Genomic DNA, 135,278 nt, shown 5'->3' on the forward strand with positions numbered 1-135,278 from the left:
TTTAACACAATAGCGTCATGGTTTCTTCGCGAGATTTATTTTATTATACTTTTATGGGGTTACTTTTATTTCAATAAGTAGACCAATCCGGTAGGAATGTCGTGTGGTATGAAAATGAACCTTGAGCACTTTTTTAGATAGCTTTGTTTTTTGACCAATCTTGAGAATTCAAGCTGCTCACAATGAAGTGAGATAAAATGAATATAGCATCTCCACGGTTTCACATTCATCAGTATGGAAGACACACATTTGAACAGACGCTATATCAGCTTGGGACTTCATGCTCAGCTGACCTTCTCCAGATCCTATCCACATGGAAGATAACAGGAGACATTCCTTCAACTAGAGACATCACACAATAATACCAAATATTTACAATCCAGAAGAGAAGATATGTTATGATACACTCTCAGAAGAAAGGTATAAGCTGTCACTAGGATTGAGCCCTGTAAAAGGGTACCAAATTGGTACTATCAATATGCCAATATGTAGCATTTAGGTCCTAAATGTACCTGTTAGTGGTAAATAAGGTACAAATGTGTACCTTTTGAAAAGGTATTTTATGGTTCCAGAATGATTGGCTCCAAATATTGTCCAGACGCACATGAGCAAAAATGCTGAATGCGAGTTGCATTTTTACATGGATGGGAACAATCCAAGTGTTACAGACCTCCTCGTTTGTTCCATACAAATATATCCATATGATTCACCATGCATTCTATTCACATGACTCATCATCCTTTCTTTCTTTAATCTCATTTTTCAGCTGCATCACCTTGGTACAGACTGAAAAAATCACCAATTTCTGAAGGCAGCACAAAAGATTCAGCATTTATCTCGGTCTCAGATAAGAATCCTTTGCTCTTATCAACACTGCCACATACATTTTCATTTGACTAGGCACCGCGTCTGAGACAGGCCACACGTGTCTGCGTACTGCTAGTGTGAGATATTAATCCCCGCCCAAACCCTGTATTTTCCTCCTCTATTAATAACACGGGTTTCATTCTACAATTAATCCAATTAACGACACTTTAGATAAAAAGTGAATATGAAATCAGGTGGTTGTGAAGCAGCAGGGAGCAGATACGGGAGGGAGATGGGACTTCAGAGAGGGCATCAGTCATGATCCCGTGGTCAGTGCCAGCAGCTGATTAGAAAAGCAGTAGGTGGCATAACTGTGTCTGGAATATAACGTGAGCTCCTTCAAAGCACAGACACTTCTGAGTTATTTTGTCTGAAGAAAGCTTGAAGGCTTAGAGTATGAAAATAATACAAAAGCATAAAACAAAAGCGATTATGTGTGGGTGCAGGAACACCAGAGAGTGAAATCTGGGTCAATTGTGAGATAAAGAGAGAGAGAGAGAGAAATCGTACATTGTTAAGGTGAGGCGAAGAGTGGGACATTCTTAGTGTGTGTGCATGAGTGTCATTGAGTATTTATGGGAGTGAGAGTAAAAGCATGTATAAACCTAACACATGCTGATGACTGTTAAATACACAAATTACTGTATATGTGCCGGTCACATGTTGGGTGTTGTTTGTTGGACTGGGGCACTGACTGCACTGATGGATCCTGTTCTCTCCACCCAGTCCAGCGCAGTGCAGTATAATCTCACCGTGGACCACCGCGTCATTCATGGCTCCCCAGGGGTCTGCAGCAAAGATTACAGCAAACACACAGCCCTTCATCACTCACTCTGGGTTCAAGGCCTTTATGCCACGTGCCGACACACAGTTTCTCCAAGACATACTTGAGTCAATGACACATAACACAAAAAGACAATAAAGACATAAAGACAAAAAAAATTTCAGACACCTTCAACATTTCTCACATCACAGTTTATTTGCTATAGTTTAGAAAATGGTAATAAAATATGACAAGAACTCAAGAGTTAAACTGCGACAGAACAAATTGATTTAGATAATGTCAGATGACTTTGACAGAAAGGTATGTAATGAATTAGGCTGAATAGCTGTTACATTTAAGTACACAATTAGATAATACCAGTTTAGGTCAACCAATTGCCAAGCAATGCTTAATTTTGTGAAGTCTGTGGTGTAAAAAGGTTGCATTAGCAATTAAAGAAAAAAACACTTAAGCAAAACATGGTCAGATCAAAGTGTCTGAATAATTCTTGGTCCCAAATTTTTTACCAAATTTACTGGTAGTCAACTTTATGAAGAATTTTTGGGTATAATATGTCACAGTTTACTTTCCTGCACCCACCGGTAAAAAAAATATATCAAAAATTATATCTGGTATCTGAATAATTTTTGGTTTGACTGTACATTTCCTATTTATGTTTGTTGCATTTAATTTTGAAAAACGTTTCAGTTTAATGGCTCTTGAAGCATTTTTTAACAAAAGGTTTAAAATATATTTTCAAGGTAAATTGTTTAGTTTTTTACGCTTCACCACGTTTTAAAGTTAATTTGGTGTAATCTTGACCATTTAATATATTATTAATTCATACATAATATTTAAAGTTTTTTTTTTTTTGAATATTCAAGACTGAGGGGAATTCAGCTATTTTACATTTTGGCAAATTGGTTATGAATTTGCAAGAATTTGTCAAATTTTATTAATACATGCTTATGCTCCACTGAGGGCTAGGTTTAGGGGTGGACATTCATGCTTGCTTTTTTAAAAAAAAATCTTTAAACTTTAATTTTATCATTATATTGTTTAAATTATTCAAATTTATTACATTAAATAATATTTTATCCTTTTTAGTGCTGTCAAACGATTAATCGCAATTAATCACATCCAAAATAAAAGTTTTTGTTTACACAATATATGTATGTGTATTGTGTATATTTATTATGATATATAAATACACACACATAACATATTTTTCTTAAATATATACATGCATTTGTATTTATATATACATTATAAATATACACATGTAAACAAAAACTTATTTTGGATACGATTAATCGTTTGACAGCATTAATCAGAGGATTTTTTTAAAGATTTGATCAGTATAGCACTTATTTACACAAAATATAATTAAGTAAAAGCACTAGAAAATGATACGTCAACATTTTGATGCAGAATTGATATTTGTAATTAATCAAAGTAATTAAAATGAAATGCAATTCAAAGGACTGCACAGAACTGCTGTACATGCAGGTTTTAAAAATACATTTTAAATTTTCAGGTGAATGTGTGTGTTTATATGTGTGTGATTGGTTCTCATTGTGGTCCAAAGGATAAGGACGGTGCTTGTTTGTGTGTGTGCAGAGCAGCGGCAGATGTGTTTGCGTCTGATAAGAGAGTCTGGCTGAGGTAGAGGAGGAGCGAGGATCAGACAGCAGAACCCCGTCGATCCGGAGCTGGTGAGAGAGGAAGATCTCTCCAGTCTCCTGCCGAAAAACCATCGGCCTCCTGTGAGCCTTCTTCAAAACGCGCCATGCGCTCACACACTACACACCAGCACCACTTTAAAGAAACTCACTTTTCAAACAGTCCGAAATGAGAAAAGATTGCTCAACGAAACAGCTCAATTCTGCTGCTTGGAGAAAGACAAAATGTTACAGAAGTTCAGAATTGCAAAACTGCACTGATGCCAAGTTGAAAAAGCATTCACAACCCATTTTATTGCAACAGTCTGATGTATTTATTAGAGAATTTGGATTTTGGAAATTGGGACTTGATTTGGATGGTGAAAAGTGGCAGGGGTGGAGCAACTTGTTACATTTTGTAACGTTTCTGTTTTCTTCACCACATCTCTGAGGCCTATAGGAGTCCGAATCAATGACGTTTTTGAGTCAAATTTGGGAAAATAAACATCAGAGCTCCAGTCCATTCTGTGGAGTGGTGGTCTGGGGTTGAGAGGTGCGGGGGACACCTGAAGCATGAAGTTACTCCAAAATAAATCTCCATCGAGCTCAGGGCTTTGCACATGTTCACTGGCAGGCGTTGGGTTTCGTGCGGCCCCTGGCAGATGCGCCGAACAAGAAGAATAGATCCCAGAGGGCTATTTATTCCTGCTGCTCCCTTCAATTTCCCTCCCTCCCTCCCCTCTGCACTGTTGCTCCTAACAATCTGGCATTCTTACACTCTAATGTTTTTCCTTCCCTGTGCTCTCGCATCAACGTCTCCATCCCTGTTTTATACCGATTTCATTCATCGATTCACCTGAGAGGCAATTAGATCCGAGCCAAATCAGGCAAATGAGGAACAGTTGATCCCAAAAAATGTCCCTCATGCTGTTCCAAACCTTTCTTCTTTAAAACAAATATGTCTCCGTGTATTCTGTCCGTTCAAGGAAAGTTGTTTTGAACCTTGTTGACTTTCATTGTGTGGGACAAAAAGTACTAAAAATATCTTCTTTTATGCTCTGCAGAAGGGTTTGAAAGAATAAGAGTGAGTAAATGATGACCGAAACTATTTCGGCTTCTAGGACTCGAGCTGGGACTCCAGGTCTCTTTATTGACCCCGATTGTTGCAGTAAAACTGATTTGAGGGTAAATCCCACCTCAATTCCCCCTTGTGTCTGTTCAGAGCTGTTATTTACAGGCGTATGATCAAATCCAGATTGAACTGAGTTCAAATGTTTCAGAAATCTCAGCTCGCTGTAAACATCAGTTCATGGGACTCACTTTTAAAAACACACCAACACAGGCCCCCCCCCCAGCAGCTGCTAAAGGAAATACTTTGGCAAAACACTACACATCCTTCATGTTACGGTATGTTCTTATGACGGCATGATCCACTAGTGTCAGAAGGTAATATATATGGGGTGATTATGGGGGCCTGGTGTCTAAAGTACAGCTCAGAGCCCTTCTAATAATCCCAGATAGAAGGAGATCTACAGATGGCTGCTTAATCTGATTGTAAAAGCATTAAGTGAAAAGACTCAGAGGACATTATATGCTATAAAATCACTATTCGGTGAAATAAATAAACCAACACACACTCGAGGTGTCTGCTTTCACAGGTAGGAAAAGATAGAGGCTGTTAAGCATGAGGTAAGCCCCCGACTGAGTGTGTGCGTGTGTATGCGCTCTGATAAATGAGCGTTTCATTCAGACATTGTGTTCTGGCACACAGCCTGCAGCTCATACAGGTTCATGGCTTTCAAAAGCACATAATGTTGCTATCTAAATACTTGCTATCTGTCATGTGTTATTTTGTGCACTCTCTATATATCCCTTTAGGTCCCTTCCAGTGTGCTTCCTGTCTGAGTGTAGATATGTGTGTAAGTGTGTTTCCTTAGGAATCATCACCTTTAGAGCTAAGACCAGAGACTTTTAGTTCATCTGTGTTAGCTTTTGGTAGGTTTGTTTCACCTCTGCCGAAAAAAAAGACTTAAACATTTAAATATAAAATAGAAATATCCAACAAAGAGCTGACCTGAATAGACAGAGATAAAGAAAGCGAGAGGCAGGGGTGTTGAAATCATCTGAAAAGTGGGGAGGTATATTAAAAATCTCAAAGCCAATAAAATGCCTAGTTGCCACGGATACACTCATATGAGATATTTTGAAAGCATAATAACTAAACTTCCTACTAATGTCAGTCACTAGTGCTTGCCAAAAAGGTTAATTAATTATACAGAAAGTATTGTTGGCTATGAATATAAAACTGCATATTTTGGCAAACATGACTTTTCTTGTCTTCTGTAGTTCTCATATAAATTGGTTTACTTTTTGTCAGAGGCTCAGCACACAAACCATAGCTTATGAATATTAATTAAGTGATGATCACTCTGATTTGCTGAAAGATGAACGTTGGTAGGTGAACTCCAGCCAAAGAGGAAATATGCATTATTTTTATTATGGAAGTAAATTTATTCTCAGTTACAATAGGTGCTACACCCCCGGTAGAAGAGATAAAAGGAACAAGTAAAAAGAAGAGACATTTCAGGTGGTGGATGCTGAAAGGTGAGTGAACAGCCAGAGGGGAGTCTCAATATTTCTTTCCTTTTTTTCCAGAAACCACTGAGAAAATTGGAAGAGAAAAAGCAAGAAAATGTTCATTACATCAGGAAAGAGAGCTACATTAGATCAGTGACCTTCTGAAAATTAGCTGTGTGATTGGAAGAGATTTTGTGGCAAGATGAAGCTTTTGGACACTGCTTTTGGTTTTATATGTGGTTGAAATTATGGGACGAGATATACAGTATATATATAATATTCAAAATATAGATATTGTGACGAGTCGGCTGCCTCCCCCCTGTCCATCATCATCGCCGCCCTTCACCAGGCTCCCGACGGGAGTGGGTGTGTGAGAGAGGAGGGGCGCTGAACACGCAGGGCTGGCGGCGTGTGATGAGGCGCACCTGACGTGAATAGAGCCTCATCACCGCCGCCGTTTAAACGCCGAGCGCGCCTCTCCTCGGGAGACCGGTCTCTTCCCCGTGCATGCACGCTGGTGTCCTCGTGGGTCCAGGAAGGGTGCGTCGAGCAGGACTGCCGCACCCGTTAGGCGGCTGACGGGCCAGGATGCCGGGCCGCCGAATCCCCCAGAAGCGCCGGGAATCCAGGAGATGGAAGGAGCCGCGCAAGAGACGCCGCCGCCACTCGCTCCCGGCCCCGAGAGGGGAGCGCGTGCGGCCACCGGTCCCTGTTTATTTTGGACACTTTTCCCCCTTTGGACACTTTATTTTAAATATTTTGTTTAATAAAAACCTCTCCGAGGCTTGACGCCACGCCCACTGTGTCTGTCGTGGGCTCCTCCCGCCACAATGTATTCTCACTGATATTAATCCTTCAAAATCTAGATCATCATGATATAAAAATAACCATTCAATTTTGTTACATTCAGAACATTGTTTCCTGCACCTGTGTGGCCAGCTTGGATTGGATGTGTGTGCATTTTCTGCCTTTCTCTTTAGACAATTCCTTACAGAATGAAAATGAAATGCAGGTTAGTTGGAACCGAGAGATTTATTGACCCCTGAGCTACCTGTGTCTGTTTATCTTGTGTGTGTGTGTGTGTGTGTGTCTTCTCTGATACAGAAAGTTGTTGTGCACAGACTCATAACATCTGCATTATGACTTTAATAAAGTCCAAAATCAGGTTTGTAACATAAGGTGGGTGTGTTTATATGTTTGTATAAGACTGTGTTTGTGTGTTTGTGAGCGAGTTATCCATTCCATTTAGTTGAGAAGGCAGGACTCGTAGGTGGGCACCATGTATTTGATGTTGATGAAGGCGTCCTCGCCCCCGTAACGTTCAAACACCTCCAGCGTCTCCTGAATCAGGTCTCCAATGTTCTCCCTCTTCTGCTGGCTATAGTCAATACCATCACCTGAGTTTTCTGCACACAACACAAACACATTGCATCACATTAGCATACTTTGTGCGTACTCGTGCACTAATTTGCCCTGTTTAGTAAATCTGGCCCCAAGAATAAAGATAACGATAAAGATATTGTTCTAAAAGTCGTTCTCAATATTAAAGAATAGCAGAGTCCACACCACAGATACAATGATAAAGGCACAGAGAAACAATATCAATGGGATCACTTTCAGAGCGATTTTCTTCCAGCTGATGAATGATGACAAATGTAAATGATGACAGAAATTTCATTTTTGGGTGAACTATCCCTTTAAGGCTTCATGTGGCCCACCTGTTGACTAAACAAGTCGTATATAGTCAATCTGGATCTGAAAATAGATGCTACAGACCACCTTATGCTGTCTGGACCCTCATTTCCAAGGTGTGACCAACTCTCTTCTGTGGATCTGTATTGTTGAGTCCCATACACCGCACATATTCTGTACTAACATGCTCAAGTGGCTTGGCTCATGGGCCACACCAGAGAAAGCTGCCAATCACACTGCAGGCACTGCTTCATATACATATCAGTACGACCCTCAAACACAGGAAAATAAAATCAACTCAGTCCGTTAATCCTGCCTTCAAGCATCCTTCGCTTTCTCTCCCTCTCACTCAGCATCTTTGTCAATCTATTTTCACCAGAGGAGGAGAAAGTAGGGGGTTAGAATGAGAGTCTGAGCAGAAAAAAAATCCTCACCAGAGGCTTTTAAAGAAAAGAGGTATATGGAGAATGCTTTGAAGAGGTAGGATAGCTTCATTTGCCATCTGTGCATGAACTGCAAAGATATGCTTCTGTTTGGAATCATGTGGAGTCCAGGCTTCGATTCTACAGAGTTCAGGGGTAGCGAGAAGTTCAACCAGGAAGGAGAAACCAAAATCATACCCATAAACCCCCGGATACAGATTGCCTTGAAAAACCTGAGGAAAACAAACAACAACCCAGGCTGCAACAAAGAGCATTTCTGAGCAATAATTAATGGCTGGATTTGCCAAAGTTTACAAGGTTAATGGCATCCAATCTTTGAATAAGTTTTGCTGGACACTCCTCCAGACTTGTGCATTTTGTTCTCAGAGTTATATCACATTTCATTGGGACCAGTTTCCTAAAGGTAAAAAATATATACTGTATAATGACAAATATATATTTTTTTTTATTTATCTAATTTTTTCATTTCAAATTTGCACATATCAGACCTGTACACACATAATTGTCTATATTATATATTGTGTTTTTGCTGTTTTGTACATTGCTTATTTGGATATCTGTATTATTCTTTATCTGTGTCCTGTCCTGTTGCACTGAGGAGCTTCTGTCACTATAACAAACTCCTCGTATGTGTAAACATACTTGGTCAATAAAGCTCATTCTGATTCTGATATCATTCAAAAGTCTGGGGTGAGGAAGATTTTATGTTTTGAGAGATATTATTTGTTTTTATGTTGACCAGAGCTATATTTAATTTATCAAAACACAGTAAAAACTGTAATATTGTGAAATATTAATACAATTTAAAATAAATTATGTCTTCAGGGTCACAGAAATCAGAAATTATTCTGAATATGCTGATTTATTGCTCAAGAAACATTTCATATTATTATTAATGTTGAATTAAATCAACATTTTTATTTGAAAAAAAAAATTGTAACATTATTAATGTCCTTGTTGAAAAAAAGGTTTACTGATACCAAACTTTTGAATGGTAATGTATTGAAAAAGGTAATTGAGAAATAAATTAACATAATAACTGAAGTCACATTGTGAGATAGGCCTATAAAATTGCAGATATGAGATTTAAATACAAAGATGTGATGAATAAAGTCGGAATTGTAAGGAAAAAAGTCACATTGTGGGATATGACTTTTTCATATAATCCGTAATTATCTTTCAAGCTTCTATACATTTCAGATTTACTTACCCAAAAACACAGGGGGAAAAAATCTTGGCTTAGTCACATGAAATGGTCAGACAGTCACTTCCTGTGGAAAGTGGGTGGTTCTTGGCCAGATAAAGTTGCAATATGGACCAGACATTAGTCACAATCTGGCAACGCAAGTACATTCAAATTTGAATCTGTTTGTGAACTAGGAAAATGTTATTTTGTCTTGAACAAATATTTCTCTTAAAATTTCTCAGTAAAATGCTAATCATGAGGAAATCCACTTCCATCTGTGAGACTGTCTGTACTCTCCCCCTCTCTCTTTCTCTCATCTGTTCATTGTGAGTGTGAGATGAGTTTCAACAGCTGTCTTTTCCGTCCCCCCTCTTCAACTCCTTTTCCACACCTCTATTCTCACCCCTTACGCCATTCTTTCTTTCTTACTCTTTCCTCTTCACATCTAGGCAGACAGGTTGGCGTCAAGAGGGTTGTCACGCCACGGCACAGTCTATACAACTAATCCTTCTCTCTTTCTCAGTCTCTCTCTGGACGTGTTCAGGGCTGGACGTCTGCACTGGGGCAGCAGCTGCAGAACTGATGGTTCTTGTGTTTGAGTTTAAACTGGACTGAAGTTGATATTGGATTTCACTCCTGCTAACGGCCAACGGGGTGTAAAAAGAGTACAAACAGCACAACAATGTGAGGCAAGACATTTGCCACAGGACCAAGAGAACTCCTGTTCTTGTAAATCTGTCAAAATTAACACACAATTCAGATGACTGCTAATCACAAAAACCTAATAGAAAAAAACCTGCTTTAATTTAAAAATGTCAGTAAAATGTGTGTGTGACAGATGATGAGAATGTGTGTGTCATACACACATCATCAGCACTGCATCATCTGTCTCTGTCATTAGCACCTTATTAACAGATTATGTAGCTCACACGTACTGTACATAATACGCACCTGTTGTTCTTTACATACACTTAAACACACTACATATGCTTAAACATACACTAGCTAGATCTCACATACACATCACAAGCCGCTCCACCCTCCTGTGCTCATACACACACAAAGCAAGAAACAAAGATGTCAAACTTGGTCACCCTAAATAATACATAAAAATGTTCTTATTTTTTTCTTTAAACGTTCGCAGCATTTCCTCTCACAGGTCCTGACCTTGTGTGAGCTCTGCTAATGGTGCTAGCATTAATATTCATGTCCAACAGCTTGATGAAATGTACCTTTGCACCGTGAACAGGTGTGCATATGTGCATAGCTCATTTACAACTCATAATGGCTGTATGGGCAATTGTTCATGCAATGACAGTACTTTAATTTGTTTGAATTATTTGTTCCTCAATGCAGAAAAAGAGAACAGTTGGGCCCTGGAAGAAAAAAAAAAAGACAGTTCCTATTTTTATTTTTTCTGCATTATACATTGATTTTGCAAAACACTTTATTTTATTGTTGATTATAATGTAATATAATGATTGAATCATTCACTGTGCTTCATGGGATGAGTACTTCAATAATTCAATATTTTGAAAAATCAATTAAAATAAAAAATTAAAGCACATCGTCTTCTACGTTTTATTTGATTTTCTTTTGCTTCAAAACAAAAGTTGTGATTCATCTCAGAACTCATGGATTTGGTTCATGGCTTAGAAAAGCCCAATAAAGAAAAAGCAAAGAAAAGAAAAAAGGAGAAACCATAAAATATTATGTTGAGGTCCTGAAAGAAGAGGGCGTATCAATACATGTGAGTTTTGCTAAAACCAAGGAATGTTAAATGTACAGATGGGATGTACCTTTAAACCTATTCTTTGAATATAGGGCTACAAATAAGCAAACATGAGGGCAAAAGTGGGAATGAACCAATAACCTGATAGCAAAAAAAAAAAAAAAGGCATTGTGTAAAGATACACAACGGAAACAAAAACACTAATAGAAAACGGGAAACAAAACGGAGGGTACACACAGAGGTAACTGTTTTAGGTCGGTCCTTCTGTCACACTTACTCAGGGAACACGGAGCAAGGAATTTAGCAAATCTAGAGTCTTTAATAGTACAACAGGAAACCATAGAGCACAGGCAAGGAAGACATTCAAGGACCGACAAACACTAACTGAATGGAAAAGACCTAAATACACAGGACAATCAGGTAGGAACGAGACACACCTGGAGTCAAATTAACACAATCAACATGAGGGAAAAAACTGGGTCACAGGGAACACACGGGAAGCAAACACACAAAACAGTCCACAACCCTGACAGAATGACTGACAAATATGCGTCACATTAAGTGTATTAAGTGCAGGTGTCATTCAAATTGATAGAAATTTTATAAGCAATTAAAATACTTGTATATTAAATGTAGGCCTAAATATTTTTCAGTGTATTTGGTTAGAGAAAAAAAATCAATATCAAAAATGTTAAAAAGCCCTAATAATCAGGTCCAGGAGCCAAATTTTTCCTTTTAAAATAATTTATTTGTTGCCCACATTTACAGTATACTGTATATCAGCCTCTGTTTAATATTTAGCAACTGGGACTGTCCTAATAATGTCCTAAGCATGCAACATTCAGAGTCGTTAGCCAATCACAAAAGAAGGAAGTCACATATACATGTTTTAAATCTACAGCAGCAAAACCAGCTGAGAAAAGATCAGAGAGAGAGAGAGATAAAAGGTCATGTAAAACTAGATTACAACAATAAGACTACCATTATAAGTGGAGTTCTGATAAAAATAAATTGAAAGTGTAGAAAATGGGCACTTTAAGCACTTTCCAATTAAATTGTATCTTTTTGCTGAGATGTAATACATCTTTTACTGTCCCTTTGTTTGCTGCGATTTGTATTTCCTAACAGTGATCAGTTAGCTGCATGTCACGGTAATGAATTAATGGTCTGGAGCACTTCTGAACCTCTCCTCGTGTGTCCACGAGTTAAACTGCTCTCTGCTCCCTCCATTAGTAGGATGAAGAGCCTTTAGACGGAGTATCTGATCCGTCTCTCCACTCCTCTACCTCCCTCATGGGGCCTATTAACATTCCAATCCATTCCACTCCAGGGGTTTTCATTGGTGGAGGTTATTCATTTCTTTAATATGATTGGCTGTGGGGGAAAAGGGAGGGCAGGAAAGGAAACCATGGCCTGTCAGAGTGATTAAATGCATAGCCCAACCATGACACCAGCGCTCTGATAAGCTCTCACTTTCTCTGTCTTTCTTTCACTCCCTCTTACTAAAATCCAAAGCTATGTGACACAAAATGTTTGGTGGGTTTGTGTTCTCTCTCTCACTGTTACAAGAAGAGGTGCAGCTCTCCAGTAAATGAGTGTTTTATGGGTCTTCAGGCAGGAGCTCAGTGTGTTTATGGACAACAGACCTCCTTAACCAGCAGAATTTAAAAGCGCTATTTACATAAAGCCCAATGTGTGTGTATGTGTGTGGGGTTCATGTATAAATGATAATTAGTGTTCTGTAAAAAGAGCAGCTTTCCAGGACCACATAGGGAATCATGTGAAATAAGGTAGCTTCTGAGAGCAAAACAAACTACTGTATGAATCCAAGTCAAATCAAACCTGTCACACTGACAGCTGCCAAATCCCTTGATAGATTAGAGATAAGATGTTTTCGCTCCCATTCAGGTGGAGTAGATTCCAGATTCCCAAAGCAAGAAAAATGCTAAAACATTCCATCTTTCATTCTGTGTGAGCATGTTTGAGAGTTAGTGAACCATGTCGGAGTCTTAAGCGCACATGTTGGTTTATTGCTAGCAGATTCCCTTTATTTAAAAGGAAACTGAAGTTACACTGAGGTTTTCTGTAAGTTAGAATAGTACTAAGTCTGTCATCCATTTAGTACCAAGAAAGTTCATGTCATGTTCCAAATCAGACTCAAGTTTCTTTAAAACTTAAATTCTGGTTTTTAGTTCCTATTTGACAATGTGACAGAAAATCACCATTCTCTTGAGCCCAGCAAAAACATTGTGCTGAACCAATACTGTTCACTTTTCAACTCTAAACATCATTATACAGGCAACGTTAAATAAGTTCACTTACTAAAATATTGCAAAATAAGTGTTAAAAACAAATACAGTGAGGGAGAGAGACCACTAGAAGGAAGCAAACAGCATTACAGTAAGACAAAGAGAGCTAGAAAGACAAGAAGAGAGAGAGAAAAAGACCTGCGCCGGGATGTGTTTTTTCACTCCGTCCCACATGACTACCCTCCTCATCAGTGGTGCAGTGGTAAAGGAATAGCCTCTCGCGGCTCACCTCATTACCGTCTGTACACATGACACAGACTCACTTCTCCCTCTCTCTCCTCCCTCAGGGTGGATGCTTAAATGACAGCTATTAGCCAAACACAGGGCTATTTGTTTTCATATTTCCTGGCCCCGTGCTATCTGACATGATTCTATTTGTGCCTGCAGTGTAACACTGCGTGTGTGATGACTGATGGGGCGTCAGGCAGAGCTGGTTTTGCTTGGCTGCTAAACTGGGGCATTCGTGGAGGTGTAGGGGCACAGGACACTGATATAACTCATTCCTCATATGGAGAGATGGCAAGAAAGACAATTTATACGTTCCATTTTTTTGGAAATATTGTAATTTGTACAGGCAAACTAATAAAAGTCTGATTTGATTTGGACTCTAGTGAGAGAGAGAAAGGGATGCATCCTGGGACCAAAAAGATACTCATAAGCACGGTAGACCCTAACATCCTCCCGAACATCAAATAAGTGATCTAACAAAATGAAACTGTATTTTCATTAAAATATCATTAAATATGTATATACCACCATTCAAAAATTTGGGGTCAGCAAGATTTATTTATTTTTTAAAGAAATTAATACTTTTAGTCAGTTGTAAGTGTCTTATAAGTAAAGACATAAAAGTAAAAAGTAATGTAATTATATTACAATATGATATGATAATTACAGATGTATACATTGTATTAAATATTACTTTATTTTTATTATCGTTGGCTTAATAATAAGGGTTTAAGACAATGAATATAAATTTATATAATTATGGAGATTAAAAAAAAAACATTAAAGTTACGACCAACCATTTTGGGCCCTGCTAAGAGATCTGTAGACTAGGTTCCCACTTTCCACACATCATTTATACATGAAAGCCAGTGTTTATGAACACGTTGAGTAAAATGATTCAGTATACAATAAACAGCAGAGCTTCCCTGAGTAACGTCTGACCTCTGTAACTCTCTCAGGGGTCACATGACTAAAGTAGCTGTCATTTCATGCTTTCTAAAAAGCTTTCTTTTTTTTTTTTTTTTCAGTAGGTGTGCCTTATGAGTGTAATCAGAGCTGCAACATTAAACAGAAGCCTGAATAAGGAGCAGTCAAGTTTATTACATCAGTCAGAATGAGAGCAAGAGAGACAGATGGGCCACCAGAGGCTATCACACACTTCCTCACTCTATCTCTCTCTCTCTCTTCAATTACCCACCTCTATCTTTCATTCTGTTTATATTTTTTTCTTACATCACACTCCGCCCGTGTCATGTAAGTGTGTGAGAGCAAGTAGGTGCAGGTTAATGTGTGGGGCACTTGTGAAAGTCACATTAAAACAGTGTACAATGCTATAGTTTATACCATCTATCAAATTACAACTGTCCCACAATTGTGGCATCATCTACACCATGACCATTAAAGTTTAAACAATGTGTTAAATATGATGTGCAAAGAAAGTGAAGAGATATTGCAGCAAATTTGACCTGTCAAGCTGAATTATGTCATATTACAGAAAAGTCTTTGTTTAAATGTGTATTTAAGGTATAATAAAATGAGCCGTAGCAAGTAAAAGGAATCTGAAATTTTTATTATGATAATGTTAAAAATGTCATCATTGTTAGTGAATAAAATATTGAATAGAAGCACCAATGTCTTTGGAAACAGAAATGAAAAAAGTAAACAAAGGTAATAAAAAGACGAAACCTCACCGCTGTTCATAAAATGATCCTCTCCATCAACGCCACCAGACAAAAGCAGTGGAGAAGAGACAGAATGAGAAACTGCATTGATGGAGATGAGAGGAAGAGAAGGAGGACTGAAAAGAGCAGACAACATTCTTACGATAGAGTAAACTACACACAACATGCTCTACAAAACAAAAAGGTGAGGTAATTAATTAAGGAACAGTTTAAGGAACAGCACACAGAAAATATCTCTTCCACATGACAGATATCCAACCCAGCCTCACTGCAAAATTGCTAAATTTATGTTGCTCTTTGCATGTTTTGCAACATTTAAATGAAAGTGACGTGACATACGGCCAAGTATGGTGACCCATACTCGGAATTCGTGCTCTGCATTTACCCATCCAAAGTGCACACACACACAGCAGTGAACACACACACACACCGTGAACACACACCCGGAGCAGTGGGCAGCCATTTATGCTGCGGCGCCCAGGAGCTGGGGAGTTGGGTTCGATGCCTTGCTCAAGGGCACGTCAGTCGTGGTATTGAGGGTGGAGAGAGCGCTGGACATTCACTCCCCCCACCTACAATCCCTGCCGGCCCGAGACTCGAACCCGCAACCTTTGGATTACGAGTCTGACTCTCTAACCATTAGGCCACGACTTCCCATATTTTAAAGTGTGTTTAGCTTAATCTGAAACAGATGAATATGAAACTGGCAACATTTTATTACTTTAGTTCTACATATCGTGACAGTTTAGAAATGCAATGTCTGGAGAGTGCCGCTAAAAGATTAGTGCTCTAATTGCATTTGAAAATAACTTACTATGTACAATAAAAGCAAACTGATAGTGTTAACAAATGCTAACATGATATAAAAACACATTTGCTGAAGCAACAATGCCATTCTATGAGCTGTTTTATCAGGTAAGCTGAAAAGCCTGAAAAGCCATACATATGGAGCTAGTTATGAGACACAAACGTCAAAATGTATTAGATTGCAAATCATGCAGCATGGCAAAAGTGTTTTGATGATACCACACGAAAATAAATCTTTATTAATCATTCATTTGTAATGATAGTTGTGGGAAAAAGAATAAAACCTGGCATTTTACTGCCACTAGTGTACATGTATAGGTAAGTTTTTAGAGATTTTTCTTTTAAAAAAAAATGTAGAGAGGGGCACATTATGCTGCAATGTCATTGAAATTGTGAGATATTAAATTTGTTTTTGTGACCACAGGATGCGCTTTCTATAGGTCAGAAATGTTGTGTTTGATTTTGAGAAAGTTTGTGAAATGGCTAAATGATCACTAAAAGCGCATTTAAAGGGATAGTCCACTCAAAAATGAATATTCTGTCATAACTTACTCATTCATGCAGGTTTGGAACAAACTGAGGGTGAGCAAATGATAACAGAATTTTCATTTTTGGGTGGAACATGCCTTTAAGCAAGACGACAACAGATTAAAACAGCAGTATACACAAATGCAAAACACATAACAACATGCCTCAGTTGTGTTTCTGCATGTAAGTGTACGACTACATTAACCAGTCATGTCCAAACTGACATAAACGTGTGTAAACCATAAACCAAGACTATTTATTTATTTATTGTGTATGTGTGTGCTCAGAGCATTAGTTACACAATAAAATGTCTCAGTGTTGTGAAACAGCATTTGACTCACATGAATGATCAAATACAACTAAAATTCTGTTTCATCACCCATAAAACCTGTTTGAGAGGCTCAGGAAATCTGTGCCAGTCTACACGTTCACACACGCACACAATTGATTGGGAATGTTGATTAAAGAGCAAAGATAAATACACACTTGCTACTCACGCTTCAGTGTCATTAGTATTCAGGTCTAACCACCTACTCCCCAGTGGATGTCTCAGCAATGGCTGCAGGTAACAGTTTTATGAAAGCGAAGGAAGAGAGAGGTAGAGAAGGAGGGAGGGAGAGAGCGAAACGCTTGCCTCTTTTTCTCCAAGAGAGAGAGAACAGATTAATCCTGTGATTTCAGCTGCCTGTATCTGCTCAATAGGGGAAATTACGGCTGGCACAAGGCTCCATTTTCATTAGAGTCCAGACTACATATATATTCAGGCTCTAATTGAGGCCAGGGCCCTCCTGCTCTGTAATCGGGCCCTCTATAACGGTCTGTTTAGTGCTTTCTGCTTCTTTCCCTGCGTTTTAATGATTTCTGTGTGTAGCGGCCCATGGCTGTTTAACGGATCACTTCCTGCTCGGCTTTTCTGTTCGTTCTAAACAAAGTTCGGTGGAATGGAGACGATTCATCACTTTTGGATTCGCCTTTGAGAGATTGAAAAAAAGAAAAGAGAAGGAAAGTGAACGCGGATAGCTTGCACATCTTCCATATGCCAGATTTAATGAGTAATGTTTAGCGGAATGGGAGAGATGCATGCTGGGAGACTTTTCAAAAGCCTGTTTTTGTGCTTTCAAGACCATGTGTGGATGTCAAAATGATTAGTTCTAGTTAAGCTAAAGACTCAACATACACAAAAAGCACGTCACATGTACAAACTGTACAGAAATAACAAGGAAGAGCTAAAAACCGACCAAAGCTGTAAACAGACGTCACAGGAACTCATGAAGCGAGTCTCCCAGACTCCCCAGTGCATTTCACTACAGCTTCAGTGTGTGTGTGTGTGTGTGTCTTTGTAAAATGTGCATGTGTGTTTAGGTCTAAATGCAGTTGTCATGGTTTAGGCTGCTGCTAAACTTGGAACTTGTGTGTGGAGCTTGAGGGTTTAGGGGGTATAGGAGGGCGTACCACCAAAACCTCTTTGATTTTATATCACATTACTGAATACACACTACTGTTCAAAACTGTTTTTGAAAAAAATATTTTGTTAAATATTATTACAACATCAAACAACTGTTTTCTATTTAAAATGCAATTTATTCCTGTGATGGCAAAGCTGATTCAGCAGTCATTATCTAGTCATCGGTGTCACATGATCCTTCAGAAATCATAAATGCTGATTTGGTGATCAAGAAACATTTGTTCTTATGATCAATGTTAAAAAAACGTAATAAATTTGCTTTGCATTATATTATGTTAAAAACAATATTCAAAATGTAGTATATTAGTTTTGAATCTAAATTCTAACTGAATGACTCACATTCAAAAACACATTCAAAATGCCATTACTCTTACATAACTGAATTGGAGAAAGTTTTATAATATCTTTCATTCAGATTAAATCAGTTTCATTGAGCCAAGATAATTTAGTTGGATTAAGTTAAATTAATGTACTAGGAGTAGTTTTAACTCCACATCATTAGGTCCATTTTAAATCTTATTTATTTATTTTATGCCCTTCCCACTTAATTTAATAAGCATTAGTATTAAAATATACTAGCAACAGCAGACAACAACATGCTACATTTATTACATATATGATAAAGCAAGAAGAAACTGGTCAGACATTGTCTAACATTTACTCTCCCAAAACATGCTGGTAACAAGAAACACACTGCGGCATTTTAGTTGTCAAGAGATTCATGTAGTGGCAACACAAAATGATTACGTAACTGTGGATTGAATATGATGAAATTAAGTTGTGAAATTAAGATGGAGCTTTAGTTCATTTTAATGAAGTCAACTGAACAAACAGCAGGCTAAAAATCTTTTTTAGGTGCATTATAAAATCACAGAGAACCCACAGGAGGGTTATGGGAGATGTAGTTTTTAGGCTCAAGTGAAGCGAGAGCTGAAACAGGAGGGAAGAGATAAGAACAGCAACGTCTGAAGAGGAAAAAAGATGAGGAGAAATGTGTCATAAATTGTCTGTGGCCATAACAGATGTAATCTGGCCAAAGATGCAAACCATACACCAGCCTGGACACAGTAGGATGCAGCTTCACACGTGTGTGTGTGTGTGCAGACGCGAGGCTGAGGGATTGGTTGCCATGGAGATTCTGACACATTGGACCCCACTCCCTGCTGCCCTCAGTTTAGTCTTGACAAGGCAGAGAAAATGCTTGGAGGCGGGCAGGCTAATTTACCAACCCTCTCTCCCTTTTTTCTCCGTCTCTCTTTTTTTTTTACCTTCTCCTTTCTCGTTTCTTTCTCTCTTTCTCTCGCTCTCGCTGTGAGGTCTCGTTACAGAGTTGGAGGGTACTTGAGTAATTAATGTGGAATTTAAATGAGCTTATCAGGTCAAAAGCAGCTTTGCTCCTTTAGGATACTCTCCACTCATGAAAAACAGCTCTGACAAGCTTACAGTACAATACCACATTGTGAATACTGATGACAGCCCCAGATTCATTACAAAACAAAACTTACATACATTCTTTCTTCTTCTCAGGGAAAAGGGGATTAGTCAGCTTAACTTTATAGTGTAACAAAAATACATTATTAACTGACATGGGCAGAACAACAGCTGAAAATAACACTCACACAAGCCTCTGGGACAACTTCAGGTTCACCATATTATCTGGTTTGTTCCTTTGAAAGATTTATGGTATGACAGCGGAGATGAGCAAAATTAGCTTTCAATTCATGAGCTGGAATTTGAATTGGCTACACTACACAGGATACTGAAATGGAATGAATAGGAGAATTTACTCAATTGCCACTTACACATATTCAACACAGTAACAAATCAGAGGAATTTTTATAAGTTCAACACAAGCTGCAACAAACCACTAATAAATGCATATTTTGACTGATTAGGCTATTCATTCCCTGAACATTTCTTTTTCTGTTGTAGCGGATATTTATACTATCGTTCAAGGTTTGTGACCAGTAAGAATTTTTAAATATTTTTTAAATGTTCTCTTATGCTCACAAAGGCAAAATTCAGTAACAATGTTTTTTTTTTTTAATAAAGTAATATTAATATAAAATGCCATTACTGTGCCATTCAGAAATCTAATATGCTGATTTGGTGCTCATGAACATTTCATGTTGAAAACGTTGTGCTATCTTATATGTTTGTGGAAACCATAATACATTTGTTTCAAAATTATTTCAAGTTTATTTGAAATAAAAAAACCTTTGCAACATTGCAAATGTCTTTACTGTGACTTTTGATCAATTTGTTTCATTGCTGTTATTAATTAAAAAAATTAATTTAAAAAAATCTTACTGGGCCCAAACTTTTGTAATGGTAGTGTATATATGAAGTATATTTATATATATTTTAGATTTTTTTTAAATGATACAAAAACATGTCAATAATATCACAAATAACAAATATTTTTCCATACAGCACCACAAAATATACACATTATTTTCACATAACTTTATATTTAAAATATATAATATACTTTCACCACAGACAATAAAATTCTGTTAATTAATTTATATATTTGTGTATAGATTACAAATTTGCCATATAATCTAATGCTTCTGGGATGCTTTGGAAACAACGATTTATATATGAAAACATTTATGGGCAATTCATATTGGAAAATTATCATTACAAATTACACAACCTACATTCTATTTGTTACCTCAATTGAAAATTGAATCTAAATTTCTCAGAATTGGTCAGACTTTATTTTAAGGTCCAATTCTCACCATTAACTACGACTTTTGCCTCAAACTCCTAATTTGTTTCCTTTTAATAGTAAGTAAGTTTAGGTATTGGGAAGGATTAGAGATGCACTGTAGAATATGGTCATGCAGAATATGTGCTTTATAAGTACTAAAAAACAGCCAATATGTTAATTATAGGCATGCTAGTCAGCAACTAGGTGATAAAGAAAATTGGTCCCTATAGTAAAGTGTTAGCTCAGAATTTGTCTAATCGATTCTGAATGGTACACATCCGTGTTGAGATGCACACATATAGTCAGTGAAGGAGATAGTAGAGGAGATGGTACACACAAGGTCTCTATAACTGTTTATCTCACTCATGACAAAAGTGTTGGTTCGTCCATTCTGGGGAAGCTGTCCAGAAAATGCAACAGCTGCAGAAATAGGATATTTCATTACAGCATGAGAATGTGTGTAGTAGCGGAAACTGGCGATGGGATGAGAGAGGAAGATGAGAGAAGTGAGAAGGCAGAAAATGAGAGAATGATGGAGGGGGTTGGAGATAGACCCCCAATACCCCCCCCCCAAAAAACCCTCTGCTGCATTTCATGTTTCATTGAGGCTTACCATCTGTTTCACTGCTTCATTTGAAAAGCCGTCATACAATTTGATTTAAAACCAATTGGTTAGAGTGGCATCGGTGTGTGTATGTTGTGCTTTCCCAGGAAAACAAAATGCATTTCAGACACAACAGTCATCCAATTCTTATAGTCACACACACACTTTTACTTACTTCATCTAAAAAAGGACAAAATATTTCTATTATTTTAATATGAAGTTAATTGTAATCACAATAAACCCTAAAATCTAGATAAAAATCCTAAAATAAAATGTTTAATTTTTTAGATTAATTAAATACATGATTTAAAAAAAAATTAAATAAGGACATTCCTGGATGTCCCTAAAGGAATGCCAGATTCAGTTCATTTCTGAGCACAAATTTGTCCTCGAAGAATAAGTAAACGCACACACACACAAAGATAGAGAGAGAGCAACATTCCTCAAAGCAGACTCACACACACAGAGCACATTTCACACAAAAAACACACAATTTACAAGCCAGGAAGTTGGGAAATGTCCATCTTGGCATGGAATTGTGGGACTTTGATACTTTCTCTTACTGACTGTATTGTGTTTTCTCATTTCAGCTCTCATTAACTGCTGATGTCGTATCAGATGAGATCTGTTTACTCTAATCAGAGCTGAGGTTCAGCCCTATTACTCACCAAAATCAAATCAGCCTGTAAACACAGCAGTACAGTACCTCATAAAAGGCAGTGTGTTTAATTATGTTACTTTGTTTGTGAACGTACAGATGCTGTCTCAACTTTCATGCAGCCACATATGGCGTTGATTAATTAATCTCTCCCTCTCCCGTTCTCTGTAATTTCCACATTCTTCCTGTGCTTAACACCTGTCAAGAGAATTTGAACCCTCATCTGACAACCTCAATACAAGATGGCACATGGACACGGATGGCACCCTTGCCGAGCGCGGGTAAAGTTGGGCAAGTGCGCAAACAAACATACTGTTCGCGTTTCCTGCCAGAAACAGATTTTCTGGAGTATCCTTTCAAAGTCTAAGCGCAGAAATGCAGAATAAACAAAACTACAACAGATGTCCAGCGCAAGGAAAGATGGCCAGAACGGACCGTCTCTCTAATTGATCCATTTATCATGAAAATGATCAGTTCAGTGAAAAACTCAGACGGAAGCACACATAGCCTGGGGGGGGGGTGGTTTGGTTGCGGCTGTTTGGCTGGTTATTGAGAGTCATTAGAGTGTCTGAAACAGCAGGAGTTCCCACCGCTCCCTACGAGAGTTTCCGGTCATACTGAGACTGTGAGCCAGGAGAGTTTAATCAAATCTCTGATCAGGTCCACATCTGGAATCAGAAGTAGTTCTGCATTTCATTTTCTCAAACTCATCTCCAAATAAGTCTAACCTTGTTCTCGCTCTTCATTCTTCTTATACACCACACACAAATCTCTCTAATTCCTCCATTTTTAGTAACATTCATTAGATATATGAGTTTCATTTGGCAATAAAGATCCTACAGACTTGAAAGCAACCACCTAGTAACCTCATACCAAATTCATCACGCCAAAAACCTTAGCATAGAAACGCTCTGGCAACCAGCCATGAAAGCACTTGCACAAGCCAGAAACAAATCTTACTTCACCTTCAGGGTTCAACAGTAAGGATTTGTGGTCAGGTCAGTAGTTTAGATTTTTCATTTTCCCTGCAAATTTTTTCAATGCCCCTACGATTTTTTCTTTTTTTTAATAAATGTTACATTTTTTATGATTTTTTAAATTTCATATTTAGAATTTTAAACTGATAATTTTAAATAATTTTGCAATTTAATTTATATTACCATTTAAAACGTTTTAATGTTTATGAAAGAAGTCTTATGCTTGCATTTATTTGATCAAAAATACCAGTAATATTGTAAAATATTATTACAATAAAAAAATCTATTTTCATATATTTAAAAATGTAATTTATTCCTGTGATGGCAAAGCTGAATGTCCAGCAGCCATTACTTCAGTGTCACATGATCCGTCATATGATAATACGTTGATTTTGTTCTATTGAATATATTGGTATTTTAAAAATGAATTTACAATCTTTATTTCTATACACGTTTTTCACACATATTAAAGTATTTTTTCAACAAATGTGACCCTGGATCACAAAACCAGTCTTAAGAATTGCGGGTATATTTGTAGCAATAGCCAAAAATACATGGTAAGGGTCAAAATGATTGATTTTTCTTTAATGCCAAAAATCATTAGGATATTAATAAAAATCATGTTCCATGAAGATATTTTGTACATTTCCTACCGTAAATATATCAAAGCGTAATTGTTGATTAGTAATATGCATAGCTAAGAACTTAATTTGGACAATTTTAAAAGTGATTTTCTCAGTATTTAGATTTTTATTTTTTTTGCATCCTCAGATCCTAGATTTTGAAATAGTTGTATCTCGGCCAAATATTGTCCAATCCTAACAAAACATACATAGATAGAAAGCTTATTTATTCAGCTGCTTTCAGGTGATCCATAAATCTCAATTTTAAAAAAATGACCCTTAAGACTGGTTTTGTGGTCCAGGGTCACAAATTTGCTGAAATGTATGGAGCTGTTATCATTAAACAGGAAACCCCAAGACAGCATTCATTAAAACTTATAATATAATTTCATAATATTTAATCCATTCCTAAGCTATGTCATCCTATGACAAGTCCTTCTTGCTACTTGAAAAAAAAAAATCTATGTTAGCCAGTTAGATTGTTTTAGCTGACAAGTTTAAAAGCTTAACAAGCAGAATTGACAATAACAGCATTTGATCAGTAGAAAAAAACTTAGGTTAGGTTACATTAGCATTATGTATGCGATAATAGTCAACCTCTATACTGTAAACAGAGTTTGATCAATACAGAGCCTGTCCATTCCAAATAAATGCTTTCCCTCTCTATTTCATAGTTTGCTATACTCCAGGTACGTTTAATGAGCTCACAGTAGTCTCTGATTACAAACGTCTCCTGCATGTTCAAACCTCAGCCATGCACTGTAGAGAAAGTGTGTGTGTGTGTGTGTGTGTGTGTGATAACTTAATTTTTAATGGAATCATGATTGAAGAAATATCAAGTGGAAAAAAAATCAATGACGATATTCTCTGAAAGATGTGAGGCGGAGTGGGAAAATGTCACAGGCGACGGCTAATGAAGGGAAATAAGTTAGATAAATTATTTAAAGTTTGTTATTAAAAAATGTCCAGAAAGAACAGAGGGTTGATACTAGAAAGGTCAGAGCGATGAAGGAGAGATTCATTAACCTCAGTCCACCTCAACCATGCAATTATCACTGCCACTGATCTCTCTCTCTTCCTCTCTCTCACTCTATAAGGTGTTACAGCAGAAAAAAACACAGCTCAGATTGCTTCTCAAAGAGAAACCTTAACTACTGGGTTCTCTTCTCTTCTTCATCAAACCAGAAACAAAGCAGCCTTGACCATTCCACATTGGTCTAAGCTGGTCCCTTCAGCAGGGAGGCCCTCCATCTTGAGGTTCTCCATCAACGCTGGTTGGTTTAGAAAGAAGAAAGGGAAAGAGAGTGTATTTTATTTGCCCTTCAACCTGCTCCCTCTTTCTTTCTTAACTCTCAGGGGTTAGTCTTGCATGCATGTGTGAGTGTTTTATGTCTGGATCAAATTGGAGAGGTTTGGGGAGGTGTTCCCAGCACAGGAATGTTCTCTGGCATTCCTGCTCAGCCCAAAGATTTGGGCTCTAATTGCCAGACCGTTCTGCTAATTCTTCATTTGTGGGTCAAGGGCCAGCTGCAGACCTCTGGGCATTGAGCTCCAGTCAGCCCTCACCAAGCCAGACGCACATTCGGAGGAAATTCTTGTTTTTATTATATTCTTTCTTTTTTTTCCCAGTCTTTTTTACTCTCTCTCTCTCTCTCTCTCTCTCTCTCTCTCACACACACACACACACACACACACACACACACACACACACAGAGGAAACAGGAAATGAAAGTGAAACACAGGATGGGTGGGCCATTCTACACATTTGAGTCATGTTTCCACAGTTTTTGTTAAAAAAAGGGTCCTATCTTAACAAACAGAACATTATCAAAAACAGTTTTTCCTGCATTTTTTACCCTGGGAATCATTCTTTCTCTATTGTAGTGTGCTTTGTTGATCTAACAACATATTTTCCTTTCTATTTTTATTTCTATGCCAAAGCACAAACAAAAGCACAAAAGTACAAAAAAAAATACTGAAGACTAAAAAAAGTGTAATTTGTAAGCCTATATGAAAGGGACGATTAATATTCAACCGCAGGCCTAATTCGTCTAATTTCTCTGCTTTTATGCCATGTCAGAATGCTTGAATCAAACCACACTGCTGTGTGACAGATGAAGGATCCATGCTGATCTCAAATGAGATCTTTCACAGCTCCACCAGAGGTCTGGTCATCAAAGCACCCTCTGAGACTCATGCACCAGCTTTCTGAAGACTGTCCTTATCATACACACTCAGATTAAAAACTCATCTTGATGTATTTAGGTCAGATTCCTGTGGGAGTGGCACAAAGGTGAGAGATTAATTGGTTGTAATCTGTGTGACTGAGGATACAAGATGAGAACAAGAACATTGGAATGAAGCAGCTTAAGAACATTAAACTTCTCTAGTACAATCTGCTCCGAACCCTAATGTCCTGCATACGGAGGCAGTATTTTAAGGCATTCCTGACAAAGAGGCTGTTCCGAAACATAGACAGCTTATTTTGCTGTATCTTTAGATACCTTGTTTTGTCCAAATTTTATGGCAGCACTACAGGTATCCCTCAGGGGGGAAGCAATTCCGAAAAGAAAGTAAATAAATAAATCCAAGAAGCTAGACACAGTGGGCCTCATTTACAAAACGAAAGTACGACCGAAAATTGGGCGTACGGTCGTTTCTATGCAAAAGTTGGAATTTATCAATATGGGCGTGACCGGTGGCTACGATCAAATCTCACGTCAGGTCTGAGCTCGTGTACGCAAGTTTTTGAGTTAGCCTGAACTTGCGTGCAGCATAGAGAATTTTGGAGAATTGTATAATGAGTACCAAGCTGAAAAACTTATGTATAAGCCTCTAATGCAATAAGAATAAGCCTCTAATGCAAATACTTCTTTGAAGCAATACAAGGTGTAAACAGTGATCTGTTTCGGCTGTCCATTTGCCATGGGATTTTAATAGCAGGTGTGAACAGGGCCTATCTTACTCCAGTCACTATTAGAGAGTCAAGCTCAGCTCTCAGCAAGGGTCATGCTTTCAGCAGGTCTGGCAAGGGATCGGCAGTCTATTAAACCAAACTCTGCTCGACTCAGAAACAGAATCCACGGCGTAAAGAAGTCAATCCACCCGATTAACGGAGTCCCTGCTGCAGAGTACAGCTAGACGGAAAACTCACAAATCTAATCTAGAGACCTCAACCCTGTGGATGAGATGCTATTTGCATTGAAATAGAACCATCTTCAGGCTACCTGGTGTCAGGAGTGTGTGTGTACGTGTGTGTCTGGGTCTCAGGTGGTAGTGAATGAGGAAGCATTGGACTGGAGGGCTAACACTGAATTAAGGATACACACAGGTTCTGTAGAGTGGAAATGGAGTCTGGATAGTAGCCACACAGATTTAAAAGCTTTGTCACACAAGGCACAGTCTGTGTGTGTGTGTGTGTGTGTGCATGTTTATGTGGTTTATGAAGGCACAAATTTGTATAATGACATGGGTATGACAGCGGTATTACAATATGAAGGTGGTTTATGAGGACACTGCCTATGTCCCCGTAGTTCAAAAGGCTTAAAAAACATACTAAAAAGTTTCCTGTGAGGGCTAAGTTTAGGTGCAGGGTTGGTGTAGGCCAGGGCAATAGCACACACAGTTTGTTCAGTATAAAAACCATTACGCCTATGGAGAGTCCCCATAAACCACAAAAACCAACATGTGTGTGTGTGTGTGTGTGTGGTTTGTGCGATTGTGTAAGTCTGATAGTACAGGCACAGATGGCGTTGTCAGTGGTGACCGATGAGTTTACTAGCTTACCACAGGAACAGCAGTCATCTATCATGAAGTATATGTGTTTCTGTCTGGTTGTGTGTATTACTGTGTGTGTGTGTGTGTGTGTGTGTGAGATTCTCTAGTGTGCTCATGAATATGCTGCATCATGAGACTCAACATTTTTAGTAAAGACACTATGGGGATATGCCATAAACCCTTGCTTGTCAAGTATAGTTAAACTAATCAAATTGAGTTTTGTTTGTTTGATACCTTTGACACACTAAAATAAAATCTAATTACACTACTGTTCAAATGTTGGGGGTCAGTATGTTTTTTGTGAAAAAAATTAATATATAAGACATATATAATATATAAGACATTTATATACAAAGATTTCTATTTCAAATAAATGTTGTTCTTTTGAACGTTATATTCATAAAATTCTGGAAAATCCTGGAAAAATGCATTACAGTTTCCACAAAAAAATATTAAGCAGCACAACTGTTTTCAACACTTACAATAATAAGAAATGTTGCTTGAGCACCAAATCAGCATATTAGAATGATTTCTGAAGGATCATGTGACACTGGAGACTGGAAATGGCTGCTGAAAATTCAACTTTGCCTTTAGGAATGAATCTCATTTAAACTTATATTAAAATAGACAGTTATTTTAATTTGTAATACTATTTCATGCTATTACTGTTTTTACTGTATTTTGAGCAAAAAATGTAGCCATGGTGAGCAGAAAATACTTCTTTCAAAATTTTAAACACGCAGACACGGATATAACTCAAACACAGTCTTTACTGGACATCAGGACAAGACAAGGCAGGGCAGACACTGACAGGAACACCGGGGAGTAACGAGTAGACCAGACGAAATGGCACTACACAGACAGGACTATAAATACAAATAAATAAACGGACACGGCTAGACACAAATAAACTAATGATTACATCAGACAAGGACAGGAAATAAACCAAATATGGGCATAGAAACACAGGGCACACGTGGAAACACAAGACACACTCAACAGAGAACTGACACTTACATCCCCCAACTTTTGAAGAGTAGTGTAAATTCATTAAATGCACACACACATATTGAGTTGGTTCAGGTGTGAAACATTTGCCCTCTAGAACAGATGGTTTTGCTTCTCACCGCATATGGAGGCAGGTCTGGTCAGGTGTCAGTGCTCTCTCTCTTTCTCAGTAAGAGTGTGATGGTGTGATTAGCTGCTCTTGGGTCACAGGAGATTGTTTACTGTGTCTGCATCAGCATGGCGTAAACTGCTGCCATCCCATCACTCCCTCACTCATGGATTGTTTTTTCACACAAGTACACATGGTTGTATTTGTAATATTGAGGAAATCATTGCCTGCGTCCCAATGTGCGCACTATCCATCCTAAATTCTATGTGATATTAGTAATTTTAAATACTATTTAGGGCAGATAGGGTGTATAGTATGCACATTGGGCTGCAGGGATTGTGTGATTATAAGGTGCCGGGCTCGACAAAAGTGAAGCGAATGCAGAGAGATAGAGCGAGTATCCGAGAGAGAGAGAGAGAGAGAGAGAGAGAGAGAGAGCGACATTGCGCGAGAGATATATATACTCATGTGTGATATAAGGGTACAGCGAACCAGTGTTGCCAGGGTCGCGGTTTTCCCGCACAATTGGGCTACTTTGAAAATACAGTCGTGGGAAAAATGATAGAGCCGTGGGTTGCGTTTTTTTTGGGGCTACTTTTATAATGTACCGCGGCCGCCCAAAGTATACACATGTGATCGCAAAAGGAAGTTATTACAAACACTCAATGGTGGTTTAAAGTGAGTTCTGAGTAAAAGTGTACTATTAATCTCATAAATTGTCTTATGCAGCATGATGCTAATGTTAGCTCTAATGCACCTGCGGAACAGGTCCAATTCTTCTTCATAATGCATTTTGTCATAATACATCATGTAAGGTCGCAAGAAAATGTTTTATTGTATTTATTTAGAAATACTTTTGATAATAGTTGGGTAAATGTGTACTGGGATTGAAGCGATGTGGCTTGGTAAACGTTTTATTGTCAGTATAAAGGCTGATAATGGCTGAATTAAAACAAAAGAAATAATAAGGACAATGTCTCATACCTGGCGGAGATGTGAAAGGTTATGTTTCCTTAAACTAGTTTGTCATGCATTTCTTTATTTCAACACATTTACAGGTAAATCCTAATATTTTAAATTTGCGATTAATCGTGAGTCCAGGACTGTGATTAACGCAATTAAATGTTTTAATCGATTGACAGCACTAATAAAAACCATTACGCCTATGGAATGTCCCCATTTAGATAGCTAAGTAAACATGAGTGTGTGTGTGTGTGTGTGTGTGTGTGTGAGAATTAGAATACATTTTAGTCTAAATTGTAACAATTGTTAAAAAAACATATCAATAAATAAATAAATATGCATTACGAGATGTATAAAAGCTATCAAATTAAATATATTTAAATATACATATAACATAAATATAAATAATAAATGCAATAAAATAATAAATGATTACACATTTTTAAAATACGCATGATTAAATTACATTATAATAAAACACATTTATTAATAAATAATATTACCAGAGGCCATGTTTTCTCTCTCTCTCTCTCTCTCTCTCTCACTCAAAAAAAAGAAGAAGAATGTAAAGATTTATATAACAGACTTTATATTATAGTAGTGCACACACACACACACACACACACACACATACATACATATATATATACATTACAGCCAGAGGGAATCGAGGCATCGTCAGGACAGCATTCTTGTATTGCACGGAGAATTTAATTAATAGTAATTAAATTACACAACATTTTAATTTTAATTTTCAACTGCAATAACAAATATTCTCACTAACAAAATCAAAGTTTTTTTTTTCTGGGTACTCAAAGCGCTTGACTGCTAGACACAAAAGACATTGACTGCTGCTTTTTATATAACATATTTCCCATTATGAATTATGATACCGCTTGGTTCGTTGGGTCGGATTGCTTTCTCACCACAAACGAACCGTTCCAAGGTTCGTTTGAAAGCGTGCCGAGACCACCTCTTCAAGGAGGTCTCGGTACGCTTGTTTGGTCCACTTTTGGTGCGCACCCGAGTGAGATTGCTGCTTTCTCACCTGCCCAAACAAACCGCACCAAGAGGGAAAACGAACTGTAGTGCGATTCAACCGAACTTAATATCCAATTTCAGTCAATATATTTCCAATATGATACAATACATTTAAAAAATTCTAATATGGTACTGATATATTGTATATCCCTTTTTAAAACATATATTTACCAGAGCTCAATGCCAAAAACACACACTGAAGGTTACCACGACCTCTAGTTTAACCTCCAGTGAACCTTTGCCTTCCTATAAAATACTCTCTGTGAAGGCTTCCAAAGGAGTCTTCCAAAAGAAAGATAAATAATAAAAGGAAACATAATTAAATTCAGAGAGGCCAGAGACAAAAAAAAAAATAGAGTAAGAGAAATAAAGGTAGAAACACAAGTGCATGAGGTCATGTGTGTGTGTGTATGTGAGCAATAGACAGATGTATGCAGCGACAAACAGGTGGGAGGATGTTTTAGGGTATTCATGAGTCTGGGCCATTATCAGTTGACCTTTAAATTGGAGCCGCTGCTCAGCAGGAAACCCCGAGGGGCCCGTCTCAGATTTGACTGGCTCGGAGCCCCCAGCCTGCTGATGATAAAAACTGCAGCAGCCGGCGGGCAAATCTACACCGTATGCTTCTATGCATATATATATATATAAATAAAATTTATATATACACAGTAGAATATATAAATTGACTGGCTGTGTTAAAGCAGCATCATTAAGGGCTATGAAGCATGCTGAGACGGGTCAGGGAGAGCCGTAAGCATGAGGGTGGGCTTGACAGAGCTGTTCTCTTCTCTCTGGGGGCAGCAGTGGCTGAGATGATGAATTCATCACTGCTGTAAGAGTCCGGCAGGAGGCCAGATTGGCTCAAATCCCCCATGAGAGGAGGACACGTGATAGGAAAATGACGAGCCCATAGGGAGCGGGGTATGAAACTTATATTGTATTGCTTTGAGTTTGTGTGAGCAGGTTCTTATGAATATACTTTTTACAGGAGAAGAGGGTCTTGTATCAGCGGTGATAAACTAAAATTTATTAAGAAGTCTCTCAAAAACATGGACTAGCACTAGATACGGTAGCAATATGAGCAGATGGTCTCGAGTGAACAAGTATAGGCACACACACACACAATCAAGTAGTACACACACACACACACACACACACTACAGTCTAGCTCAGGGGTTTGCAAACTGGGGTATGGAGATCTCCAGGGGGTCACAAATAGGGTCCACAGTAATGTAATGTAATGCAATGTAATATATAATTATATTATATAACAATAATAATGATATAGGCCTAATATAAACACACACACACACATATATATATATATATACATACAAATATATACAATTCTAATTATTTTTATTTCATAAAATGTGTTTTCCCAGTATATCAGAATGCACATTTTCACTCTGATTTTTAAAGACTAGAAACTGAGAATAATCGAATATTTAATTTTTTTCATTCACATAGATTTATAAATGTTTTAATTGTCATAGATTTGTTTTCAAATGAATAGAAGGTAAATATTTTCCAGAGAACACAACAAATATTTATAATATTTAAATTTTTCACAGTACAAATGGCTCTTGATACAAGAAAATATATTTCATTTATAATTTAGGAAAGCGGTCCCTCGCAAAAGGACCTTGAAGGACTGAAAAATTGAAGGACAATAAAGAGTTGGACTTGTAACCCGAAGGTCGTGGGTTCGAGTCTCAGGTCCGGCAGGGATTGTAGGTGTGGGGAGTGAATAACCAGCACTCTCTCTCCACCTTCAATACCACAACTGAGGTGACGCAAGTCACTAAACCCCCAACTGCTCCCTCGGCGCCACAGCATTGGCAGCCCACTGCTCCAGGTGTATGTTCAGTATGTTCACTACTGTGTGTGAGTACACTTGGATGGGTTAAATGCAGAGCACAAATTCCGAGTATGTGTCACCATACTTGGCCACACACCACTTCCCTTTCCCCTTTAAAAAACCCTGGTCTAGCTATATAAATTTTCTGGTCCTGGTCCTGTCTATTACCGATAATTCCCCTGTGACTTCTGTGTTTGTTTATTAAATATTTTGGCTAATTTAAATACACTATTAGCTTCCAATATAAGTATTACACTCTCTGTTCCATTTAACATATTCACCACGCTTAAATCCTGTTTTAAATCCCCCAAAAGTCCACAGATTCTGTCTAGGCCTGCTAATCACTCAAAAACATGTGAATCTGCATTGCCTTGAGTGACTGTTGCCCTCCAGAGCCAGTCTCACAATGGGAGGAGGTTGCTAAGTGGAGGTACAAACTACTACTGGCAACGTGTGATAAGACACACCTGAGGCTAACAGCACCTACATGCACATACAAGGAACAACATAACCAGACCACCACCAAGATATCACCAGCCCCCACACCTCTGAAACTACCACCTCACGAACACAAATAGTATTTTTAGTTCTAACAAAAGCCTCCCAGAGTTGCATCATTGCCACCACACTATTTATGTTTCTGTGCGTGTTTGTGCTTATCAGACTCGTCGGCATTCCCAGCAGGAGGATTCATAGGAACAAAAAGAGTGTATCACAGCAGGTCTGGTGCAGATTAATGTGGAAAGCAGACTAACAGCTCTAAGATAATGCAGGCCAATAAAAAAGACACACACACGCACACAGGGAACAGGAGTGAAGCAGAGGCTAACGGCAGAACAGCTCGGGGTCGTTAAGCATCATTAGCAGGACATTTGTTCACACACATTTGTCAGGAAGCATCCTGCTAAGCAGGGAGTGTGTTCTCCTCAAGGAGTGTGTACTGGACAGAGGCAAGCAGGCAGGAAATGAATACTGCCGTGTGTGTGTGTGTGTGTGTGTAATCTACTGCATGATGGAGCAGATCTGTCCCTCGTAAGAGACGTCACCGTGTTTGATTAACAACAGGAATCATCCCAGCCGGAAAACAACAGAAGCGTGTAAACTGCATCTGTGATTCGCATGCATTTACAGTTCCCGCATATTCAGTAGTTTCAAGTACAGCAGCACACAAACATACACTCACACAAGTGAAAATGCTGCAGGCTTATCAGGAGGTAAATCAAGTTTACCTGAAGCTCAAGTGACCACAAACATGTTAGAAACCCATAGAAAGTGAAATAAGACAGCAAGATGTCAGTGCTACATATTGATTGAAGGGGTTAAACTTCCACACTCTTAATGATTTAAACAGCGTGGAATAACATTGGGAAAACGCACACAGAAATAGTTAATTTACGACTACTCCAGGGTCAAGGAGTTCTGCCAAGACCAAATTTACCACAAATTTTATTTTTAAAGGAGCAGTCTACCCAAAAATTGCAAGGTTTATGTAGCTCTGAATGCCAAGATCAGGGGTTTGATTCCTAGGGAACATAAGCTGACAAAATGTATAATTTACTGTAAGACGCTTTGAACAAAAGCATCTAAACTTTCCATAAAAATCATACTGGATAATTATTTATTATAAAGCTTAAAAAAGAAAGAATTGAGAAACATTTACATTACATACATTTATATAATATAATGTAATAATATCGTATAATATAAATGCAATACCGTTCAAAAGTTAGATTTTTATATTTTTTTACAAAACTTTTGTTTGAAAAATGAAAGAAGTCTCTTATGCTCACCAGGGTTGTATTTATTTGTTTAAAAATACAGTAATATGGGTAATATCATTCCAATTTACTTTTAATATCTTAACAAATTAAAATCTTGTGATGGCAACGCCAATGCTAATTTTTCAGCAGCCATTACTCCAGTGTCACATCATCCTTCAGAAATCATTCTAATATGCGGATTTGGGGTTCAAGAATTATTTCTTATTATTATTTTAAAGTTCAAAAGAACAGCATTTATTATAGAACTTAAGTCATTATTGTCACTTTGATCAAGTTAACGCATCCCTGCTGTATACAGATATTAATGTTAACAAATATTAAAGAAAAAAAGAGACCTTACTGCAGTATATAAAATATAAAAATAGTATGTAAAAATATTAAATAGCACTGGAATTACTTTACTTGTTGGCATTGAAAAGAAAATATACACACAAACTGGCCAAATTACACACAACTGTCATATGGCTTAATTCATGCAAAAATGCTGGACTAATGTGACCTTCAAAATTCAAGATCTGAAAACCACAGAAAGGAGGACAACACATATACATAGACACATAACACCACAGTACAAACAGCTGCATCCTGGGGAACAAAAGACCACTATGTAGACACAATTTCCCTCTGGCCACATTGCCACAAGGCATGAAAACACACATACACAAAGAGGCCTGTGACTTACTCTGAGAGTGATCCAGTTCAGCACGTCCAGAATATACGTAACCACCATCTCCCCCCAGAGGAATCCATTGGAGAAAAGCAGATTATTTTTAGCCCAACTTCAATTAACCGCAAGTCTCCAAACATCTCTCTATCTCATACAATCAGACTACTTAACTACGCCACAGAACTAAAAGGTTTGTTTTTAAAACTGCAGATGAAAATAGCAACTACTCATTTCCAAATTCACAAGATGCACAGTGTCTGGTAGTGCCTTACAGCCAAAGAAAACCAATCTAACCAGTCCTGATCTTGACTTGTAAACCAGGCATTAAACACGTAAGAGACTTCACCTACCGCTAATTCACAGAGGAGATTAGCATGGAGCCTGAAGCTAATGAGAGAAGCTTTCTCTGCTCCTCCAGTGCTCCTTCTTTTGCTCAAACAAAACATTAGCAGATAATTTAACGGAATTAAGAAGACAAAAGATTCAAATTGGATATCGATCAGAGGAGTGAGTTGGCAGCATTTCGGCTGGTTAAGCCTGTGATGAGGTGATTGATCCACAATGCTTGTCCTCATGTCTGAAGATGTCTGGCAGGCCTATAGTCTGCCTGACAAAGGCGGTGAATGGAAGTGTGAACCGGTCCGACACCAGGACACAATGAATACAGAACGCTCACATCAGTCCTCAGGACCGTGTTTAAAAGGATGAAAGACATCAGATGACAAAGAGACACAAATATAACTACACAATCAATGGAAATGCAGGCACCAGATGATGTAGATTCTTGTATTGGCATGTAGAAAGTCAGCATAAATGTTCAGTAATGATGTAGAATGTTCAATAAGAGTGACTCCGAGCAGTGCCAATGCCTGCTGATCTGAGACCAGCTTTAAAGATCACAGCTGAAGGCTTGGATCCTGAAAGACAAGCACTGATCTCCAGCAAGACAGTGGCCGCAGGGATCAATGCAAAATCAATGTTAATTGTCAGTGTTTTTCTATGTGGCCAGATCAGAGATACAAAAAAAAGTAAAACGTAAAACCATGCAGCAGAAAAAGCAATGAATATAGTCTTAGAAAACATACTATAGAAGTAATAATTGCTGTTTTATAAAAAACAATAAGACACTTTTCCAAGGCACTCCTCTGTGTTTTAAGCATAAAACCATCCCTTGGAGAACAGCATTTGTGTGTTTTTACACAGTCTTGAGAGATTTGCTAATTAAAAATACTTCTGTCAGGACCACTGTCATCAAAGATGATTGACAATTAGCATACAGTTTGTTTTGGCGGTATGGTTCTGTTCTGTGCAAGAACTCCCTGTGCATCCATGTAGCCTAGCATAGATGAGAGCAGAGAGAGCAGCAATAACCCCCTTAGGGTAAACAGAACAGAAACAACATGAATGTACTGCAGGTATCATTAATGTATAATAATTGAATGTAATAATTTTAGAAATTAGTCTGATTTAAAGTGTAATCAGAAGGCTGAATTCTGACTATATGTGAGGAGGAGCTGGGGATGGAGGAGGGTAATTAGCTACTGAGCAACACGAAAGCTGCTGATAATACTGAAGGACCTTATATAATATGGGTGTTATTATATTATATGGGTGTTGTGACAAGTGTAGCATCCCTATAGGTAGATGTGGATCAGCTGAGAGTCAGCTGACGCAAGCTTGACTAAAGTGACCTGCCAGAACTAACGCTATGCTTGATATATACAGTATATATTTCACAAAAGTGATCTCAAAAGCTAAAAAACCTTTTATAAAAACCAAAAGCAGTTACAGATACATATGAGTTGCTTACTGTTCATGTTCTTGAAGATGTTTAGGATGGGGAGGATCTGTCTGTAGTACGGGACCAGTGCCTCACCCACCATATCTGCTGATACAACCAGGTGCTGCAGAACCTTCAGCGTGGTGCAGATGACCTGCCTGCTCCTTGTGTTGAGAGCATCTGTAGACAAACACAGAGAGAGATGAAGAAAACAAAAAGAAGGTCCAAAAACATTTTGAAATCAGGAATATTTTGGCATTGTGTGGGAATTTTTTTTTATTTATTTTTTTGCCATTTTACAACACTGATTGGAGTGTTATATTTGCACTTTTTCTGCATCCAAAGTTGAAAAACACCTCCTTCAAGGCTCTGTATGTAGGGAAGAAAGCATCAGTTCAATACTACAAAAAGTCTTCATCTGCAGCCTGCATGATATCCCATAATACTGTGGTTCAGTGGTTAGTGGAAAAAATGACAGACCAGTTGAAAGAAGCAATTTAATCCATAAATATCAATTTTTCCCATATGATTTGATTTCTACTGAGAAATAAGCTTTCGGTTGTCATTAAATATATATTTGGTTACCTCTTGATGCATTTAAAGCCTGCCTGAACAAGGCATTTAGGAGGTACCTTCATATAAAAAACAAAGGGATAGCTCATCTAAAAATGTTTTGAGTGGCAGATGTGTGCTGTACTTTACTAATTTCCTCCATTTACTTCCTGCTCTCCTATATCTGTATAGCACACTATGAAATTCTAATTACCAAACAAACACGGCAAACTGTTTTCCAGCAGTGTGACATTTGCACCAAAGGAGTGTTCAATAATTCATGGTGTGTGACGCGTCTGGAGGAGTGAAGATCTGTTTCTAAATCTCTCTAAATAAAGGAACCATTAATTCCTCCCTCATATTAGGTTCTAAAAATGAACGACCTCACATACCTTTCCTTCTCTAAATACCACAGGAGCACGACATTTAGACACTTCAGTAATTGCGTTAGTTTAACTCCTGATACAAACATATCTGCAGACATTCCTGTGTGAGAGGGAAGAAAAAGTGTTCTCATCTCTCTACAGTATCTATCTATCTATCTATCTATCTATCTATCTATCTATCTATCTATCTATCTATCTATCTATCTATCTATCTATCTATCTATCTATCTATCTATCTATCTATCTATCTATCTATGTTGCAATCAAGAAGGATTTTTTTATTTAATCATCCCACAGGAGCTCATTTATTCTTGATCCTGGGCTTTGATTTGACCAGTGCAAAACATCGACCTTCTTGTTTTCACTCTCTTCAGTGTGACCTTTGCTGTATGTGTAAGGTCAGTATTTGTTGTGTTTTTTTGTTAGTTTTCTTCTCCAATTACCTTATTCTATAATGTATCCTAAGTTTTCTAAAGTCTGCATGACAGAAGCTTATTTTATCAGTAAGATGTTCCTTGCATTTATAATACTATTTTTCGAACAGGAACACAAGCGAAAATTAACCAAAAATAAAAAATAAAAAAAGCATACAGAAACATAAAAGGTGTCTTTTTGCTTTGCTGGAAAAACTGTGTTTTTTAAGCACACAAAAATTATTTAAAGGGGACCTATTATGCAAAAATCACTTTTATAAGGTGTATTAACATAGTTCTGTGGCTGCAGTGTGTGAAAACAACCAGCCTATAATGTTAAAAATCCACACACTCATTTTTTAATAAAACCAATAAATCATGAACAGTCTCTCCAAACGAGCTGTTTCAGATTCTCCCTCTGTGCACGTCACTGAGGGGAAAAAGTCCTGCCCATTTGTGACGCTCTCTGGCTTATTAGCATAAACACAGCCCTGAGTGAGAAGATGCGGTCCGCCATTACTGGAGATATATACACTGTCAGCGCCAAAGAGGCTTTACAAGTGTTGTGTTTTGGCATGCATTAATAAACACAGGAGTCGCCATAATCTCCCCTCATCTGAGCCGAGGACACTGTGGTTAAATTTAATTTTCGAAGGAAATATCCCAGAAAAAAACGGTAAAGTCCCCTAAATGTCTATGAATCAATACCAACGCTTCGTGCACGAACGTCAGCTCCAGACAAAGTAAGTATCGCGCGTTTGTTTTCCAAATTGCCTTTCTGAAAGAGCTTCTTGGCACTCTGTAAGGCTTATTGCTAAAGCTATCATTGTCTCTGTGTGTTTGCACTGATGCTGCCTTCAAATGGTAACTTCAATAGGAATGTGGTAGTTAAAAGTTGCATATGAGAGCAATGTGAGTCGATCGCTTGAAGTTATCGAGCTCATAATCAGAAGTGGGACTTATAAAGTTTGTGATAGCATGAGACCAGCTATGTTGTTATTTTTATCCCGCCGTGCTCCCCGTCTGTGTAATTCATAAACGCAGATTTATTATGCACAGTATAATCAGATGACAGAGTAGTTTTCTTTCAAGATAACAGGTTCGTATTAATAGTGATTTGGCTACCACTGCTAATGCGGAGCTCAAGCTCTTGAAGCTTCGCCCTCTTCTCCGGGAGCAACAGATCACTCGCATTTAAAGAAACACACTCAAAACAGCACGTTTTGGCTCATACCTTAAAAGTGGTATTTTTAACAAGCTGTAAAAAATTATCTGTGGGGTATATTGAGCTAAAACTTCACATATACGCTCTGGGGACATCAGAGACTTATTTTACATCTTGTAAAAAGGGGCATAATAGGTCCCCTTTAAACAGAATCGTAAGAAACTTTGGCACAAAATAAAGCACCAATGCCCAATATTTCTCTCATCACATTGGATTCTCCTTCAAATTGTTGAGCTCCTCACATGCCTTTGGCCAAACTCCACCTGTGATATGCATTTTCAGCATTTCAAGGTTTGCTTCTTACCACCTTCCATAAGCACTAGGGAGCAGGTCTCATCGTAATGACACTCACTCTTGATGGGTATGATGAGCTGTGGAATAACAGGCAGGATCTTACTGCCACCGTGCTCCAACATGTCATGGATGCCCTGTCGAGCGAAGAACTCATAGGGGTGAACTGTCTCGCACAGTCCGTCAAAGAACAGGGGGAGGTAGTGATGGTAGTCCAGTTTTTCAATCTCCACCTGTTTAAAACACACATGCATACAGGGTCAGTGTTATTTTAAGTGTGTCTGTTCACTATAAAATCTAGGAGCTGCTTCAAATGAGTGGAAGGCCAAAGGGTTTGTGTGTTTTTAAATAACCCCTCTTTGCGTCTGTGCTTATATTAGCCTCAACAAATACTCATAAGCTCCAAGCCGCATAAAGAGCAGCCCCTGTTTTAGTGCCCCTTAGCATTCCAGCACATATTCTGGAGGGGAGACTGGGGGGGGACAGCTGTTCAGGGGCTTTAGAACACTCAAACATGTGACTTCCTGTTGGATCACACGTTCACACCTGTTTTGCTTGGGTTATGAGCATGGAAACAGACGAGAATAGACAAGGCCTGTTTCCTGTCCTTGAGTCTTTGACATACAGTCACACACACTACTGCCTGTTTCTTTCTTTTCTTCTTTCTGTCACAAGTCTGTCAGCAGGTTTCATGATGTTGTGTTCAACATAATGAATTTTGAAATTAGTAATTTGTCATTTTATCCAGTAAAAGTATCTTAAAGTTCCTAATAACTAAATGTATCTGTATGTATATATTAAATGTATATCTATTATCAATGTATATATTAAAGATGTATATCTATTATATTCATAGGAAAATATATTAATACTTGTTTTCAGTGAGTATATCCTAAATTAATAACTCTATATTATTATGTTTAAGATAAACTGTACTAAATGTGTTATATTTTTTATAAACTAACAAACAACAGCAACAAATCAATTTGGATAAAAGGGTAAAATAATAATAATAATAATAATAATAATCACAATAATATATTAATAATTTAAGATATATTCTCTAAACTATTTTGTCATGTGCTTTTCAAGTAAATAAAATATTAAAATATGTATTATTAATAAATAAATACTTATTAATACTAAATATTTTTAAAATGTTTAAATATATATAAAAAGAAAATTGGCAATGCATTGTGTAGCTGTTTATTATGTTGTTCTGCTATTGGTTGATTTTTATAGTTTGTGTGTGTGTGTTTTTGTGACAAATGAGTATAATGACACAGGTATGACATAGGTATTACAAGGTGAAGGTGACTTATGAGGACATTGCCCCATCTCCCCACTTTTCAAAACACTTATAAATCATCCAGAGTCAGTTTTTTGGGGGGGAAACAATTATTAAAAATATTACATGATGTTTATCTGAAAGTGTAACAATGCAAACAGGTTTTCTATAAGGGGTAGGCTTAGGGTTAGGGGATAGAAAATATTGTTTGGTCAGTATAAAACAATAGGAGTCTATGGAAAGTCCCTACAATTCACAGAAACACACAAGCACGCACACAAATGTGTGTGTGTGTGTGTGTGCGCGTGTGTCTGTCACATGACCCCTCTACAACTGTTCTTTGTAGTCGTAGTGTCACTGATACCAGGAGCTGTGAGCTTGAAAGTTATCAGAACCTCATCAAACCCGTCCTCGGAGATAAAAGCGTACACACACACACACACACAAAACACACACATGCACACACTCACAAACACGGCATCATAAGCTTACCAAAGGGGCTGATTGCTTAGAGCCAATTTACTGGCTGACCTTGACCTTTTCTGACTTGGTCAAGATCATCTTGGTGAGTCATAAAGCAAAACTCGAGTACAAAAGCAAATATGTGCAGTGTGCTGGTATATAGATGATACAAACACACACACACACACACACACACAGAGGGATTCGGAACATGAAAAGCACATGCAGGACACACATGCAGCTAACCACAGAGAGATGTCTCACATCACTGGGGTGATGTCTGTGGGACACAATCTCTGCCTGTAGCATTATTCACTGAAACACCGTGAGTGTATGTGTGGGCGGGTCATGTTTTGCCTATATTGTGAGGACTAAATTTTCCAATGTGGATATTAAAACACCAACATTATGGGAACTGGGCAACAAAAATGGATTTATTAAATAATTTATTAATGACAAGCTAAACATCCAAAAAGTTTTCTGAGGGAAATAGGGTTAAGATTATATGTAACGCAGAAGACAATAGAAGTAAAAAAGGCTCTGCCATGATAGAAAAACAAACATGTATGTGTGAGCAGGTCTCCAAGGAAATTTATATGGCTGTGTTGAACACAAATGCACATATACCTGATGTGAGTTCTGAAGGGATATTTTTATTTTTAAGTTAATGTGAATTTAGTGCTAACACGTACACTCATTATAGCCAAGTGTGCTGAGCCACCTTTACAAAACTCACACCCCTGCAGAGAAAGAGTCCAGTGTCACTTAATAATTTTTTTTCATACAGACTGCAGAATAAGTATAGATTATTAAGCCACAAATGCAAAGTTGTACCTTAATCATTATTAAACGTTTTGTAAAAAATATTTAATTAAACATTTATATACACTATTCATGTATGTCCAAGCTCCGCTTTAAGGATGTCATCAAGTGGGACATGAATGTCTTTAACATCAACCCTGACCGATGGCATCACCTTGCGGAAGACCAGGCAGCTTGGCGGTCTGCGCTGACAGAGGGCACGACCGCTTGTCCTTTAAAAGGATTTTGATAGCTCTCACGTCTATTTGTGTAACATATTGATTTAGAGCAGCCGGAGATGTTAAAGGAAAGACAAATGAATTGTCACCAGTGCAAAAACAAAGAAATATGAGAGGCGTCACATGCTGCGAATGTGACATACATAAACCACAGAATAAGACTGAACGGCTCAAAAGAGACACCACTGGTAAGGTATTTGAAGTAAATAAAACAAAGATTGTTTTACAATGAAACAGAGATTTATGTCTGACTCCTACAAAAATCGAAGCCCATTCTTTACTACTTACACATGATTTAATTTGCAGTCTATTCAAAAGACAAGGGTGAAATGTCAAGTGGGATTTGAAGAGAGCGAATCTGATCATAAGTGGTCAGTGAGACAGAGACCAGGGTCGTCCCATATCGGTTGCTATGAGGAGAGCAAAGATTTCAGTGGCAAATAACTGAGCACTGAAATTACAGGTGCAGGGAAAAAGGCAAATATGGGAGTCAGTGAAACATGAAAAGTGCTGGTCTCGCTGAAAGAGTTTCTGTTGAATGGATGCAATTATGATCCTTTTGGAAGCCATTAAAACTGTAACTGCCCATGAGCAGAGCTGTTGAAAGCTCTTAATGCCTGACAGATTGGGCAGAAAGACAGGCAGGTGCGGTTTGAGCTTGTATGGCTGCAGTAGAACGGATGAGGCAGAGCCGAAACTAACTGCCGGCACTCCAGACATGCTCTGGCATTGAGGTGAGAAATAAGGCTTGATGTGAACGGCAGCAGCACATTTCTCCCAGCGTACCGAGCACAAAGACACCTGTAGGGGGAAATGGTCAACCCGTGGTGTCTTTCATGAAGATGAATGACCAAACCGGCCACTTGATTTTATACCATCACTAGAAGAGGAAGAGGCACTCACTGTAGACAGGAGGAACTCAAGGACACTCAAAGGACTTTGTGAATTCCCCGTGCCATGGGGGACAAGTGAGATGGTACTAAACGCAATGCAGGCATGCTCTCAACAAATACTACACAAATTTCAAGTTGGACAGTCAGCCTGACACACATTATGACAGTTTGAAATGTGCCCTCCATGTGCAAGAGGAGGTAAATGTTCAAAGCAATGTCCTGGCTATGAGAGTGTGACCTGTGCAAGTGAAAAATGTCATTGCATTTCAGGGAACTAAAGAGGGAGGAAAATAACTTGACATCCTCTCTTTGCAAGACTGCTGCTGTAAGGTAGAGGAGCAGTTTTTCTGACATGGGGGGGGGGGGGGTGTCATTTCAGGCTCATTCTACAAGGAAATCATTCTGTTTTCTGGAGAAGGCTACGATGAAATCACCAGCTGACATGCAGGGGCATATGTAACACAGGCAGGGCTTCTTCACACCACATTGAAGTGCTGTTCACATATGCTATATATGTCACAGGAAAGACAAAAGTCCTACTGGAACTTGATGGGCCTCATTCATGAAACTTGAGCAGAACAATAATAATAATTATAATAATAATTTATACATTTTTGGATTTTACAACAATTTGTCAAGTAAAGAAATCTTATAATAATAATAATAGCTGCTATTAATTATTAAAAATAACAGTTGTTGAGTTATTTAATTATTATATAATTAACAATGTACATGTATAATATTTAATACAAGGGTTTTTGCAGGTTTTATGAATGCATTCAAGACTTTTTAAGACAACGTAAAGAAAATTTAAGCAATATGCGTCTCCAAATGTCTCCATTATTTTTTTAATTAACTTTACAAAAAAAAACTATTGTGCCAAACTACTCCCAATTACTAAAATATGGAAACTTTTACTGTAACTTTTAAAAGCATCACAAAAAAAATGATGCTCTTCATCAGTATTCTTGTGTTGTTATATGTGCAAATGTCTAAAATTTGTAAAACAAAATACATTTACTTGAGAAGTGAAATAAGCAGTTTTGTTTTATGAAAACAAGAACAAATATCCACCAATGTCAACTTAATTCAACTTAAACCGACCTAATTCAAAGCGAAAACAAGTTCACTGATAATGTTTGTTCTTGTTTTAAGCATAAACTCACATGATTTTGTTCAGTTTCTCATAAAACAAGACGTCATAATGTATTTGGATTTAAGGACGGTTAGATATTTATACTGGTATATTTATACAAAAATAATAAGGAAGATATAATAGTTTTTGCAGTTTGCAACATTTAATTCCATGACTATATGAATGTAAGACTTTCTACTTTTTAAGGCCTTAATCTGTGGAAGGGTGAATTAAGATTTTTTTTAAGACCTTTGTAAGACCCACAGAAAACCTGTATAAAATAATAATATAATATAACATAACATAACATAATATAATATAAAATAATAAAACATCATATAAAGCACATGCCACACGACACAAACAAGAAAAATGTATAACATAGGAGAGGCAAATTTTTCTGCTCCTCCAGTCACCTAAGATAAAGGAATCCAAAGCCTGTGTGTGTATATCATATATTTGGCCTGGATAACAGTAATGCTGTGTGACTCACCCCCAGGTTTCCATCACCAAACAAACACACATTTTCCTGTACTTAAGCTAATGTCAGGAGAAACCACTGGCACACATCTAATGCCGGTGGTGCTGAAGAGCTCCAGGACGGTGACGGGCTGTAACAGCAGAGCTCCAGAGCAGACAGGCTGGAGTAGAAGCCGCGGGGCTGTGAGAGGCGGGAGAGAGTTGACAGGTATTGTCAGGAAACTCAGTGAGCGGCCAGCAGACGGAGAGGAGCTTGTCTCTGACGGGTTTATTGAAAAAGCTGCGGGCACAAACAGCTTGAGCCAACATGGCTCTACAACACACACACACACACACACTCACAATGCGTAGACATAGATGGTCTTATTTCTCATTCTGCTTCTAAGAGTCTCTTTTACCTCTCTTTTCTTCAGGCACTAAATAAATTCAGCAGGATGAAAAGCAGAGACAGACAGAGAAATAACTATAAAAAAAAAACATGTAAATATTGACAGAAGAACCATGGTCTAATACATATACCCCAACATATTGAACTGATCTGTAAAGGCCCAGACTCACCAGTCGCAGAAAACGATTATTCTGTACTGTATACCTATGTTTACAGAACAAAACAAAACAAAACAAAGAAATCAACAGAAAATAGAAACATATAAAAATGTCATAAACAAAACTTTAACTAAAATCCTTAATTAAACACAATAATACAATTATAAAAAAAATATTAAATAAATGATAAAAATTTAAAAACAAAATGTCAACTAAAATTAATAATTAAACAGTAATACAATAAAATAATACAATTATATTTAATTATAAAATTTATAAACTGTCAGTAATAAAAGTCTCAGTTCAAATCTCAGAGAAATATACTTTTTTTAAAATAAAGCAAGTAAAATTTCAACTTTCAATGAGAGGGCCAAACAGAATGGGGAGCAGACGTGAAACTGCTGTGGATGAGTGATAGAGAAGTGAAGGGTGCATTTGAGAGCTGTATGCGAAACACTGCTGCCCCAGGCAACTTCCTATATTACCTATGCCAGGATCCAGCACTTGAGCTAGTACTCATATGGGCAATGTGAGTTTGAATATAGCTTAACATATTTCTCAGCCTTCTCTCTCTCCATCATTTTCTGTCATCTTTCTGAGTCTATCTTTGTAAGTGGAGCTTCTCTAGCTAAATTGCTCACTGCACGAGTTTGAAACACGGTTAGCAATGGCTGGTAAAAGCAAACTTTTTCTCTTCTAGTAACTAGTGCCAATCCTGTCTATAGTCAGGAGGAAGATGAAGAGAACAGGGTGTGGAGAGAGGTGGAAGTGGAATTCACTTTTGGGCTTTGCTAATCACTTTTGGGCTTAGGGAAAGATTGGCAGAAATGGAAAAGGTGTGAGTTAATGAGAAAATATGAGGATTCTTGTGAGGCCTTTGAATGAAATATGGCTGATATTCTCTGTGTGCGGTGGAGACAGGGCTGTCTGTCATTAGCACGCTGAGGGCAGAGAATCTAGGCTAAGTGTTCAGGCCATTTCTGTTGCCTTTCCAACCGACTGCGTAGATATGAGGATTTCACAGCCTATTACACATGATAATTGGAGAACATATTGAATTGGAGGCAATTTTCTCTTCTTCTTTGTATGCATAAATGTTTACAGTATTCACAGTAAAGGCTTGTCTGGAAGCACGTGACAGAGCATGCTAGATCCAGTCACGTATCCAATATTTGTTTCTATAAATGTGCTTGGCACTCTGCAAATAATAAATAATAAAAAAAACGGCATAATAGAGAAGGCTATTTAAATGATGAATGTTTTGTTTACACAGTTTATTAGCAATTCCCAGCACGCAGTGATATTCAATAACAGCACTTTACTAAAAGTGCACCTTTATCTCATTTCATTGTTGCCACTTCTCCAAATCAATCAACAAAGTGAAAAAGAATGAGCGAAAGAGATAAAAGATATGTGGACAAAAATTTGAGAATAGTTAAACATTTGTATTAGCTGCAAAACTTCTGGGCAGAAAAAAAATCTGTCAATAATATATATGAAGCACAGCTCACCCAGAAGTCACTTTCAAACCAAGCAGCTTACTGTTGGTCAAAGCAAAGAATTAACTGAAATCTTTCTTCCTCACACAAAATTACAAATCGCAAGGATTCCTACTGAAATGATTGGATTTCGTCTGTGAAAATTCCCCAAACAACAGTAAATGTGAGCGCACTTTAAGATAAGAAACTAGACTTTCTGAACAGCTAGCTTTGAGTTTAACGGCTCTAAATCATTGTCCAGTGCAGATGGGGGACGCTGATCCCCGGCTGAGGTGGAACAGTCATAAAACAGAAGAAATGAAAAGAAAGATGGGAAGACATGAAAGAGAGAATAAAATATTAAGTGCTGACTAAATGTCATCATCACGTCCATCTGTCATTATAATCAGACGTAATCATGGCTGTCGGTCTGCTGACACATACATCCGTACAACTGACAGTGCTCTGATCGCTTCTGAGGTGTCTTGATATGAGAGAGAGACAGGGAGACCAAAGACACATAAACCTGGTTATCGAAAGATTTAACGCACAGAGATTTCACCAACACAGAAGATATATCTCCTTTTAACGTTACTTGTATCGTGAGCAAACTGCTAATGTAACTACAAACACAATGACCACTTTAAAACCTAGTGAGCTGCCTTGCTGCCTACATAGGGCATCATAACCAGAGCCGTTGAGAAACAGAGTTGCAACATTTCCAAAAGCTTCCATAGAAACTGAGGAATGTGGAAGTAAAGCATGTCATGGAGCAGCCAATAGCTCCAGCATTAAACCCCTTTGTTTCAGTGTTTCCCAAGGACACTCGTTGGTAAATGAAAGAAATTACTGCATTTTTTGACACTTCAATGCATTAGTTGACCTCTTGGAAATCTGGCCAGTAGTGGTATTTTATGAAGCGCATTAAAGTTAATGTTTATCATTAGATAATAGACAGTTATTATAACTGCAGTTAGATAACATGAGAAACACCTTTATAGCGACCACAACCAGATGCTAGTTTTTAGTCTTTCTGCAATCTTTCTCTTACTGTAGGAGGTTCAACTAAATGCAATTGGTTGCCTTGTGTTTTTAAACATTATTTGAAACTTTTTGCATTGGGTTAAATTCTGTATTTGCATGCTTTTTTTAATATTCAATTTTGTTGTATGCTTATGTGAATATCATAAAATAACACTGCGATGGCAGAAATTAACCTTTTCAAATTTAAGATAAAAAAAACGTATAAAAATTAAGTGTTTGATAATGTCTAAATGTGCATTCAAATGCAAAACCTAAAACAAAAGTAAGCAATTATGACCGTGTCACGGTACACATACGAGGAGGATACAGGAACACGCAGATGAGGAGTAAACTCACACTAACAGCTTTAATCAAATCCAAACAAGGCAGGGCAAGACAAGGCAAGGCTGACACAGACAGGAACACAGGGGAGTAACGAGTAGACCAGACGACATGAAACTGAACAGACAGGAACTTAAAAACACAGATTAATTACACAAACACAGCTGAACAAGAATTAACTAATAATCACACTAAACAAGGACAGGAAACGAACCAAATATGGACACAAGAGGCAGGAACACGACAGAGGACTGACATAACTCCCCCCTCCTGGCAGTGATGTGGACTGGATCCATGGGACCGAGTCAGCGGCGGGCCGGCGGGCTTGCCACATGCGCTCCAGGCGAGCTAGGGTGACACGAATGTAGGATACGAGGAGGATACAGGAACATGCAGACGGAATAAACAAACTATTAGTCTTTAATCAAATCCAAGCTCGTTATCACTTCCCAGAATAAAATGCCGATTAAACCCATTCAACAGCTGTTTGGAACTATTGAGAACTCCATGAACCACTTCACCACGTGATGGTGAGATCAAAGCATGTCGCAACTCTGTTTCTCTATGGCTCTGATCATAACCAACTGTGATGTGATTGATTTAGAATGTTTTACATAGTTACATACTGTATTACTCGTAAAGGCGGCCTTTATTTGAACAAAAATACACATTTGTATACAAATACAAAACTAATTCGAATAGAGTTTGATGTTAGCATGTTGTTGACCTAACAGTGAGTAATAGTAAATTACCATTAATCAACATTTTTTGACGCTTTACAGTATTGAATAAAATCTTAATATTAATCTTTTTCTCAACATTTTTCTCTCCTCATCTGCTATCGAGGATTTAGAGTAAATATATGCTCTTTTAGTTGCCATGGTTGCTATGGAAAGAAACCAATTGCCCCAAGTATAAATTTAAATGCAATCATCACTTCATTCCCGATTAGGTCTGAGTTCATTAGCAACACTCTCTTTAGCCAAAAAAAAATATATAGCCTTTGCTTGGGCATTAGCAATGAGGACGTTCAGAGGTTTAGACTTGATTCCCTCATCAGCTGGTTTAGCCCTTAGAGGCACATAGGTATACTGCGTTATCAGTTCTGTTCTGTCCCTGTGAGGATGTTCTTAATAAGTCCCGGACCAGAAGCGCCTGGAGACTCTAGCCAAACCCATTACAAATGCTGATCTGATTGCCTTCATTCATTGTTAAATCAAAATGCTGTGTGGCCTTCATGTTGGCCACTTTATGAGACTTTAAAATTTAAACACTTGAAAACTGAATGGTAATTTTGACTAAACCATCCAGTAAAAGGAGCAGTAAGTACTACGCCCATTCCACTCCCAGATGCTATTGATGATGTTAACGCTTCAAACACAACCTGCTCCTGTCAATGATAGCTCGGAGACTAATTAAACTAAGCATGATGCTGACCAATTATACACAAAACAAGCTCGTTAGAGCACGCTTGTTTTATTAATAGCCCCATTTATTATCATAATCAGCTGACTGTATCTGTAAACATGAAAGAGATACAACTGTGACATCTCTAATATAATATAATTGTATATATTTATTTTCTACACACACACACACACAAAATACTTATACAATCTCTTTCATATATATTTACAGTAGTATGCTACATGACAGTCTTCACTACAATGCTGTAAATGTTTACAAAATACTATACAATTAAAACTTAAAATGAAATATACACTACCATTCAAAAATTAGTAAGTCAATAAGTTTTCAAGAAATTACTGTAACACTTTTATTCAGCAAAGACACGTTAATTGATAAATGTGACAGTAAAAACATGTATGTTAAAAAACATTTGATATCAAATAAATGCTGTACTTTTAAATCTTCTATTGATCAAAGGTTTATGGCAAAAGAAAACACCACAGTCCTTGTCTCAATTTTCTCTAGTCATGAAGCACCAGTTTATTTTATTATTATTTTTTACAGAATAGATGGCAATGTTTTATTAAAAACTCATTTTGGCAATCTCTTGGCAATCTGGTCAAATAATGAGTTAACAATAATAACAACAAAGCTGATATTATTTCCAGCTCATTCATCACATGTTGTAGGTCATCTGGAATTATTAAATGTACACAGAAAATGCCATTTGGGACAAGACATATCTCACAGAAGACAGATCAAATGTGCTTCACACATTTCAATTTTTTAAAACCTTGTTGACGCTGCCACATTGCATCTGCAACACTCACTGTAAATGAATGAATTCAGATTGCTTCACTGCTGCAAATGGCTATTTGTGTGACCGCCCCTTTAGTCTGACCACTTTAAATAGGCCTCAATTATGTGTAGCAGTTTTAATGAGCAGATGAATGAGAGTACAGCTGCAGGCAGAGCCTCAGAGAGACCTGCTCTCCACCACTCCAGATTGGCCAGACGGTGGCTGGCAACAGCCGGGTGACCACTGCTGTGCCCAGGGCTCAATCTGCACACTCAGCTGCTCTTAATGCCCCTTTATTAGACTCTCCCTTTCTTTCTGTCCATCTCTACCCCTCCTCCTAATCTCTCTAGGCTCTTTTGCAAGGATTTAATTAAATCAAAATCAGAGGAGAAGTTTTCTGACAGATGTTTGTTTGTGCTAATGTGTAAGAAGAGCTCTCTGACATACCGCACTGAGGTCACACCTCAGCTGCTAGCAGATCTAACGCTGACAAAATGTCTAATATCCTATAATAAACATCCTACAAGCACAATGGTTTCTCAACAAGACTAATCCAGAGAATGTCTGATTCTGCAGAAAATAATGGCTCACAAAATCATTTTGGTATTACGAGAGTTATAATTTTTTTTTATACTATATAAAAACCAAAATGACAGCACAGAGAGCCACATTGTGCCTTATTTCCAACAGATCTGTGCTCTCTTCTTCCACGCCACATAAAGCCCTCAATGTTCCTATAGGCACAAGCTCATTTCCCCTCTCTCTATCTTTGCCTCAGTTATTTATTGCATTTTATGCCACAAAGTAAAGAGAGTTAAGGAGAAAGAAGCTAGATGAAGCAGATGCATATGCTATACTGTCATATATCAGATGTGCAGTTTTACATTTACCTTCATAACATAGGCTACACCTACAAAGAGAACACATGTCAGACATAACACATACGCATACTTTTATTACCTCTGGTTAATTGTCTATTCATTTTCTGACAGGGGGACAGGGGACATTGAACACACAGAAACAAGCTGTGATGGATCCGGTAGCTCAAAAGCACAAGACGTGAAGATCATTCCTTCACTCTCTTCCACTCACAAGGTGTGTCTATGTGTGTGTATGCTGCAGTGATCCACAGATGGCTGTGATTGTAAAAGACTACCATTCCGCACACTGCCAGTTTATTAATGGCTGCCACAACCTTGATTCATTATTATCAAAGATCTGTTTCCAGAGTGCTGGCAGGGGAAAAATTATCACTTAAAAGTGCAAACAAATGCAAACACAGAGAGAACATCAGAGACATCTGGGAGACAACGGCTTCAACACGAATAAAACAACAGCCATGGATGTGTGAAATTATTAGTAACTTTATGCTAATCAGGAGAATGTGAAGGATAAATGCACAGTTTGAGATGCCACATGTGGTACTGCCAAGAAAGAGCAATAACTAAGCAACATTGCCTACATCACACAAGCACTAAAATGAGAAAACACCCAACAGGGAACAATTCCTGCGTCTTCAACCATAAAATGGTGGTTTTGATAAGCTGCATGGTCAGGCAAGCTTTGATGATTTGGTCATTTGGATATGATTAGTCCACTATCAGCAATAAACAAGCTAAAACCATACAGCTGACGGCAGCAGAGTAGTAAAAACAACTTGACGGGAAGACTTTACGATCTAAATGCTTTTGTACCCTTGTAAATCTGAGCCTGTTCAATACAGAGCATAGGACGTGCATAAAAACACGCACCTGCACACGTACAACTACAGCCATCTACAACTACTACAGTAACCTAGGGAAACACAGAAATTCTGTCATCATTTACTAACCCTTACATCATACCAAACGTGTGAATATTTTGACATTAGACAAAAAACACTGAGACATTTTTCAAAATATCTGCTTTTGTGTTATACAGAAGGAACCAAGGGTGAACAGGTTTGGAACAATGGTACTTACATGAAGGTGAGCAAACACTGTGGAAAAAAAACAGCATATGCAAGTTAGGTATGTTTTGAAGCATGGCAGCTGGTTTAAGCTGGTCTTGAGCTGGCTATAAAGTGGTTATGAGCTGATTTAAGCTGGTCATGTGCTGGTCCTAAGCAACTTGCTCCAGTGTATAAACAGCCCAGGACCAGCCTAAACCAGCTCAAGACCAGCTTAAAACCAACTCAAACTATCTGCCATGCTTCAAAGCATACCTAACCAGCATATTGGTTGCCAACTTGCTATCTATGATACTGCCTACATAGACAGCCTTCTAAGGAGCATCCTAATTAAAATGACCAATTTGTGGTGTTCTACATAGGCAGTAACTTGTGTATCATACAAATAGCAAATTAACTCCCAATCAGATCCAAAGTTTGTAGTTAGTATGATGCTAAGCTAAAAACATACACTTTTTGGCATTAAATAAATAATTATATTTAAATTCAACATTTGTTTTACATTGTCCACCATCTTTTTCCACCGAGCTCTTTGACATTTTCCACAAATTATGCAAAAGGCAATATATAGGTTTAAATTGTCTTAAAATGCTGACTACACTGTCAACTCACTACATTTTGGAACAGAGCCACTATTTTGCCTTGGGAGCATGTAGTCCTTTTGCAGCGACACACTCCTCGAGGCCGTTGGCTAAGAGGTATGTTGTGACAGGGAGTTCTCCAGGCCCATGGTTGGAAGAACAACACACACACGGACAGACAAAAAATGTGTCTGAACAGAAAGACCTAGATTAGAAGCCAAAAATCAGTCTGTGGGGAGGAAGAGGAAGAACCCTTGAGTTTGCATCTCACTCCAGGTGAAGCTCATTTCCTCTCATGTACAGCCCTCACATGAAAGTATTAGTGGCAAGCCTGAGGAAATACATGCAGGCTCCGAAACCTTAATATACCCACAAACCCCTCTCCTACAGATTCTTTATCATCTTCATTTTCTCACACACCCTCTCTCTCTCTCTCTCTCTCTCTAGGAGACATACAGAGAGTTCTCTTTGTACTGATCTGTAATGGTACTGCTATATTGCTCACAGGGAGTCATACACATTTAAAGTTATTACGGCCGCTACTGCTGCTGATGTGTGTGTGTGTGTGTGTGTGTGTGAGAATGCCCACACCTCATTTCACAGGAGCGCTTGACTCTTTCACCCCTCCAGCAGATATGAGGCGTGTCATGTTCTAAGAGGCTGTTTGAGGACAGAGAGTGGTTTGTACCCTTGAGAGACTGCAGTGTTTTCAAACCTTGTGTTTTCATTGCTATAGTCTCACACATACTTGTTTAACTGATCTTGCACATGTAATAGGTTCTGTTATGTTCTTTCTTTCACACAACACAGGGAGAATGTGTGCATATTTAAAAGTTCACTAAGATTTGTATACATTTTTGAAGATACAGGACTCACTTATGCTCACCAATGCTGCATTGATTTGATAAAAAATGCAGTAAAACTGTAATATAAGGAAATATTATTACAATCTAAAATATTTTCTACTTTAATATGTTTTGGCAAAGCTGAATTTTCAGCAGCCATTACTCTAGTCTTCTTCTTTGATGAATATAACATTTAAAAACATTTATTTGAAATAAAAATCGTAGATTTACATTGAAAGACCTTGATGCATATCAATGCATATTAGCAAATGCATAACACCATAAAACATCTTAGCATTGTAGCAGGGGGTATTGCACAGTCAAGTGCCACAAAAAAAATTGTTTGCTTGCAAATCATACTATTATGACAATATTGCATAATCAACACATAATCTCTGTCTTTCTGTCTAAGAGCTATCTACATTCAGGGGTCAATGTGGTGCATGTGTGTTTGTGATGTCCTTAATTGCATTCAGAGTCCCATCAGAGATCCAGCAACAGTAGGGTGCTGAAGCACACTCACTCGCATTAGCCGTTTGAGGACTTAAAAGTGGCAGAAAAGATTACGGTCATTTGCAGAGTCCTGATGGTGTGTGGAGAGGGGTGAAGTTTAGTTTAAAAAGCTTCTCAGTAGGAAACAGGGCTGACAGACCAAAAGCATGAAATTAAAAATGTCCTCAGCAATAACAAATGCAGCTTATGAGCAGACTCGCAGTTCGCAGTGTTTACAGTACACTCACATCTAAAAGAATGGCGCACATGAATATTTATGAAGTGTTTTCGAAGTCAAGCCTTGACTCTTCACACTCAGACATGTGCATGACAAATACAGAAATGATTATCTTGCCAGGCTGTGTTAAACTGTCAGAGGCGTACAGACAGACAAACAATAGCAATAAGTACAGCAATAAAGACACCAATAACAACTACAGCCTGCATTAGATCTGGGGGAATCGCTGGAAGGGTTAATAAAACACCTGGATGCAGGGTTCAAAATTAACAACAAACATGCGTGAAATTGGTGAGTACATAAAATAGTATTATATGCCAGTTGGCCAATAATGTGATTAAACTGCAACACAATACATGGTCTAAGTTGTGTTTTTAAAAGGATAGTCTAACTCTTGCTAATGTAGTGACCTTAATAAGTCCACATACCGTAAGCACACTCATTTTTATGCTGAAATATGATAAATACCAAAGGCATTAGAGATATGATTTGTTTCACAGCAAATGCATATGTTTGTTAATGTCATTTCACTTTGTATTTGGAGCCAACTGAATCTTTAGTTATTTATGATCATGTCGAGGTTGCATTAAAATATTGCTCCCTTTGCTTCTAAAGACGCTATTTCTCTGAAATCCATTGACAAAACTGGCTGGGTACTGGTACAACTTATAAAAATAAAAGATTAATCAATCTAATTCAACCTGATATGTTTTATTTGAAAAATGGATAAAAAGGCTTGATAAGCTTCTTGTGCCAGAAAAAAAATTATGCTTTGTCTATTATTATAATCTATTAACTTTTTTGTGAAGTGATCTTAAAAGGAACAGTCCTATTGACTAAGATAAGAACTGAAATCATTGTGCTCAAAACACATAATTTGAACAAATTCTTGAAATTCACTGATTTATATTTTTCTCATTGTGAGGACAAACAGGGCTGGGCTCACTGAGAAAATAATATAGGGACTATAAGGGGCTGAAAAAATAATCAAGTACATCTTTAAAGAATAGCAGATGGTAAGGATAATTTATGGACAGTACAGTCAATTTTCTCAATTCACTCACCATTGGGAAGTTTTGCAAAAAGTTAAATTTGCACCGCATGTATTCGTCCAGAAATAAGTCTGAAGCACTAAAGGTCGTCTAATCCAGCTCTGGGCCTTCTGATTTCCGTAAGTACATTCCTCTCATGCAGGCTGCTGCCTCAGAGGGAAAGGTTATCCTCGTTAGCCAGATTAAACCTTTAAATGCCCTGTCATGGGCTTAATCGATGGGCCACTTCATTGCTGTGCTGTATCGATCCATGTCGTCAGGGGGTCGGCCTCAGCACGAGGTTATAACACAGCAGGCAGGGATGCTGTCAGGCCTCTTTGGAGACCAAACACCCACACATCTACACAGGACACAGCATTTGTCTGAGCTTTCCAGGCAAGGGAGAGAGGCCGAGAATGTAAAGAGACTGAGTGAGAGAGATATGGACAGAGAGAGAGAGAGGAGAAAACCAAACTCAGCAGAAACCTCTCACCTTTGGCTGGTATGTTGGATGCTGAGATCTTTGCCAGCATAGCTGATAAGGCACAGAAACAAACCACCTTGAAGCAGACGGTACTGTAGATAGGGATTCAGACTGTCCTATATGTTTTTAAACACGAGAAAAATCCAGTAATACAGTTTAAAATCTAAAGCAATATATGTCAAAAAATCAGCATCAGTGGGGGCCCGTACACACTGTTTTCACTGAGCTGCAAGTGATGAGAAAGATCCAGAAAACTTTCTCAATTCTGATTCACTGTCATAGTTTAACTAGTTACCCAGAGCATCCTCCATATATCTGTTCCAGCCATCTAGAACAATGATATGCCAAGCAAATAATGGACATGTAATTATGAGTCTTCTGAAGGTTCACCTTTCTAAAATGATACAGATACTAGGTGGAGTGGGAAAATGCTCCATATTGAGAAAGTTTAGCTAATATAAAAGTATATATTTTTGTGTAAAATTAGATTAAGACTGATTAAGGTTGAGACTGAACGCCAAGAAAAGTGTGCTTTCTCCAGTACAGAGAACCACTTATCCAGGCGTGGTGTGGGATCCGACCACGATGCAGACACGCGTGTCCCCTGCTCGGATCGAGTCGATCCTCACGTCAGGTCAAGAGAGTGAGAGAAGGCCAGTTACTCACTGTCAAGCAGTTTCAAAAACTGCTGGGTCTGATGGCAGCTGCGTCCACGTGATATCTATTGGCCTGCTGTACATGAGACCCTTACAGAACCAAGGGGTTCTCCCCGAGGGGAAACCCACTTCGCATTCAAGGTCACGTGGCGATGCCTACGTGCCTTAGACATGTGGAGACGTTCTCGTCTCAGGGCCCGGTGTTGGGAGCTCCTGGTCACTGCATAATGCGTAATGCTAGTGACAGACGCATCCCTCACCGGTTGGGGAGCGGTCATGAGTGGCCACACTGCCCGCAGTCTGTGGAGTGGTCGCCATCTCACATGGCATATCAACTGCCTGGAGATGCTGCTGTGCTTCGAGCACTCAAACACTTTCTCCCAGACCTAAGAGATCACCGTGTGTTGGTGCAGACATTCTTTCGAGGCAGGGGCCGAGGCATTTAGTGCTTTTAGTGCATTTAGTGCTTCAGACTTATTTCTGGATGAATACATGCGGTGCAAATTTAACTTTTTGCAAAACTTCCCAATGGTGAGTGAATTGAGAAAATTGACTGTACTGTCCATAAATTATCCTTACCATCTGTTATTCTTTAAAGATGTACTTGGTGCAGATTGTGTTGGTGCAGACATTCTTTCGAGGCAGGGAATGGATGCTTCACCCCGAGGTGGTGAAGCAGACATGGAGAGTGTTTGGCCAGGCACAGGTGGACCTCTTTGAGACTCAGGAGACATCGCAATGTCCACTCTGGTTCTCTCTGACTCATCCAGCTCCACTGGGGCTGGATGCTATGGTACAGACTTGGCCGAGGCTTCGTCTGTACGCCTTTCCCCGATCGCTCTGCTCCCGGGAGTTCTGGCGAGAGTGTGCCGGGACGAGGTCAGTCTACTACTGGTAGCAGTATGGTTCTCGGACCTGATTGCTCTCCTTGACGGCTCCTTGGGGCGCAGCTCATAGCTTCCGGTCTCTCAACCGAGGTTGCTGAGACCATCCTCTACGAGGAAACTGTACGCCCTGAAGTGGAAGCTCTTCACTTCATGGTGCGGAGGTTGCCAGCTCGACCCAGCTAACTGCCCGATTGGTACAGTTCTGGAGTTCGTGCAGGCCTGTTCCTCCGCAGGGTTAACCCAATCCACCCTGAGGGTCTACGTGGCGGCTATACCGGCCTACCGCGCCCTTCTCGGTGGCCTTTCAGTGGGTAGACACCCCCTAGTTAATGTTTCCTCCAGAGTCTGAGGTCTCCGGCCAGAGAGCTTATTCTATGTGGTGGATCAGGATGCTATTCCATAGCCTCGAGTCCTCTGCTCTCCCCCTTCTTGGGGATCAAGACTCACTCTAACAAGTTGGCCTTTGGGACGCAGGCTCCGCCCACTTTAGCCACTCGTGGCCCTTTTTCACTCGCTGTGCTCCTGAGGGATACACACAGGGCAGGGACTTGGAAGTCTGGAGGCGTGGGCATCTCGTTCCCCTAGCGTTCCGACGCAGCTCGAGTTCCTGGAAAGGAACGTCTCAGGTTACATATGTAACCCTGGTTCCCTGAAGGTAACAAGACGCTGCGTCTCTAGGCCATACTTCCAGTATCCCTGCCGGCGGTTGCTTAATTCCTAAAAGCAAATGGCGGTTCCACCGCACGTGCTTTTATGCTTCCTGGTCGATTACGTCACCCGCCTATGACGTCTCGCCCATCCATTGGACAGATTACACACGTGAGTCAGAGCGTGGTCACGCTGAATACATTCCCCTAGCGTTCCAACGCAGCATCTCGTTCCCTTCAGGGAACCAGGGTTACATACGTAACCTGAGACGATTTCTATTTCAAATAAATGCTGTTCTATTGAACTTTCTATTCACCCTCTATTGATAGTTTTCAGTCACATGACCGGCTCGAAGACTTGGAGGGCAAAACATCCATAGAACTACTGCACAAGCGGGTAAATTTTTCATCTGTTTCCCAGCCGCAAATATTTAGATCACCTCTCAAAAGAATAAAACAAAGGTATTTCTGAACAAAATGCAAGTTTTGGCAATTTGCAATCCATATTAAGCACCCACGGCAATATTTTGATCATAAACAGTGCAACAAAACGTTGTAAAAACACTTAAAGTGCCTTAATATACGTATTTAAAAATTTATATTAAAAGATCAAATTCAGTAATCACCACATTAATGATGCATAGTTTAGAAAGGCAAGCAGATGAGAACAGGAACATGAACGCAGTCTGCTTAACGGTTCAGTGTTTTCCTTCTAATGGTTTTCTATGGGAAGCCATTTGATGTAAAACTTTGCACATTGCGTTTATATGCTGTATTCATCCTCTTGCCTGTACAAAATATGCATTGTCAATAAGGTGTCCACTAAATCTCACCTTTTAATATCTGCGTTTTACTACATTATTACTTGATGCAATATGCGTAAAAATAACTAGCAGTCAGTGGAGCAAAGCTTAATTTTGCCCACAAGGTGGGCGTTCCTATAAGGGTGTGACGTCACGTGAAAACTATCAATCGTGTCATTCTGTGTCAAATCAACCAAATTTCAGACACTTCCCCGGCTCAAATTTTTGATTTTGCCAATATTTTTTCTGAAGAAAGATAAGCATGTAGAGTGATGAAAGCGAAAATATTAAATGTAATGGATGAATATTTACGGAGTAATCCGCTTTTTTGTAGAGGGGGGTCAAAATGGCCATTTTCATCTGAGATTCAGAGCCAATTTACATGGGGGCTAAAATGACTTCAGAAAGATGGCAGCATCATAATGTTACATTTACACAGAGATTGGTATGTCTATTAGTAAAATCTGTTGACTTTAGCAATCTTTGTTGAATTATGTGCCAATGGTGACTGTTAAAAAACGGGGAAACAGCACTTTTCAAGTTTATTCTCCAAAGTTTGCAGGCCTGTAACTCAAGAAGTATTAAAGTATCTTAATGTCCTTTTTGATTTTGGGTCTTAACAAACATTTCTTTAGGCATCTTAATTTTTAAAGCCCTATATGGCTTGGCTCCAGAGATATTGGAATTGCAATATGGCTCCAGGAGTAAATCGTTAAATTGTACACATTTTCATTGGTCAAAAACCAAATGTGGGTCAATTTGCAAAAATATGATACTTCTTTTCTTTTAAAGAGGAATTTCTGAAGAACAAATAATGTTGAAACTAGAGATGTATCTCGTTTCCTTCAGTCAAAACAACTGCATTGAACATAACTGTCCGAGTGCCATAAATATTATTTTTCCCAAGTTTGCGTGCCTATAACTCAAGCAGTCTTAAAGATATCACAATATGATTTTAGATTCTAGTTCTTAATAAACTTTTCTTTTGGAATCTTCATTTTCGAGGCCCTAAATTATTCAGTCCCAAAGATAGGGGGTCTCAATGAGGTTTCATATTGTTGAATATTACCCATTTTCAGCGCATGAAAACCAAATGTTGGTCACTTTGGCCACATTTACACTGCATGATTCATGTGGCACAGATCGGATATGGCCCACGACCATGTAAGCAGGAAAAAATTGTATGGATTCCGATATTCTTCGATCGGTTTCAGGCCTCATTCATATGTGGAAATAAATCAGATATGAATCGGATACGTGCATTTGCGCCTGCCGTGTAAGTAGACAGATCTGATATTCCCCTATAAATGGGACTCCTACGTCTTCGAAAAGTGCCTGTTTTTAAACATTTCACGGTACAGACTAGTGTTGTCAAAAATATCGATATTTCGATAAATATCGATACTGAAATATCTGAACGGTACCAATATTAATTTCCCGAAGTATCGATACACCGATACTAGCCGAGCTGTCACTTTCACTTCTCTCCAAAGGCGCGTGGACAAGCACCACACGTGACCGCACTCGTCTCCTTAGCTCTGGTTAAATAGCAAAAGTGAAGTGAATAGAAAGATGACTGCTCTGGTTGTTAAAGAACACAGCAGGAGCGTTATCTGTAGGGATCTATGATCTCCGCGATGCAGAGAACGCGCACGGAATCCAGTCATAAAAACGGAATTTACAGTTTAACGCGGAATGTCACGGAATTTGTCAAAGTTTGGATGAATTAATCAAAAGTAGGTCATTACACTTAAATTAAATCGCGATATGGACTAGTATCTGTAAATATTAAGCTGCAAAAGTTGATTTAAATATGAATCCTGCATGTTCTGCGCGTCTCTGTGTGAATGTGCTGCACATGCGGTTTTGTTTATGTGGCGCTCGCGGTGATTTCAGCATCTGCCGTCTCAATGAGGACATAAATACATCAACAATATCTCCAGAACTGATCTGAAAGTAAATCCCCTTAATTTGCCAAAAATGTAAATGTTTCATTTTCATTAATTTAAATATAAATTAATTAAAATTGTTTTATGCCTTCATCTGATATCCAGTAAAATTTAAATACACAACACAGAATTTCTGAGGGGGAAAACACACTTCATAAGGCTACTGTAAAAATAAATAAAAATTGTTTGTATGCATTCAAATAATAGACATTTATTTTTATAAATTAATATTAAGATTAATAGCATTTAATTTGACCATTAAAAAAAAAAAAAAAAAAAAAAGAGTCCTGAAAAATTCAAACGGAAAAAAACAGAATCCAGAAAAATTAAAATGGAAAAAATTGAATGTAGAAAAAAATTAAACGGAATTTGGGGAAAAATAAAACAGATTTCGTAGGGCCCTATATCTGGAAATATTTTGGTTATGAAGCAAATGAGAATATCAACAAATAGAACTTTGGATTTTAATTAGTACATGTATTAGTAAACGTTAGTTTCAATTAACATTTAACTAAGATTAATAAAAGATTAATAAATAAATCAACAAATGCAGTACCTCAAGACATTTTTTGTTCATGTAAAATATACCGCATGTTCTCGACTTGTTACATTTATCTTTAAATTAAAAAAATTACCCCCTTAATATTGTGGCAGTTTTTTTCTCCGTGGTATCGAAAATGGTATCGAGTATCGATATTTTTCAAGGTATCGTATCGAAGTTAGAAATTCCAGTATCGTGACAACACTAGTACAGACAGACCTGTAACAAATTAAACTTCTCTAGTTGAGTAGGGGAGTATTAATTTCGTTCATTTGTGTTAAATAAAAGAAGATCTGATGCTGAAATGTGCTGCTGTTGTCAGTGACGACGGCTCGTGCACAGACGAGCGCTTCAGTCCCGTTCGTTCCATTAAAACCACAAAATAAAATGCACATAAACATGTCCCTGCCTTTAATATACAATCACTGATGAACGCATTTGGTTTTAATTACTAAAAAAACGATGTGACATGCTTAACATTATCTACCACCTGAGTATTATTCCACTCGCGAGTTTTCAGCAGAGCTGAAGATCATCATTGTAAAGAATTTTTTCTAGGCTATATAATTATTTTGATGTATAGATGTAACTATTGCATTAAAATGTTTCTATATGAATTACATGTCAATTATTTAAACTCAATGTACCATTCAAATTGATTTGTGATGTTATATGATATTTTTGGCTTGTTTCACCAAGTGCAGTGCAAAATGCACACATCAGATACGGGTCACACTTTTAAAAAGAAATGTAAGCACGTCGTCCAAAATATCGGATATAGTCACAAAATCGGAATTGGTCATCAAGACTTGCAGTGTAAATGCAGCCTTTGTATTCAGCTGATACTTATTAGGTAACAAGGTAACAACATGCTATACATGTATGTGTGTATATGGTAATCATGCTAGGAAACTGCTATCAACATGCTAACTTTATGCTAATCATGTTAGCAACATGTTAATCATGCTACAAACATGCTAGCAACAATGTAATCATGCTAGAAACATGATTAGCAACATGTTAACTACATGCTAATCATGTTAGCAACATGCTAATCATGCTAGAAACATGCTAGCAACAATGTAATCATGCTAGAAACATGATTAGCAACATGCTAACTGCATGCTAATCATGCTAGTAACATGCTTATTTTCTAATTTATCTAAATTGTCAAATTTCAAGCTTTTACAGCTGCTTTAAACTTTCAGGCTAGGCTTTCTCCAGCCAACCTAAAGTTGTTCTTTCTCCAGCCAACCTAAAGTTGTTCTGACTTTTTTATCTAGTTGTATTTAAAGCAGAATATCTGAAGAATTTGTCAGATTATGAATTACCAGGAATAATTGTTAACTCTAGGTAAAGTATGAACAGTGTGAAATGTAAAATATGATTACTCAGGATCCCGTTTACCTGGGATTTAGAATTACCCAGTGTTAATTATTCCAAGTGTCAGAAATCTTACAGTTTTTCTCATTCGCTAAGACACAGTCAGTGAAACTGGGATCCACTTGATCTTCATCATCACATTCTTAGCACAGCAGAAGTCTTCTCTTTCAAATGCCTTATCACTTCTTCATTTGTTTCACACATTTTTCACACCCTTTGTCAAAACAGTCCCCACAGATCTCATTGAAAGACCCCAAACTCTATAGTATTCACTGTGTTGAACAAAAGGAAAACATCTATTCACAGCTGATAGAAAGTAATTGCATAATTATGAATCGTCAATGCACCCTGTGTGAAACTTGTTTGCGCAACACTTCGATCAGCAATCAATCCCTCTACAAAAGATTCCACCTCTGCCCTGCTATTTGCAAGTATGGATCAAAAGCCGCTTTTCCACTATAGGGCCAAACGGTTACATACGGTTAATACGATACGGTTACATTATCCACTGTGATGCTAATAACGGAGCTCTTTGGAATGTAATACAAATGTGTCAGTCGTTGCCTTGGTAACAGAGGGCGAATTTTTCTCTCTGCCCAAATATCAATAAGCGGAAATGTTTCCCCCACAGACCAAACGGTCTCAGACATTTTTTTCTATTGAACGTAGCATAGCTGTTTACTTGGCTGTTTGATCCATAGATATTTATATGGTCTGATCAAATAGCGCGCTTCCACTTAGCCAGCTATAGAGAAACTGGTAGCCAGGCAACAAAGTGGCGGCATCACGCACACGCACTCTACCAGCACAGTTGTCTAACCGTGACGAAAATTCCGTGACGAGAATTCCAGGCCGAGAACGGTTTGTAATTGCGCCATACCAGGCTCACGTGGAAATACAACTGGAACCCTATACCTGACAGTTCTTAGAACCGTTCGGCCCTATAGTGGAAAAGCGGCTAAAGAGGCCAAAGGCATGAAAGGAGAGTAAAAGACCCCTTATCTTTGGGACTGAATGATGTAAGGCCTTGAAAATAAAGATTCCAAAATAAAAGTTTATTAAGAACTAGAATCTAAAATCATATTGCGATATCTTTAAACTGCCCCTATTATGCCTTTTCGAATATTACCTTTCATGCAGTGTGTCATGTAGCAGTATGTGAACATAAACTTTCTGCAAAGTTGTGAAGCCGAAAGTGCACGATATATAAAGTTATTGTCTATCAAAAAAAAAGAGTCGACTCGCAATCGCCTAAACGAGTCGTTAGGAATTTGAATATTACTCTGTTACGGCTGTACATTATGAAGTAACATATGTACATAGTACATTTGCATAATGTCTGCCCATGGCTGTCATTCGTGCTGTACGCGGTAGACCAATCACAAAGGACTGCGCCATTTGACCAATCACATCAACGAGTGCTCACGGAAAGGATGGGTTTAGAGAGACTGATTCTTCGAACTGCTTCGCACGAGTCGTTTAGGAATCATTTAGAAATGAGGTAAAATTAAAGCTATTTTGAGAAAACTAAACAGTTTTTTTACCTTGGATGCATGTTAACCTGTTTTAGGAGACTCATAAAACAATATTAGCAACCTTAAAAATGGCATAATAGGGGCACTTTAAGACTTCTTGAGTTATAGGCAAGCAAACTTTGGAAAAATAATATTTATGGCACTCAATTATATTCAATGCAATTGTTTTGACAGAAGGAAACAAGATACATTTCTAGTTTCAACATTATTTGTTCTTCAGACATTCCCCTTTAAAAGAAAAGTAGTATCATATTTTTGCAAATTGACCCACATTTGGTTTTTGACCACTAAAAATGTGTACAATTTAACGATTTACCCCTGGAGCCATGTTGAAATTCCAATATCTCTGGAACTGAACAATATAGGGCCTTAAAAATTAATACGTCAACAGAAAAGTATGTTAAGACCCAATATCTAAAAGGGCATTAAGATATCTTTATTACTTATTGAGTTACAGGCATGCAAACCTTGAAGAAAAAACTTGAAAAGTGCTGTTTCCCCAATTTTGAATGGTCATCATTGGCACATAATGCAACAAAGATTGCTAAAGTCAACAGATTTTACTGACAGACCTACCAATCTCTGTGTAAAAGTAACATTATGATGCTGCCATGTGCCATCTTTCTGAAGTCAATTTGAACCCCCATGTAAATTGGCTCTGAAAATTGCCATTTTGAGCCCCCTCTACAAAATAGTGGATTGCTCAGTAAATATTCATCCATGACATTTAATATTTTGGCTTTCATCACTATATATGACTGTCTTTCTTCAGAAAAAATATTATCAAAATCAAAAATTTGAGCCGGGACCTCTTGTTGAGTTGACACGGAATGACCCTATTGCATTTTCTGTTTTCAACATTGATAATAATTAGAAATGTTAATTGAACACCAATTCAGCATATTAGAATAATTTCTGAAGGACCATGTGACACTGAACACTGGAGAAATTGATGCTGAAAATTCTCCTTTTCCATCACAGGAATAAATCACATTTTAAAATATATTGAAATAAAAAGCAGTTATTTTATATTGCAATAATATTTCACAATATTACCATTTGACAGAATTTTTGGATGAAATTTATGCAGCCTTGGTGAGCAAAAAAAAAACACTTTTTTCATAATCATAAAAAATCTGACAGATCCCAAACTTTTGGAAAGTATGCAGTACATATTTTGAATTTATATTTATGAATGAAAGCATCTACAAAAAAATGACAGAGAATTAATCCATTTCAAAGGCAATAAGACCTACAAAGCTCAGATGATTGAACACATGCATTTCCTCTAGATAAACCGAACTGCAGCTGAGCTCTTTGCAAAGCCAGACACAGACTTCAGGGGCACTGCAGTGAGGAGGAACCAGGCGGTGGAGAAAAACTCCACTGATGTGTCATTTTGCTCTTAATCAGAATATAAATGAGAAGGAGGAAGAAAAGGCTCCTGTGTGTGTGTGCTCCAGACACCTGCTCGGTTCAGGAGAAAGGGATTGTGGAGGAAGCGTAAGGGAATGTGAGCACATTAAATGCTGTGAATGGAGCACTTTTCCTCGATGAATGGACTAAAATGCTCACTTGTGCTCTTTTCCTCTCTCCCTCTCTATCGGTCATTCTCATTCAACATCTCTTTCACCTCTGATAAAAGGATTGCAATATCACAGAACTAATGCAGGCATTCATCTATAAAACTCTTAAATTTGACCTCATGCATACAGCTATTTCTGGCAATACCCAGAACTTTAATCTCAACCTCTCTTGCATCACATCTAATGTACCAAGAGAATGAACAGCAATTAATGAGCACATACACTTGGGGTATAAACATCACTCCAGAAAAAAAAACAATAATCATCTACTAAACCTAATCCATATCTCAGAAAAGGTGACATTATCAGATTACTTTTTATAAAATCATATTGTGCAAATGAATACAGGAGAAAAACAAAATCTCCAACTCTCATATATCATATAAAATAAATGTACTTGAATCTTCCTTGAAGTATTCAACAGAATAGAGCCAAATTGTGTTAAAGTGCATAAGGCGTAACACCTAGTAACAAATAAAAGCAGCTCAATGAGTGCACTACTTACAGACAGAACAATAAAGTCTGTACAGAATTTATTAGGAGTTGTAATTGATTTGACTGAAGCTCTGATATGTTCAGTCTATTTGTGGGACACTGGTTTGAACTTTTCTCTTTGGATTTCCACCTTTTCTTTATTACTTCCATTTGCATTTGTCCTCGTCCTGCCCTCTGACGGTAAATGAGCTGAGCCGTGTCCTCAGCCCCAGTGCCTTTAATAAAATCACATCTGCATGAAGACATGAGGAGGGGACTGGAGACACGACCGTCAGGTGGACAGGCTGTCAGTGTCGAGCGTAGGAAGGGTCAACCTGTCTTCATTTAGCACGCGACTCCAAATAATACAGCACTTCATCTCACCTCTAACTGTCAGGGGAGGGAATGGGAGAAGGATGCTAAGCAGTACGGCGGAACCGCCATGGCTCAGGACCAGAACATTTGTGTCCACTTAGGAAGTGATTTAGCGTCTCTTGAGCAGTGGTGCTGCCGCAGACCTCGGCCTCTGGGGGTGGGTAACAACAAGAGTCCTCACATGAGACTCAAACCCTGCAATGCGCACTCTTGTCTGGGCCAAGGGTCATTTATCGTGAAAGACATTACGGTTATTAAAGTGCTCAGACAGGAAGATGAAAGGGCCGCTCATGACTCAGAGGTGGCACTGGAGATGCTGGACTATGGCACTGACGTTTATTGAGACAGAGCAATAGACTATAAGATGGTAAACACACTCAATCCTCTACCGACCAATCAAACGCAGCTCTGATTGCCCACCACTTCCAATAAACATCCTAATTCAGCCCGACTCAATTCCATCCTACTTTGATTCTCTAAAATGCACCATTTGGCTCCAGCTTAATTTCATTAAAGCTAAAATTTACTCATAGGTTGTTTTATTGTTATTATTTGCAGACGGAAAGCAATACTACAATGTTTCTCATAATGGAGTCTCCCTTAGTGTGCCCATTTCTTATATACGCCATTGCCCCCCAGACTGACAGATTGCACTGAATTTTGTCATAAATAAAAGCCCTGACAAAGAGCCATTATGAAAGGTCATTAAGATTGTGGAAAATGGAAGCCATTTCTCAGAGCAGGGGAGAGGGCAGGCCGGCTCTGAGGACTGAATGAACACTTTGCTTCTAATTTTCCTCGAACAAATTCGAGCTCCAGGGTTTCCTGTCATCCCATCAGAGACCAGAGAGAGTGAAAAATTATTTCGTCTGGTGTTCTGAAGCCGTTGCTCATCAGAAATGTAAACCAAATCAGGTGTGACATCAAGTAACCGTTGTCTAACTAGTCCCCCCTGATCTGATCAAAGATGAAGAAATCGAGGATGACCATTGGATGCGTTCGAGCACTTCAAAGTCTCGGATGCAACATCAAAGCGCGTGGTTCACAGAGATACACAATTTTAAATAAATACTGTGTCACGCAAGAAGTCTAACTAAAAAATGCTGAGAGTTCACAGCAGGGGTTTGTAGATTCAATTAGATAGTTGAAAACGAAGACAGGAAAACTGTAGAGTGCAGAACGGTTAATAATGTTAGGCTTGACAACAGCATGTGGAGCCTTGCAGGTTGTCGGATGCCACTAGACCCCTTTGAAAGCGACCGTGACAGTGTGTCAGCAAAAAACATTTGCAGTGCTGATGAACTGAAGCCAGGACATCGAAAACGTCCGTTTAGTATGGATAAATCTGGCATTTCGTTCCACTAATGGTTCACAATAGCTGTATGATCACAAAATGTGATATTTCAGCTAAACAATCTAAAGCTCCATGCCCTAGCAGAGAGAGCTTTAGAGCGCTGAAATTAGTAATTTTTTTAACAAGCAACAAGAATGGATGGTACTGGTGTTCACTGCAGGTATGGACTAACAGATTGCATTGACAGTTCTCAGAGCTTCCCAGGCCAACACAATTTCCACTAGAGGAAAACAGACCATCTGCACACAGTCTAATTGTGCCTCATTAGGACAGACCATGCACTGTTTAACCCCACACCGAAACGCATGCTAAACCTGCTCCCTGTTTCTGTTTTCATCCTTTCCTCATTTTCTAACCTTTACATTGCCTCTTCCCTCCTAGAAAGACTCCCTCTCTCCCTATTGTTTAACCTTATGGTCGTTGAAATATATCATCCTCACAATTAAGATTCAGTGTTTGCGCACGCATCCAGCAGACTAAAGGGGTGATCACACTGGACTTTTCATTGACGTCTATTCATATGCATGCAAAATCGTGAGATCGGAGACAAACTCAAATGAAGAAGTTTCGCATTTTGCTTTGCTCCAAAGTTCAAGTTTAGTGAATTTTACCCTGCAAATCTGTACCATGTTAAAGGGATAGTTCACCCAAAACTGAAAATTATACCATGATTTACTCACCCTCAAGCCATCCATGTGTAGTACTTTTTATGATGGATTTATGCACTTTATTTTGCTTCAAAATCCTAACAACTCTTCGCTGCCATTATAAAGCTGCCAAAGACATTTTTTTAACGCTAGAACTGTTTTTCAAATGTACATAACAGATTTTCAAGGAAACATTCAAGTCTCCCAGTCATTGACTTTTACTAAAATTGTGTTATTTACAATCTCCTGTTGTTAAAAATTGTTTAGATAAAACCAGATAAAAAAAACGGGGCATTTATACCTATAAGCGCCACGCGGGTCAAATTTACCCACTATATAATGCCTGTATTTTCACGCTGTCATTTTCTTGCCGCGTATGTTTTAACATTGTACATTGCTAGGCAACACACTCACTCACTGAATTAGGGGTTTATCAGTTTCATAAATAAAGACAAAATGAGTAAATGAAGGCGATTTATGGATGCTGAAATGGTATTCACCTTATTTTGCAACGCGGAAGTAAATACGATGACGTACTTCCTTATAATGTGTTAGACTTCCGTTTCGCTACCTTGTAGGTAAGGAGCGATGTGGGGAGAACACACAGAGAACACTGTTAAACGCCGTGATGGTAAATATTTACCACACCTGCGGTGTATAACACAGTGGGAGGATGAAATGAAAAAGTGGCCTGCCATAACTTATGAGGACATTTTACATTTTTTTGTGTTGTCGCTCGGAGTAGACGAGTCTTCGATGTGGAATTATAAAAGCACGGAGGCATATCAGTAGCTACGTTACCTGCACAGCGGAAAAGTCGGTCGAGTGCTGGTACATGAAATAGACAGCGATTTCGTGTTTTTAAAAGCAGACGTGAATGCAAGTCAAAGTGGCGCAAATGTGCATTCAGAATGTTAGCTTCATTCACCATTCATTTCATGGACAAAATATGCAGTGAAATATGCAATGAAAGTGAATGGTGACTGTGGCTAACATTCTGAATAATGTCTCCTTTTTTGTTCCACTGAGGAAAGTATTCAAAGTATTGGAATGATGTGAGTAAATATCAGTAAATGATCAGTAAATGATGAGTAAATGATGACATGTTGTATCTCTTTCATCTGTGAAAGCACTTGTTGATAGTTTTAAATTAGTAATGAAATTTTTTGGTCCTTATCCGTAAACTGATTACTGTGCTGTGCAGCATTAGGTCGGATTAATAGCATCCAAAATAAGTTATAAAATAACTTAAATATGTGTTTCCTTTTGTTCCATGAGTTTTGAAAAAGTGACGAATTGGTGTTTATTTACATAGCACTGCTAAACTGTATCATTTTCAGTGTATGTTGGGGGGGGGGGGGTCAAAATAAATTGCATCTTGACATTATGATTTGTGTTTGTGTGTGTGCATATACAGGGAGAAAAAAGTAATATAAAGTCTTGAAAATAGCTTCTTCACCCTTCGGAGGTGCGTGCAAATCATAGGGTGCCCCACATCCACATTCAGCTCTTGTGCGTGGATTATGATCAAAACAAATGTCTTGCAGGTATTTTTTACCTTTGAACCAGCTATTATGACACCCCCTAACTGCGCAAAGTACGCCAGTCTTTCTGTAGTCCATATTAAAAGTTAACTAGCCTGTAAAATCTACACAGTCGACGCAAAACTACGTAATCACAATACAACTAATATTAGCGGAAGTGCTTTACCGGAAATCTGACACATTATAGTTCGAAAATGGCGGCGTCCGCGTTTACATGAAAAATAAGGTGAATAAGAAGCACTAAATACCATGAGCGATGGAGAGTCTGATGGTGGGGAGAGGAAGCATCCTGGGTCAGCTCAGCGCCTGACAGCTCATCTGACAGCGATCAAGATTTGTTGCGTAATGTTACTCATAATATCATATTTACGTAGCCTAATGTTTAAAACATTTTAGATGAACAATTTTCCCAAAAATTTAGATTATTTAAATATTTTTTTGCCATTTCTATCGTTCATTGTATCAACTTTTTTGCCATTTCTATCGTTCATTGTACAAACTTAATATTTGTATACTTTATAATTGCACTGTCCTTGGAGCGGACCTGACCTACATTTCACTGCTGGTTATACTCTGTATAATTGTGTATGTGACGAATAAAACTCTTGAATCTTGATCTTGAATCTCATTGTGCATTTCTGAGGTGCTTTTTAGTCTGCCCGTTTCCTGAAGAAAAAAACAAATCCAATCTATGATGTAATGAACAAAACCCGTAGTTTATTGGTGTTGTTCTCTTATTCAAATGATATAACTAAACAAATTAATTATTAATTAGGTGAAGCTGTGCTTGAATTTGTCATCACATCATGCAGTGTGGTGAATTAGCCTATTGCTCATCATTGTCTATTGGCTATTTTTGTCATTTAAATAACATAGATTAACATATTATCTAATATGATTATATTATCATATCTTAATACATTAATTAATGACATTGTAGTATAATATTACACCATCCAAATATGTATTTACTTCCTTCTAATTCATGCCGTCAGTGCAGGCTTGTTTATATTGACCGCTATGAAAAGTGATTAGTGGTCTGCATAAAAAAAGCCTTGAACATAAAACAGGACAAAAATATAGTTGATGACTAGACAATCATTTCATTCTAGACACTTCTTTGTGAAGACAGTGGCATATAATACAGTTGTAATATGCGTGGGTAAAATTTACCCGCTGGCGGTTTTAGGTATACAGCAACCCCTGGCGGTTTTAATGTTAATGTAACTCAGACTGTATTCATCTGAAAGAAGAAAGTCATATACACCTAGAATGGCTTGAGGGTGAGTAAATCATGGGGTCATTTTCATTTTTGGGTGAACTATCCCTTTAAGACATGTGACCAATAGAGTAATAGCTCAGGAGTGTCCAATCCTGCTCCTGGAGGGCCAATGTCCTGAAGATTTTAAGCTGGTGCAGATGTGTTTCATTATGGTTGGAGCTAAACTCTGAACTCTTGTTTTTGTTTGTGAACGTCAGTGAGAATTTGCGCTCCATTCCCCCTTTTTTTTTCCTTCTCAAAAAAAGCCAGTCCCACAATGTGACAATGTTCACAATGAGTGAACGAAATCCAAGATTGTTGAGAAATGCTGAAAGGCAGCAATAAAAACTTCAATGTAATGAAATATGGATTAATTTACCCAATATTTGTGTGTGCCTATAGCACAGCAACATGCTAACGGCAAGCTCTACTGAAATCAACTACAGTCAAGTTTTCTGAGTTCCTGCTTTTGGAGAGCATTTCATATCAGACACTAACAAGTTTCCATTTCCATTTCGCTGCCTACTGTATGTAGGAGTTCACTAGGTTTTGGAACAGAGCTATTGGGTGGATGTTCTTGCTGCAGAGATAATGAAAACACACAGAGACTGTTCAAACCTCCTGTGAACAGGTCTGTGGGGGGTCTGTGTCTCACACACTGTAAGCATTATTGAGGGGGTCTGATACACACACACCGTAAGGTGTGAGAGGGGGTCTGTCTCTCAGAGGACGTCTGTGACAAAGAGAAAAATATGCTGATTTGCGGAATTTAAGGGAGGAGACAAACACAACAGCTCAGCACTTTTAGAATCCTGCCTACCTCTCTGCCTCATGCTAGTGACAACAAAACACACACACACTCATACATTACGACACACAAAACAAACACTTACTGTACAGCCACACAGAGTGATACAAACTCACATGCACGCTGGCCATAGTCAGAGGTACTCTGGGCCTGTAATAAGATTTAGTCAAAGTGCTGGGTCAGTTCTCAGCCATATTGGGGTCACACATGTGGTTGTCACCTTGGCCCCTCATCCATAATTCAGCATTTTAATATAGTGCCACTTCTTCTGTCCCGCTCTTGGGGGCTTACAAGCCACCACCCGCGTCTCTCCCTCTGTTTCTTCCTTCAACCTCGCTTTCCTTTTTTTTTTTGTCTTTTTTTTCTCTGACACAGGCTGACAGTAGCTGTCCATTTGTTGAGAGCAGTTGGTGTGAAAGGAGGTGTTTGATAGCCGGTAGGACGTCTTGTCGTTCTCTGGCCTACGCAGTCGTTCTGCTTCTTATGCGCTATGAGAACAAAGCAAGGTGACACTTTGACAGTATCCTTCGCTCGTCTCCTGCATCACCCTCGCATTATCACAAAAGAAGGAAAAGAGAGACTCACACAGTCAGAAACCCCTCCCCTCTCTCTCTCCTCCGTCTCCTCTCTCTATCCATCTCTATTTCTCCTCTATCCTGCATGTTTGCGTGTGTTAGGTGGGGAGATAAGGACTCAGGGGCAGGATCATCAGTTCTGGTGTAGTGACTCAAAGCCACATCCATCAGGACACAAAAGCCGTCAGACCCCATAATGGAGAAAAGCATGACAAATTCGCTAATGAGCTTTACAATGTGACCTAGACAGAAATTCAGTGGCATCCACTCAGGATGAGACAGATCTATACAGCTGCTAATGTAGGTAATCATGGGTAGGGTGGTGCAGTGAACAAATCTGGGATAGAAAGCAAAAGGTTGAAGGTTCATGGAAATCCCTGTGCTTCTAATGATCTGGAAGTAATTCAAATGAGCTTTAAACATGACTAAGCACATATTCATTGTCTACAATGCTTATTTCTCAGTTGAAATAGATTATAAGTCATAAAAAGGAAAAAATATACATATTAAGGAGATAATTAACCCAACAATGAAAAATTTTGCCATCACTTACTCATCCAAACCTGTATGAATTTCTTTCTTCTGCAAAACACAAAAGATATTTTGAAGAATGGTTTGTCCAAGACAAAGATAACGATCAAAGTGCGCACATCCAACATGCCAAAAGCTCAATGCGGGTGCTCAACCACAAAAAACTGCACACAAAAAAAATCAAAGTTGGCACACCACAACTCCAAAAAGTAGAAAAATATTTATTATGTTCTCACCACAGGTGACATTTCAAGCCTAAAAGCTCTTCATCAGAGGTCCAAGACAAATAACTGTTTCATCTAATGAAAGTCAGTGGGGTCCTACATTGTCCAATATTGACTTTCATTGTACAAATAAAAACAGCTAAAACAATTTTCAAAGACCTACTTTCGTGTTCCGCATACAGGTTTGGAAGGACACACTTTCAGATAAAAGGTACAAAGCTGTCACTTAGGGGGTACCCTAAGTTACGAAAGCTAAAAGATACACCTTGTACCTTATTTACCCTTAAATGGTACATATTATAACCTTAAAAGTGTACTAGTACTTTTAAAAAAACATATTAGTACCTAAAGTTTACATATTAGTACATTTTGAGAGGGTACTGCCCCAGTGACAGTTTTGTACCTTTTCTCTGAGTGCGTAAAGAGTGGCAAGGATGTAAGCGAGTAAAGGATGGCAGAATGATCCCTTTCAGCCAAACACACACACACACAATAAAGGCATCTTGTCCAAACATCAGATTCAGGCATGCCTCAATACCATCCTAACTCTGTATATTCCATATGACATTTTTCAGATTTCAGACACAGCCTGAACCTCAGTCTGAACCAACCCTACAATCACATCCCACACACAATAGCTAAAACTGCCGGAAGATCATTCACTGTTCTGCGAATGTCTGGGGGTTAGAGCTCCCCAGAGCACCAGAAATAGGCCAGTGATTGTGCCTAATCTCACCTACCTTTAAATGTCATTTGAGTCAGAGAGAGAAAGAGAGTGAGAAAGAAAGCGAGAGGGTGGTGGGGCTACAACCTACCTACTCACACTGCTATCAGAAATTAGTGTCATGTGGGAGTGGGACCTACTGAGCCTAGAGAGATAAAATTATATATATATTGCACTTTTTCATTCAGCATGGTTTTGCCGGATGGATGGACGGACGGACGGACAGACGGACAGATGGATGGATGGAGAACGGCAGGTAGACAGACTGACAAACAGGTGAACGAATGGATGGATGTATGAGTGGAGACATGCAGGTAGATATACAGTACAGGTGGATTGATGAACTGATGTATGACGACAGGATTTGGATGGATGGATAAATGGATGGAAAATGTCAGGTAGACAAACAGACATAATGGATGAATGGATGGAGACAGGTAAATGAATGGATGGATGGATGGATGGATGGATGGTTGATGGACAGACAGATGGATGATGAGAGAGAAAATGGATGCATGGATGGAGAACGGCAGGTAGACAGACCGACAGACAGGTGAATGAATGTATGGATGGATGGGAAGTGGATGGCAAATAGACAGGCAGATGGGTGGATGGATGAGTGGAGACATGCAAGTAGATATGCAGGTGAAAGGATGAACTCATGTATGAAGACTGTAGAGGTGGATTGATGAACTGATTGATAACGACAGGAAATGGATGGATGGATAAATGGATGGAAAATGGCAGGTAGACGGACGGACAGACAGGTGAATGAATGGTTGGATGGAGACAGGTAAATGGATGGATAGGAAGCGGATGGTAGACAGACAGGTGGATGGATGGATCAATGGACAGATCTTTGGAGAGCGGCAGGTAAATGGATGGAAACCAGCAGACTGACAGACCGACAGTTCGGTATGCTTTGTTCAGTATGAGAGTACAGCAAGTAACAAGAAGTAACAGCAAGTAGAGGGTGCATGCGAGGACAGAGACCGTCAAAGCAGATACAGAGAGAGAAAGACAATAAGAGAGAGTGTAGACCGAGAGAACAGCTGTAGGGTGACTGCAGAGCTGCAGGGAGACAGGAACAGCTAGAGAGACAGTCAGTGAGACAGGCAGTCATCATCTGAGCAGCTGCAGGGAGTGAGAAGGTCAGATCAGTCGCAGAGAGTTACAGAGCAGCCGTTTGGGAGTCAGACAGAGGAAGAAGCCAGATAGAGATGCGGCCAGGGAGGTGGTGTCGCTACACCTGGGAGACATGAACAGCCCCGTGGGTGTCTGAATTTGAATATGAATGTCTTTCCTGATTCACAACAAGGGCAGTGACAGGGGCACTTTCATCTGCGGCAAGCGTGTATGTGCATGCGCATCGTACAGTGCATTAATCACAGGGACGCTCGAACACCTCCACCAATCCAAACACACCGACCTTGAGGTTACAAGAAAGACATTAGGGCCGTCTATCCTCTCAAAAGAGGGGGGAGAAAAAGCTTTCAAGGTAATGAAATTCCGCCATAAGTTAAATAAAAGACTTGTGGGGACAGGCCTGGGCGAAAATATAAAAAAAAGTCAGGGTAGATTAAATTGGATTTCTTTCTCTCCTCCACCCCCCCACCCATCCTTTCTTTTAAATTAGGCTTAAGTGCGTGTGTGGCGCATTTCTTCTTTCTCAGGATAACAGCATTACTGTCCAGAATGAATAGAATCATTTCCAAACCAATTAACCTCTGACAGAACGGATGAGTGGACAGGAATGAGAGCAAGTGAGGAGAGAGAGTGTGTGCAGAAGAGAGAGAGGCTGATATCTTTGAGAAAAAAAAAGAAGAAAAAGGGGAAAAGCTTTGCACAAAGGGATGAAGTGAGTGACAGGGGTCTTCGTTAGTGATGGGACTGGCATGACAGCGACAGTTAGACTGTGGCATGAGGTAGAAGGAGGTAGAATATCAAATGGCCGCCTCCCCCCAGTCAGTTTCCCCTCCGCCAGCCACAGTGCGCTGCTAGCATTAGTATTTGACATTAGTGTGTGCCCTGCTCATTCTCTATGCTGAGGAGTGTTTGGCATCCAGCTGCTATGGCTCCATTTAGTTAATTAAAGGCTCCATTTAGATCTGCAGCCTGCTGGCTATGAGCATGTTAATCAATAGCAGCTCTATGGCTCACGGTGGGGCAGAACAACTGATCCAAAACCCCCCAGACCCAGTGCGTCTCACTCCTTCGGCCAAAGTCTGGGCTCTCAAAGGCACCCATCTTTAAGTTCAGATACATCAATAGGGCCTTTCGCACTGCTTTAGTACTAGAACTAAAAGTACAGTACTAAAGTACTGGGACAATTTTGCGCGAACTATTTCCCAGTACCATTTAAAGGGTTGCATTCGCACCAACAGTGGGTACTAAGAAGTGACGTAAGCCGGTCGATAGCGACGTCATTTGTATACGGCGTTCAACAATGTAATCAAAGAACAACAACGTTTACAACAGGAGGATGGAGGATGCTGTGATCGGAGCTGTGTTTTTGTTGTGTCTCGCGGGTTTCACAATAATGGACATGGAATTTCGACGTATACATCAAGCAATTTAAATAACGGAAAGGAGGACTAAGAATCTCCAACGACAACTTGCAGTGCTACATTTCATTGAGGCTGATAGAAGCACAAAATGCTATAGATGAAGTCTTCAGGTAAATTCCGTTTATAAATGCTCTCAGTATGATACAATGTTTACACAGTATATGTTTACACAGTGTTTGAAATCATGGCAGGTGAGGGCGTTCTCGTATGCGTTTAGCCAATCAGTGTACACATGTCACGGATAGTTCCTAGAACTGTTTTAGACCCTACTCTGAAGTAGTTCCTCCAAACGGAATTCCTGGAACTAAAACCGTTTGTAGTTCCCATGGTGCGAACAACCCAAAAAGTGGGTAGTTCCACAATTAGTTCAGGTACTATGAAAAGGTTCCTGCCCTAGTGACCGCAACTCACCCAGCTTCCATATTTCTCCTTATAAATGGCATGGACAGACTCTCTTTATTCGGGGCTGGAAGGAGAGAGCTGGAGAGGGAGAGAGCTGGAAAAAGCATCATCAGTCATTCAGAAAACACAATTTTCAGACTTCCCAGCATTTCACATAATTTTGCCTTCGCGTTATACCCCAGTAGATCTGGAGTGCGGTTGCCACACAAATATTATGTCAGTTTGAAGATTTTGACATTCAAATCTTCAAATGCCCTTCTGTAAATTACCCACAATACATTGCTGGAGTTATTCCAAGCCATTACATTAGGCAGGTCTACGGACAAATATACAGTGGTTGATCGATAAAACACATTTCTACTAGCAACCCATAAGTAAAATTAATTAAGCACTTATTCCCCATTCCCAAGAGAGTGGTCATTTATTTTTATTCCTCTCTTTTTTTATTTTTCACCCCCTTGGATAATTGTGGTTAAGTTCCATGTCTAGTTACAGACTACAGTGGAAGGGTAAGTGTTAAGCAGGGGGGTCAAGTTTTGGTTGGTTAGCATGTTCTGTTACTGTTTACATGGTAATGCATTGTTTTTTTTACTTAGAAAATGTATGAATTTGCCAGTATTTTACAGTAAAATTTTATAAATGTGATGTTAAACCATTTACAGTTTTTCCACTGAAAAGCATTTCTCAAAATATCATTTTTGTGTTCTGTAAAGCAAGAAAATCATCATTTGGTTAGAACCAAATCAGAGTGAGCAAATGAGGTAAATTTTCCCTGTCTGCTTCCTTTGACATCAAAGCCCAGGATAGTCACTAGTGCTGCCATCAGCTAATCAAACGTCATTTTCATGCAGAGTGATTAATCGCATGGCATTCACGGCTCAGGTGATGGACTCAACTCAGTGCTCGGAACTTAGCTCCCATGCCAAAGATGGCACTAGCATTTGGAAACGGCACTGGAAATATGCTTGTGCCTTTATTCATATCAACTATCTCCTGTTGAAAGGCAAGTGGATGTTTTTGGAGGGCCTGATCTCTCTCCAGCCAGGAATTTAAATCAAAATGTACAAACATCTATGCAGGAAACTACCAATGACAGGGTGTTTTTGCAAAGAGATTGAAGGTATCCGGAAGGAGCTGGTCTTCTCTTCTCTCTGTATTTAAACAGGTGTACATGTTCTGCCAGGTCTACAATGAGGCTGCTCCTGGATTCCAAAGTGGACCATGGGATAAACTCCTGAGAGTAATACCTCTCCTTGGACGGGTCATATAGCTGTCAGGAGAGGGTCTGTGCTCACATAAGGTACCGCCCATTAAAATGCTAATGTGCAGATGGAGATAAAATAGAGGGGAAATAAAAACACCCCACCTCAGCGCTGTGTCTGCAGTGTTACGCACACTGACACACACTCACACATACAGGTCTTCTCCTCTCCCTCCTCCTGAAATAATTCAATCAGGGGATTGAATGGATGAGATCTCTTACCCTCTCCATTTCCTGAAGCACTTGATCAGATTAATTGATTGCCCCCCCCCCCCCCCCTCCCCAGTCAGCAGCAACAGAATCAAGTTTACATTGATGTTTTCTATGAAATGCTTCTTCAATTTTACACCCATGTCAAAATTCAGAGCAAAAAAAATAAATTACAACATAGGAACAGAAAAGTAGAACACAGAAAGACTCGGAATAACTGATAAAGGTGAAGGATGACATGGATGGATGGAGAACTTGTACTTGTACTTGTACTTATTCAATCAGTTTAATGAATCAATCACTGTCGGAATCAATTCTTGACTTGTTCACTGAGCCACAAGTCATCAACAACACTAACAAAAGAAAGCAGGCTACTAAAAGATTAAATAATATAATCATTAAGGAGCCAGAAGTGAAAAACAGAATCATAAACAGAATCATTCAATTCTTTACAGGCTTGTTCACACCAATACAATTGTTCAGCACGAATATTTCAATGCAAACATTAGTGGCTGGCAAGTGTTTTTTGCAGTTTAATGGAAAAGAAAGATTAGAACACCTCTGTTTAAAAAATCTGTTGCATTAACAGCATGCAAATGTTTGTGTGGGTCTAAACAGATACATTAACAGCCGTTAATTCATATTTAAAATGTTCATCGCACCAAATTTTCACACTGAGTATTCAACAATCCTTACAGCTAGTTCACATTGCCCCAAAAATCAGTTTTTAACTCAACCTGTTTAATCAGTGTTTGTTGGGTCTTGGAAAGCTTGAGCACTCCGGTGTAATTTCCCAAAAATTCTGACGCAATCTGACGTCATTGCTTATCGTTGCCATTGCGATGATGTAACGGTCAACTCCGTAGAACCAAATGAACAGAAGAAACAGACTTTTCAACTGCAATTAATCACGATTTTTGTAAACGCAATAAAGCATGTTTTAAGGATAGAAAAAATATGTGCTGTGTATTTAGCGTTAAATAATAAAATGTGAACAATGCATGCAGAAAGATAAATTTGTTGGGGATCTGCCACATCCTCATTCCTATCAGTGACCACGACATCAGATATCTCTCTCTCTCTCTCTCTCTCTCTCTCTCTCTCTCTCTCTCTCTCTCTCTCTCTCTCGATGGAGATCCCTTGAAATCACTTTGGAGCACCATAAAATTGATGGACTGTTCTGATAGCAGCAGGACCATGTGCAAGACATGCACAAACACAAAGAGAGAGAAAAAGAGTGAGAGAGAACGAGAGAGACTCCTGCTTACTCTTATCAGTCTACTGCACATGTTCCTAACACACCACATGTCAAAGCTTTAACTGCGGAGACAGCACGAGTGAGAATGGTGAGGACTCGTAGAAAGAAACTAAAAATATCAGTTCTCTACTTCACATCTCTGTGCATTCAAATGCTGTCCTTGACATTAAACAGCAGTGTCTGTTCTCATACATCAACACACCGCCACCCTGAATACACACACCTGAATGCTCACACATGAGCAAAAGTTTCAAACTCAGTGTTTAAAGATGCAAACGCACACAGTAACGCACGAAAGGGCCTTCTTCTAAAGGACCATGTTTACCATGAAGTAGAAAGACAGGGAGGTATGGAGAAAAAGTAAAAGGAGAAACACTTTGAAACGCCTGCAGGAATGCACTGCTGCTCCCTGCTGCACAGAGAGGGGGATACACACTCAGAAGAGGAGACAAGACGAGGTGAGATAAAAAGAGACATGGATATAGATTAAAAGATATTGATTTAAATGTAAGGAAACCTCATCGTTGATCATCCCTGGTGTAAATAAGGGGTCAATGACAAAGAAAAGAAAAAAAAAATTAAAAATAGTTTAAAATATTACATTTTTCTAATTCTTACAGAAGCACTCTTTGTTGTTTGCAAAAAAAGTTTTATACATTTTTCAATTAAAGTTTAAATGTAATAACTCTAAATGCCATGTGGTAAAACCATCAAATAAAAGGTTAAATTATCTGATATTTTAAGAAACTTTTTGACCTTGACATGAATGTGCAGTAAGGTACATAATATCATACTGCAGTAACGTCACCAAAAGCACATATTTCCTATGAGCCTAGGTAGATTAAATCACATGACTTTGATTTTGTTGACAACTGTTTTTTTTTTTTTTATATATATAATATTAAGCAGAGAAGCAATTTAGTTTAAATAGTTTTCTTATAAGAAACAATAATACAATTACATCAAAGTACTTCCATTTTTTGTTAAGATTTTTTTTTTTCTTCTTTATTACGATATCAGGACATTTGTACCACCCTTTTATTTCATGCTCCCATAAAAATAGCAAACATAGCAAACTGAATTTTAATTCAGGGGGAAAAATGCTTAAAAATTTAGGGTATTCTAATGTATCCAAAATTCCAATGAATCTAAAAATTGCACTTTAGATATTTTTAATAAATGAATAGATCCAGGGTGTCATATCATTGATCCAATGACAGATCTGCATGATTAAACCACCTGGACAAAATAAAGACTCTATTACAGCTTTCTCTCCCTCTCTTTTAGAAGGATTGATCTGGTCACCGTATCTTGAACTATTACCCCAAGGGTTCCTCTGTGCTTATACAGCTGTGCCCACATACTTCATGTAATAAATTGGCCTTTCATATACACAAGCACTACTTCCACTTACATCTAACATACACCTAATGAAACACTTAGAAATGGTCTCAACCCCAGCATGACCTCTAACTGACCTGGTACCGCATATATTACAGGGGTCGCTGAGGGCACGGTTTTTCTCACGCATACGTGTATCATATTTACAGAGTGAAGGTGTGTAAATACTGCGTGTGAAAAGCAGAATCAAATCAACAGCGGCATGAGAAGGAAAATCAATAAGCATTACAGATGCATTAGATGTGACAGCTACAATTTCATACACCGCTTCCTGTCGGCTCCCAGCAATTTCATAACAACACAAAGAAAAAGAGACATTTTTTCAAAAGCGTAGGAAAATTTGTTTTCAAATTTGCTTTTAATAATTCATGCCGAGGCTTTCAGAGTTTTTCCAACCAGGAAAAAAAGAGAAATACTCATGAAGGAGAGAGAGGTGAGCATGTGTTTATTGCAAGTTGTGCTTGTCAGGCACTGTACTGATTAACACTGATAAAACTACTGCCGACCTTCATGAAATAAACACTATGTCTAACCTGCAGACACACACAGAGACTCGTGACAGTCTGCTATTAGGTTAGCTGTACGCAACTGTAGTGCAGAGGGGACAATGAGCATCACTCTGATTGATCAGAGCTCTTTCTCTTTTCAAAGCATACTCACTCTCTCTCTCTCTCTCACTCACACACACACACACAGACAAAAACACACTTTTGTGTTTTCTATCAAGATTACTATTTAGTATCAAGTACAGTACTGTGCAAAAGTCTTAGGCCACTAGTATTTTCACCAGCTAAAAAAAATTTATAAAGTCATATATTTCTATCTTTTGGTGTAGAGAAATATCAGTTTACACCATTACCATCACCATCATCTCCGAAATGCTTCAAGAAATCTAACCTGCAAAGCTGCCTGAAAAACTATGTACAGGTGTACCTAGGGCAAAAGCTGCAAATGTTCTACTTCAGAAAATTGGTATCTAAATGACAAGAAAAGAAATCAACTACGGTTCGTTTTGTATGTGAACAGCTATATCTGCAAGTGATGTGCAAGGAAAGCTAATAAATATATTGCACTGCAAAGACAACAGAGCAAAAGTTGTTTTTAAATACCTTCCATGCGATGCGGTTGCCTTTAGAGTCATGTTCCAGTGCAATGGGAAAGTCTCCACGCTCGTAGAACTTACGGAAGGCTGTGGGTTTAGCTGGCCTCTCTCTGAAAGCCCCTGCAGCTGGAGGGCCCACCACCTACAGGACACACAGAGAGAGAAAGCCTGTTAGATGCTGTGTCATCAGAGTGAATGGCAGTCTGAAAACCATTACAGAAAATTAAATGGTTTTGATCCTCTTTCATCCCAATGTAAATCTGCTCTCTGTCTGATGTCAGAGGAAGCATCTCTCTGCTTTATAGCGACACGCTACAAACCATCAAATATTCACAATGTCTGCCATATATAATTCAAGTATAGCAGTTCATATTAGCAGTATAAATAAACTGGTGCATTCGCCACAACATACAAGATTGTGACAAGCTAAAGAAAATGAAATGAGAGTTGTTTATTCGGGAACACAGTTGAACTCGTGAAGGCCCCTGCAGTGAGAAGGTGGCAGCCTGGGGCTTTGCTCCAGGCTTTGGCATTAAACTCTGACTTCATCTGAATAAAATCATGAAGAGAGTCACCCAGTGATGCTGTTTTGCTTAATTGCTATGGTTGTTCAAATTTAAATTAATGCATAAAGCTAATGGTTAACAAACAACTATGCTAATGTGTTTATATGAGAAACATGCTCTTGGCACATTAATATATCTCGAAATGCTTTACATATCTACTCTGTGGTCACAACAAAGTTTATTTGCAGGAATGAATCAGTGTCTGTATGAAGTATAGGAGTTGGCCCTACTATCCTGAATTTGTGGTTGACATAGTCTTGTTATAAACATGAATTATGGACACTAACTGTTTAACTAATTTGGTGTTAGCTGATTTTGAGCTCACTGAATCAGTGAGTTGAAGTTGAAAATGAATCGAGTCCAATATGTAAACAATTACTGTATACCCACAAGCAAAAATAAAAGACACTTTCAAACCAAGCAGCCTTCTGTCAGTCAACATGGCAAATGTGTTGCACAATCTGCATAAGAAAATCTTTTTCTCACATAAAATTTCAAAAAGCGTGGAATCCTATTGAAATGAGTACATTTCACCCACAAAAAATTTGATGAACAACAGAAAACATGACTGTGTATTTAGCGGCCATTAACACAGAATGGGGGGTGGGGGGGTTCCATTCAACTACCCAGTGTCTCACGTTTTAGCATCAAAACTCATTCTGTGTGAATAGCTCTTTAAACTGCTCTGATCAAACCGAAACTGAAACTGATCAAGCAAAAAGATCAGATTGAAAAGATCTCAAAAAAATTATTCATTTACTTCTCTCAGAAACTTTCATGAATATTCCAAGAACAATTAGGGATGTTGTCACCATTTTTCAACAAATAATGACTTTGATCTTTTTCTCTCACAAAGCTTTTGTATGACTTCAGAAGACTGAATAATGACTGGAATAATGACTATTCATTTTTGGGCAGAGTTTTCTGAAAATTCATATTCAATAGCTTCAAAGAGGTCTATGATAAGATTCAATCTGGTACACAATGCTTACTAGTTCAATAATTTATTTACATGGCAGCACAATCTTAACAGATAACATTCAGCCTGTGATGGACGGGCAGAAAGTAAATGTTCTCCACACAGTGATGGTCAAGTGAGCACTTCCTGTGAGTGAAGGAAGATGATGACAGCAGAGTCCATTCTATCTGCCGTTAAACCGAGAACACACACAATCTAGGGAATGAGTTGTGAGTCCTCAGCCATCTCTTTCTATGAAAGCTGTGTTTCAATCACTGGAAACCGCTCTACCTCAGAGAGAGAGCAGCTCATTAATCCTCAGGCTGACTTCGCATTGGAGATGGTGTAATTCCATGAAGGTGATCAATCACCTGCCCAAGCTGAGGCCACATCTCTCTCGCTCTCTCTGGGCTCCTAAACTGCTTCTGAGAGCCTCTGATGGATGCTTGGTGAGGGGCTGCTGCTCTCCACTCTTGCAGGTGAAATCCGCATTAACATTTCCACTGCTCTCTCTCGCCTCCTACTCTCACAGGACACACTCCCCTGACAATATCATTCAATTTCTGATAATGTATGTGCGTGTGGCTGGTGACTCACCAGGTTTAGAAGAAAAAAACAGAGGCTGCTCTGATAAGGTCAGACTTCACACAACCGCTGCAGGCAACTAAATTACCTCCCTTTATTCATGGAGCATTCACCTCCACACTCCGCACACATACTCACCGATCCACCCACTAATACACATACACGCACAACCTAAAGGGAAGGTCCCTTAGAAAAGTCACCCAGCACCAAACTATCAGAGGATGTGATGGTTCATCTATCTCCCTATCTATCTCCCTACCTATCTATCTATCTATCTATCTATCTATCTATCTATCTATCTATCTATCTATATCTATCTATCTATCTATCTATCTGAAATGAGTGGTACAATTCAATGTAGATGCAAATGGGGAAATATGAGCATAAGCTGTTCGATATGGTATCAATGGCCATAAAACCATAGAGGCTTTTCTCTCATTTTGCAACTACATAATGTTCCAAATTATATAAGACAGATGGACATTATATAACATTTACACTGGAAGTGTGAGAATTTAAATGAGAACAACAGCCTTCTGTGATGGTGATAAAACTCTGAAATAACACCAATGTCTGGTTTATTTGAATAGGACGCCTGATTTCGACTATCTTCAGTGACATGCTAAACACACTTCTGTTCTGTTCTGTTTTTTAAAGAAATTCATACTTTTATTCAGCAATGTTATACGCATGTTACAAAAATCTTATTTTTTTAAACTTTCTTTCTATTTATTAAAAAAAAAACTGGAAGAAAAATGTACAACAGTTTCTACAAAAATATTAAGCAGCACAGCTATATTCAACATTGTTAATAATAAGCATATCCGTATGATTTCTGAAGGATTGTGAGACACTGAAGACTGGAGTAATGGCTGCAGAAAATTCAGCTTTCCCATCACAGAAATAAATTACACTTGGTATTAGTATTTCATAATATTATTATTTTTTACAATATTTTTGATCAAATAAATGCAGTGTTGGTGAAAGCATTTTATGGTTTCAAAACCATAAAATCATACTCACCCCAAAATTTTAAAGGGTAGTGTAGTTTTAAAATACATTTACATTTATTCATTGAGCAGATTAATGAAATATAATAGATTTACATATGTTGTTGTTAAACAAATACAGCAATTTAGAATAGATGTGCTCTAATGGCATTTAGCCTATTAATTATCGAATTTGTGCAAGCCAAATCTGACATTTTAGATATTCTTCTCTCCTCGTCTTTACTTTTCTGGGGAGAGTAAGAAATATGCAAATATGAATTTTTTTTGCCATCAGGGGAACCTGAGCCTAAAGTCGTGTTTTGAGCTTGATTTAACAGTCCTCCCCGCCGGTAGCCTGCTGAATGCTAGTGAGTGTGTTGCCCGTGTGAGGAGACAGAGCTCAACTGAGTCACTCCTGATTCTGATGAAAAATGACAACATGCGGGCAAAGACGCCAACGCTCACTGTGGAGAACAAAAAAGAACGAGGGATGAAACAAACATTGGGTTAAATTATGAAAATTAGTCAAAGATAACAAGCTTGAAAATGGTCACACAATGCTGATTTTCTTCAGACTGTAACTAACTCTTGCACAAAACCTAAATAAATTAATTTTGACTTCAGCTTGGCAGCATACTGTACAATAAAGCAACCAGCTTTCGGTCTTAATATAGCTGATCATACATAAAGATCACAAACATTTCCGCAGGTCTAGAAAAACACAAATACAAGAAAGCAAAGTCATAGTAAAAATATCCTCTTTCAACCACCCTCATCTGCATTTTTTAGCTTTCCTAGTAAAACTCTCCTCCATAATCTTATAATCCTATAAGCATCGTCTTCACTCAGTGAAGGCACAAATATTCGCAGAAAATTAACATGCAGTTTTAATCTAAACCTGGATGAGCAATGTGCTGTAGGAAAAGCGCTAAAACATTTTCATAATACATCTGTCATTCCAATTTGTACCAGAATGAGTCTTTTCTGTCCATACGTTTACCACACTGTACACTGGCACGAGAATTTAACAAAGGTTCGAGGCAAAAATGCCACTGCAAGTGATAATATTGTTCCAGATATTTCAAATGTAGGAGCAAAATGTAAAAAGAAAATATATATTTAATATTTTTTATAATATGCTATTATAGGTCTTTTCTATTCTGTCTTGTTATATTATGCCTCTGAACACACCACAGTGATCTGTAGCAGATGATACTAACGCCAGCCTATATGAATAAAGCAGCTGACATAACTAAAAGCCAAAGAATGTCTTATATGGTTAGAATTAGAAATAATTCCAGGAGGCCAATATTTCTACTTAATAAAAAAAAAATATTTCTAACACACTGTACACTTAACTATACGTGCATTATGGGTAATGTGGAAACCTCATACAGCTGCTACACATTCAGTCAATGAAAATCTGTCTTCTGCTGTGTTACTTTGCAAATGATTGTAGTAGTGAACACTCTAAATGAATTAGAGGCGGACATTATTGTGTTTCTCATGCTACAAGCAGTGCTGGTATTTGGATAAATAAGGTTTGTAGCTCTTTGTGTTCTGCGCACACACACATCTGGTCACCGGTGCAGACTTTTTTGCTGAGCCAGCTCAATGAATCAAGCACATTGATCAGTCTTGCCACACTTTACATTTACTGCCATGATCAGTAATCAGACCTGCACCTATTCAGGACTGTGCAGACCAATTTAACAGCACTCTAAAGAATAACACCTATGATCGTGAACCATCAGACACATTCCATCAGCACATTCACTGCAATCTACAAAGGCATCTGGACACCTTTAAGAGTGTGTATCCTTGCAGATGTGTGTAAGCCGAGAGACTTTTTGACTGTTGGTCAGCAGTTCTGTTCAGATTGTTGGTGCATTATGTGCTGTCAAGAAGCAGACTTGGAGATGCTATGCTGCCAACGTAGACGTTTTTAATTAGAAAATTAGAGTTATAATTATTCATATTTCCTGTTATGCTTCTAGCGCCTTTGGAAGAAAATGTTCTTATATTGGAACACCATTAAATTATCGAACCAGAGATGCGTTCATCATCACAATAAGCTCATAATGTTCGTCATCTTCAGCAGAGATGACAAGATACTGCGCTGACAAACACTGAGGCAATATCCCACTGCTGATTTCAAGTTTAACAGCCACCACAAGTTTCATCAGGTGACAAAAAAGAAACCATTTGATTATGCATGTATGAATTTAGGTGCTACGTTCACACAAAAATAAAACAGCTGGCACATTTTTCACAGACACACACACACACACACACACCTGGAACCTCTTGCTGAGATCCAGGGCATATCTAAAAGCAACTGAGTAGGATTTCATCTACATTCTCTGAACCCAATTAAAAATAATAAACAAAAAAGATAGAAAGGAAGATTATATTCTTTAGACAACTGTTTCAAGTCATTAAAAAATGAGCTAGAGCAATTCTGGTCATTATTTCATTTAGCTATCTAAATACTCTATTGTTAATTCCATTGAACTGCTGATCTGTGGTTTTTGCTTGAGCAATCAGAACAATTAATTGCCGAGGACCAACACCTCTGAAAGCCTAATCATCAAATCTACTGTATCTGTAATTGTTTTAGAGCTATCCTTTGTGATTAACACATCAGGGGTGTTTTCTCAGGAGACAATGGAAGCAGAGCAAAAAAATAAAAAAACCTGAATGACAAAATAATATTGACTGTAGCAAAAAAAAAAAAAAAAAAAAAAAAAGAAAGAAAAAAAGAACAAATACGATACAAAACATGTTTCATACATCAGAATTCTCTAAAGTAACACTAAAGTTTACTTTTAAACTTTTAAAGTTTACATTTACTCACCATCATGTCATTCCAAACCTGCATAAGTTTCTTTCTTTTGTTTAACACAAAGAAGATATTTTGAAGAACCAAACAGTTGTTGGTCGTCACTGACTTCCATAGTAGAGAAAGAAATACTATGGAAGTCAACTGTTTGATTACCAGCTTTCTTCAAAATATCTTCTTTTATGTTCAGCAAAAGAACGAAACTCATACAGGTTTGTAATGACATGAGGGTGAGTAAATGATAACAATTTTCATTTTGGGGTGAATTATCCCTTTAAGAGAGTTTGCAACAGAAGCCTTGCCTACTCTGGAAAAAAAATCACAATTCCTAATCAAAGTAGACAATATTAGAGAAGAGGGACATTCTCTTAGAAATATACACAAAGACTGCTCTTCAAGAAGAGAAAGTCTGCACTGCAGTGTTCAAAGTCTGAAAGATAAAACATGTTAAAAGATTCAAAGAAACAAAAACATTTAGTGAAAGGTAAGAAAAAAAAAAAAAAAACATTTATAAAACATTTAAAAAAAAAAAGAGATTAAGCAATAAAAGAAGTTTCAAAATGTGGCAGCAAAGAAGCCACATTGGAGGTTTTATATGCAAAGATTATATATGCAAAAAAAAAATCTCAAAGGTTGATGGTTGAAGCTCACATTACTTATTTTTAAAAAGTCGTGACGTATTGTCAAGTATGGTGACCCATACTCGAAATTAGTGCTCTGCGTTTAACCCATCCAAGTGCACACACACAGCAGTGAGTAGTGAGCAAATGCACACACACACACACACACACACACACACACACCCGGAGCATTGGGCAGCCATTTATGCTGCGGCGCCCGGGGAGCAGTTGGGGGTTCGGTGCCTTGCTCAAGGGCACCTCAGTCGTGGTATTGAGGGTGGAGAGAGCGCTGTACATTCACTCCCCCCACCTACAATCCCTGCCGGCCCGAGACTCGAACCCGCAACCTTTCGATTACGAGTCCAATTCTCTAACCATTAGGCCACGACTTCCCACGACTTCCCTTATATTTATTTTATTTAATTTAGAACAAATATTAATTAGAAATCCCACACAATTCTCAAGTTAGCATAATCACATAAATATTCAGTGAATGTACAAGTTTCTCCACAAGGACTGTCCCTGTAATAAGTGTACAGTAAGTCCATTTGAATGAAATTGTCTGTGACAAGCATCAGCTAAAGAAAGGAAACAGGTTTATTTGGAGTAATCACAATGGATCCTTTTGTTATTTATTTGTTTAACCAGTCTCTTCTTTAGCTGATCCAATTCACTTAGGACTCCCAATAGCCCACCCTTCCCAAAAGGTCAGGTCAACATAATGGCGATGTACTTCTTATAGATTTTTAAAGAAGAATGTCAGAGAAAGGACATTGTGCAGCATATTGGCATGATGTGAGTTTTCTAGAGTGTATTGATTTCCTCCCAGCCATGTTTCCTCATGTGCTAACAGCATGTGGGTGGTCACAAGGCCTTGAGAGATAACGGTCCATGACACCTGGATCATCCTATGGCTGTGACCCTGAACCAGATTCAAGGGCACTCTCTGTCGTACTGTCATCTTGAATCAAGTTCACCGTCTGCTAAATCCTCACATATCAATCTTCAGGCTTCAACAGGCTCATCTCACTCAAACTCTGCATTTCCTTTTGCTCATGATTGTTTTATTAGTTTTTCCACTCGTTGGTCTACTTCCAATTTTTCTCCCTCCAGGATCCTATTTGCTTTTGAACCAAAAACAAATCGGTTTGATTTATTTTTTTCAACGTAGAATTTATTTTCTAATTTTTAGCCTGAAAAGGTGATATTGACGTTTTCCCTTCTTGCCAAACAGTTGTAAGTCGTCTTATCTCCAGAGCGGCTAGCATATGTTACGTATTGATTGTCTTTTGTCTGCCACGCGCTAACCACTATTGACAAACACATCCAATCATACTTTCCTAAGCCTGCTGTCCATAAAGACACAGAATCGAACCCCAATCATGGGTCACAGATGCTATCTAACAGCTTTATCTGAGTCGTGCTCTAACTCTTACTATTTCCTTTCTATACCACTGTCACTCATATCAGCGTCATCTTGGGCATCGCCATCACTCTCACTGAGACAGCAAACCTGTTGAAAACTTACACTTATCTGTGATTGTAATTTTACTCATACAAAGCCTATTATATTAGAAGGCAGTTAGAAGGCAGACACTATGTATGTTCAGCAGCACACGCTGTTTCTGCTATTATAAAAAAAGGCACCACGAATGTATCATGAAACAAGGAGAACAAGAGGAGAACAATGATGGACAGCAAGGTTTTTACTGAATAATGACTTAGTCGTGTGACGTACATCAGAGTTAAATAGATTACGGAAAAAGCACATATCAGCTATTACATCCTGAAAAATATGTTTAAATATAACCTACATGGCATTTTAACAGAGAATTTAATTTAAAGAGGCAACGTCTTCCAGAGTGTCACTTTTTTTTCAACACCACAGAAAAGGTCACAGAGAGCCCGAGATTGACATCCGCAAACATTCTTCTGAGTTCTGCCCATTATCCATTCATCTTTAAAGCAGCTTTTCATAACAAGGCGCTTTTGGAGATAAACTATAAAGCGCAAAATAATCCACAGCTATCTAATTTTAAAGTAAGAAAGTATTTAGAAGTTAGCTTGCATATGGAGCCTCTAAAGTACTAATCCACAGTTTCATGTTGCTGTTTGAAATGTGAACTGCACAAGAAAAGTGACCAGGGAAAGGGGAGAAATGTGAAAAATTAAGCAGGCAATAACATTTCCAGATGCTATGTGTTCAGTCAAGGGCCTTCAGAGCAGAGAGAGTGTTTGATCAATAGACCATCAGTGCAGAGATGCAGCCCTGCGACTGACATCCACATTTCTCCATCAGACTTGACAAGCGGATGGATGGAATGGAAGCGGATGGATGGAAGGACGGACAGATGAATAGAGGCAGACAAGTAGATGGATGGATACATCGATGGACACACGAATGGATGGATGGAGACTGACAGCTACATGGATGGATGCATCGATGGACACACGAATGGATGGATGGAGACTGACAGCTACATGGATGGATGCATCGATGGACACACGAATGGATGGATGGAGACAGACAAGTAGATGGATGGATGCATCAATGGACACACGATTGGATGGATGGAGACAGACAAGTAGATGGATGGATGCATCGATGGACACACGAATGGATGGATGGAGACTGACAGCTACATGGATGGATGCATCGATGGACACACGAATGGATGGATGGAGACAGACAAGTAGATGGATGGATGCATCGATGGACACACGAATGGATGGATGGAGACTGACAGCTACATGGATGGATGCATCGATGGACACACGAATGGATGGATGGAGACAGACAGCTACATGGATGGATGCATCGATGGACACACGAATGGATGGATGGAGACTGACAGCTACATGGATGGATGCATCGATGGACACACGAATGGATGGATGGAGACAGACAAGTAGATGGATGGATGCATCAATGGACACACGATTGGATGAATGGAGACAGACAAGTAGATGGATGGATGCATCGATGGACACACGAATGGATGGATGGAGACTGACAGCTACATGGATGGATGCATCAATGGACACACGATTGGATGGATGGAGACAGACAAGTAGATGGATGGATGCATCGATGGACACACGAATGGATGGATGGAGACTGACAGCTACATGGATGGATGCATCGATGGACACACGAATGGATGGATGGAGACAGACAGCTACATGGATGGATGCATCGATGGACACACGAATGGATGGAGACTGACAAGTAGATGGATGGATGCATCGATGGACACACGAATGGATGGATGGAGACTGACAGCTACATGGATGGATGCATCGATGGACACACGAATGGATGAATGGAGACTGACAGCTACATGGATGGATGCATCGATGGACACACGAATGGATGGATGGAGACAGACAGCTACATGGATGGATGCATCGATGGACACACGAATGGATGGATGGAGACTGACAAGTAGATGGATGGATGCATCGATGGACACACGAATGGATGGATGGAGACTGACAGCTACATGGATGGATGCATTGATGGACACACGAATGGATGGATGGACGGACGGACGGACGGATGGATAGACAGATTTACGGATTAACAGACGGATGAACGGATGGATGGATTAACAGACAGACGGGTGGATGGATGGATGGACAGATGTACGGATGAATAGACGGACGGATGGATGGACAGACAGATGTATGGATGAACAAACGGACGGACGGACGGAGGGGAGACAGACAGGGATGTGAATGGATGAATGGATGGTACAGGTACATGGATGGATGGATGGACAGACATCCAGAAGGATGGATGGATGGAGACTGACAAGTAGATGGATGGATGCATCGATGGACACACGAATGGATGGATGGAGACTGACAGCTACATGGATGGATGCATTGATGGACACACGAATGGATGGATGGACGGACGGACGGACGGATGGATAGACAGATTTACGGATTAACAGACGGATGAACGGATGGATGGATGAACAGACAGACGGGTGGATGGATGGATGGACAGATGTACGGATGAATAGACGGACGGATGGATGGACAGACAGATGTATGGATGAACAAACGGACGGACGGACGGAGGGGAGACAGACAGGGATGTGAATGGATGAATGGATGGTACAGGTACATGGATGGATGGATGGACAGACATCCAGAAGGATGGATGGATGAGTGGATGGAGACAGATGGGTAAATGGATGGATGGAAGGAAGGAAGGACTGACAGCTACATGGATGGATGCATCGATGGACACACGAATGGATGGATGGAGACAGACAGCTACATGGATGGATGCATCGATGGACACACGAATGGATGGATGGAGACTGACAAGTAGATGGATGGATGCATCGATGGACACACGAATGGATGGATGGAGACTGACAGCTACATGGATGGATGCATTGATGGACACACGAATGGATGGATGGACGGACGGACGGACGGATGGATAGACAGATTTACGGATTAACAGACGGATGAACGGATGGATGGATGAACAGACAGACGGGTGGATGGATGGATGGATGGACAGATGTACGGATGAACAGACAGATGGGTGGACGGACGGACGGACGGATGGATGGATAGACGGATGTACGGATGAATAGACGGACGGATGGATGGACAGACAGATGTATGGATGAACAAACGGACGGACGGACGGAGGGGAGACAGACAGGGATGTGAATGGATGAATGGATGGTACAGGTACATGGATGGATGGATGGACAGACATCCAGAAGGATGGATGGATGAGTGGATGGAGACAGATGGGTAAATGGATGGATGGAAGGAAGGAAGGACTGATGGATGGATGGGACAGGTACATGGATGGATGGATGGATGGAGATAGACGGTACATGGGTGGATAGATAGGGTGGATAGATAGTACAGGTGGGTGGACGGATGGATGGACAGATGGATGGATGGAGACAAACAGGAACATGGATTAATGGATTGATGGATAGAGACAGAAGGTACATGGATGGATGGAAACAATCAGATAAACAGATGTGAAGTTGAATGAATGAACGAACGAACGAACACACTGGTGCAGAGACACTTATTATGTGACAAAAGGCTTGTCACTGATTGGACCAATAGGAACATCCACTGCTCACTGTAGGCATTTTTACTCTATTTTCTTTCCCTTCCGTCCTCCAGAGATGCCTTTCATACATCACTTCTTAAAGTTGACTGCCCCCTGGCATGGAAAGGGTGATGCGTTTCCCACTCTAAAAGTAGGTGAAGACCTCCATGTGAAAAAATAAAATGGTCTTCCACTCATCCTCTGTGGCAGGATAAATGGGAAAGAAGACGGTGATGCAAGGCCTTGTATTGATTCAGTTTCTATGGCCACAAATACCTGGCAGCATAATAAGCCTGTGTGCTTCCAGATTCACAGCTTTTAAGGCATCAAATGGCCTTGCTGTTATCAGCAAATCATGCTGCTCACCACACAGACTGGCTATACATCAGCAACCACAGGAAAGGACCAGAGAGAGGTAGATATTAATAGTTTTAGAGGCAGATCTCAGGCCAGTGGTGTGTGCTGAAGCGATGCTAAATGTCCAGGAATGTAAGTAGCTGAGTTATGGATGGCGCTTGATGGGGGCTTTGTTTATGACCCGCACAAAGTAATGAAGTAGCTGTCTGTGTCCGAGAGTGAAGGTAGCTGCCTTGCTTCCCAGTCAGCCAATGACATTACATGCAGAATTTTTATAAGAAAGAAGTTTCAGACAGGCGTCCAAGATATAATCATGTCTAATGATCTAGAGAGCTTAAAAGGTAGTGAAGCAAGTATCTACTGGCTATAATGCTTATTTCTCAGTAGAAATTAACATGAAATAAAAAAAAAAAAAAAAACAATAAATAAAACATTCATGTGTTTAATTTTACACATCATACTGGGACAAAAAAGTAACAGTATTAAGTTTAATAGTATTTGGTAGCCTGATGTTAACAAAAAAAAAGATATGGGAAGTATGTTTTTTCTCTTTGATAAGCCCATTTTTTATCTTTAATTATGTTTGATTATATGGCTAGCTGCACTTTATAATTTGCATAGTAACACTTTAGAATAGGAAACACTTATTCCCCCGGTTTCACAGACAAGGTTTAAACCTAATCCTAGACTAAAATGTAAATCTGAGCTGTTTCAACTGAACGAAACCTGCACTGATGATCTTAAAATATATCAGTGCCTTTGTTTTGTCTCAAAATGCACACCAGTAATGTTTTTTTTTTCTAAGCACATTTATAAAAATGACTTAAATGTCCTAATTGAACCATGGCCTAATCCTGGCGTAGTCTAAACCATGTCTGTGAAACCGGGCCCTACACTATTAACCACAACTTTTCCCTCAATAAATTCCTAATTTGCTGATTATTAATAGTTAGTAAGGTAGTTGTTAAATTTAGGTATTGGGTAGGATTAGGGATGTAGAATAAGGTCATATAGAATAAGGCATTAATATGTGCATAATTACTACTAATAAATGGCTAATATTCTAGTAATATGCATGCTAATAAGCAACTAGTTAAGAGACCCTAAAATAAAGTGTTACTATTTGCATTTAGCACTGTTTTAGCCTTCTGTCTGCAACCCTATAAAGTAGATAAAGTTTCAAAGGGGAGAGCAGAAACAAAAAGCAGGTCAAAAGCTTAGGCCGCCTTTCGGATCTCCTGACTGCAGCTATATCCCTCTCATTCTATCAGAACATACCTGTGACCAAATTTTGGGTCATGACCCACCAGTTGAGAACCACTCCACTAGATGTAACAAACAAGGCTCTTGAAATAAATGTAGGCTATGCTTGTAAATTCATACTCTCCTCTTTGAGACCTACAGAACTTAACACACTCTTGACAGTACAGCCTTCCAGAATGCACAAATATCAAAAAGCACTCCTCTACCAAACCCTCCCGTTCACAACAAGCATCAAAGTAAACACTCCCTGGCAGTGTCAGTCATTACTTTACACAGCGAACGGACATAAAAAAAAAAAAAATGAAGGAGAATACAGAATGACATGAAAAAATATTCCAGTCTGCCTGCCTCTGTCTCTTTCTCTTTCTGGTGCAATCACTAACAGTAATGAAAGACATCGTCTAATCGGTAAGACAGGACTTGAAGATAAACTGGGGGTGGTGATGGCGCAGTGGATAAGACACATGCCTTTGGTGTGAGAGACCCGGGTTCGAATCCACTGTGAGACACCAATGTGTCCATGAGCAAGACACTTAACCCCCTAGTTGCTCCAGAGGCGTGCGACCTCTGACATATATAGCAATTGTATGTCGCTTTGGATAAAAGCGTCAGCTAAATGAATAAATGTAATGTAAACTGCTGATGAGTTTAACAGGAAACGTATGTGTAGATCTTTCTCATTTTTGAAAATCTGTGTGCACACGGAAGCACACGCTGCAGACTGGAAGACACGCTTTGTTGTATAACAAACTTTGCAGAGCTTTTCTCTGCATTGCTTTTCTAAGCAGAGGGAGAGGTATAGGAGATATTAAACATCTCCAGTGTTGAGCTTGCCATCAGAGAAAGAATGTGACTGTTGGATAAATCAGCCTCTGACTCTACTACTCTTACTCACATAATGAGCAGCACACCTCTAAATGTTTAATGCAACCATCAGGATATGTGGGCTGCTGTGTCAATATGCTGTGGATTAGCAGCTTTGAAAGTAGGACGTGTCGATTTGTAGATGACGATAATCTCCGCTCTATTAACAGACAGCAAGTTATTCCTGCCATGTGCCACATTCGGCAAACAGAGCTGGTGCAATCAGCCATCCAATTTCAACCGATTTATAATCTAGAATCTTTGTTAAAGAAATCACAGTGCAGTGGGATGGTTTGCCCAAGGATGAAAATTCTGTCATCATTTAGGGGCCATTCACACAAAATGCGTTTTTGTGTTTAAAAACGTGACACCCAGGGAAGTGGAATGAATGTACCATGTTTTTATAAGTGTCAGAAACAGAATTTAGCACATTTACATGGAAAAACAATAGTTCTGTGCAAATGGCCTCTTACTCACCCTCATGCTCCAAATCCAAAACCAATATCATCTTGTTCCATGGAACACAAAATTACATTTTGAATACTGTAGGCCTGCTGGTCATGTTTTTTGCATGCAATTAAAATTAACGGGGAGCTTTTAAACTGCAAAAAATACATAAAAGCACCATAAAATATCGTAATGCATCCCAAAAATAAAATAGAGAAGCGGAAAATAAATAGTTAAATTCATCATTCATTTCCTCAAAATAGAGCAAATGAGTCCTATTTAATAATTTATTTTATGGTGCTCTTTTGTCTTTTTCGGAGTCTAACAAGCCACTGGTCACTATCTACCTTCGTTGTATCCATTTTTTTCAACGCAAAAGCTATTTCCTGTCAATGTTCAGGTAACAATCAGTCCACTGGAGGCGAGCGTAGTGATAACCCAAGAGCAGTTTATTTATAAAGTGATCCAAAATACAAACATAATCTGAGATTGGACTTGACCATACTTGGCATGGACAAACTAGACTCCCCGACAGCGAGTTACAACTTCAATACAAAACGAGAGACAATGGCAACATGATGGCTACTTATAGCAAACAATACCGGTCACATGACAAGAACCAACCAATGGGAAACAAGACACATGACCTGGACAACCAATTAGAACATGACACATTGAACAAGGGAACCAATAGCATGAAGACATGAGGGCAAGGGAAGCATGACACAAACAGGAACTGAGACTAAACTTCAAAATAAAAGACATGAAAACAAGAACATGAAACAAAACCCAAAACAGACCTTACACTTTGCTTCCCTACAGTCAAACTGATGTGAGTTGATGGCTATAATGAAGAACAGTCATAAATTAACAGACATGCCCTCAACAACACTCAGCATCTCCTGTGAGGGGCCACAGTTTAGATTACAACCTTAATTAGTACATGGGGGAAATTTAGGTCAGTTTAAGCACAGGAGCGAGGGTTTAGCCATGAGTTAAGGAGGGTAATTAATTAGTCACATGCAGATGCTAAACAGGCTCATTAGTGAAGTGACTGTGGGCTAAAGGACTGTGCATTGTGTGTTTGTGCATTTGTTAATAGTTGTGAATATAAAGACGCAGAATAAATGAACACAATCCATGTTGTGAAATAGCTCATTTCATGGTGTGTGGATGTAACAAATGCAGTTTACGTAGGACAAAAAACTGATTGTAAATTATATATAATCTCTTAAATTATTTCTCTAAATCCATCCCTATGCCCTTATGTTTTAAAATGCTCCTCTCAACTACTGCACAGATTTAGTCTAAAATAAGAAAATACTATCTTTCAACAGGGCGATAAGAGCTGCCAGTTTAAACTGATGGGCTTTTATACTTGTTACGGGCATCTAATACATCTTCATCTCTGGCCAACTCGTAGACGCTATCAAGAGACGGGCCCATTTTAGGCAATTATACCGCAGCCTGCACTGATGGGGGTGATGTCGTGGGGCACGATGCGAATGATGGGTAACTGTCAGCTGTGTGGTGAAAAATGAGATCCACATTGTGTTGAAATAAATGTCTAAAGCAAGCAGAAACTCCATTTTGAAGTGACAGCTTGTTTTGTAGAGAGAAAGAAAAAAAGACGGAAGACTGTGCAGTAGTACATCCAGGACAATGCTGCAAATCATCAAGTTAGAAAATATCCACTTTATAGACAAAAAATAAATCAATTAAAAAGTGCATGGGAATGATGCATCTTCATGAATCAATGTTCCCAATGTATGAATCAGTTCATGAAATCACTAATGACCTCTGTTAATAAATGTAACTGAAAAGTTGGGTAACGTCACCCAAAAAAGAAAATTATTTAATTAATTGCCAGCATATAATCAGCATTGTTTACATTCAGAATGTGGCTTTCTCCTGAATGTAAACAATGCTGATTACGTTAATTACGTTAGGGTGAAAGGGCGCACATGTGTCATGGTACTCTCCAAAATAGCAGAAGACGGTAACTCGGGGAGAAGAATTGTTGGATAAATTGTTATTTTTGTTTTCTTTGTGCACAAAAAGTATTCTCGTAGCTTCACAAAATTGAAGTTGAGCCACTGATGTCCACACGGACTGTTTTACTGATGTCCTTGCTACGTTTCTGGAACTGGGAACATTGCAGTTGCATTGCTGTCTATGCAGGGCCAGAGAGCTCTCAGATTTCATAACAAAAATATCTTAATTTGTGTTCCAAAGACAAACGAAGGTCTTATGGGTTTTGGAATGACATGAGAGTTAATTAATGACATAATTTTCATTTTGGGGTGAACTATCCATTTAACACACAGATATAGTCACAGTAATATAAGCAGAAGAACATTAATACAGAACACTAGCACTAAGTTATCCCACAACGAATCGTTCAGTTTGTTTACATGTCTCATATATTTTTCGTTAATTTTCGAAGGATGCACCCTCCAGAAAATACATTTGACGGCTGCATATATGGCTGCTTCTTTTCATAAAAGTAATAACAGTCAACCTTTTTAGTTACATTTTTATAACGGTTAAGTTACTTAAGACTGACTATAGCACGAGCGAATTCGAGCCCGGGCTGTGAAGCACATGGTTGGTTGGACACACTGAACGAAGCGAGCCCTACTTGACTTTACTAAACGAGTCTGAACAAGACTCCGAAAGGTACTCATCTTATTGAGTGAACGAAAATAATGAACAGGCATATCTTATAATAATCGTACTGAACGAACGAAGTATCTCACCATGAAAACTACGTTCACAAGGCAAATGAATGATTCATTAGCAAAAGACATTCACTTGTCACAACCTACTAGCGTAATGATAGTGAACCGAGTTAAAAGAATCGAGCCATTAAGATGAATCAATATCCCCTCAACGTTTGACTCATTTGATGCAGACGCAAAATGATAGATTATCAGTAATAGCCTACTTCGTGCAGGTATTATTTATGGCTTCTGGAAATACTGTGTATTCATCTGTGTTCATTATCAGTATATTTTGGCATTAGTTTAACTTAAAAATCACTTAAAGAAAAACACTTCAAAACAAGAATAACAAATCAACATGCACTCACCACTGAATTCTTCATGGCGGATTTCACCGTAAATCCCTCCGTTTTCAGTTCTCCTTTAGCCAAAGGATGAAATGTTCTCATTTTCGTACACATTGCTAACTAAACACAGTTTCAGCTCAAAAAGAGCAATACAAATTAAAAGACTAAAATTGCACGTTGAATACCTGCTAACTCAATGGCGTCGCATTAGTGCTTGTCTGTTTGTGTTACCAAGGACTCTGTTGAGGACGCAATGCGGTTGCTATGGAGGGTAAAAACAAACCCGGATGTTCATCTTGCTATGGAACAACTCGCGCTCTGCAGAGACTCTGTGAATAAGAAAGCTGTAAGAACTTTGAAAGTTTGTGAATTTTACAATTTATTTATTTGATTTTATATATACGTGTATATATGTATTTCTTTTTCTTCTTCTTTTTTTTAAGTTTAATACTTTCCTGGCAACTGTTTTGTGTTTTGTAATTTGTCTATTTTTTTATTTTCCTTTTTTATTATTATTTTTTTCTTGATAACATGTTGTATGTTATAGTTCTTCGAATAATGTTTTTTTTTAAACTCGCGCTCTGTAGTCGTTTATCAAACGTCATTAAAAAGGAAAGGGAGATGGGAAATTATAGTGTAGCAAAATGATAATCAATACGGGAAAGCATCATTATGTTCCAGTGATATATGTGAGTGCATGAGGCATAGATTGTCTCTGCACGTCTATCTTTTATTCAGTATAATTAGATTTTGTTTTTCCAATAAATATTTTAAGGGTTTTGGTTTGGCTCACCTTTTTAAAAATATACACGAGAGACCAGTAAAACAGCAAAACATGTTATGTGTCTGTCCAGGGACTATTTTAAGGGTCTAATGAGTAAACTAGTTCTGTGGTTCTCAACGTTTTGACAATACAACTTTTGTTGTTTAATTTAACATGCTTTGATATTTAATTAATAATCTTTTTGACATTACATTGAAGCAAAATAAACTACTTTTTGTACATGCAACAATTTGGATTATACCCAATCAAACAGAAAGAAAAGAATGCAGAATTGTTTTGCATTTTTCTGAAATTAGATTTTTAAATATTAATCTATTATTCAATGTAGTAAACATTAAAATTATTTAAAATATTATTTTAAAACATTAATTTTAAAATATTTATTTTTAAAATATTATTATTTATTTAAAATATTATTTTAAAATATTATTGACACATTATTTTCCTTTTTTGATATTGTGCAGTTGCTTTGACACAATTTGCATTGTAAAAAGCGCTATATAAATAAAGGTGACTTGACTTGACTTAAAAAATAATACTATAATAAATCAATATAAATATTATTTTAAATCATTTAAATCATAAATCATTTTAGCTCATCTTTTGGCCCACTTAAAGGTTTCCTGATGCCTCTAGTGGTTGAGAATCACTGTCGTAATCACCTTAGGGCCTCCCTCACCACAAGGCCTGGGAAAAACGTTCCCAGTTACCCCACCTCAATGACGGCACTGTGTCCTCCCTGCATCATACGCTTAAGCAGTGATGCTGTATCCTACAGGTTTACTAGCACATTGTCTGCTAAATCTAGAGAGAATTTCACTGCACTAAATCATTCCACTATAAGAGTTTGGCACTTTTAATCTCTGGTGTGTCTTTGCCGCTGGACTCTTCGCAGCAGTAGGCTACAGTAATTAATCTTCAGTGTGGTGTGCAAGCAGTTTCTCTGAAAACTACTATTTGGTTTTTATGACTCCACCGAGGAAGGAAATGCTGTGTATGTGTGTGTTTGAGGGGAAATATTTGCAAAGTTATACTCCTATTAGAGCCATTTATGATCATTTTTTAATAAATCAAAAATATTTTACAAGACAATGTGATGCTAACAGACCCTAGTAAACAAATCCATTAGCTGTGTTATTTATTGTTATCCACCATATTTGTTTGCCTGTGTCATCAAAATGAAAACACACTGGACAGTTTCACATTTTTTCTGTTATTATGCTGTTTTTCCATATGACACGGCTAAAAGAATTGCCCTCAGACACAAACCAATAGATGCTGAGTGCGTGGGCCTCATTTATGCCATTCTCATGGCACTAATGATGTGTATGTGCGCGAGACCCTTTTTGATGTGCCAAGGTCTCAGTCCCTCACTGCCTCCGCCGCACACACATGATATGTGTGTAATGAGTAAACAGCAGACCTTCATCTTCATCATCACGGCCTCCGCTCGTGTTTGATGTGTGTCTCATTTGGCCGTTTCTCTCAGGGCTGATGCGGCATCCACTGACACAGGCAGCAATTAGACAGCGTTCACCAGAAGGTTTGGTGCTGCAGGACCATTAACAGAGGAAAATGCACGCCTCGGAGTAACAGAAGCTGGGTTGGACACACACAACACAACCGACAGGACTCATCGGATATGCCAATCAGCATCCCCCAAATGGCCCATTAGGGCTGTGGGTTCCAGTTTCTCTGCAGGACAGCCGCAGATATAACACATCAGCAACTTGACTCTGTCAGGAAGTAAAACTGCGACTGCAACAAAGAGAAAACGGGATGGTAAACAATGCATCTGAGAGTACATTTCTGTGTAGCGTCATAAAAAGTCATCAGTATAAGAGTTTGCTTCAGATTCAAGGAGCACGTAGCAATACTCTCTCATGTTCGGTTTTATTGTTTGTGTACTTGTCTTCCCCTTTCTGCTTGCGTTCGTGGCTTGTGTGAGTATGCTAATAATTCTGTAGCTGTATCAAAAGCAGTTGCGTATCATATTCTGGAGAATATCTGCACTAGTGCATGATAAACTGCCACAGAGTTAAGAGTACAAAATAAATAAATATATTCAAATATATTTCCACACATCATGATTTGAATCTTTGGGGTATGTATTTTTTTTTATATTTATGTTTTCTCTTATGCTCACAAAGGCTGAATTTATTTAATCAAAAATACAGTAAAAGCTGTAATATTCTGAAAGCTGTTTTGAATCTGTCTTCTCTTTAAGGCAGTGAAAAACAACACACTCTTAGATAATATTCCAAAGATCAGATCCATACTACAATCAATATCCTGCAGGGACATATTGAGGCCTTGTAATTTGTTTTGTTTTTTGTTGTCGTCATCCACGGTTGGCCTGTTTTAATCTTTTCTGGTGATTATTTGCTCATTCTGTTCGAATCCAGTCTCTGATCCGACTGACTGCCCCTTTTGACTTTTTTCATTTGCCTGAGAATTATTAACTGAGCTTAATCTAAATGCCATAGAATAAAACTTTAATTTAGATTTTTTTAATCAGATGATGCTACTTTCTTTAATCAGTGAATCCCTGGGAAACTGCTTAAAACAGCATCTCATCTGCTGCATTTTTCTATATCTAAAGTCAACATGAATTGCATTACTTTCATAATGTAATGAATAAGCAGGATATTCAATGAAAAATAAAGTAGAATAGAACTTGATTTCTCCATCTGGAACTGACTGGATGGTGAAATATGGGCATTACATATTCAAATGGACCAAAACAATGCCTACAAAGCTATCTGGCTTTTTAATTACAATCCAGTAGCCTTCACGGCCTTTGTAATGTCAGCAGAAAAGGAAAGTTGTTACAGAGGAGGACATTTTTGCATTTTGACAAAAATACACCAAATAAATGTTCTAAAAAAAACAGACATCAAAGATGAAGTCACATTTACCATTGCTCTGTGAAATTTTGCATGCACAATCCAGTCATTCCAATAGAAATCCATGAAATTGGGAGTGTTGCCTAAGGGCACATTTTGGTAACATGAATTTGCCACATTTAACAAAAACCTGCTTGTTTGACATCTCTGTGAGCGGTGCTTCATAAATCTCTATGACAATAGCAGACCTTTCAGACCAAATACCCAGTCAGGTTGACGTCGGACAGATGTTGCATTTTGGTTGAGAATGAAAATCGGGTTGATGTCAGTATTTGATGCCAATTTGACGTTGGCTTAATGTTGGATTTTGGTTACTCAACCTAAATATCAACATCAGCTGGCATTGGTATTGGAGATCAAATCAACATTGGCGTTAGATGTTGAATTGACAACCAAAATTTAACCCAATATCAACATCTTATGACACTGTGTGCCTGCTGGTTAGACATCTGAAATTTTGCTAATCTAATCTATAACAACACCTTAAGAAAGTAAATATTGTCAATTTTGATTCATATATTGCCTGCTGAATTTAATTCTTGGACAGATTGTGAAGGTCTTCAGTGAGGTCTGTTTTATTATTTCACTGATCTTCATGGTGACAGGCACATGTGTTGCCAGGTGAATCTTGAGAAGATCAAATAGGTCTCCTCGCATATTATGGTCCCTCGGTGACACCTGAAAGGTACAAAGCAGCAGACAATGGACTTTATGTACTTCATTTGAATCCACCTACTTTGCTGTTGTAGAAACCCACAGATATTTTATAAATATCTAGCTTTAAATTAAGACCAAAATGTGATGCAAAACTTTCGGACACTTACAGGTACAGTAAGTTTTCCCATTAGAATGATGTTCGGTTGAAGACTGGTTTCTTATTCGCTCTCTCATTCTTTTCTTGCTGTTTTTCTCCCTTCCCTCTCTCTCTCTCTCCGCCTCAGCAGTCTGAGCAGATGGCGTTTAAGTAAAATATTATTAGCACCTCCTTGCAATCACACACAGCAGCAGACTCTCTGAGCTCAGCACACAGGTGAGAATGATTAACATAATGGCATCAAAGACTTACACAAGCTGAAGCTGCTCGTAACGGCGCTTTCAAGCAGTTTTCACATAGCAGTTTTAGCACAACAGTTTAAAACAACAGTTTTATCTCAAGTTTTTTTTAACTTATTGCCAAACACACACATACACCTCTGGCTCAAGCTGAATCCATGCCGTCCCTGCTCACAAACTAACGTATGAAGGCCTGTGGCTGAGATGAGTTGTAACTCTGTCTGGAGAGATGTTTCACACTTGAAGTCAGCTCAGGCAGGGGTTTATAGTGGTCTGTTCTTCAGAAAATCAGAACATTTATTCTTCTCTGTCATAGCAGCTTTGCAGAAATATACTACAAAATATTTTAAGTTGCTTATACCTCAAATGATTTGAAAAAAGAAAAACATGAGTTACTTGCATTAGAATTTTGCTGTATTTTTATGGTTTTTCAGGCTCAAAGTGTAGGTGATATAAGAACATTAGAGCTATTCTTAACCAACGATTGAGAGAAAAAGCACATGAGGCATGGTATACATCAGTTTTAGAAAATAATAATTTAAATATATATTCACAATGCAAGTCTTTGTTGTTACAAGAGAACTACATCGCGTCTGTGTTTAGATGTTCAAGTAATCCTCTTGCAGAAACAGGCAGATGGAGTAATACACCAGTGGCAGAGAGAATCTGTAGTTATAGAAAGTTAACATCAAATATTTCTGTGATAGAAGATGAGAAGCATTTTTTGTATTATTGCTCTTTGTATGAGGATTTGCATAAGAAATATTGTTCTTGTTGGTGATGTTTGTATTGATGTGTCAGGTGTTTGTGATTCGGGGTATGCATGGAGATTGGCATTGCATATATCATGGAATGAAGAAAAGACTATCTGCCATGTCATTATGATTTTGTGGAACTATGGGACGAGAGGCCATATATTCCTGAAATAAATTTGAAACTGAAATGATTTCAACATAAAATGTCTTTACCTTAGTTTGTAATAATATGTTATGAAAACCATTAAGAGCATTAAAAATATAAATTTTATAAAATATATTAGTATATTATACATATTATTAAATAATGTTTGACTTGTTGTTGTTGTTTCATGTTCTGCAATGTTATTATTATATTTGTTTAATGTCTGAATGCCAAAATGTAGGGTCAATATGATTATTAACAGCTTACTTTTTAATAATTAATACTGTTATTTAGCAATGATGCATTAAATTGATCAAAAATGTAAAGACTTTTAAATTATTGCAAAACTTCTACTACAAATCAAACGTTTTTTAACTTCCTATTCATGAAAATTGCATCACAGTTTCCACAAAAATATCACAATATAACCATTTCCAACCGTGATCATAACATTAATAAGAAATGTTATTTGAGTACCAAATCAGCATATTAAAATGAAGACTGGAGTTATGGCTGCTGAAAATTCATCTTAAATTGGATTTAAAATAATGATAATAATAATAATAAAATAGAAAACAGTTATTTAAAAAATATAATGATATTTCACAGTATTACGGTTTTGACTTCAGTTTTGATCAAATAAATGGAGCCTTAGTGAGCATCTTTCAAAAACATTGAAAAATTCTACTTCAATATGATTCAATCATACTTCGAACTTCAAACGTTTGAACATCTGTGTTTGTATCTGTGTATATCTTTGTATACGCTTAATTAAAAAACTTAGGACAAGTTGGTATTGCATAATGGAGTTAGCCACAACACTGCATAATAAACAAAAAATTGCATCACAAGGAGATTGGTGATGGGGTGTTGTATTGAAATTTGGCCAATAAATACCAGCTGCTTTGTAATGCGCAACCTCATTATCACATCACAGTCAACTTGACAAGTTTAGTAGATCAAGGTCCTTGCTAGTGCCAGTTCATGTTCACAATCTACTAATTCACATAGGGAGCGAGAGAGTGGACTGATGCACAGCCAGAGAGATGCAGATGGACAGCAGATGAATACGAAGGGAGAGGATGGAGTGAGAATGGAAAAAATGCTATTCTGAGCTAATATTTTAGCATGTCAGTGTGGGTGTGTGAGACAAACACATGAAGAGAGAAAGAAAGGCTTTATATTAAAAGGTATTCTTATAGGTCATGTCCAGATATAGGAATGTGCAGAACCCCTCTTCTATTTCTTATGGACAAGGAAAGAATTGAAACTTTGTTTTTCATTTCACATGAATGCTCCAGACAAGAAGACATGTATGACCTGTAATGTCTCCACAAGCTCCGTATTGTCTCATTTGGCACACACAGGAAATGCGATCATGAAAAATCAAGGCATGACCTTGGTACTGTACACATATAAAACACACAGATACACATACAGTAAGGCTGAATATGTGAGCTGAGTGCAACAGATCAATGAGTCATGAAATAAAATAGTGCAGCCCCTCACACAAGCCCCCAGAGAATCTCTAACTGAAGTTTGTTTTAGTCATTTTCATGACAAAACCTTACAGAGCCAAGAGGCTGCGTCAGATCACAACGGGATTCAATCCCAGGCAGGAGAAATAAAGAGAAAGAGCATCTCAGGATTCAGGCTTTGTATCAGCTTTCCCAGCGTACAGTGCTTAGAGGGGGAAAAGTGTTGCCCTGGAAACCACAGGGGAACATATATATATATATATTTTTATTTTTTCCCCACACCGTTTACCATGTCGACACAGAAAGGTCTCACTCTCTAGGTTACAGATCAGATTGTGGCCTGTTTTGACAAGAGGTCACAGGGTCATTTTCAAAATGTTCTTATGTAAGTTACACACACACACTTGTATGTGGAACGAAATGCTCAGCGTGACTGGAAATATCACATCTGTGCATGTTTATGTGTGTTTATTATGTGTGTCAGGCCGCTGTGTGCGTTTTAGCTGTTGTTCCTGGGCTCTCAGCCAGCTCACTCAGAGACAGCTCCCCTGGCTCAGTCTTCCTCCCAGGAGATTGTGTCTCTCTGTCCCTCTTGGCAGGATGGACAGTTCACTCCTATAAACCCACACAGGCGAATTCTGTCATTTCTGTTTTTTCCTCCCTTTTGAGGCAAAAACCTGTAATAAGAAATTTAGCTGAGAATTAGTTATCTTTCATTTAGTGCAGCTAGTTGTACAGAAATTATTCAAAATACCTTTTATCAGTATTATATTATATTATTATTATTGGTTAGTTTCAGTTCTCAAATTTGATTGTCCAAGAGAACTGAGTGGGACCAGTGAAGTAAAACTAAAACTATTAAAATGGTTTGTAGTAATTAAAATAAAGCTTAAATAAAATAAAATAAATATTAGATTAAATATAAACTCAAAAAAACTTACACAAAGTTTGGAAATGTTCCTTTGGCAACTAATTGAAATAACTATGTGCAAGTATGTACTAAAACTACTAAAACTGAAAAAGATTTAAAACAATTAAAAAGATTTCAGAAATTAAACAATTAAACAAATTAAACAATTTCAGAAATTAAAAAGAAAACTGAAAATATAAAAATAAAAACTAATTCAAAACATAAATAAATACTGTATCCGTCTATATAATAGTAAAATTACACTGACTAGAACATTCAAGACATGCTGTCAGTGTGTTCATCAGATTTTTCAGTCAATATTTTTTCAATTTTAATTGCTACGCCAGTAGGTGGCGACAAGTGGCTGTATTAAGAATGAGACAATAAATCAAACAATTCAAATTATTAATTCAAACACTCTCGTTCATCCAGGAACCAAATATGTGACTTTATAAAGAATGACTCATTAAATCATTCACTCAGCCTATTAGTTCAAGAGCTGATTCAATCAGGAATGAAACGCGACAGTTTTAGGAGTGACACACTGAATCATTCCAACCAATTACCAACACTCAACCAATTCATTCAAAAGCTGATTCATTCAGGAACAAAACCCCACCAATGTGTGTCACTCAGAGACAAGCAAATCTGAGTCTGATTTGAATCAATTTAATAAAAAAGAGAATTATTTTTGATGGCAGAACAAAAATAGACAGAGTAACTGGTAATATTCTATCGAAAATGTAAATTACTCAAATTGTTTATTGAGTATAAAAGCAATATCCCACTTACAATCATGCTGATGGTCTAAAAATCGTCTGTGATTCCTTGCAGTAAATTGTGCTCATCTAACAAATCAATTCCTGCCCTATTTGTTTTCCCTGTTTGAATATTCATCTATAATAGTGACTAAACACCAGATGCCAAGAATTCACTGACAGGCTAGATCAGGGTGCATAAGAACAAATAATGGATCCCGACAAGATTTTCTCCAGCAAACTGGGTAAGAAGACAGAGGATGAGAGAGAGAGAGGGGGAAAGAAAAAGAGAGCTCCTTGCAGATTTGTGTCTTCTCACTGAATGCTTGAATAATAACTGGCATTACCCTCACCAGTGAGGATAAACAGACAGTATTAGACCCGTGCTACACACACCCACACACAATCACATTCAGTGCCTGCCTGAGTCCATCTAGTCTCAGACGGCACATTTTGTCAAAGATCTGGCTACATGAGAGTAGAATGGATCAGACAGTCTTAAAGTAAACTGGTCAGGAACATAGAGAACAACAACCACAAAAATACAAATGGAAAGAATCAGACAGGATAGTTGTAGAACTGCTACCAAGATGATCAGATAATTTGTGTTTCTGCCACCAGCAGCAGTCAGTCTCTGAGCAGGGGTCCACTAGAGTCTCAAATTGCTCAGATGGCATGTTGATTTCGGTTGAGCACCGCTCTAACATACGCTTTGTGCTGGAGAGAGCACACACTGCTCTCCTGGTGTCAATACCTGAACATTCAAGCAATGCATTCAACAATGTCATTATAGACTTGGCTGCAACATGGCAACAGGCGGACCAAACACATGATGGGTAAACATGTGATAGGGCCTTTGTGCCATAATTGTGAGCCAGGTATCCATTTGCAGGAAAATCTAGTGAGCACCAACTGTGGCATCAGTTGACCATGTGGAATTAAGTGCAAGAAGAGAAATTAGGCTACAGCATTTTTCTTTGACCGCAAAAACTATTTCTCACCTGAAGTATTCTACAAATTTTTGTTTGGAAAAAAAAAAACTTTATTTTTGGATTTTGAATGCATGCTCTTTTACAACCCTTTATATACACTAGTGTATCCCTACACATTAACACAATTATTGTTTTGCAGATTTGAATACTTTTAAACAAGCCAAAATTACAGATCATCCCATACTATATTTTTGAGCAAACAAATCAAATTTTTCCAATTGATGGGGCCTTTTAAGCTCATCTTTCTGTTTTAGCAGTTTGTTCAGTACAAGATCGCATACATTTTCCTGTGACTCATAACCTTTTTGTGTTTACATATTAAAAAGCAGTGTGCTTATAAGTTCATATTATCCCCTCTATTATAGAGCCCAAAGACTGAACCTTTGCAACGCCCAACGGACTGCTGCTTTTATTGTGTTTTGCTTATAAAATGAAAGTGCTGACAGGGATGTAAAAACATGGCTCTTATTGTTCTCGCTTGAGATGCGCAACTTTAATGTTTGTCCTCCAGCACGATTTAGAGGCAGCAGAATGAGCTAAACAATATTTATTCTCTTTAAATAAGGAGAATGCCAACATGCATGAGTTGCAACGAGGTCAATATGACTTCTCTGAACAAACGACCGTCCTCAGTGTTCAGATGGAGAAATGAGATTTATTTTTCTGTCATATTTCAAAATTTCATCATAGACTCAAAAAGGTTTTAGGCCAAAAACTCAGTCAAGCAAACCTTGATGATATGGTATTTCCAAGTTTCTCACAGTGGAATGAACTTGGTCTTACTGCTCCTTAGGCAGTTTCAGATTATCTGGGGATGTTGTTAGTTTGCAGTGCTGGTCTAACAATTCAGGGTTTGCTGACCATAACTTCACCTGTGGGAGCCAAAACTAATCTGAGAAACTTCTTGAAGTACTAACAACACTGTTCAAACAGACAGCGAGAATGATTCTCTCTTTCATCTTTACGCTGTGTACACAAAATATCCCTGCCAGAACCATCGTGATGTACACTCTATTTGATTTAAGTTCTACTGAGCCCACATCAGAGCAGTTTAATATTTTCATTCAGCAATTTCCCAGTAAACAGCATTTTAATAAATCTTGCAGAGATCAGCTGTTATGAAGAGTCAGCTAGGTTTTCCTCAGGGGGATAAATTGTCTGTGAGCATCACAGAGCTCTCATTCAGTCAAAGTTCAAGCAGGAGAATTCACATCCAATGTGTTTCTGCACTGCCCGTAGAATCATTATCTCTGTCAAGATGATTTCTACTCTCTATTCATAAGGCACACAATATTTTTTCAACATTTACTCAGCCCTCAGCCCTGCTTAAGATTCATCATGACAGAACAATCTACTAGTCCACCATTTAAATCATCTTAAATATTAAGTGCACTGATGTTTTTCACAACTTGAGCAGAATTTGAAATGTGTATTTCATGGTCGACACTGTGGTTCACAAAGCAGCCTTTGAATTAGCATGGATGCAGGTAGTGGTTTTAACCCATTCCACCATTTTCTCTTTTTCTCTGCCTTTAGCAAAAAGTAAATATTCTTAAAAAGAATATTTGTGGCAAAAATAGATCAAATATTAGTGAGAAAACACTACTTTCAGGAACATCTCTGCTCTCAAAGGATTTCTCCATGGTTACTTGCCAGAAAAAGGGCCAAAGGCTTCACTTAAAAAATAATTATTCTAGTCTGAGGTGTTCATGGCATAAAGGTTTTTTTTTTTTATGCTTCTGCTGATATATTTGTAGCGGCTCCACACCAGGGTGTTTGCCCATCAAAGCTTTTGGCAAAAAGTGTTTTAAATATGAGCAATATTTGTAAGTAAATGTAATTTAATATGCATTTTTAATATTGCATTGTAGTCACATTTGTATCATATATACTTATGTTAACAAATATGAAGTTTAGGAAGATATTGATGTGCGAAAGTGGAAGATTAATTCAAAACATACTGTGTGTTTGGTTTGGGCCACCCAAGGCACTTGTCCACTGAAGCAAAGCCGTGAAGAGTGTGCACACTTCATAATGAAAATGATTAGTAAAACTTTAAACAGTTCCCCTCAGGTGGCTGTATTTCAAAATTGAACAGCCAAACCCTGCAGCTGTTCTTTAAAATTGGAAGGTTAATTGCTCCCTTTGGAGCTCTCTTCTTAAAGAGATTTGTTAAATTTGTCCATTTGTTGAAGCTTTGTACAAACCATGTTTGCGTCTTCATCGCTTCACTCAGTAAACACCCTTCACGAGCGATTACACAGATAAAAGGGCTCAAATGAATAAACACTCACTTCTCATTCGGCTGCTTTTTCTTTGCCTTGGCGTGAACTTAGCGCAGCGTTTCCTGTGTTCTCTCTTTCTCTTTCAATTCCTGTCCAATACAATCCCAGAATGCTCAGCTTCCTCTGTTTCTATTTATTTATTTACTTCTCCCTGCATCATGAAGCCTTTAAAATATTAATTATCATTTCCACAAAAGACTTTTGATAAGCTGGGACTGATTCCATTATAATAGCTTATTTGCTGAGATAAAACCTCCTGTGTCTAGACGCATAAAATTTAGAAACGTTCAGTACACATTCTGTAGAATAAAATGATGAGGCTATGGTTTGTTTTGGCTTTTATGTTGAAAAGACAGTCACAAAATACAATACACTAAGCTACACAATAAAGTACCGCATGCTGTGTGAAAGTGACACATGGCCCGTGTAATGTTAAACTGACATTTTACAATTATTGTTAGTAAAGTACTTTTCACACATTTTGTGGATTTGATTTGTTTATTACATAATGAAACACTTATATTTATGATACAATAGTTAGATTAGTGAAGGTCTTTGTAAAGGAGTATGAATTACTCACTCAAACGATTCGTTCAAACATACTGACTCATTCAGGAACGAAACAACTCCCTGCCTCACAATTTGCATGCAATCTCTAAATAGTATTCAAGATTAGCCTACTATTCAAATTAGAACGTAGTCTTTGTAAACGAATCATTGAATCATTCACTTAAACTGATTCGTTCAAACACACTGATTAATTCAAGGATTGGTTCTGCTATGGCGGGAAATAGTGTCTAAAATGTAAGTTACTCAATATTAATTTCTTATTTGTCGAACTGTAAAAGCAATCTCACGCTCGCAATCACACTGTTGGTCCTCTCCATGAACCATGGGATTTCATTAGCCATGGAGAAAGGCTGTAGCTACACCTGTTTTATTCAGAACATCTGTTAAATAATTCGCATTCAGACCTCAGGCATATTCACTTCTGTCGGTTCTATAGATAGAGATAATGGGTCACACCCGTTTGAGACTTGTTAAAAGATGCTGTATGGGATTGCAATTCCAATCACATACCCTTTTATTGTCATGTTTTCCTTTGTTACTGATTTCATTTAGTGGATCAATCAGAAGACGCAATTTAAAAACATTATTCTGCTGTTGGCTAGGCTTTTACTGCGGCAAACATTTTAATTGTTCGGTTTAATGGATGCATTTTGATTAACATCACGCATTTTCTGTATCAACAGTGTTTTTGTTACTCTTGTTTAATTTCAGTTGCTTTTGTTGGCTTCGGATAATGGCTTTGTCTAAAGTGCATGCCCATTTCCATTAGAAAGATACTGTAATAGTAGCTTTTCAACATCAACAATATAACTGGGTAACTCAAACGTTAAAAACCTGCCTTCTCACACAAACACACACTCAAACACATACATAAAAGAATGGCTGAAAGTGTAGCTTGCAGTGTTTTTTTTACAGTCCTTCAACTACCCTTATGTCTAACCCTCCAAGTTTCCAGTAGCTGTTTACTGTTTCATTTCTGATCTACACCTCACGGGTCTCAGGGCCACGGGCCGTATAAGATAGCACCCTACCTGCTGCTGCTTTTCTTTCCCAGAATCCTCCATCCAAATGCCACTCCCAGCTATTAATCTCCTTTCTCTGCTTTGTTTACAGCGGCCCGTAAGTCAGACCACCACCTGACAGGGTCATCCCTCTCCTTCTATGAGATAAAACTTTTACAGGGCTGCAAAGATAACAAACTGCAGCTACTGCCATGGGAGGACAGAGCAAGTGAGAGAGGGAGAGGAGGAGGAAAGAAAAGGATAAATAGCTGCTTGTAAATTTGTCCTGGCAGCCTGTCTTCTCTCAGAGCTCCAGCTAGCTTGAAGCTAACTGTGCTGAATATGTTTTGAAGTTATATGACATGCTGCGTAGGCTCAATAGTGTTATAAAAAAAAGATACATATGTATTCAAAACGTACCGTAACCCTCGCAGAAAGCATTTTGTATTGTAACATTTTCATGACCACATTATTTAATGTTTAATAAGACATTCCCCCACAATATTCATGATTTGAAGCTTTACTATCTTTGTGGAGACACAATATAAGCAAAACTTGACTCAAACACACACACTTTTTCCGTTTGATGTTACTCACACCAGTAAAGTGCATTAACATGCAAAGTACTGAGTGGTTTTGGGTTGCTCTGAAATCAGACATTTGGGGGTGATTATCTTTTTCATGGCCCAATAAAAGCATCGGCGCCCTGGTTCTTCCTGTTTCCATCTGCTAAAATGGCATCTCAAATCTTCAGCACTGCATTGTACTAAAATAAAGCTCAATAAATACCCATAAAGCTAGCTTTGCCCCCCGACACTCATACTAAATGTGAACCCACAAGGCAAAGTACAAAAACAACAGCTGAGCTCGTGTTGTAATTAAATCTCATTATCATAACTGCACTGTTATGATGTTTGTTCGATGCCGTTTTGGGAGTTGGTTCTAAATCTCTCTGCACTTTTTGTCTTTGCCCTGGCCCATGCAAACACCCATATTTGGACACAAATAGAGCTGTTTTTCTTGGAACTCCAGATAAAGTCCTAACCTCGAATCGCCGCTTTGCAGAGGATTGAATGTAGAATCATTGCAGGGGTCATGTGACCTCACCTATAGCAGAGGCTACAGGCATGAGCTGACCTGAATGGTTTGGACAGACATTGTAATATACTGTATATGTTCTCTGAGGCAGTGCATGTCAAGTGTTCTGTTTGGTCAGACTCAGTGAGACAACAAGATGTTAAAGCTCATTCTCTTTTTTCCTTCCTCATACCACCCTTTTTCTCACTTTTTAATTTTTCTTCATGTATTAATATTTTATTAGAATTTTACCTGTATTTATTTTCACATTATTTTGTTTTGTTTGTTTTTTCTCTCTTGTACAGGGGTAAGTATTCCACAATGTCCAATCGATCGGTCCAGGGAAATCATCTTTCCCCCCTCTCCACTTTCCTTTAGCAAATTAAATTTGTTCCTAACTGTCCCACTGCAGTTAATTAGCTGCCTGTGGTAGCAAATTGCAAATTTACATTTTTATAGTTTTTCAAGTTAATTAGCCTGCTCGCTCAGCCAGACGTTTCCTGTTTATGTGTCTTCCGTTTTGGACCGTCTGTTTCTAAACTATTCTGACGAAACAATGTCTCTTGGTGACAAATCTGCGACAGACCTACAATATTTACAAAATTCCTCAAAGTGATATTATGAATGATATAACAACATAAAACAAAGCTTGTCTAGAGCATTGATTAAAGGGTGGATATTAAACTCATTTTCCCACCTCTACTAAATGCCTGTTGCATTTCACCTTAAGCACTCCCACTGGTCAGTAGGATAAAACTATTAGAGAGCGTTAAGTGGAAACCTTGACTCTGGATCTGTTGGTCAAATATTTAGAATATATGCCAATTCTGCGAGTCAGAATACAAATATAGCACCAAGCACTAAACAAAATGACAAAAATTATTGCTTTGAACTGGTCAAACCAACAGAGCACTGTGAGATCACCTCTCTGTGACCCAACTGCAAAAGACACATTCAGAATGTGTCTGTTTATCACAGAGGAAAGAAAAAAATCCCTCTGCTGCTGAGTCACATGACCTGTCAACCCAGAGAACAGTGAGCAATGTGCCTTAGCAAGATGATTCTGGGTGACAGCTGTTTCACACTCATTTACACTCATTTCAGCTTTGTTTTACAGTACTGTCACCATGAATTAAACATTTAGATTGACAATATGTCTTATATTTATTTATTGATTATTTATTTTTTTAAATATATATACATGTAATTTATAAATGTATTTATTATTCATCCTCAATGTGCTGGGTCATCCCTAATAGACTGTGTGTGCGAGACTGAGTTTAGGGAATTACAGTGTGCAGAATCACAATTTTCACTGTAAAGCTCAATGCATCCGTCTGTCAAATGCATCCCTCCTGCTCTCTCACGGGCCTTGCTATGGGATAAGGAGGAGGGTTTCTGTCTCGGACCTGCTGTTCCCCTCATCTCCCCTTCTCTTAATTAGCGGCATTCACAAGCCAGCTGTTTATAATTAAATTTACACGCAGTGGTGAATAGCCAGATAAAGGGAACAAATAGTTCTATGTGCTCTAACTAAAATGCAGAAAGAAAACAAACATTTGTGCAATACCACTAATTAAGGGGTGCAGGGTGTTATAGGGAGGAAAGGGAAAGCTTTAGGTGAACTTGCTGTGTAAAGACTGGTAGGTTGTACTCTTTTTTTCCCGTTTTTGTTTAATTATACAATATTTTATGCGTGTCTATGTTTGTAAAATTATCAGAAACCTCTAGAGAGGAACTGGGCAGATTGAACAAGCTTATTGTTGGTGTACTTTTATTACTTGTTGGCTCTTTGTCTGTTTTCGAGAGTGGTAAAAATAGAGAGAGTAAATTTTCCCTGCGCACTGTTGCTGTAAGGTCCCTTTCCAGCACGGGGGTAATGACTCCTCAGTGAGTAAACAAATTGGTAATATTCCTTTTGAAATTTAGAGCATAAAAAGGGGGAGATTTTAATTACTACACAGTGAATTAAAGTTAATTTAAAAAGAAAGAAAGAAAGAAAGAAAGAAGGAAAAACAAAAACATGAAAATCATGTCAACATATAGGGAGAAATCCAAGTGTGAGCAAGCAATCATCCCCTGTTCAAGTCCATCCCATGTTGTCCTCTCATATATACTGGTTTTTGCTTGTAATCTGTGCATATTTCTCTCCTGATTCAGACACTTTTCCACTGGTGAAAGCCATATTATGGATAGAGGTTTTAAATTGAAATGTCTCAGTTATGAACGTATTACAAACACACAGCTTTTCACTTAACCAGGGTTAATTGATGGATTGGAGTCGTGTGGATTATTCATGGATTATTGTGATGTTTTTATCAGTCGTTTGGACTCTTAATTGGACGGCACCTATTCACCGCAGAGGATCTACTGGTGAGCAAGTTATGAAATTCTCTAAATCTGTTCTCATGAAGAGATAAACTCTTCTGGAGCAGTGAGTATTTTTAGTATTCTTTTAATACTTATAGTTATTTTCCTCACAGTCATAACTTTCAAAATAAATCAGTTTGTTAGCATATGCGTGTAACTGCATTTCAGAATTGCTTTAACGCTTTATCTCTGAAGACAGAGATCAGCAAAAATAAACATCAAAGCATCAGCATGGTTACCTTAGGGATGGTCTTCCATATGGTTTGATCACACTTTGGTGTATTCAAGCAGAAATACTTAATAACAGCTTTAATTAACTTCCATATGACAGATTGAGACTTAACCATATACAGTGGCCCCCAAAAAGCATATGAGCATCTAAAAATAAATAAAATTTCATTAGTTATAAAATATCAAACTGAAAACTGAAAAAAACATGTGCTTTTTTTAGAACTAACTTTTCTGCAAGGACTTTTGCCCAGCTGTTATCAAGGTGAGTTTTCAGTGGCTATATGGATCCAGTTTCAAGACAGCATATCAGAACCCTTCCATGTCAAAAGCGGTGTGAAGCAAGGCTGTGTCCTTTCTCCTACCCTGTTTGGCATCTATTTTTCCATGCTCCTAAAACATGCTTTTGGGACTGCTACCGAAGGAGTGTATTTATGCACCAGATCAGATGGGCGACTTTTCAACCTTGCAAGACTGAAAGCAAAGACTAAGGTGTGCAAGATTATCATTAGAGATATGCTCTTTGCTGATGATGTTGCTATCATCTCACACTCTGAACAGCAACTTCAGCGCTTCATGGACAGATTTTCCCAAGCATGTGTCAACTATGGACTAACTAGTAGCCTGCAAAAGACAAAAGTACTAAGTCAAGATGTGGATATTCCTCCTGTCATTACTTTCGACAACCACGTACTTGATATTGTCCACCAGTTTACATATCTTGGGTCCACCATTAGCGACAATCTGTCTCTTGACACACGATAAACAAGCGTATTGGCAAGGCTGCAACAACCCTAGGCCGACTCACCACTCGTGTCTGGGGGAATAGTAAGCTGTCAACTTCTACCAAAATGGCAGTGTATAATGCTGCATTGTCAGCACTCTACTGTATGGCAGCGGAACATGGACAACATACAGCAATCAAGAACGAAGGCTGAACAGCTTTCACTTGCGCTGCCTTCGCCGAATCCTTAGCATAAAGTGGAGCGACAAAGTACCTAACACCTGAGTCCTTGTACGTGCTGGTCTCCCCACCATGTACACGCTGCTTAGACAACGCAGGATGCGCTGGCTCGGCCATGTACGCCGAATGGAAGATGGCCGTATCCCAAAGAACATCCTATGGCGAACTAGCCTCTGGCAAGAGATCTGTTGGCCACCCCCAGCTGCGTTATAAAGATGTCTGCAAACGTGATATGAAAGCTCTGAACATCAATTCAGAGAATTGGGAAGACGCTGCAGCTGAAAGCAACAGGCGGTGCAGTGTCCTTCAGATACAGCTTAGGTTTGGGGAAGAACGGAGGAAAAGAGAGACAAGAGAGCAAATAGAATCCCAGAAAAAGAATAGAATCCCAGATGACACCGTCACAATTAAACATACATGCATCCACTGTGGCAGAGTCTGCCTCTCCCGCATCGGCTTAATTAGCCATAGCCGGTGCTGTTCCAGAGGCGTTGACACGACTTCACGACAGGGAGCATCTTCCATAGTCGAGAACGACTGAAGGAAGTTCATCACATTAACTATGGACTATGTTCCATTATTGTTTGCCACTTTTGTCTTAATTTTAAACAATATATTAATTATATTAGAATGTGAAACAATGGTTGCTATATTTTTGTAAAATACTGTACATTCAATCAAGCTGAACAGCGATGCAGATGTGAAATTGCTGGTGGTCCAGTCACTCGCTGTGAAGAGACGAAAGGAAAATCTGGCATGGGCACGTGTCCTCTGCTTGTACTCATCAGACACAGATGTCAGCGCTCTTTTTGTCCTTGTCGTTGATGAGCGTCAAGAGGCTGCAGATGTGATTGGTTGACATCCTGCCAGCCAAGTTGCTTCAGTGTGGCGCTGTCCATGGTGCTGCAGCACAATAGACAAGGACCAAGGGCTTAGGTTTTGATTTCTCTTTTGCTAATCTGGTCATATCTGCACTGATTGCATCAACTTTCACTGGATGAATACAATACAACATTCTTTATCAATCCTAGTGTTTAAATAATATCCTCGACAATAGAATAAGTCTAGTCTGTCCAATAATCCCCATGGTTTGATCTTGGGTATTAATTAAGCTGTCCTCTACAACTGTATCTTATTTTCCAACAGTTGATATTTACAAAAGACCAATGCAAAAAAGAATCCTGAAAAAATAAATAAATAAATATATATATATATATATATATATATATATATATATATACACACACACAATGGCATTCTGATACTTTGAATATAAATAAAGGTCAATTGTATTTTTTTAATGAAAAACAATTTTGACAAAATTGTACTTTAAATGTATGTACACAATTGTATTTCCTTGTTGATGAAAACTGGTGAATACTATTTTTAGATTAGTTTTTAGGTTTATTTATTTTATTATTATTTTATTTGTTTTTTGATGAACGTTTCATGCTCACCAAGGCTCTTCAGTGTCACATGATATTATGCTAATTTGGTACTCAAGAAACATGTCTTACTATCATCAATATTGAAAAATAAAACACATTTTTGTTGATACTTTTTTCAGAATCGATTTAATGCATCCTTGCTAAAAAAAACAAATTAGATCTAAATTTTCCAAATGTATTGTAAGGTAACAGTAAATCATTTAACAGTTTTTACTGTAGCATTTGTACATTCTTTTCCTTTCAATTAAGAACACAGTGTGTATTTATACACTGCCCTCCAAAAGTTTGGAAACGCCCCAAAAGTGGGGTTTTGGACAATATTGGCATGAATCCTTTTTAATTTGTGACAATTTTGCACTGATAAGGGACAACACAAACTACGAAAACATACAGTGCCCTCCAAAAGTATTGGAACAGTAAAGAGAAAATTGCTCTGTTGGCTGTGGTGTCAAGACATTTACAAATATGATTAAACGATAAATATGAGACAACACTATACATTTTACACAAAAATGTCACATTTTATTATTGGGTGATTCAACTCATAGATGTTTTACCAGCAAAGAAGTTCAGCACTTTTAGAGTTTCCCCCTATCTGATGTGATAGAGAAATCAAGAGTTTGGAAACCACCAGCGACACCAGCAACCAACAACAACCTGATCGACTGAGAAAACAACAGTAGTTGATGACAGACAAATCAAAAAGCTATGAAAATGAACCCTAAAAGACATGCCTGTAAAATCACCAACAACTTCCAGAAAGCTGGGGTGATGCTCTGACAATCTACTGTCCTCAGGAGACTTTGACACAGAATTACAGATGCTACACAGCAAGACGCAAACCTCTGACCAGCACCAAAAATAGAAAGGCAAGATTAGAGTTTGCAAAAAAGCACAAAGGTGAGCCAGAAGAGTTTTGGAACTGTGTTTATGGACTCCTCCTGAAGGATTGCCCAAAGATGATTCACACTGGTTGAACACTTCTTATGGACATCACGGTCCAGTTCCTCCCATAGCTCAATTGGGTTGAGGTCGGGTGATTGGGGAGGCCATTTTATGACAGACATGATGCCACCTGACTGTTTCCTCTCCAAATAAGATTCGCACAGCTTGGAAGTGTGCTTGGGGTCATTGTCTTGTTGGAGGGCAGTGTATATTTATATATATATATAGGTTTGTGAGTTGAGGAAAGATAGACTCCGCCCCTTCCTCACACTAATTAAGTATTGACCAACCAATAACAGAAGAAGAAAAGATCCCATTTCAAAGGCAGGAGTGTCATCTGTCTCTTTAAGATGACCTTCATAACCTCTACACCTGACACCTCAAAAGTAGAGAACTCCGTAAGTGATTTATAGGAGAGGGTTGCAAAGTGCATCACATCACAGAACAATCAGACATGCAAAACAACTGGAGCAAACATAACTGAAAGAAAACCTGCCAATTGTGCCATTTCACATCTGAATTTGTATATATTTAGCATATTCAGTCAGAATGAATGGCTGACCAGCAGGAGTGGCCGTGTAACTGGAGTGGCCCCCAGGCTATAGTATGAACTGCTTATAAATTCATTGGACTTCACCCCATCTGATAGAACAAACAGAGCCAGACCTATAAGCCGAGCTTATGAGCCCATTAACTCCTCTCCAGGTCCATGTTTATCGCAATACTGGTAGTACAGGATAGTCCCCACGGACACCAAACAGCAGCATAAATCCACTCTTGAAAACCTCTGCGATATTTTACAGCTCATTCGCATGCACTAAATGGCTTTCTAATGGGTGTTTAGGAATTAGTGCACTGGTGAATGGGACACCCCCATAGCCCCCCGCAATATGGAGCAACCCAACTAACCTCATAATATGAGCCAATTACATTATGGTTAATTTGCCTATTTAGAGAAGGCACATCAAAGCAACAAATATACATGAATCGCAATCACAGAAAGCAATGTCTAACTTGCTTGAATGCTCATTATTGATTTGCATGCACAGAGTAAATAATACACCCACTGGCACTGTCTTTTTTAGAGGTGACATAAATGCAATCCAGTAATCGGAATGCAACCAAAATATGTAGGAACCTATTTGATTCATTTAACAAAACTCCTAATGTGCATTGCTACATGTTATCATATGCACATCCAGTCAGCAACTACAATAATTTAAAGTCTCAGATTTTGTTTCATTAAAAATAACTTCTTCAAGAACTTAAGTTATTTGTTTGGGAATCAGACTACACTTGAACTGCATGTGTCTGATTCATTACAATGAACTGAACTGTACTGGTTGCATTGTATGTTTAGTGCTCTAGATTTTTCATTGTTTTTATTATTAACTCTCAATTAATAAAAAATAAAAAATTTAAAAACTGGAAAAGTTGAAAAATGTTCACCTTTGTGTAAAATGCAGCTCTCATCAATAGCTATATTTCCAAATCACCTAATTTTATGCAAATTTTGGCATATTCCATAAAAAAGCGCTGGATGGAAACACTAGGATGTGCACAAGTTCTAAAAATGCACATAAAAAGCTATTCAATCTCATAATACACCATTTCAAATGTTATTTTAATCATTTTTAAATGCCTGAGCCAAAGTCCATCATCAACATGATTTGGTATTATCACCTCCCAAAATTGTTTCACATGAACGTTCCCAATCATCAGGCCTCCGAACACAAAACAAATTGACAATGCATTTCAAGATGCAAAAATGCATTATGTGTGAACGGCCCCAATGTAGAGCAGTCAGAGAATTTTATTTCAGTGTTATTTCTGCATTGGTAAGAACCATTAACATAACCAAACTTCATTTACTTTGTACATCTAAAAAAACGTGAACATCTGACTTAATATCTCTTCACATCTCAGTTGCGATTTAATCTCTAAAGGAACATGCCCTCAATCTCATACTATTATATCAAGCATTCACGCTCCCTTCTTGTGCATTTAAATTACAAGCAACAGCTCAAAATCCTCATTTCCTGTCAGTTATCAACGCACAAACACACACATCACTGCAATGTCACAGGTGGAACTCTGCTGGTGGGTTGAAGTGCTAATAGGGGTGAGTTATTTGTGCTTGATAGTGTGTCTGTGTGTGTGTGTAAGTGTGTCGAGGGGATTTATATATCCTCACGTCCAGATTTTCATTTGGGAGAGAATAATAACAAATCAGATATGGGAGTTAATCACAGCTTTTCTTCTTTATATCACCCCTGAGAATTCGACATGGCGCTCTCTCCTTTTCCATCTCACTTTGTCTCTATCTCTTTCTCCTTCACCTTCTCTATTGTCATCTCTCCTTTTTTCCTGTGTAAATGCCTCATAAATCAGGTTCATATAAAGCAGCCGTCACATTGGGGCAGCTGTTGTCCCCCAGAAACTCATTAAAGAAAGAAGAGAAGCACTCTTCGCTAATGAAAGTGAAGCGATGTCTAGGGCTTAACACACATTATTCTACAAGGGCTTATTGGGACAGAGAGAAGGAAGGTGAAGAATATGATAAAGAGGTATGAAAGGAGAAGAAAGGAAAGACAGATATTGGAGTGTTATGATGATTAATAGGATTCTCTGGGTTAGAGAAAAGTCAAGCTGAAAGCTAGTGATACAAAGCCATCAGATAATTCTGAAGGGAAATATACAGCGTGTCTGTACTCCCATATAACGGGCTATATATACTACACAATAAAACAGATGGAATAAAAAATATAGCAACTTGGGTTTTGTGTAGAGGGATATATTAGCATGAATATTTTGCTTTGTTTGGCTAGTCAGATGTTTAGGCCATTTGTAGTAGCAGCCTCATGTGCAGCTGTTTTTAACTGCTCCTTTGGGAAAGACTGTACTTGATAAAAGGACACAAAGCTGCTTTAGCGCTCTATATCAAATGTGTGAAGTCAACATGTTAAATGCAAATGATATGTCTGCATATAACAAGCTTCCATTTAGCTTGATGAAAAAAAACAACCTGATCTCATTAGAAAATATAACTATTTTATGATGTGCAAATTTGTGTGTTTAAGTGAGGCAAAAAAAAGAAAAAAGGGAGAAACAGGAGCGGTCTTGTGGCATAAATGTGTTAGACTCTGGAGTGATGCCCTGTCAGCTTGTTGTTTTGACACTTGTCAGCTCCACACCTCGATGGACGTGTGTGTGCGCACATAAGTGGGCAGTTCTGACAGCGTAAGTTAAGCCCCTGCAGACCCTGGAGGGAGATAAAGTGACAGGCTGGTCAATGTGTGAGTGAACAGAAACATTTAATCAAGCTGACAGGTTATCAAACTCAAATGAGCAGGTAGAAGAAGCATCCACCACAGTGTCTTTATCTCACTTCATTAACCTGGAACAGTCACTAAAATATCTGGTTGCAGAGTGTTTGAATGAGTTTTCAAATGAGGTTTTCTGGATTTTCAGTTCAGAAGAAATCAAATGTGGATATAAGCTGGCAGTTTGTGAAAGCTATAGAATGTTGGCAAAGACAACATACAAAATGTGACTATTGATTTAAGCATTTAATTTGACATTAAAAAAGTTAAATTAAGCTATATAGTATGTATAGATTGTTTCGTTGTTGTGCAGAGGAAGACTCACGACAAAGGAGGAACATCTAAAGTCACACATTTAATAATAGTCCAAGGAGAGGATACAAGGAAATCTCAGAAGCAGGCTGCACCAACATGTAGACATTAACAATAACCGACAAACTCAAAAGACAGGAACTAATATAGTGCAGATAACGAGGACTCGACAGGTGAACTCAATAACTAATTAAACAGAATTGGCAAAACTAGGTCACAGGATAAAACACAGACATGTAACATAGATATACTGTATATAGTAATTTAGTTGACTTTAAATTTATATATATATATATATATATATATATATATATATATATATATATATAAATATATAATTCAAAATATTATAAAAAGTATATGCGTGTGTGTGTAAGCAGTTTTTTTTTAACTTAAAAAGTGCTTTTTTGACTCACTATTATTAGTAGGACTATTATAAGGACTAAGTATAACTGTTACTGAAATCTACAAAAACAAAAAACAAAAAGAGCCATCAGCGTAGCCTGATTCCCAAAAGAATGACTCATATAATCAGTTTTTTTTATGAATAATTCACAAAGATGGGTTACTGTCTTACTTGCTGAACTGAATCCAGCAAAGCAGTTACTGAGTCAACATCCAACTCACAGTTTTAGCTCTGTCTGTGATTCTGAATCGATCCATTTGCAGTGGAAGCTTTTCGCTGTTTTGGTAGTGCAGTGTGCACTTGAATAAACCCATGTTTACGGAGCAGAAAACCACAGTGCATGGGAAGATAGGAGAGAGAAATAATGAAATAATGAAGATACAGGTGGAGGGAAGAGGAAAAGGGAGGGAAGGCTGGGAAATGAGCGTGAGACTGATGTTCAGCACTCCAGAGGACTGAAATGTTTTAACATGCCGCTGGCATACAAATATAGATAAAACAGGTTTCCCTCATTTAATACCTAATTAATTATGTATACAAGCTTTATTAGTTATGCAACACAGTTTGAATAAAGTGAGAAAATTAGCATTTACAAAATGAAACAACTTGATGCTTTTGTTAAACACACATACACAAAGACACATCAAAATTTACAAATTTACAGGAATTGCCAGAAAAGTAATGATTCACACATTAGAAATTGAGATAAGAGAGGGCGCAAGATGGCGGCTTGGAAGCGGTAGTGTTTTTTAGAGGCTCTTGCACCACTCAATCGCTTTACCTCCCTCACTCCTAAATAAGGAACGCAAGCCATTAACTTCGGTTACAAAACTTGTGTAGCATGTCACTAGAGACTTTTTGGTCACAATCTTTGCCGAAGATGCCAAGACCTGCTAAGAAAACTGGAAAATAGGATCCGCAGACGCTAGCAGAAACTGTGCATAACCACACTCAACAACTAGAGACCGCAACTCATCGGCTAGACGAGGCGGAACAGAGAATAATGGCGGCAGAGGCATCTTCGGAGGATGCGCAAGCTCGTGTATTCACCCGAAAAACTAGTCGCTATGCTAAATGAACACATCGACGATCTGGAAAACAGAGGTAGGCGTAAAAACATTCGAATTCTAGGCCTTCGTGAAGAGGTGGAGGATACTGATGCTGTTGCCTTTCTCCAAACGTGGATCCCCAAATTTCTAAACTTGCATGCAAAGGGTGGTCGCATTAAGATCGAGAGGGCGCATCGTACGTTGGCCCCAAGACCTGGTGCAAAGGACAGACCGCGGCCGTTAATCGTTCGGTTCCATAACTACGGAGACAAGAAGAGGGTTCTCGACGCCATGCAGCAGGAGGCTGTCGGAGGATGGATATTTGCGGTACGATGACAACAAGGTGTCATTTTACCAGGATTTCTCTGCTTCAGTGATATGGAGGCGTAAAGAATTCAACGCAGTTAAACAGCGACTTCGAGAGATGGGCACCCGTTACGCGATGCTGTATCCGTCCAAGCTACGGGTGACCATTGGAAACACTTCTAAAGTCTTTGAGACGGTGGCTGCAGTAGTTTCACAGTATTTGGAAAAGAATGGATCGAGCTCCAATACCTGAACTGCAGAAGAATGCAGAAGACCTTATGTGTCTTTACTCCAGAAATATACGCCTACATATTACATGTAACATGAATCTACACTGGACTGAGGGAAAAAAATAAAATGCAAAAAAAGGACTTGCCTGTTGATCTCAAAAATCTGACACACACCATTGATCAGCCTACCAGTAACTCATTGACATTCATCTGCTGTCGAGATACAGTAAGAGCATTGTAACACATCCACCCCTCTACACTCCTGTCTGTTGACACATCAGTTTATGATCTCATTACACAGTCCATTAATTAGCAGTGAATTAGTAAGAGAGAGCACAGAGCAGCCAACAGTGAACACCTGTCCACACACACACTCATGGGTCCTCATGTTTGCTCAGCTCATATGTTATACCTGTAGTGCCATTCTTTTCATTTTAACATCTACCCGAAGCTGTGCATGTTAAGGGTTCTGTGCCACACCATACCTCAGTGTGATGCTGAGCATCTTTTTGCTCAGGCACCCAAGAGGCCACCTAATCGTACTCGCAATACAGCACAGCCTATCACTTAACTAGCATGTCATTCATCACTACGGCGGTTAATTGACAGGTTCTACTGTTACTGGAAGAGCTGTGTCAGCATGGATAAATGCAGGACGGGCAGACAAATGAAAGACGTTGTATCGGTTCAGATGTTTAGCAATGTGAGGCACACCAGAGGTCTACTTTACTGTAAATCACTTTAGACAGAAAATTATAAATGTAAATATAATACCATAGAAGCTGAAGATCCTATAGCCAAACATATGATGCTAGCTGTCATTACCATTTGCTTTCTCTGTACGTCAAAACCCCAAAATAAAAATGCTGTCATCTTTTATTCACCCACATGTCTATCTAAACCTGTATGACCCTATTACTTTCTTCAGTGAAATACAAAAGGAGATACTTAAAACAAAAATGTCTAAGCTGCTTTTTTATACAATGAAAATGAATGGTAACCATGGCTGTCAAGCATTTTAAGATTTTCACTGAATAACAAATTCAAATTTCACACAATCTCACACAAATGTCGCCTTAGGATGTAGTATTGCTTCAGAAGATGTTGAATATAGTAAAAATATAATAAAAAATCATATGGGTGACTTAGAGCTTTTATTGTGCTTTTTGGATCTGGACAGCCCCTGGTCCCCATCCACTTTCATTATATGGAAGGGATATGCAAAAAATATTCTACAAAACAACTGTTTTTGTGAACTTTAAAATGTTTGTTAAAGTAAAACTATTGATTTGACATTATTACAAAGCACGCTTTTTAAAAGCCTAATCAAGTGTGTTAAGAAAAATAGTCATGAAAGTGTAGCTATATTATCTGTCACACTTTATTTTAAGGTTCAATTCTCACTAACAAACCATTACAACTTTTGCCTCAATAAACTCCTAATTTGCTGTTTATTAATATAACCCAAATTCCGGAAATGTTGGGACATTTTTAAAATTTGAATAAAATGAAAGCTAAAAGAATTTCAAATCCCATGAGCCAATATTTTATTCACAATAGAACATAGATAACATAACAAATGTTTAAACTGAGAAATTTTTTAATTTTATGCACAAAATGAACTCATTTCAAATTTTATGCCTACTACAGGTCTCAAAATAGTTGGGAGGGGGGCTTGTTTACCATGGTGTAGCATCTCCTCTTCTTTTCAAAACAGTTTGAAGATGTCTGTGCATTGAGGTTATGAGTTTCTGGAGTTTTGGTGTTGGAATTTGGTCTCATTCTTGCCTGATATAGGTTTCCAGCTGCTGAAGAGTTCGTGGTCGTCTTTGACATATTTTTTGTTTAAAGATGCTCCAAATGTTCTCTATAGGTGAAAGATCTGGGCTGCAGGCAGGCCAATTCAGTACCCGGACTCTTCTACTACGAAGCCATGCTGTTTTAATAGCTGCAGTATGTGCATTGTCCTGCTGAAATATACAAGACCTTCCCTGAAATAAACGTCTGGAGGGAGATCCAAACGATGTTGCTCTAAAACCTTTATACTGTATACCTTTCAGCATTCACAGTGCCTTCCAAAACATGCCGTTTTTACCCATACCCTGCCCATACCGTATGCACTTATGCATCCCCATACCATTAGAGATGCTGGCTTTTGAACTGAACGCTGATAACACACTGGAAGGTCTCCCTCCTCTTTAGCCCGGAGGACACGGCGTCCATGATTTCCAAAAAGAATGTCAAATCTGGACTCGTCTGACCATAGAACAATTTTCCACTTTGAAACAGTCCATTTTAAATGAGCCTTGGCCCACAGGACACGACGGCGCTTCTGGACCATGTTCACATATGGCTTCCTTTTTGCATGATAGAGATTTAGTTGGCATCTGCAGATGGCACGGTGGATCGTGTTTACCGAAAGTGGTTTCTGGAAGTATTCCTGGGCCCATTTAGTAATGTCAATGACAGAATCATGCCGATGAGTAATGCAGTGTCGTCTGAGGGCCCGAGGACCATGGGCATCCAACCAAGGTCTTCGGCCTTGTCCCTTACGCACAGAGATTTCTCCAGTTTCTCTGAATCTTTTGATGATGTATGGAACGTTGTTTTTAAAGTATTCCACAATCTTTTTATGCACTCTTTCACAGATTGGAGAGCCTCTGCTCATCTTTACTTCTAAGAGACTCTGCCTCTCTAAGACATCTCTTTTATAGCTAATCATGTTACAGACCTGATGTCAATTAACTTAATTAGTTGCTAGATATTCTCTCAGCTTCTCTATGTTGTATTGTGAATAAAATATTGGCTCATGTGATTTGAAAGTTTTTTAGTTTTAATTTTATTCAAATTTAAAAACGTCCCAACACTTCTGGAATTTGTGTTGTAGTTAATAAGGCAGTTGTTAAATTTAGGTATTGGGCAGGATTAGGGATGTAGAATATGGTCATGCATCCAGAATATGTGCTTTATAAGTGCTAATAAACAGCCAATATGTTAATAATATGCATGCTTATAAGCAACAAATTAATAGTGAGAATTGTTCCCTATACTAAAATGTTACCATATTATCAATAAATATCAAATTCAGTTTTTTTTTTCAAAATATAGCTTACTTTTATGATTTGAAGTACACTATAAATCCACATTCAGTACAATTAAGCACACTTCTTTTTCATAAGGGCCCCTTTAAAAGCAGAAGTGCTTAGTTTTTCCTTCCCAAAAGGGTCACCTCTAACCTCATAAAAGAACCATGAAGAACAACTATGTTACTATAAACCAGCAGCTGAATTTTGCAGTGTGGTCAGGTTTTAAATTATTGCTTTCCAAAGGTCATTGAATCCAAGATGTGACTCAGATAGATTAGTCCCAATGTCAGATCAATAAGTGGTCAATAGCCGTACCTGCTGCAACAAACCCGGCGGGCTTGTCTGAGGATGAGACAGGTAGAGGTGACGCTAAGACTTCAGACAGCGCTGGGCTAAGGCCCTTCATTAACAGCCAAAGGCCACAAGGTCAAGTCCTGCCTGAGGGAGTTCTGTGACACAAGCCTAAAGAAGCGAGGGGAGGATTTGGTGAATCTTTCTGTCTGTTTGAAGCACAAAGGTCTGTATAAGAACAGGTACCAAGGGAAAAGACAGAAAGAAAAAGAGAGGGGTCAGAGCAGGTTCATGGAAGAGGGAGTGAATAGTGTACTCGGATTGTCGGGCTGAATTAGAAACAGTAGATATCTGCCTGCTTCTCACACAGGGTCAGACACACAGAGAATACCAATAACATGATTTCAAAACACTTACAAACAATTATGGCTCGTGAGGACAGCAAACAGACCTGATCACATTCACACAGCTGTCCTTAAAGGGACAGAAACCAAAATATTATCATCATTTACTCACTCCTCATGTTGTTACAAGCCTGTATGACTTTCCTGAAACACAAATCTTTCTTTTTCCACACCGTTAATAGCCTTCTCGTCCAATGCTGTGACATATCCTACGAAGCACAAATCATTTGCATATAATAACCAATTTCACTTTAGCCAGACTCTGCCCACCCTTTAAATTTTTTCCTTGTTAATAAGCTGAGCGTGTGCTGAGGACCTCTAACTAAAAGTCTTCTCTTTGTGCTCTCAGTAGTTGATTTCATTTAAGTGCTTCAATTAAATGTTGTTTTGACGAGGCTGGCATGGAGAGACATGCACCGAAAAAGGATCAAAGCGTATTAAGGAATCTCCCCGCTTCTCGGGAGGTTAATATTTCATTTTCAGCCTAATTTGCACCAAATCAAAAAGACATCGCAAAGGCGGCCGACATCACGCAGCGGCTGTGAGCTTGGACCAGGCATGTCTGATTCCTTCTTATGTGGCTGAGGAAATTATATTTACCATCTATTCCAAAAGAAAATGACCGGTGTCTGGCCACCGTGATGTGTGTGATATGAATTTGCTGAGTGTATTTCAGTTTTGTCTTCTATCACTTCATGTGTGTATTGATCATATATATTACAGGAATAAATTTAATTTTAAAATATATTCAAATATAACAGTTGTTCAGTTGTTTGAAATTGTAATATTTCGTAATATTACAGATTTACATTTTTTATTAAATAAATGTAACCTTGGTGAGCAAAAGAGACTTCTTTCAAAAACTTTTTAAAAATCTGTATGGCGTATATATTAACACAACAGAAGCTGACCCAAACGATTCAGAAAACAAATAAGATATTTGAACAAATCCTCAAATAAATGAAAAAGACTCAATTAAAATAGGAAATAATATCATTTTAATAACATAATGCAGATAATAAATTATGAATAAGAAATAAATATGTGAGCATTACTGAGTGGGAGCAGAGCTGATTTTGCCTGGAGTAAAGAGCAAGTGTTTTGAAATTCTGAGTGTCTGTATCTTCTCTGCCTCATGGAATATTTCTCTCACCAGTGTAAAATCTGGAGTGGATTTGGAGTTACAGTACAGAATTGCTGTCACTCAAGTCCACTCACATAGCCTACTCCGTTCCAGTCTGTGTGTTGCTTGGCAACACACAACATTTGATGGCTTTGGCTTCTTTTGGAACTATTTTTGTTGGCAGAGAAGTATATACACTATAACTAACTGGACAGATTTCATTTGAAACATAAGTTACTTCATATTAACTTCTGTGTTAAAGCAATACTGATCATGCTTCCAGCATCCCACCACTGCTCTAACTGCCTCTCATTCACAATTATGCATTTGGAAGATGCTTTTATCCAAAGTGACTTACATTGCATTCAAGGTATACAGTTCAATCATTCCCTAGGAAGCAAACCCTTGACCTTGGCATTGCAATGCTACTGTAACACTTCTTGAACTTTTGTGTTTCTTTTCATTTCTTCCCTCGTATTCTCTGACCTAGTTTCTGTCTCCCCTTGATTGTGTCATTATGTTCAAGTGTGTCTTGTCAATTATCCTCATTTACGTTCCCCATATAAGTTGTATTCAGTTCAGTGCTTCTTGGTCTGGTCTGGTCTTGTCTACGTTACCTGTGTGTGTGTGTGTGTGTGTGTGTGTGTGTGTGTGTGTGTGTGTGTGTAGCCTACCTGATATGGATTACCCTTATGTGGATTATTAAAGACTGTTTACCTTTATCATCTTTGTATTCGTGCGTGTCTCCTACACCGCACCGGGACAGCTGTGCTCTAAAAAAGATCTGTAAAAATAGGGCACAGTATTAACTTAAACTAAATACGAATATTGCATTAATATGAAGGAATTTTCCTTCATTTTTACAGGTGTTTTATCTGTATTTTGAATTTTGCATTGCGTTGCGTTTTAGAGTTAATGGAAATGTCCATAAAATTAATGGATAATTGTCCTGGCAGAAAATTACCAGTATATTTTCTATGTTTTTATTTTTATACAGTGTAGCACCATGCTCTACTGTTTGAGCTACGGGAAATGTCATCTTTTTTTCTATTGATTTCTATTATGTATTAATATTTTAGTCTTCATGAATTCAGTAGTCCATGAGGGTATTTAGCCCTAGACCTTCATCTCTCACAAGTATTAAATAAAAATGTGAACTCATGAATAAGAGAAAAACAGCTCTCGAAAGGATTCTCAAGACCAAGAGACCAAGACCAGCCATTGAATTTTGCCTTTAAAAGGCAAGTCAGTTAATTTTATACTGATTTGCTATTTCTATTCATGCAAGTACAGCTCGTATCTACTTAAAAAGGAAAATGTAAAAACCTCTTAAACTCAAGATTAAATTCAAATCACAACATCTGACAACAATAAAACACAAACTGCTTCGTTAAAAAAAACAGTAAGCTTTTTTAACCTCGAAACTGAAACTACAGCTGGCATAGGCCTATTTAACATTATGATTTGTCCCATACACACACACACAAATCTCCTCTTATAATGTCTCCAATCTTGTCACAATGTAAAATCATTCAAAACATCTGGTTTGTAGCACCCCCTAGAGGAGTGTGTGTTTGCTTGTGTATTTGAAAGAGACGGATGATAGAATTCGGATTAAAACTCTGAATTTATGTCTGGTAATATGGATTAAATCCCGTAGGGACAGAACCAAACAACGCTGGCTGAGAATCTGTATGTGAGTGTGGGAGTGAGTATTAGTTTTGATTGGATTGAGGCTGGGGATTTGTGTATTTAAACTGAGATTACCAGTGCGATCCAGCCTTTGAAAGCTCTCTACACACTGAGACAGGGGAAAGAGGTCGCTGTCTCTGACCCTAGCTGTTAACTGTAACCTTCTCTCTGAAGCACTCCTGCTAGCATAATCTGCCCTGTGTCTCACATGTGCACTGTGGCAGTTACAGAAGAGTCTGACATTTCTACACCCTGACAGCAGGGGTGTGAATATGTGTGTGTGCATGTGTGCAGTCATACATGTTTGCATTTAAGTGTGTGTGAGTCTGGTTTAAACGCTTGAGCGATAGTGTTTTAACAGTGCCCTCTGCTGTCTGTTGACAACATAACAATACGCAAAGTTCTCATTCACACACTCCATTAACAGAATCCACAACAATAAATGGAAAAAACACAGTTGCTTTGATTCTAAGTGATTAGTTTTAGCAACTAAAGAAATAAATTAGTCCTTGAGAAATGTTGTGGTGTAGACCGGTAACTTCAGCGCTGTGGTGAGCTCAGTATGCAGGATCAGCCAAGTGAGTGTGGTTATACATTGATTATATGTCAGTCTGATCTCCACTGAATGCCCATTAGAGCAGACAAATCCAGATGAATGCACACACACTAGCACAACACACACATACCAGGTTATGCTAGTTTTAAGTCATATTTTTCCTCTGTGTGTGTTTTGTGTAGCATGCTAACTGACATAATTTAGTGTGGAATTATATGGTGTTGTGATATATTAAGGGTTGTCACACTCTCAAGGAAACATTCATATTAGTCTTAAGGAATAGCTAGACAAAGTAACAAAGCGGCTAACTTTGGCCATAAAACCCAAAGTATGTTTCAGCAATGCGTACATCGTGTGGCATAAATTTCATCATAGCATAATGCATATGTAGGCTACTGAAAATGTTACAAGCTAGTGTGCTAAAATGCTGTAATATGCACATAAATGAATATTTAGCAAAATATGTAGCTTTCTTACAATAGTTCTGTAAATTAAGCTTCTTTCATTTTATTAGTTGTATTTGATGACTTTAAATAGGTTCATTAAGTAGTTTTAACTACTTTTTGTTAGTAGCTTGTGTAGCTAACTGCTTTTTCAGAAAGCTAGCTTGTCTGTAGCTACTAATGAACATTACTTCACGCACAATGGGGGCATCTGCTGTTTGGGTAAAAATAGAATGGGACTGACAATAAAAAAAAAAAAGAAAGAGAAAAGATGATGAGAGAAAAATATAAGCTTGATGACAAAATTCTACATGACAGTTGGCTGCAGAATTAAAAGAGCTTTGGTGAAAAAATAACAGATGACAGAAAATGTATCAATGGCAGATTAAAGAGGATGAGAGGATGTATTTTCTTGGCTCTTGTTTTAATTCTTTTTATTTCATCTTTCATAATAGATGATCAAAACAAATCATAATGGAGCCTGTCATCAACAACCGATCTTTCTGTGATCTTTTCAAAAAAACGTTCCAGCCCAGCTAACAGCTTGAAGGAAACTTATTTTATTTTATTTGTTTATTTTTTGGTAATTGATGGTCTTTTGAGTTTAGCGTGCAACCAATAAAAAACTGGATACAAACTGAAAATCAGACAAGCATGAAAAATCCTATCAAAGTATAGGCCTATCGCACCTTCAATTCGGCATGGAATAAAACTCACTCTATCTACTGTCTAAATGCATGTCATTGGTCTTATTGTGAATATAAGATCTGAATGTTTCTATTGGATGTGTCACAAAATGGAAGATTTTTCCTCTACATGGCAAGTTTAAGATGTTTCACTGCTTCTTCAACTGAACTGATGCTGTGTATTAATTTGTGTTCTGACAGAGAATGACGTCTGTTCTAACTGACAATGTTTTTTCCACTCAAGAAACATACTGTGAAGCTTCTGTTCTGATAATCACATGCATCATTGATCTTCATTCACTTCAGCTCTATATGAGAACAATGCAAACCTCTGCTCATGCAAATATAACTAAGTGTTTAAGACATGTGGGCAGAGTTTCACACATGTGCCCAATAATTAACCATGTGGGTCGTCAAGCAACTCTGGCAGTCTGTGGGCACAGCAGGA

General features: G+C 38.3%; 1 protein-coding gene across 3 annotated transcripts; it reads right to left on the minus strand.

The window, feature by feature from the left end:
* Positions 1 to 5,786: 5,786 nt before the first annotated feature.
* On the minus strand, positions 5,787 to 100,498 carry pacrg (PARK2 co-regulated). 3 transcript variants are annotated; one of them, XM_079385766.1, is made up of 7 exons: positions 100,440 to 100,495; positions 100,276 to 100,328; positions 82,600 to 82,734; positions 39,434 to 39,605; positions 36,536 to 36,685; positions 7,147 to 7,274; positions 5,790 to 5,952 (listed from the first exon to the last, which is right to left on the minus strand). In XM_079385766.1, the coding sequence occupies exons 2-7, from the start codon at positions 100,288 to 100,290 to the stop codon at positions 5,875 to 5,877; spliced, it is 678 nt and encodes a 225-aa protein (XP_079241892.1). In that variant the 5' UTR covers positions 100,291 to 100,328; positions 100,440 to 100,495; the 3' UTR covers positions 5,790 to 5,874. The 3 variants fall into 3 exon arrangements, with proteins under 3 accessions (XP_079241890.1, XP_079241892.1, XP_079241891.1); XM_079385764.1 differs by having other exon boundaries at positions 5,787 to 5,952; positions 100,276 to 100,495; XM_079385765.1 differs by lacking the exon at positions 5,790 to 5,952 and having other exon boundaries at positions 6,883 to 7,274; positions 100,276 to 100,498.
* Positions 100,499 to 135,278: the final 34,780 nt, after the last annotated feature.

Source organism: Barbus barbus, assembly GCF_936440315.1.
Source record: "Barbus barbus genome assembly, chromosome: 30".
Lineage (NCBI taxonomy): Eukaryota > Metazoa > Chordata > Actinopteri > Cypriniformes > Cyprinidae > Barbus > Barbus barbus.

What these genes read in the sequence shown, in the direction of transcription:
- pacrg (XM_079385764.1), bottom strand. Translation starts at nt 100,368, where the DNA reads ATGTGTACGAAAATGAGAACATTTCATCCTTTGGCTAAAGGAGAACTG. An exon ending in GCAACCGCATCGCATGGAAG is followed by an intron (nt 39,606 to 82,599) that starts GTATTTAAAAAC and finishes TGTTTTAAACAG; the next exon opens with GTGGAGATTGAAAAACTGGA. An exon ending in GCTCATCATACCCATCAAGA is followed by an intron (nt 36,686 to 39,433) that starts GTGAGTGTCATT and finishes GTTTGTCTACAG; the next exon opens with ATGCTCTCAACACAAGGAGC.